The sequence below is a fragment of the Sinohyriopsis cumingii genome, chromosome 3 (genome assembly GCF_028554795.1).
Source record: "Sinohyriopsis cumingii isolate HCF-2022 chromosome 3, ASM2855479v2, whole genome shotgun sequence".
In the NCBI taxonomy this organism is placed as follows: Eukaryota; Metazoa; Mollusca; class Bivalvia; order Unionida; family Unionidae; genus Sinohyriopsis; species Sinohyriopsis cumingii.
In genome coordinates this window covers 150775167-150916894 of record NC_142963.1, presented here as the reverse complement: position 1 = coordinate 150916894, position 141728 = coordinate 150775167, and the positions used below count along the sequence as shown (strand labels likewise).

Genomic DNA, 141728 nt, shown 5'->3' with positions numbered 1-141728 from the left:
CCCTGACTGTCCTGGTCTGTCAACGTCGATATTCTGTAACCGCGTATCAGCTGGTCTATAACACAATGGCACTGGCAGTGTTGGAAATTTTTTCTTGTGTAATTGAAATAACTGCCGTTGAAGTGCGTCTCTATCTTTCTACTTGCCACTATCAAACCGTTTGGTCTCCACGTTTTCCAAAAGTCGTTCAAGGAAGTTTCTGAAATTATTTCACGCATAATTTCACACTGAATTTTATTCGGTTGCAGTCTGATTAATTTCTTAAATTCCTTTAATTCTGCATCGAGAGATCTGTGATCATCAGTCACTACTTCGTAATAATCAACAAAATTCTTCAACCAATCGTGTGGAGATGGTCCAACAAACGGAGGTGGCTGACCGTGATCGCCGCACATAACCACAGTTGTATTTTTTGTTAATAACCAATCAAGAAATGTTTTTAATGTTTCTAACGGCACTGTGCACGCTTCATCCCAGATAATAACCTTTGGAATATATTTCTCCCCCATTCGATCTGGAGTCCACACACCACCGCTATATTTGAAAAAACTGTGATAAGTACTAGAATTGACTCCTCGTTGTTTCATCTCCCTGGCAAGTCTGTGTGTAGGTGTTAGCACAATCATATCCGATTTTCCACGAAATAATTCGATTACTCGAGTTGTCTTACCAGATTCTCCCGCCCCGTTCAAATAAACAGTCTTGTGTCTGGATACTGGATCACACACAGATGGTGCACTCGACATTTCTGATAATTCTGATTTACAATAACTATCTTTAACCGCAATATCAGCGGATTCACAATAGCAATGTAACATTTCCTTTTTTATTCTCTACGAACTCCATGTTTCATCACTGCTTGTGAAACGAGCCAGTAATTCTGAATATTTTTTATCGATATAAAATGAATCCGTAGCAACTCTAACTGCAGTGTCAGGAAATCTATTTATCATCGATAGTAAATTTATAGAAACATAAGCGAGCATCGAAGATCTTAAATGGGTGTACTGAGGCGATTCTCCTTTGATGTAACTAACAATTGTGCCCAACTTTGTTCCGTCAGACAAGTAAGCATCTTCCCGATTACAAAATATATCTCTCGCAGTGGCAGCATTAATTATAAAATCTAATTCAGCATCATCCATAATCAATCGTGAGTGATGTCGTTTATGATCATATGCACCACCTTGAGTAAATTTACCGATTATTCTTCTACCGAGATCTTTTGCTGTTTTTTCACTGTTGCTGAGTTTAATCTTAAGAATATTAACAATGACATCCGCGGGTAGATCTGGATATTCCTGTTTGCATTCTTCGAGACTGATACACTCGGGTGTTGGTAACCAAACGGAAGTCTGTTTTCGGTACGATAAAATTGCTTTACTGACAACCAACGATATCAATATTTTACTGTCAAGCATATATCGTAATAGCACTATTGGCGCCCAACGTTTTTCCGAGAAGTGTCTGCCAAATCAAACATAACAAATCGGATGAAGATTCACGGTGAATTCAAACGACGTTACACGAGCAAATCCTGTCAGATCAAAATCGGGTAATGGACCATTAATTGATACTCTTACCATCTCATGACAAGGATGACCAAACCTCGCAAAATATCCGGCGCACTTGCCCATCCCAAGAAAACTTCCAGGAAACACGCGGTCATGTCTACGGAAATCATCTCACTGATATTATACTTGGTGTTCCACAAACCGCCGTGTCCGTATTCGATACAACTATCCTGGACATCTTCAAGGAACTCAGCGTGTGTTGGTCTCGATGAATTTTTCTCTCTCGCGGCATGGGCAGCAATTGACGGGACTGTAAAACAATTACTTAATAACTGCTCAGTATTTTCTGAATATTTCTGAGTTTTCTCATTTCTTCGTGGAGAGATTCTTTACGATATAATTCACCGTTAGGTCTTACAAATTGATCATATTCGCCTTCTTCGGAACTTTTAAACAACCATACTGACACAGGGTCGTTTTTGCTTATTCGGCTGATAGCATCAAATATTCCACCCTCGGAAAATTCCGAGGACGAGTAATATCTCATAACACGATTTCGTGGAAATATTGTGACTGCATTGGTCCAAGCATGAGTGTTGTGATCAATGATATTTATTGGAGCTCCGTTCCGATTATATTTTGATTTGTATAATACTTCCCCTGTTATCGTTGCTACGGTTATTGGGAATCTTAATGCTTTTTCTAACTCGGCAATATCGTTTATTGACGCTCCTGTATCCTTAACCGATTCGGCCCATTTGTTTATTTTTTCACGTCGCGGATCAGTTAAACCGTTTCCACGCTTCGCATTTTTAAAATATTCCATTACTCGCTCGGCTACACAATTCAGCTTTGAAATTTTCATCGGAGCAAGATTATTAATATTGGTTTTTTTATCGGATAAATTCCATAAATGACCACTGTTACAGGATACGCTCGAGCGTAATATGGTTTGTCAATCCCAGTCAGCATTCCTGGTTTGGAATCTTAGTAGTTAAGGAGGATACATTACGTACAATGGAAATTAGCATTACAGACCCCCCTGGGTCAGATTACGTACAATGGAAATTTAACATGGCGAAAAATCGTGGGTCAGATTACGTACAATGGGAATTAACATGGCGATAAATCGTGGGTCACTTTACGTACAAGGGGAATTTAACATGGGAATAAATCGTGGGTCACTTTACGTACAAGGGGAATTTAACATGGGGAATAGAGTTTGGGCTTGTTTAGGGACATGGGGATTTTTTTTTTTTTTTAAATTGTTTTTTTAAAAAAAAGGGGTAGGCAATTGAAAGGCTATCTCTTTTCGAGAAATATGGGTGGCCCTGAAAAGGGCCTTTGGGTTTTATGTTAATGTTTCCATTAACATAAAAGGCACCACATTGGTCTTCTTTTTGTCCTTAGGCTGCGTTTCACTGTTGGCCGTAAATCAGCACTCTTTTGAGGCATCCTTGTCTTTCTACGTACATCCTACGTATCCACAGACTGGTGTTTGTCCTGTGGACAACAGTCCACTTGGATCGGACATACATGAGCATGTCCGTCCTGAACATCATGGAAGACACAAGCGTAGAAGATTGCACATCGGTCCACATCTTGATGAGACGAGAACAGGTGAATCAATGCACTGAACTGCGCTTATTTATAGGTAGAGGTAGGATTGAAACGGATTGAGTTCATTCACCAATCCGAACACGCGTTACAAAATTCAGTCAGCCCGCATCCAATCCGAAGAGAGCAGTCTGTGACGTCACGTAGTCTATATAGATTCGCTAGCGCTTGTGTGCAGTCAATCTATGCGACAGTGATTCAACATGACGGAAACTCAGAAAACGATCCATTGGGGTGCACCAACAGGGGAGACTGCCCAAGGGAACCCGGACTTACTTTCAGAAGAGGTGAATTGGGATTTTGTGGATTTTCTCTCCTCGCAAGAATTTGTTCCGGAACCTTCGTTACCTTCTTCATTACCGCAAGTGGAGAATTTTAGACAGAGACAGAAAGAAGAATTGGAGAAATTTATACAACGACAAAAGGAAGCGGAACAAGCTTTTCTCCTACAGCAACAGCAGCAAGAAGAAGAGGTAAGAAAAAAAACAACAGCAACAACAGCAAGAAGAAGTAGCAGCAAAGAAACAAGAGGGTGAAAATCAAACGGTCACGGTACTGTTGGACATTTTAGCGGAGTTAAGAAGTCTGAAACAAATGTATCAGACTTCTTTATTACGACCGAAGAGAATACGACCTTCCCGAGCTAAACACGTCAACCCTGTGACTAAGCCTACCGTACCACCCTTAGTGATTTCAACCCAATCATCATCATCAACATTACGCAGTCCAGAAGTAGGCCTTGGCCGTGGCAAAGGCTTAAGGCAGTTAAAGTTGATTGCTTAAACTCACCCCTACACCAAAATAAAAAGGCCCTTTTCAGGGCCACCCACATTTCTCGAAAAGAAATACAATTTCAATTTGCCAATAACTCAAAAAAAAAAACCCACCCATTTTACCCTTATAGTACGTGTCTGTGTATGAGTGCGTGAGTGTAGCTTCTTATTTTAAAATCACAACTCAAAGACACTTACCTTGTATCATTCATTTATTCTTTTCTCCATTTTTTACAATCCAATTCACAATTCACAACATAACACTTTAATTAAAAGTTCATTGACTTCTTCTGTCTCCTTGTTTAGTCTCTCTGTTTTTTGAATTTTTTCACCGTCACACTCTTTTCCTCTTCTTCTTCCTCCTCGCTTTCTTCCCTTCTTCTTTTCTTCTCCTGTTTCTTTTTCTTCACTTGTCTTCTTTCTTCCTCAGAAGAACCCCTCTCTTCCTCTGAAGAATCCCTCTCTTCCTCTGAAGAATCTCTCTCTTCTTCTGAAGAATTCCTCTTTTCTTCTGATTCCTCTTGTTTCTTTTTTTGGGCAATCTGGAGACCAATGTCCCTTTTCTTTACAATAATAACAGGTATCTTTACTTTTGTCTTTTTTAGTCCCTGTTTTTTTTTTTTTTTTTTTTTGACGGTCTGGACACTCTGAAGACCAATGCCCTTTCTTCTGACAGATATAGCAAGTATCTTGACTTTTATCTCGAAAGGAAGGAGAGTAGTCCGTCGGCTGGTCTGAAGAGAATTTTCTAATGACCCCTCGCAAAGCTCTGACGAAACGTTCGATTTGGTTAGTCTCTTCCATCGTTGTGCTCGGCTTGAGAGTGAAATGAATAGTGAAAAGGACAAGACACACACCCTTTTATATACGCTGGTCTGTCATGACTATAAATTAGTCTATGGTGTTTAAACTTGAGTCATTTGACGTTTTGCACTCAAGATGAAACGATCCTATTCATTCGAGAAGAAAGAAGAAGAAAGTAAGAGGCAGAAACGTGATCTATCGCCTCGTACCAGGGCTGAAATCTTGGCACAAATTCATGCCAGTGATTTTGAAGAGGACATGAGTGAACCAGAATTTGAAACCTCTAAACCAAGTTCGCCACCCTTAGTCAACCCTGAAAAATACTATTCCATTCGAGAGACGGAAAAGCGCTCCTCTAGAAAATTTAGAACCACGGCTTACAAATACACGGTGAAGTTTAAAGATTTCAAGGCTGAAGTGCCGTTAGAGAAAGCAGAAGTGTTCATCACGGGGGTGTGGGATTCTTTGCTCACCGCACTCAAGCGACAATGTCAACCCAAAGAAGACGATCGCTTGAGACTTTCCATACAACACGACGGTTTGAAATCCCCTGTTTGGATCGAGTTTAGCACCCCTGCAGAATTGACTGCTTCCAAAGTCATGGACAAGATTCAGCACGTACAACAATCTAATGATCAGTTTGACATCACCGATGGTAAAGCCACACTGGACATGACCCACGTCTCTCCTCCTCAAGGGACTGGACGCAAAAAGATGTTATTGGTGGACAACCTTCGCAACACCAAAAAGAGTCTCGTCCGAATTAACAACACTCATGACCAGATGTGTTTAGCACGTGCCGTCGTGGTGGGACGAACCTATGCCAACAAGAGCGACACGGTAGAATGGAAAAGAACCTAGAACACTATTCAACGTTCCGATCGAGCCAAACAACGAAACGAAGCAGAACTCCTGTTGCAACAATCTGGACTGTCCAAAGACACACCCTGTGGCATTCCTGAGATGCAAAAATTGCAAGATGTCCTAGCTCCACGATACACCTTGAAAGTGCACCCTCAAGAAATGCGCGGACCTCTGTTGTTTAGAGGCCAAGACTTTAAGGACGGAAAATACATTCATGTTTATTATCACGATGACCATTTCGATACCATTACTACCATCACCGGATTCCTGGGATACGGTTATTATTGTGAGAAATGTGATTATGGTTACAACAATCGAGAGCAACACAAGCAATGTGGATGGAAATGTTCAGGATGTTTGGCCTCTCCACCCTGTCTGAGCGAAGAACCAGTGCCTTGTTCAACTTGTCTGCGCACGTTTGTCAGCCCTACCTGTTACCAACAACATTTGAAGACGCAAGGTTCACAGAAGAAATGTGCTTGTCAACTGCTGAGAATGTGGCCTACCTGTGGACAAGGCCTACGTACCAATAATGCCAAGGTACACGTATGTCAAGGAAAGAAAAAATGTCACATTTGTCACCACATCGTGGACTTGGAACACCAATGCTACGTGCAAAAATACCAATCCCCACCAGAGAAAGAGGACGGTCACAAGAAGAAAGGCAATTTCATCTTTTTCGATTTCGAATGCATGCAAGAGACCGGCATTCACATTCCTAATTTCTGCGTGGCTCATCGAGCGTGCGAGAAGTGCATTCAAGAACCTATCTTCAGTCATTGCCCTCACTGCAGCAAGATTCCTGGAGGGCGTGAAAAAATCTTTCGGGGACCGAACACGCTAGCCGATTTTGCCCAATGGGTTTTAGACCCCGTCGACAAGACGTGGAGCCAAGAGGACATCGAACGTTACGGAGATTGTCATCGTCATGCCACGGTGATGGCTCACAATTTTTCCGGATACGATGGACAGTTTCTTCTCAGATACTATACGGAACAAGGCACCGAGCGTCGTAAAGTGACTTTGAACGGAGCCAAAATCATTTTCATGCAAGTAGGACAAGTACAGTTTAAAGATTCGATGAGTTACTTGGCCATGCCTTTGAGTCGAATGCCTAAAACGTTTGGAATGACAGAAATGGCTAAAGGTTATTTTCCTCACTTTTTCAATACGGAAGCCAATCAACATGCCGTTCTACCCCATTTGCCTGAGGCTCACTATTACGACCCCGACAACATGCGTACCGAACAACGAGAAGCTTTCTACGCTTGGTACCAGGCTCACGCCTCGGACCCTTTCGACTTTCAGGAAGAAATGTTAAAGTATTGTCGTTCCGACGTGGACATTTTACGGCGTTGCTGTGGAAAATTTTGAGAACTGTTCATGGAACACGGAGGGGTCGATCCTTTGAAAGAAGCTTGCACCATTGCCAAAGCGTGTTCCTTAGTGTATCGACAACGATTCATGCCTGAAAACACCGTGGCTGTCATCAGCCCTCAAACGACCCACTATGTCAAACGTCAATACTCGGTGAAAGCCCTACGCTGGTTACATTACTTGTGCGACAAGGAAGACAAGTGGATTCATCATGCCCGCAACGGAGGGGGTGAAAAGACCATCGGAACGTATTCGGTCGATGGCTGGGACTTAGAAAACCCCAAGATCGTGTACGAGTTTAACGGTTGCTTATTTCACGGATGTCCCGTCTGTTACCCTGACCGTGACACTAAAAATCAGTTTTTACAACGGACCATGGAAGACTTGTACCAGGACACTTGTCAGCGACGCCTAAAGTTAGATCAGCAAGGATACTAAGTGGTGGAAATATGGCAACACGAATACGATCACCGTATGAAAACCGATCCCGAGTTTAAACGCCTCGTGGAAAGTTACCAGTTCATGGACCCGCTGAACCCGAGGGATAGTTTGTACGGAGGAAGGACCAATGCCACCTGTTTGCTGTACCAAGCCGACGAAGAGAAAGGAGAAGAAATCAAATACTTGGACGTGTGTTCGCTGTATCCCTACGTGTGCAAATATTGTCGCTTTCCTGTAGGGCACCCGCAATTGTTAACGGAACACATCGACCTGAAAAACATTCGACAATACGAAGGCTTGATCAAGTGTAAAGTTTTGCCTCCCACGAACCTATACCATCCCGTCTTACCTCACCATTGTCAAGGCAAACTGATGTTTCCCTTGTGCCGTACTTGTGCCGAAACGTGCAACCAAGACCAACATTGTCAGCACAGCCAGGAAGAACGTGCCTTGACGGAAACCTGGGTCAGCGTAGAATTGTTCAAAGCTCTGGACATGGGATACGAACTGTTAGAAGTGTACGAAATTTGCCACTTTCCCAAGACACAACAATACCACAAGGGTGATCCCAGTCAGAAAGGCATTTTCGCCGACTACGTGGATGCCTTTTTGAAACTGAAACAAGAAGCCAGCGGCTATCCTTGCTGGTGTCACACTCCCGAAGACCAAATACAATTCAAAGAGAAATACTACGAACAAGAAGGCATCTCTTTAGACCACATCAAGAAAAACGAAGGCAGGCGATCGTTTGCCAAAGTGATGTTAAATTGCTTGTGGGGAAAAATGGCACAACGACCGTGTTTACCCAAGACGGAATATTTGACAGAACCTTCCCGCTACTTCCAGATGATTCACGACAAAACCAAATACATGAAACACGTGGACGTCGTTCGAGAGAATTTGATCTTGGTCAATTACGAAGAAGATTTGGACTTTGTACAAGACGACCCTTTTGGAAATGTCATCATTGCGGCTTACGTGACAGCTCATACTCGCTTAAAATTGTACGAAGCTTTAGAACTGTTAGGGGAACGCGTCCTGTACTTTGACACGGACAGTTGCATTTACATCCATCACCCGAGTCAACAGCACCCTGATATCGAAGGAGACCGTTTAGGAGCCTGGACAGACGAGCATCCCGACGACAAGATTCTAAGTTTCGTCAGTGGCGGTCCCAAAAATTACGGCTACGAATACCGTGACAAACAAGGAGAAGTGCACACGACGTGCAAAGTGAAAGGACTGACTCTGAATCATCGTACCAGTCGTGTGGTCAACTTTGGGGTATTGAAAGAAGCCTTGCAATCGGGAGAGGATGGAAACTTTAAAGTGACCACTTACCAGCCGAACAAGATTGTACGTTTACCCACTCACCACATCGTCAGTCGGCCCTTGGAAAAAGTCTATCAAATCGTGTACCAGAAGCGAGTTCGACTTCCCAATCATTTCACCTTACCGTATGGACACGTTGGTATAAAACATTGGTTGTAAGAGGATAGTTACCCCACCAGAAAGATGACTTCGCCACAGCAAGAATCGAGTGAGAAACCCGATGAGAACTCCAAGTTCAAACCCTACCATTTTCCAGTCTTCTTACCTGACTATTGTGATTGTGCCCGTCGATTGGACACGTTTCAGAAATGGCCTACGGATAGGGAAGGATTACCTTCTTCGCATGTTTTAGCTAGAACAGGATTTGTCTACTTGGGACCTGAGTCAGGATTGGGATACGAGGTACAGTGTTTCGCTTGCGGACTGAAGTTACGAATGGATCTATGTATCTATAAAGATTCAGCTATTCTGGAACATGCTCGATGGTCTCCGCACTGCCCTTACCTTTCTATGGCCTTTCCACCCATCACACTACGGTACAATGTTGACGGTACCTTAGAGACGGTACCTTCCAGAACAGGACATAAAAAACGTAAAAAAGGAAAGATGTACAAGCTGGAGACTGCATTGCGACTAGTATAAAAAGGGGGCTATGGTCAAGATCGATAGTTCATTGGGACTACCAAGACCGAGCGAACAAGATGAATACTTTCAGAGAAACACAGAACAAGTTGTTTAGAAAGGCACAATTCAAGTGTGAGGCTTCGGAAGTGGAATGCGATTGTGAGCCTTGCGATGGGTACGATGCTGTACGTTGTGACCTGAGCGATGCCGTAAAGCATCATGGGAACTTTAGTGTCCCTACCCCTATCATGGAAAGGGATGCTGTGCGTGTCAAACCTGTGGGATGCGAAAGTGATGCCGCTCGTCCTCTTGGACATTTTACTGAGTTTCGTTTTAAAGGGGAATGTTCACCTTCACGTCTACCCCCCTACGGATGTCATCCAGCCTTGAGCAAACTCCTGCCCATGTCACTCAACCCTCATCGAAACAAACCTATGAAAGACGAATATTCGTTCCCTGTGCGTTTGTCGGAATACTGCGACTTTGAAAATCGTCTTCAATCGTTCAAAGGAAAATGGCCTAAGTATCTGGGAGGACCGACCCCCGGAGAATTAGCCAGAGCCGGATTTTTCTACTTGGGCGAAGGAGATATAGTCAAGTGCTTCAGTTGCGGTGTGTCACTTCACCAATGGGAACCGCAAGATTCGGCCTACGTAGAACATGCTCGATGGTCACCGAATTGTCATTACTTACCCTTAGTGGGACCGAGACATTGAAGTAACTTCTTACCATAATCTGTTCATGGATACTTTACAAGAGAACATTCGTGCTTTGCCTGTGGAGTTGAGAGAACGCATTTACCGAGAGCTGGTCAAAATACAAGTGAAACGTAAAGAACAATTGCATCCGTTACGTCACCGGTGTTTGAACCACTGGTACCTGAAGGCTATACAAGGATTGATTCAATTGAAAGTGTTCCATCGGACAGACATTGATGAACGATCCTCTAGTTTTAAAAAAGATTGGTTTGTTATGGACGATTCTACCTACATCATTGTAAACTTACTGCATCGAATTCCAGAGGAAGAGTTAACGAATTACCAACATCTTGAACACAATGTCAACTTAGTGAAAGAGGAAACTTCTGAACGAATTGTAATGTGCAAATTAGTGACTAAACGATTTAAATTCGACACTGAAGTAAAACCATGTTTGTGCAAAGAGTACATTTCTTGTGTCAGACCAAAGAGGATTTAGTATGACCTATTCATGGATACTTTGCTAGAGAACATTCGTGCTTTGCCTGTGGAGTTGAGAGAACGCATTTACCGAGAACTGATCAAAATACAAGTGAAACGCAAACTCAAAGTGATTCGTCCGTTTTTAAATTATGCTCTGTTCCAAAGTACAAGAAGACTGATTATGAGTGGATATTACATTAGGCACAAAGTTAAACGAGGCTATTGGCCACCACCCAACGATTCCAAAAACAGTGTATATACTTATGGATACTTTACAAGAGAACATTTTGGGCTTGCCTGAGGAGTTGAGAGAAAGGGTCTACCGAGAGCTGGTAAAAATACAAGTGAAACGTAAAGAACAATTGCATCCGTTACGTCACCAGATCTTTAACCACTGGTACCTGAATGGTATAAGAGGACTGATTCGTCAGAAATTTTTTCAGTGGTCAGACCTTGTTGAACACTTTCAGTTTGTGAATGATAATGATGGACTAGACGTTCGTAATTTTGGTTACTTCGAGATTCACTTACTGCAACGTATTGAGGAAGACGAGTTAAAGGATTACCAACATTTGTTACATGGAATCTGCTTAGATAAAGACGAAACATCTAGACAAACTCTGACGTTTCAGTTACAGTATGTAACATTTAAATTCCCTACTGGAGAACGAACATGTTTGGTTAGAAATTACCTTTATTGCTTCCGAAACAAAGACACTATAAAATCAAGTTGCCATGCCACGGATTATGTCACATATCATTGAACAGATTCCCTGGAAGGTACTCAATGACCATATTCAAACCGTGGATCATTACCATCGATTATTACAAGAACTGTATCCATTCAATTTGGGACGACAAGTGGCGTGTGTCTTAGTGACTTGTTTTCTGGGATTTCGTTTACCAGCCGATTCTTTGTGGACTCTTTACGATCAGTACTTACCACCTCAATGGCCTTAAATGGTCACGAAAAACTCCTTTTGCTCAAAGCCTTGCGGTTTCATCTGGATACTTCTCGACCTCAACAGGAAAAAAAGATTCGTCAACTTTTAGCTACCCAAGACGTGTATGACGATGTGTGTGTAGCTTGTGACTTACATCCCCATTGGACAGATGTCCGTGCCTGGAAAGAATGGGGTTTTGAGGCTTGGACCCAAGAAGTGGCCCAGTATGCACGAGAGTTGTTCAAGGAAAAAAGTTACTTTTCAACCTGTGTTAGTGACGGTGCCAGAAGAACCCGTCACCCAGGACAGGACTGTCGTGGACAGGCCTGAAAGACCCTTTCGGGAGGACACTTGTGTGACCTTACCCCCTACTATAGAACTGGTTAGAACATTACCCAAAACATGTTGTTGTTGTACAGACACTTGTTTTTATTCCACGTTAATGGTTATCATGTGCCTTTTATTCTTGTACTTAAGCCTTTGGCTTTTATGTATTTTTGTCTTTCGTATTCATGTTTGAAAAAAAAACATTCAATAAACGTGTTCTGAAAAAAGTATATAAACTCTTGTCTTGTTTGTTTTTCGTGTCACAAGTGACATTTCTCACACAATGGCTACCTCTGCTGTCTCTGCTCCCTCTTCCTCTACTGTCAAAGTCATCGACGAACACTTAGATCGTGCCAGTTGGGAGGCTTTGTATCTTCGCCATCCCTTTAACATGCTCATTGCTGGACCTAGCGGTTCAGGCAAAACCGAATTCGTCAAACGTTTGATCGAACATAAACATCATTTGATCGATCGGCCACCTCAACGGATCATGTGGTGTTACAAAGAGTGGCAATCGGCATACAACCTCTTGCGAGAAAGTCAAGGCGATTCCATCGTGTTTGTGGAAGGCATTCCTAAAGAAGACGACGGCATCGTCTCTGACTCCCGTCAAACCCATTTGGTCATTTTCGACGACATGTTAGGAGAAGACGAAGAAGAAATTAAATTGTGGTTCACGAGCAAAGGGCATCACCGTAATGCCAGTGTTGTTTACATCACCCAAAATTTGTTTCAACAAAGTAAAGCCCATCGCACCATCAGTCTCAATGCGCATTACGTGGTTTTGTTTAAAAGCCCTCGAGATAAATTGCAAGTGCAAGTCTTAGCCAAACAGTTAGGAACGCCTTGGCTGACTCAGGCGTACGACGATGCCACTCAAACGCCACACGCCTATTTACTCGTCGATTTGAAACCTACGACCCCCGAGGATTTGCGATTTCGTACCCACTTGTTTCACCACTTGTGCCAAGACGGAGGGCCTGTCCTGTACACGTCTCCGTCCTCGACTTCATTTCACTCCCCATAAAAATCTATAAAAACCTCAGACCTTTTTTCGTCTGTCTCACACAGTGTGAACATGACGTCCCTTCAGTCGCATCTTCCCGTCAAATTGATTCGTGCCTTGTTTGGCATCAGTCGAGAATAAAATCCACAAACACGAGCTCGTGTCTTAGAAGCTAGTCTCAAAGAAGTCTTACGATGGTTCACGGTGACGGCACGTCAAATACTCCAAGGAATCATTCAGATTCCTCATCAAACCAAACGCTTTTTTGATCGAAACAAAGTCGCTTTGGTCCAACTGGCCGATCCCCGCATCGACACACAAACCAAAAAACAAATCATTTTGAAACCTGGAGGGAGCGGTACTCTAGGAGGGGTCATCATTCGCTCACTCTTAAGATGGGATTCTAATGCCCCCAAAGTTATACCCAAGAAAAAAGTCAAACGAATCCCCAAGAAGAAGAAAAAGACCAGGTCCCCAAGGAGAACTTCTCCAGTGGCGGGACCCTCCTCTTACCAGACACCACCCCGGAAAAAGAAAAGAAGCCCCCAGAAAAAAGAAACAGAAAAAAGTCCCCAGAAAAAGAAAAGTCCACAGAAGAAAACTAGTCGCAAGAGAGGCACTTCGGCCAGGACGCAACCTTACACTCGCAAACCACGACCTGCCACGGCGGTGTCTGCGTCTCCGGCAGCCTCACGTTTATCCACTTCTCCGTTAATGACACCCAGAACTGAAGAGGACTTGGAGACGTTGATCACACCAAGAACTTCTCCGTTGATGATCCCAAAAAGAACTTCCCCAGTGGCAGGACCCTCCAATTTAGTGGCAGTGGCTGCTGCTCACAAAGTACCTTCTCCCAAAATCAAAGTCCAAGAAAGATCGGGCATATTACAAAGTTTACTGGATTTTTCCAAGCAAGAACTGGCTCGATTTAGTCCGTTACGTAACGCTGCACTACGTGTCATGCCTGTCCTCAAACTGATACGACGTAAAGACAATCAGTGGCGACGCGTTCCAGTATAAAAAAGGCCTGTGACCAAGTAGGGTATCAGTGTTTTTTGGTGCTCCTGAAGACTCAATGATGTCACCCTCCAGAAAACCCCAAGGAAAGTAAAGGAAAGGACTGCCACCACGTTTAGCCAAACATGGGGACATGTTATCTGTCCTGTCCAAAGCTTCTCCACCCCTACGAAAAAAACTCATTCAAACGGCCTCCAAAGAGGTCATCGATACCGTGTGCGAATGTTGTTTGAACGTTTTGAAAGGCACGATCCCTTTGTCCAAACACCAGAAACAATGCTTAGGCAAACATCGTCACGTTCTTTGCCAAATGGTTCAAAAGAAAATTCCCATTCGTCAAAAAAAGAAGATGTTGGTCCAACGTGGAGGCATTTTGCCTCTCTTGTTAGGCCCCATACTGGAAGGAGTCTTGGGAACCATGTTGGGAGGACTGGTGGGAGCAAGATAAAAAGACCCTCGGAAGTCCCAAGATCTCAGAACCCCATGGAAGGACGAAAACTAGCTTTAGTGCCTTACAAACGATGGATGGAATACCATCGGTGGCAAGAACAACGCACCCCGCATTTACCTCCCAATCCCATTTTGAGCGAGATGTCCCAGTTACAACACGAATTGCAGTCCTTGATGGATCGCCAAGATTTGTCCGAAACAAAAAAATCGCAAAAGTACGGTCAACTTTTGCAACGACTGCAACTCTTTCACCAGAAAGCCTTAGACGAAACAGCTCTACCCACCCTGAAAGATTTTAAGACCTTGATGAAAAGTCCAGCAGCATCACCAGTACCAGTACCAGTACCAGTGACCAAGACAGAAAAAGGAAAAGAAGAAGAAGAAGAAGAAGAAGGGTTTCAAACTCCACCAGAAAAAGTACGCAAGTTAACAACACCACCTACCTCCAGAATTGGATGGATTAAAAAGATGATGGCCACCCCTTCTTCATCACAAGAGAAAAAGAAAGTGAAGACAGAAGTGAAGACAGAAGTGAAACAAGAACCGATATCCCCCGCTCAGACATCCTCCTCTTCAACACCTATTGCCGGTCGCACACGCAAAGCATTGCAATCCAAGAAAGTACCCCAAGAGAAAAAGAGTAGCATCCTCCAAGAGTGGGTGTCTTATTAACACACAAACACAAAAAAATGGAAAAAGTCTTAGCCAGCATTTACTACGATCCCTCGCATCCTGCAGGTTACGCAGGAGATCAAAAATTGTATCGTGCTGCCAAAACGCGACTGAAAAGTCTCCGTTTACCTCAAGTGCAACGATGGTTACAAGAACAAGCTACCTACACTTTACACAAACCCATTCGACGCAAATTTGCCAGAAGTCGCACCCGAGTGGAAGGCATCGATCATCAATGGCAAGCCGATTTAGCCGATGTCTCTCATTTGGCCAGCTACAATCGTGGCTACAAATATTTGTTTTGTGTCATCGACGTCTTTTCGAAATTTGCCTGGGTCGTGCCCTTGACTTCCAAATCGAGCAGCGAGTTATTGCGAGCCCTGCAACGGGTGTTGAAACAAAGCGGTCGTCACCCTCTTCGATGGCAAACGGACAAAGGCACCGAATTTCTGAACCAAGCTTTCCAAAAAGAATTAAAGAAACGTGACATTCATTTTTTTACCACCGAGAATCCAGAAACCAAAGCCAGCATCGTGGAACGTTTTCAACGCACTTTGAAAGAACGCATGTGGAAATATTTTACGCATCACCACACTCTGAAGTACATCGACATCTTACCGCACCTGGTGCAAGCGTACAACCAATCTTACCATCGAAGCATCGGACGTGCCCCGCAAGACGTGACTCCCGAGAACGAAGTGCTGGTGTTCGAGCGTCTGTTTGGTACGTCCCCGACGAGGGCTGTCCCCAGGAAAAGTGGAGAGTTGGCCGTAGGAGATTGGGTGCGCATTGGCAAAACCAAACGCACTTTCGACAAAGGTTACTTACCTAACTGGACGACCGAATTGTTTCGCGTCACTGGACGAGTGCATGGCCGTCATCCTGCCGTCTATAAATTGGAAGACATGAACGGAGAAGTACTCAAAGGAACGTTTTATTTGCCCGAGTTACAACGTGTCACCAAAAAAGAAGACGACGTGTACGACATCGAAAGCATTCTCGAACGCAGAACCCGTAAAGTGGGCAAACGACGTGTCAAAGAAGTCAAAGTACGTTGGAAAGGATATCCACCCAGTTTTGATTCTTGGATCGACGCTTCGCAAGTCATCGACTATAAAAAGAAGTGACCATCATGCCCTTTCACACAGCAGACGCAGCTACGTCGACCACTCCTTCTTCACCTAGTTCTTCTGTGCAAGATTTACAGAAACAACCCTTGTGGGTGTGGTGTGGAGAACGTGTGCCTAAAACGCAAATCGTCTTTTTCTGCCAAATCTTCGTGGTGTATTGTGTCGTCGGGGCAGCCATCGCCAATTTGAGTTTGCAACAGGGAAACAAACAATTGTGGACCATTTTATTGAGCAGTTGCATCGGTTACCTGCGTCCCAATCCCTCCCTGAAATTCTCCTCGAACGGAAACCTTGTGTCCAGTGTCAGTGTCAGTCACCACTCCAACCACAATCAGAACCCTATTTTAGACGGAGACACGCCTCTGACGTCCAGTAACCCCTCGGAGAGCCACAGAACTCTGGAATTATGAGTCACGAAAAACAATTTTACTTAACCTTACCCAGTGACAGTTCCATGGAGGTGTTTCCCAACAACACGTTGTGCTGTTACACGGCCAAATTACCTCAAGCCATCCCCTTAGATCACAAAGCCCATTGGGAAGTGGCTTTAGTAGAAATGATTCACCCGACCCAAGTCCTCAATGTCCTTCCCAATCAAAATAAATTTGATGTGGAAGTTCATGACGAGCAATTGCAACAGTGGATGGATACCCATAGCAAATATGAAAAGAAAACCCCTAGCACAAAAAATCAAAGGTACACCATCTATCACTTGTTCATTCCCCCAGGCTATTATTTTAGTGGCCAACATTTGGTCAGCACCATAGCCACCAGGTTTAATGGCGTGTTTCTGAAAGCTTTGGAAAATCTCAATAGAGGTATCGTCACCCTGAAGTACCACAAAACAGCTCGTCGCTTCCTGATAAAATTTCCTGAGGGGCGTAAAATGATGACTTTCTTATTTTGTCCTGAATTGTTTGACATGTTGTGCGGAGACATGGAGCCGAGGAAGAAAGTAGAACTAAAAGGACAACCCGAATTACCAGTCATTTACGACAACGATTCTTTTGCCAAGTATTTTCGTACCCCGGTAGAACTGAACCAAGGACTGAATTTGATGTTTGTGTATTCCGATGTGGTGGAGTACAACGTGGTGGGACACACCTCCGTGCCGTTACTGCGTGTCATTCCTTTCAAAGTGGATTCTGCCGCAAACGCTGACGAGGAAGGTGGAAACACTTACCACGTCCACCGCGAATTTGTCCATCCTCACTATTTGCCGGTCAGCAAGTCGTATTTGGACACGGTCAACATTACTATAAAAGGACATTTGGGACAAAATATTCCATTCACCAAAGGAAAAGTCACGGTGAAACTCCATTTTCGAAAACGGTTCTCTCACGACTCGTAAGTAAGTCATGTATCCAGTGTACCGAGCGGTTGCTCGACAGCGAGGACACGGTTTAGGAGATATGTTAAAATCAGCCTTTCGTTCGGTGGCCCCGGTGTTGAAACCGATGGTGACACGCGGATTGCACGCCTCAAAGTTCAAGATAAGAGTGGAGATGCTATAGACACTGAGCCAGTAGCTCCCATCAACAATTTCATGCATTCCTTGTTCAGTGGAGTGGACTTGTACTTGAACAACAAACTGGTCAGCAGCAGCATGGATACTTACCCTTATCGAGCGTACCTGGAAAATCTCTTGACGTACGGAATAGATGCCAAGAACACTCATCTCAATGCCTGTGTGCTATGGGAAGCTGACGAAGCAGGCCAGTTTGAAACATTCGAAACTGATGGAACCAAAACACCAAGCAATGATGGATTTGTAGAACGAAGAAACAGAATCATGGGACCCAACAAAAGTTTAGAACTGATGGATCGTTTGCATTTGGACATGTGGTTGCAAGAGAAATATTTACTAAACGGGGTGAATGTCCGCCTGAGACTGAATCGGAGCAGTACCGCTTTCCATTTATTGGCTGGTACTGACGATAATTACAAAACCAAAATCGAGGAAGCCAGACTCTACGTACGCCGCGTGGAAGTGTTACCTAAAGTGGGTAACGACATCAGTCAAACATTGAGCAGAACGACCGCCAAGTATCCCATACGACGCGTGGAAGCGAAAACCTTCACCATTCCCAAGGGACAGCGATCCATGATCGAAGATCATCTGTTCCAAGGACAGCTACCCAAACGTTTGATCGTTGGTATCGTCGAAAATGAAGCCTTCAACGGAGCTATCGCTAAAAATCCTTTCTACTTTCAACACTTTGGCGTGTCCAAGATCGAAGTCAGTCGCGATGGCAAGACCTTGTGTACCCGACCTTTCGAACCTGACTTTGAGAAGAAGAATTACTTGAGGTCGTACTTGTCCCTGTACGAAGCCACCGGTCAGTTAGGAACCAATACAAGTCACGGCATTACGTACGAAGATTACGCAGGAGGCTACGCTTTGTGGGCTTTCGATTTCACTCCAGACCAAGGCAGCGACGAGGGACATTTCCACCCTATAAAATCCGGCCAAATTCGTGTGGAAATTCAGTTTGCAAACCGAGACCCTGATGTAACGGTGAACGTCATCCTGTATGCAGAATTCGATAATACGATAGAAATCAACAGTTTGAGAGAAGTCATCCTAGATTACTAGAAGCCATGGAAGACTGTTATCCCTCTTTACCTAGTGAAGAAACTTTGGAGATGAAATGTGAGGAGACCGTGGAAAAAGAAGAAGTGATCATGATGAAGTCTAGATGGCCAGAACAAGAAGGCCATTTAGTCTCCTGTTTTGCCAAACACTTGGTGGAAAAAATGACGGAATTGATCAAGAAAAATTGTTATGGATGTCAAAACGATCATCCCAGTCAAATTCAACACGATAAATGCCTAATGTTAAGTCAAGAAGAAAAATTAGACGAGTATCTGGACGAAGCTTGGAGTCTCATCTCGAACAAAGACGTGTTGCATCAGTGGTATAAAGACTTGCGTGAACATTCTTGTCCACCATTAACCACTCAAGAGATCCATCGTATCGAAGCTCTCCTGAATCAGAGTGAGGAAACAGAACGAATAACCGTTTATTCGTCAGACATTTTCAAGCAAAAAGTCAGGATCGAATTGACAACTTATTATTACCTGTGAAGAAGAAGAAAAAAACACACGAAACATGGATACCTGGGAACTTTATTACCTTTTGAACCACAGTTCGTATACGGCTTCTTGGAATCCTGTCGTCTGTGCTAAAGATGAACTCCCTCATCGCAAACCTAAAGACCATCAAGCTTACGTGATCAACACGGACGACAGTCATCTCCCAGGAACCCACTGGGTAGCCGTCTACTTTCCTCAAGAAGGATGTGTGGAATATTTCGATTCGTACGGATTGCCCCCTTTGGAAGACGATATCATTGACTTTATGAGAAGAAATGCTCAGACTACCCGATTCAATAACGTGAAATTACAAGGCACAGATTCCTTGGTGTGTGGACAGTACTGTGTGTATTTTCTGCATCATCGCAGCCTGGGCTATTCCTTAGAACATTTAGTGACTCATTTTGATCCTCGTTCTTCTACTAGAAACGATGTGAAAGTAGATCGATGGTTTTGTGACCATTATGCTTATCTTTTGTCTCAAGCTAGGAAACGTAGTGTCCATCAATGGCCTAATGATTTGCAACAGTGGAAATCACAATTTCATTCACAACGTTGTCAGCCCTGTTTAAAGTAGATTGTCAATTGAGAAAAAAATGTTTGTGATTTGAAAAAATTGTTTGATGTTATATTGTTGGATTATTGTTAAAAATGTTAGAGTTGTTGTTTAGTGTTAAGTGATTTTTGAATAAAAAATGTTGTGTTTTGAAAAAATGCCTTTGTCTTTTGTTTAGCCATAAGAATGTTGGATTTATGCTCTTTCATTTCTTACTATCCCTCTCATGACACTCACTGAACGTTGCGGCTCGAAAACCGTGTGGGGGATGTTTTCCTTCACGTCCGCGCTTTGACTTTAAGAACCGGGGGTTGTTTCCAGTCTAACCATCCATTGTCGACTCATCCTCCTAAGAAGATATGCTCCAAACTAGCTAAGCTCAACGAAGCCTACGTGAATTTGCATAGGGTCAGACACAGTCTGATACCGAAGCCAGAAGAAATAGAGAATGTGAGAATGTTAAAAATCACTGAAGACCTGATAGAAGAGTTCTTCAGAGAAGAAATGAACAGGGAAAAGGAAGAATGGACAGAGAAGTACAGACTTCAGAGACAGCAGCAACAGCAGCAACAACAGCAGCAGCAGCAGCAGCAGCAACCTGAACCTGACAAAGGCTTTGTCGATTGTCGTATCGACACCAAAGAGTTCTTCTTCTCTTTCCGAAGAAGCAGACCTATCGCCAGAAAGTCTATCCTCAGAGGACATCGCATTCTTAGAAACTAAAAAAAGATTGCCATAGCAAACAAAAAAACCCAGCTCTTTTCAGGGCTACCCCAATACTCTAGAAAAGAAATAACCATCCATTTGCCAATGTGTGTAGGTAGAGTAGTGTGAATATAAACACTAACTCTTTATTGATAGTGAGAGTGTATGTGTTTGTGTGTTTGTGTTTGTACAGTTCACGTAAGTTTGTGTGAATAGTAGATTAAAATAATGTCTTTTTTGGTGTTTGAGGTGTATATTTGGGGTTAGATTGGATTGCTTTGCGTATGTAAATAGTCTATTGAAGTGATTTATAAAAAATTTTAAAATAGTGATGGGTAGCATAAAAAAGTGAGTGAGTGTTTCTTTTAGGTCCGTGCGTTGTTTCTTTGGTCATGATCTAGGTAAGATCAATTTTATGTTTTTAGGGGGATGTTTTCCATCACGTCCGCGCTTTCAGTATAAATTGAAACTCGCTCGGCAGTCTAGCTACCTTGTTGATTGATCAACACCACCAGAAGAATGAACACCAGAATTGTGAAACTGTTAGAACTCCAGATGCACCTGGAATATGCCAGGCGCATACTAAATGAACTGGCCGCGGAGGTCATTGTCGAAGAAGCAAGAATGAAAGAGGAGGAGGAGGAAAGAAGAAAAGAAGAGTAGAGAAGAAACAAAGAAGAGGAGGAGGAAAAGGAGAGAAGAAGAAATTTCAGAATCCCAGAAACCGAAAATTGGGATTCTGAAGCCACATATCCTGCCTCTGCACTCCCAAGAAGAAAGGTGAAAGAAGACTGGGGAAGAAGATGCGTGTGTGGCGCCAGGCCAGGAAGGTGCAACCATTAGATAGGTGCATCTGGAGTTTAAAAAAAAACCAACAGCCCTTTTCAGGGCTACCCAATACTCTAGAAAAGAAATAACTATTAATTTGCCAATGTGTGTAGGTAGAGTAGTGTGAATATAAACACTAACTCTTTTTCATAGTGCGAGTGTTTGTGTTTGTGTTTGTAACTGCTCAAGTAAAGTTAGTGTGAATAGTAGTTTCTTTATTGTTTCTTAGCGTATGGGGAGAGTATAGTTAGGGTTTTATTATATGAAATGAGAAAAGTGGGGTTGTTTTCCTTCACGTCCGCGCGTTGTTTGGTCATGATCTAGGTAAGATCAATTTTATGTTTCAGGGGAATGTTTTCCTTCACGTACGCGCTTTAAGTATAAGAACCCACAAAGTTTGATGGTGGAACCATTCTAAGGAATAACTGAGACAAAATGACTCAAGTATCAGTTCTATTTAATCTATTGAGAGACATCTATTTCTGGATAATGGATGTGGAATGTTTTAGGAAGAATAGAAGAGGAATGGAGGCATGGAGATATGAAAGACTTTGTAACGAGTCAAGTTCAAGGCCTAAAGACAGCAAGAGATATCATAGCAGGGATGATTGAAGAAGAAGTCAGTAAGTCAAGAGGCTTCATTAACCCACCTTACTTCAGAGCGGGAAGTTTGAACGAAGTACTGGATAATGTCATCAACGTCCGGTGCTTCCTAGAAAAAATATTGTACTGGACAGAGTGGAGAAATGTAAAATGGGGATTGGAAAAGGTGAAGAAAGGGGAAGATCTGATGAGAAAAGTAATGGAGGAAGAAGTAGAGAAGATTAAAGAGAAATGGAGGGAAGAAAGAAAAGATGTGGAAAACAAAAAGAAACAGGCAGAGTTTGAGAGGTTGAATCAGAATTGGATAAAAGTTCAGGAAAAGTTTAGAGCTCTAGGTCATCATGACTGGATGCCAGAAAAGGAGAAAAAGAAGACAGGAATAGTGACAAAAGTGAGAAGATGGTTGAAGAAGTGGAAGTGTTAGAAGAAACCCAAAGGCCCTTTTCAGGGCCACCCATATTTCTCGAAAAGAGATAGCCTTTCAATTGCCTACCCCTTTTTTTAAAAAAAACAATTTAAAAAAAAAAATCCCCATGTCCCTAAACAAGCCCAAACTCTATTCCCCATGTTAAATTCCCCTTGTACGTAAAGTGACCCACGATTTATTCCCATGTTAAATTCCCCTTGTACGTAAAGTGACCCACGATTTATCGCCATGTTAATTCCCATTGTACGTAATCTGACCCACGATTTTTCGCCATGTTAAATTTCCATTGTACGTAATCTGACCCAGGGGGGTCTGTAATGCTAATTTCCATTGTACGTAATGTATCCCCCTTAACTACTAATCTTTACTTAACAGAGCGGTTTTTCCACCAGCCAGGACAGGGTCACGTTTGTCACGAATAATCCAAGTATCATCATCAGAGCGCACAATAAACTTTACTCTGAAAAAATATTTCTGATTGAGGTAATCGATAATTGTTTTCGCTCGTGTATCGTTCATTGTAGCATCCTTGACATCATCGTCGTGTATAATTTTAAATGTGGACCACACATGAGATGCCCCATCATTACGAAATTTGTCTTTGGCATCTCTGATAATATCAAACAGATCAGTCAAGGCTCGACTTCGCGAATCAAGGGTTAGTCTGTCAAGATCAAATCTAGAAGCTTTCCGGGGTTTGATTGCAGATAATCTCTCAAACTCCTCCATATTATGTTTAAGGCAAACATTTAAATAAGAAATATATATATATATATATATATATATATATATATATATATATATATATATATATATATATATATATATATATATATATATATATATATATATATATATATATATATAATGAATCAATGCAAGTAACTCAAGGTAGGATCTGTAACTGTTTGTAATAAATCCTGCAGAAAGGAATTCTGCGGGGAACATTCCCAAAGCATCCGAAGGGGGTTCAGGACCAATACCGTGTCTGCAATGTGGTATTGGGGTTAGGGGTAAAACACAAATGTTCGCGGGTTGCGGGGATAAGCGATATCGCGAGCTTAAGCGATATTATAACCAAAAAAAAAATGAATCGTTGAAATGTGAGCGCGATTATATAACTAAGTTCTCAGACAAATATAAATTAGACAAAAGACATTGTTATACAAAATGAATTTGTCCGACACCATATCATCAAGAATTACGAAGCGAATCGTACTGGTGAAATTAGAAATTGCAGGTTGAAAAAAACAGTTGGTTCTGTTACTAATGCTGGATATCTTAGATTTACCGCTGGGAAGAAAGGATATCTCTGTCATAGTTTTGTATTTGAGGTTTATCACGGAATGATCGAAGATGGTCTTGTGATCGATCATATAGATAATAATAAATTTAACAATAATTTATCTAACCTACAAGCCATCTCACAGACGGAAAATTCTGCACGAGAAGCTGCTGGTAAATTTAAGAGTGTTACAAGGAAAGTTGTTAGTTCTCTCAACATAAGCACCGGTGAGAAAAAATATTTCATTCAATGTATGCAGCTAGCAAGTATTTCGGTATTCAGTCGTATTCGGTCCAATTTGTTGCAAAAAATAGAATCAAATCAACGTTTTCATACAAATTTAATAGCTGGATTTTATTTCGTTATGTAGATACAGATAACGGAGATAACTATGTAGCGGTTGTGTAAAAGTCAATGATGCAGTTATCCCCTTGACGAGTCAAGGTCATTACCTGTAAATCCAGCGAGCAGAACTGTATACAGTTTTTCACAGCCAAATGTATTCATACTAGCAGTAGTCTATTTTCACCTTGCGTTTGATTGTCAGTCCAGGTAAATGTTTCAGGTGATTGCACAACACACATATTATTACCTGTAAAGGTGCATAATCCAGCGGCGGGCAGAACTGTATACAGTTTTTCACAGCCAATTGTATACACACTAGCAGCAGTCTATTTTCACCCCCGTTTGATAAAATCAACAATTGTCAGTACAGGCAAATGTTATTTTCACAAAATCTAATTCAGAACTTAAAATCTAGTTCAGAACAGAATTCAGCTGCCAAGCTCTGTCAATAGTTACCTATATGATGTTTTTTAAATCTTATATTCTCAGATGCGACCGTGGCGTAGTGGTTAGCTCAGCCGACTTTCGTCCCTCACTTATCGCTGCCATCAGATCGAATCTCGCAACGGACATATGTCGACGGTGCCGATAAATATGGCTTTTATAAGTGGGGGGGGGGGCCAGAAAAGGCCCTTCATGTAAATATCCTCCTCCACGTTAAATCGTGGGGGTGACGTTTTATCACCCCTGGGATTTAATCGGGGGGGGGGGGTAATGTACATGAAAAATGCACAGACTGCCTTCTGAATATTCTAACATTTCGCCTCGCTTTCGCTTCGAGAATTCGCTGAAGATATGTTTGTGAATACGCCCTCCCAAAAATAAACAGTTGCCTTGGATGCAGAAAGCTCTACGTCACATGGGTCCCATTCAGAAAGAATGCGACCACGATCACGAAGGATGCCGAGAATCGACAAGAAACGATCTGTAAGACAAAAATCTCCGAGATAAAATCTTGAGACAAAAGTCTGAAAGGACCTTCGTGGAGACACACAGGCCAGTGCAAGACCCATGATTGATAACCGCTCATCAAGGCTGCTGTTTATTTTTTTCTTTTAAATATATAATTATATAAATATGAATTACGAAAATATCAATGAAGTAATTGTTGCTATTAAAAAATTAGAAGAAAACAAAATTAATATATGTGATGAATTAAATCCTGAAAAAAAATCATGTCTGATTTTGAAGCACTAAATGAGGCTAAATTGGAAGGTCGGTATATTTTGCCTGCTCAGTATAAATTTACAAAGAGAATGCAGGCAGGGCTGTATAAATCACTGGCTACAATACGAAGCCAGGAAGGTAATTAATACGCGTGCAAGACAGCTGAGAAAAATTATATCAGATCGTGAGTTAGATCCCCTGATTACTGGGAAATGAAGTCAGGTACGTGGAAATGAAATCAAAAGTAGAAGTCTGGTACTGACAGAAAAAAAAATTTTTTTACCCACATTTTTTTATACCCATATCAATCTGACCTACATCAATCTGATAAGTTATTTTCACTTGTATCATCTGCATCTTCATCTGGATCTGCAGGGTTAAATAATATTTTCTTAAGCTGACTAAATGTAATGCAGGAGTGCGCGTAATTTAAAATCTGATCTCTGTCACATGTGATCACGCAAATACGTTTTAGCCGCAGTTCATCTAACTGTTCCTGCGTTAATCTTCATTACCGAATATATCAATAACCAAATCAACTGTGCTGACCGGGGATTGCATAAACACCTCCTTGATGTATTTTTCAAGTGTTTGCTTGTCGTGTATAAAAACTTTCACGTGCTGGTACATATATGATACTCGTTTGATTAATTAGGAATCAGGGTCTGTCAGGAATAAAATTCTTCACAGGTATATTTTTTTTACTGAATTTGTGCACAATTAGCAAATTGGACGATTTTCATGATTTTGACAGGCATATTACCCTGCGGAATTAGCAAATTGGTCGATTTTCATGATTCTGTCAGGCATATTACCCTGCGAAATTAACAAATCGGACGATTTTTATGATTCTGACAGGCATATTACCCTGCGGAATTAACAAATCGTCCGATTTTTCAGTAAAAAAATCCCTGTTAGCGTCAACATCATCAAAGTTTTTTTTTATTATAAGAAATTTTATTCTTCATGGAAAATACTGATTTTTCATGTCTCTCACAGGGTAATTACCCTGCGGAATTAGCAAATCGGTCGATTTTCATGATTCTGTCAGGCATATTACCCTTCCGCGTAGCAAAATCGGACGATTTTCATGATTTTGACAGGCATATTACCCTTCCGAATTGAGAAATTTGACAGTTTTTCAGTAAAAAATAAATTTCTTATAATTCTGAGCGACAGTAAAAACAAACATCCACCCTGACTGTCAGGAGAATTTTTTTTGAAGATTGAAAATCTTAAGACAAAATCTCTAGGATTTCACAAGCAGATTAATATGTAGTGTTTCATTTCTTAAATCCAGAAGGTGGTTAGATTGGTCTGTTAGTTTGAAATTTATTCTTGATAACAGTGGATTATAACACTGCAGATAAACCTGATTGATCGGCTCTTGCACAATCAGATATCCAGGTGGGTCTTTCGGGGTGAACGAATAAAGAACAAATCCTTGCTGGGCTTGATTTGATACTGTTGTGTCTGTGCTGTAGCTGCCATCGATGACATCACACACAAGATTGACCGCGACCACAGGGGTTATATTTACGATGCCCGGAGATACATGCCGGCCTATCCCTTCGGGGTCATTGTTGTGCCGGAGAATAGTTGCCGGTGGTAGTGTTTTTCTCCATGCAGCAAGTATGTCGGGAAAATATTCATCAATTACATCACTGACCGATTTTTTTTGTTCGTCTGCGTTATACCCGGGAAATTTAAAATTCGGCAGATCTGCTTCTGTTGTTCCATATATAGTTAAAAATTGTCGTTTGGAATAATTTTTATCGCTGTCAACATGATCGATTATCGCCTGAATTAATCGCTGGTTAAAATATTCCACATCGAATATAATCTGATTTAATATCTCAATTTGTTTAATGATTTCGCTGCGTAAACTTGTTATATCGAAAAGATACTCCTGAAAACTTTTTCGTAGTCGCCGCCGTTGTGTTTGATGATCCTGATCAGCAACCATAAAGTATCGATCGATCACATTCAGGTTAATATTGGTATATTGTTTTTTTTTTCCTGTCGATCGTATCCATAAGTAAAAAAACCCATTGGAAATCAGAACCGCGAAGTTCAAATATACTACCTAACGTTCCCAGTTGTAAATCATATAACAAAAACCCTCGTATAATGGTTGAAATCCGTGGTATGACTTATTGTCCGTGACATAATCAGACTTTATCGGTTCTGGTGGTATTGGTGGTGCTTCAGGTGGAATTTCAGGCCATCCTATCACTGTTCTGATCGAACTCTGATACATATCCACAGCGTAGTCTGGAGTGCTTATTTCGATGGCAGAAGACAGCGTTGGTTCATGAACAGTTATTTTAATTTTGGATCCTTTTCCTGTGATATTTTTTATTCGACGTTGTAATTCCTCATTGATTTCTTCGATTTGATAAGACCCCGTTGGTATCCCAATGACGTTCCAGTCGGGTGTACCATCGGGTTGGCTTTTATGTGCAAACACAAACGAATTATTCGCTGGTAATCCACCAAACGATTTTGATCTGATATTGGGCCAACTGTGATATACTCGTAATTGTGCTAGTGCGATTTCTTTCACAGGAATTGCAGTTGGAAAATTAATACTAAATTCAGGGTTAGTCGAACTTACCGTTATCATCGAAATTCTCTTGGGATTTGTATTTTCGACTATCTGCTGAAGTAATTCTGTCATTATTTATCTTTGTTGTTTTTAAATGGCGGGTGCAGTCTTCGTATATCTTAACCACTAACGCGAATTCGGAATCTGATATTGTTGTATCATCGATGCTTGATGATATCAACGACGATAATTTTGAGTATGCGGACGTGGCTGTGTTTAGTTGCATGATATAATCGTGCAATTTTGTGCTCGTACACGAGGATATTTTTTTTTTTTGCGATTATATTAAAAACCCCTGCGATGGCAGTTGATGAAGAGACGCATATTGTTACTGCGATTGTTACTGGCGTTAACGCTGATAATACTACTCCGGTGGATGCAACTAACGCGGATACTGAGTATATGAACGTATCCAGGATGACTGCTCGTCGTTTATATTTTTTTACCTTTAGGTTGTATTTGTCGATCAGGGTTTTTAACTCTGATTGCCATTCGCGTACTTGATCGTGTCTATATTGTTGCGCATCCAATGTTGTCGTTGATGCTGTTAAGGATGTCATTTATTATCTTACGCAGTAAACAATTGAGGTGTTTCAGCTACGAATTCCAAACACCACCAGTAAGATGTTGCGTTTAATGTCTTATCGTCTGCTTCCAGCATAAATTCTTCTCCGGTTCCCTTATTTAATATTACAGTCACAACCCCGGAAAACTTATCGGTGGAATGCCTCCAACGATATTTTGTTGTGAAAATCTCAAATTTTGCAGCACTGAACACAGAAAACCTATACACGCCAGTGACTGTTGCGGTGTATTTGATAGTATTATTTTGTTTAGACCATGTTGCAAAATCAGATGATACCGTGTATACTATATTTTTAAAATGCCCGGGAGTAACTTCAGGTGGGATTTTAATCAAACTGGTTTTGTTAATGATATCAGGAATCCCACTTACGATATCTTGCTGTGTTTGTTTGATCGTGTCAATGTCGGTTTTGATATCAGAAAGATTTATGTCAACGGTGTGCGGAGTGCCGAAGAATCCTTCTGTGGTTTCATTAACTTTTTGAAAGTTTCTACGAAGTCTTGAAAACGCGTTTACGTGAACGTCATACTCGGCCCGCAGCGTGGATAATTTATCATCAACGGTGCCATAGTTAACGTCAACATATTTTTTCGTTGCAGCATCTTCGTCGGATGTTGGATCTCTTAAAACAACTATTTTGTTCCCATTCATGCTGAGTTCACCTGTCATTGTGTCACCGGTATTTTTTAAGCGATTTGATACAACTTTTTTCATCTCGTCTCTGATGGTTGTAAACGATACACTTGAATCCCTGATTTTTCCGCTGTCAGTAAACACAGGGATGTTATCCGGGGTAGCTCCAAGAACCCTGCGAACTATGTCATTCCATTTGATATTACTGGTCTTTAGTTTTCCGTATCGGTCCTGAAAAATAACAACCTCATCTGGGTCTATCCCGCTTAACGTTAAAAGATTGTCGGTTTCACCTTTGGTCGCATATTTTGATAAATCTACCTCACCGCGTTTTTTTTGTTTGCTTCGATGAGAGATCTTCCGTAAATATCTACCATTATTCTCTTAAGGATTGTTTAAATCGACCCGCGGTATACTCGTGCACGACCTTGTGAGGTGGTTTGGTTGATTTTGAAATCGCGGTGAGAACATTTAATACTTCACGACCACATATTGGTGGATCGGTTAGTGTTTGTGTTGGTAGCGTTGAATACCAGACTGGAACTGGAACACTTTGCACATATTTGAGGAATTCGACTGGCGGTGCCAACCCATACGAATCGAAATAGATAATTCCACGTGGACCCAGTGAGTTCCTGGACCATCACTGTTATCGAGATTAATAATTCCGGTTTCTGGATTATTCGGTTGTTGCGGTAATTGATCTCGCATAAAAAACACCTTTGACATTTTTTATATTTAATTGTTTAGCAGCATCGAGCAAATCAAAATTTGACAACGGTAGAAAACCAGCGGTTTTTAAAACCGTTTTGGGTACCATGAAGGCGGAGTTCCTGGAAGTCTTAGACCCCGTCCTTTTTTGTATCCTTTTCCAGTTGCTTTCTTTAAAGCCATCCCAGCAGCTGTCCCAACAGCTCCTAACGCGGATGCTTTTGCGACTGCGTGGGCAGCAGCAGCTATCAGCGCTGGCATTGCTGCGAGAAGTGGAAATATACCACCGGTTTTAACCATATCCTTGACAGCTTTTCGAGCGAAATCAAGTTGAACTCCAGTTTTTGCCTGTTTTGCTTTATTGAAATGTTTTAGTTGGGTTTTAGTCAGCGATAACTTGTTTGGACCACCATTAACAATTTGATCGTTTTTTAGTGTTATCGTTGCCCCACATACTTTTGTGTTTTTCGATTGTAATTTTTTTATCTGATCAGAAGTCAAAGTGACATTAACGTGACTATATGACATTTTATAATAAACGCGATTGATCTAATTGTCTACACATTGCTTTTAGCAATGCTACATGTTTTCCACTGGTGCATCCACGAGTCTCATACCTTCAAGTAGCATTGCCTTGTTACTGAGTATGACCGCGATTGCTTTGCAGCGATCATAAACAACTGATAAATAAATGACCATCCGCGATTGTTGGTAGGGCGCCGATATGAGCTCGAAAGTATATATCGACGACAGACTGCTTGGATAAATCGAGATGCTCCAACGGGAAGAATAAATCGGATAAGATTTGTAAAATCAAACAGTGATATTTGCGTCCCAGTATCTATATTTGCATTACGCGCCAAGAATGTCAGCCAACGATGATACACACGCGCTACATGATTTTGTGTATAATTTTGTGATATATCCTCAGATGGTTCTTGTTGCCCATTTATTCTCAACGAGACATCGGTAACATCAAGTTTGTCAAATATCATGTGAGATCGTTTTTGGTTATTTTCCCGACTTTTACCTTGCAGCGCAATAAAAATATGTCGTGGCGCAGAAATACCTTGTTGCGATCCTATATGCCAAGTAAACAAACCTGCGGAAGAAATTTGAGAGGAATATGTGGTCACTCTTAACCACGACTACAATGATTTACCACCCTGATTCATAAAAGAAAGTAATTGGGGTTCTTCCGTGATCGATGGAGTTAATACCGCCATCCACAGTGAAAGTTTTGTTATCTCTACTTTGCCAGCAAGAACAGCATCAGTATCAGCATCATCATCAACAACACCAGCTCCTCACCAGATCGCATCATTATCACTTTCTTTTCTGTAAAGCACAACTGTGTGTTTAACTCCAAAGATAACCCTTCTAATATTCCTGCAAAATCCAAAGATATGAGTTAATGGAATCGTACACGAAAAATTCCTGCTGAGTCCTGACAACATTGCTCGGCGTGTTAAAAATCCCGAGTTGTAAGTCCCGGAAACGCTTTTTATAATATCAAATGCAGTACCTGGTCTAGTTTCATATTCAGGATTATTAGCTGGTTGTGGGTCAGATGCAGTACCTTGTGGTGTTCGCAACTTTATATATTGAATATGGTCAGCGTTGTCGGTGATATCTTTAGTAAACATCATCGATGGGCCAGCCGATCTTATAAAATCGTCAGAGTATCTTGCTAGACCAATTATTGTTGTAGCAATATCAACATCACTTTGAATCGATTCGATATTTTTGTCCATCAATCATGTAAGTGGCGCTACTAAACAGTACCATAATTCCATTATTGACAAAACCAACTCGGTCACTGGCACCGTAGTTAACAAGACTTACTATTGTAAGTTTACCTTCTACTTCAGTAAAAGCCTCAAAAGGCAGAAAATATCTACTTGTATCATGAACTTGAAGTTCGATACGCCCTCGTTGATCTGGAGTTTTTGCATCATAGGAATAAAATTGATAATCACGCACTGAGTAATCTCGCTCGACCGGCTCATCTATGTTAAATGCTGGGTCGGATATGCGTTTGAACATTTTATACTATTGCGTGTATTTCCAAATGGTGATTATCTTCGTCGAACACGAAGTCCACTTCCTGCTATCAAATTCGCTGTTATATTTTTTTTTGTGCGTCAGATTCTAACGCTGCTAGTCTCTGATTTGCAGCTTGATTTATCACATTACTGACATCCGCGGGCATAATTTCGGTACTCGGTAATTTCACCGGTGCTGATTTTCGTCTTATTAACCGTGCTAGGCTTTCTTTGATTGCCGAGGGCGCCTTACCAGCAGCGCTAACAATTGTACCAGGAGCTTTTTCACTAACAACATTAATGGCTTTCATCGATAATTGTTTTGCAAGAGGACCCAATTTTGGTGCTAACCCTGCAAATAATCGTTGAGTTACATCACCAAGTCCGTCTCCGTAAGCTGCTTTATAGATTGGTAATCGTGAGTTTACTGCTCTGATCTGCACAGGTGTATGTCTGTTATATATAACCATTATGCTATTTACTATTGTTTAATCGCTGTAATCATCAGCGAGTTCGTCAACGAGTTCTCCGTAAATACCAGCATCCATGACACCACCTTGAAACAATCGCCGACAAATATCAGCTGCTTCATTAATTATTTCTGGCGAGTTGTTTCCAGCTCGTTTTCCTCCTATGAGAACTCCTAACCGAGAAACGTCTTTGAAAATACTATCAGGGCAGGGAATACTTCCCAAACCACTGCCAGTAGTGCGTGTTTGGTTTTTTTTTTTTTTTTTTTGGTCGTTCTGGAATACTTCCCAAACCACTGCCAGTAGTGGATTTTTTTTTTTTTTTTTTTTTGTCGTTCTTCTTCGACACTTTGCATAAATTTCAAGTAATTGGGATCATCTGGGTCAATAGGTAAGTTTTTAGCGGTTTCACAGCAACATCGGCTAAAAAACTTATTGGATTATTATCATCTTGAAGAATTTTTATGAAATTTTTGATAAACATCTCTGCAGGATTCGATGGTAATTCGGACCAGAATTGTTGTTGTTCTGTTTGCTGCTGAGACGAAGGAAGATATAAAGGAGAGTCATCTTCTTCTTCAGGTGTGGGAGAAATCTCGGTGTGCGGAACAGTAATATAAGACTTTTTTTCTCTCTTCCTTTTTTTCTCTTTTGTTCTCGTATTTCTTGTTGCCGTTCCTTCTTTTCTGCCAGTGATATTCGTCGATGTTCTCGTTTCTTTTCTACTTCTTTTAGCCTTTGTTCACTTTCTTCTTGTCGTTCTTTTTGATTCCTATTATAATCCGTTATCCCCTGCAAATACATTTTATAATCAGTACTTTCACTGTCTATTTGATCATCACCTCGATTTATTTTATACAACCAATCAGTCCACGTTTTTTTACCTACTTTAATATGTTCGGGTTTTAAAATATCACCTCTGGAATTAAATCTTTCGACAACAGACTCGCTAAATTTGGCTATATCCTGGCGGGTTCTTGTCTTATAAGTTTGAATTTCTTTTAGACCCGCTTCAGTAAATTTCTCTCTAAAATCAATCCCCTTTTCCCTTTTTTGGGGGGTTCTCCAACAGTACCTTCAGGTTGAGGCTGAACCGCAGCCATTTTTTCAGCAGTTTCTTTTAATACCTGAATAAGACTTTCTTGTTTCTCACCTGGTTCCTTTTTAGGTCCCCGAATAGCAGTTAAAACATCTCCAGTAACCGCGGTAATAGGTTTAAACAACTGTTCCGTTTCCGCTGCGTACTCAACTTGTGCTTCCTGTCGCGATTGCACATTTTTGTTTTAAATCCTCTTTTACAGGGATATATTTTTAAGTGCTTCTTCTCGCTCTCTAGCTAGTAGTATGGTGGGACGGTCTAGGGACTAGGGGAGTTCCATGTTAAAAAGGTAATATCCACTCTGGGGACTACGTAAATTTAACATGGGAAGTAATATCCATTCTGGGGACTATATAAATTTAACATGGGAAAAAAAGGTATCTACTCTGGGGACAAGGGAATTTAACATGGGAGAAAGGAAATATCCATTCTAAGGACAAAGGCAATTGAACAATGGGAGAAAAAATATCCATTCTAGGGACAAAGGCAATTGAACAATGGGAGAAAAAAAATTCCATTCTAGGGACAAAGGCAATTGAACATGGGATTTTTTAATTTTTTTTAAAAATTAAAAAAAAAATGGGGTAGGCAATGGAAAGTCAATCTCTTTTCGAGAAATGTGGGTGGCCCTGAAAAGGGCCTTTGGATTTATGTTAATATGCCCTTAACATAAAGGGCATCTGCGGCATCTTCTTGTCCTCAAGCTGCGTCTTAGTGTAGGGCCATAAATCAGAGTCCTCTTGAGGAAACCTTGTCTTTCCACATAGACTCTTCGTATCCACAGACTGGTGTCTGACTTGTGGACAACTGTCCACTTGGATCGGACATACATGAGCATGTCCGTCCTAAACATCATTGAAGACACAAGGGTGGATGATTCGACTGTGGTCCACATCTTGAGGCGACGAGAACAGGTGAATCAATGTAGTGAACTGCGCTTATTTATAGGTAGAGGAAGGATTGAAACGGATTGAGTTCATTGACCAATCCAAACACGCGTTACAAAATTCAGTCAGTCCGCATCCAATCCGAAGAGAGCAGTCTGTGACATCACGTGGTCTATATAGATTCGCTAGCGCCTGTGTGCAGTCAAAATATGCGACAGTGATTCAACATGACGTAAACTCAGAAAACGATTCATTCCGGTGCACCAGCAGTGGAGACCGCCCAAGGGAACCCGGACTTACTTTCAGAAGAGGTAAATTGGGATTTTGTGGATTTTCTTACCTCGCAAGAATTTGTTCCGGAACCTTCGTCACCTTCATTACCGCAATTGGAGAATTTTAGACAGAGACAGAAAGAAGAATTGGAGAAATTTATACAACGACAAAAGGAAGCGGAACAAGCTTTTCTCCTACAGCAATAGCAGCAAGAAGAAGAGGTAAGAAAAAAACAACAACAAGAAGAAGTAGCAGCAAAGAAACAAGAGGGTGAAAATCAAACGGTCACGGTCCTGTTGGACATTTTAGCGGAGTTAAGAAGTCTGAAACAAATGTATCAGACTTCTTTATTACGACCGAAGAGAATACGACCTTCCCGAGCTAAACACGTCAACCCTGTGACTAAGCCTACCGTACCATCCTTAGTGATTTCAACCCAATCATCATCAACAGTACGCAGTCCAGAAGTAGGCCTTGGCCGTGGCAAAGGCTTAAGGCAGTTAAAGTTGATTGCTTAAACTCACCCCTACACCAAAAACCAAAGGCCCTTTTTAGGGCCACCCACGTCTCTCGAAAAAAGACAGCCTTTCAATTGCCAATAACTCAAAAATCAACAAAAAACCCCATTTTACCCCTATAGTACGTGTATATGAGTACGTGAGTGTAGCTTCTTATTTAAAATCCAAACTCAAAGACACTTACCTTATATAATTAATGTATTCTTTTATCAATAGTTACAATCCAATTCACAATTCATAGCACTTTATAAAGTTCATAGACTTCTTCTGTCTCTCTTTAGTCTCTCTGTTTTTTCAATTTCTTCACCGTCACAATCTTTTCCTCCTCTTCCTCCTCACTTTCTTCCCTTCTTCTTTTCTTCTCCTGTTTCTTTTTCTTCACCTGTCTGCTTTCTTCCTCTGAAGAATCCCTCTCTTCCTCTGAAGAATCCCTCTCTTCTTCTGAAGAATCCCTCTTTTCTTCTGACTCCTCTTGTTTCTTTTTTGGGCAATCTGGAGACCAATGTCCTTTTTCTTTACAATAATAACAGGTATCTTGACTTTTGTCTTTTGTACCCCTTTTTTTTATTTTGACGGTCTGGACACTCTAAAGACCAATGCCCTTTCTTCTGACAGATATAGCAAGTATCTTCACTTTCATCTCGAAAGGAAGGAGAGTAGTCCGTTGGCTGCTCTGAAGAGAATTTTCTAATGATCCCTCGCACAGCTCTGATGAAACGCTCGATTTGGCTAGTCTCTTCCATCGTTGTGCTCGGTTTGAGAGTGAAATGAATAGTGAAAGGACAAAGACACACACCCTTTTATATACGCTGGTCTGCCATGAATATAAATTAGTCTATGGTGTTTAAACTTAAGTCATTTGACGTTTTTTCACTCAAGATGAAACGATCCTTTTCATTCGAGAAGAAAGAAGAAGAAAGTAAGAGGCAGAAACGTGATCTATCGCCTCGTACCAGGGCTGAAGTCTTGGCACAAATTCATGCCAGTGATTTTGAAGAGGACATGAGTGAACCAGAATCCGAACCCTCTGAACAAAGTTCACCACCCTTAGTCAACCCTGAAAAGTACTATTCCATTCGAGAGACGGAAAAGCGCTCGTCTAGAAAATTTAGAACTACGGCTTACAAATACACGGTGAAGTTTAAAGATTTCAAGGCTGAAATACCGTTAGAGAAAGCAGAAGGGTTTATTACTGGGTTGTGGGATTCTTTGCTCACTGCACTCAATCGACAATGTCAACCCAAAGAAGACGATCGCTTGAGACTTTCCATACAACACGACGGTTTGAAATCCGCTGTTTGGATCGAGTTTAGCAGACCCGCAGAATTGACTGCTTCCAAAGTCATGGACAAGATTCAACACGTGCAACAATCTAATGACCAGTTTGACATCACCGATGGAAATGCCACACTGGACATGACCCACGTCTCTCCTCCTCAAGGGACCGGACAACACAATAAGGTGTTATTGGTGAACGACCTTCGCATCACCAAAAACGAGCCTCGTCCGAATTCACAACCCTCAAGATCAGATGTGTTTAGCCAGGGCTATCGTAGTGGAACGAACCTATGCCGACAAGAACGACACGACAGAATGGAAAAGAGCCTGGGAGAACATTCGAAAATCGAACGGAGCCAAACAGCGAAGTGAAGCAGAACTCCTGTTACGACAAGCTGGCCTGTCCAAAGACACACCCTGCGGTATTCCTGAAATGCAAACATTGCAAGATGTCCTAGCTCCATTCTACACCTTGAAAGTGCACCCTCAAGAAGTGCGCGGGCCTCTGTTGTTTCGAGGCCAAGACTTTAAGGATGGAAAATACATTCACCTTTATCATCACGATGACCATTTCGATATCATTGCCACTATCACTGGATTCCTGGGATACAAATATTACTGTGAGAAATGTGACTATGGCTATAATCATCGAGAGCAACACAAACATTGCGGATTGAAATGCTCAGGATGTTTGGCCTCTCCACCCTGTCTGAGCGAAGGACAAGAAAGAGTACATTGTCCTGCTTGTCTACGCACGTTTGTCAGCCCTGCCTGTTACCAACAACATCTGAAGACGCAAGGTTCACAGCAGAAATGTGCTTGTCAACTCCTGAGATTGTGCCCTACGCGTGGACACGGCCTACGTAAAAATAATGCCAAGACACACGTATGTTCAGGAAAGAAAATATGTCACATTTGTCACCACATCGTGGACTTGGAACACCAATGCTACGTGCAAAAATACCAATCCCCACCAGAGAAAGAGGACGGTCACAAGAAGAAAGGCAATTTCATCTTTTTTGATTTCGAATGCATGCAAGAGACCGGCATTCACATTCCTAATTTGTGCGTGGCTTATCGAGCGTGCGAGAAGTGCATTCAAGAACCTATCTTCAGCCATTGCCCTCACTGCAGCAAGATTCCCGGAGGGCGTGAAAAAATCTTTCGAGGACCGAACACGTTAGCCGATTTTGCCAAATGGGTCTTAGACCCCATCGACAAGACGTGGAGCCAAGAGGACATCGAACGTTACGGAGATTGTCATCGTCATGCCACGGTGATGGCTCACAATTTCTCCGGATACGATGGACAGTTTCTTTTGAGGTACTATACGGAACATGGCACCGAACGTCCTAAAGTCACTTTGAACGGAGCCAAAATCATTTTCATGCAAGTGGGACAAGTGCAGTTTAAAGATTCGATGAGTTACTTGGCCATGCCTTTGAGTCGAATGCCTAAAACGTTTGGAATGACAGAAATGGCTAAAGGTTATTTTCCACACTTTTTCAATACGGAAGCCAATCAACACGCCGTTCTACCCCATTTCCCTGAGGCTCACTATTACGACCCCGACAACATGCGTACCGAACAACGAGAAGCTTTCTGCGCTTGGTACCAGGCTCATGCCTCCGACCCCTTCGACTTTCAGGACGAAATGTTAAAGTATTGTCGTTCCGACGTGGACATTTTACGGCGTTGCTGTGGAAAATTTCGAGAACTGTTCATGGAACACGGAGGGGTCGATCCTTTGAAAGAAGCTTGCACCATTGCCAAAGCGTGTTCCTTAGTGTATCGACAACGATTCACGCCTGAAAACACCGTGGCTGTCATCAGTCCTCAAACGACCCACTATGTCAAACGTCAATACTCGGTCAAAGCCCTACGCTGGTTACATTACTTGTGCGATAAGGAAGGCAAATGGATTCAGCATGCTCGCAACGGAGGAGGCGAAAAGACCATCGGAACGCATTCGGTCGATGGCTGGGACTTAGAAAACCCCAAGATCGTGTACGAGTTTAACGGTTGCTTATTTCACGGATGTCCCGTCTGTTACCCTGACCGTGGCACTAAAAATAAGTTTTTACAACGAACCATGGAAGACTTGTACCAGGACACTTGTCAGCGACGCCTAAAGTTAGAACAGGAAGGATGCCAAGTGGTGGAAATGTGGGAACACGAGTACGATCACCGTTTGAAAACCGATCCCGAATTTAAACGCCTCGTAGAAAGTTACTAGTGGGTGGACCCGCTCAACCCGAGGGATAGTTTGTACGGAGGAAGGACCAATGCCATCTGTTTGCTGTACCAAGCCGACGAAGAGAAAGGAGAAGAAATGAAATAGTTGGATGAGTGTTCGCTGTATCCCTACGTGTGCAAATATTGTCGCTTTCCTGTAGGGCACCCACAATTGTTGACGGAACACATCGACCTGAAAAACATTCGACAATACGAAGGTCTGATCAAGTGCAAAGTTTTGCCTCCCACGGACTTGTACCATCCCGTCTTACCTCACCATTGCCAAGGCAAACTGATGTTTCCTTTGTGCCGTACTTGTGCCGAAACGTGCATCCAAGACCAACCTTGTCAGCACACCCAGGAAGAACGGGCTTTGACGGGAATCTGGGTCAGCGTAGAATTGTTCAAAGCTCTGGACATGGGATACGAACTGTTAGAAGTGTACGAAATTTATCACTTTCCCAAGACACAACAATACCACAAGGGTGACCCCTGTCAGAAAGGCATTTTCGCCGACTACGTGGATGCCTTTTTGAAACTGAAGCAAGAAGCCAGTGGCTATCCTTCCTGGTGTCACACTCCCGAAGACCAAATACAATTCAAAGAGAAATACTATGAACAAGAAGATATCTCTTTAGACCACATCGAGAAAAACGAAGGCAGGCGATCGTTTGCCAAAGTGATGTTAAATTGCTTGTGGGGTAAAATGGCACAACGACCGTGTTTACCCAAGACGGAGTATTTGACAGAACCTTCCCGCTACTTCCAGATGATTCACGACAAAACCAAATACATGAAACACGTGGACATCGTTCATGAGGATTTGATCTTGGTCAATTACGAAGAAGATCTGGACTTTGTACAAGACGACCCTTTTGGAAATGTTATCATTGCGGCTTACGTGACAGCTCATGCTCGCTTAAAATTGTACGAAGCTTTAGAACTGTTAGGGGAACGCGTCCTGTACTTTGACACGGACAGTTGCATTTACATCCATCACCCGAGTCAACAGCACCCTGACATCGAAGGAGACCGTTTAGGAGCCTGGACAGACGAGTATCCCGACGACAAGATTCTAAGTTTCGCCAGTGGTGGTCCTAAAAATTACGGTTACGAATACCGGGACAAACAAGGAGAAGTGCACACGTAGTGCAAATTGAAAGGATTGACTCTGAATTATCGTACCAGTCGAGTGGTCAACTTTGGCGTATTGAAAGAAGCCTTGCAGTCTGGAAAAGATGAACACTTTAAAGTGACCACCTATCAACCGAACAAGATTGTACGTTTACCCACTCACCACATCGTCAGTCGACCCTTGGAAAAAGTCTATCAAATCGTGTACCAGAAGCGAGTGCGACTTCCCAATCATTTCACCTTGCCGTATGGACACGTCGGTATTGGTCTGTATATAAAAAGGAACCCTAGGCAAGATCGATAGTTCATTGTGACTACCAAGACCAAGGGAACAAGATGAATACTTTCAGAGAAACAGAGAACAAGTTCAGACAGGTACACTTCAAGTGTGGGACTTCTGAAGTGGAATGCGATTGTGAGCCTTTCGATTGGTACGATGCTGTACGTTGTGACCTTAGCGATGCCGTAAAGCATTGTGGGAACTTTGTTCTCACTACCCCTATCATGGAAAGGGATAATGTGCGTGTCAAACCTGAGGGATGCGAAAGCGATGCCGCTCGTCCTCTTGGACATTTTACTGGGTTTCGTTTTAAAGGTGGATGTTCACCTTCACGTCTACCCCCCTACGGATGTCATCCAGCTCTGAGCAAACTCCTGTCCATGTCACCCAACCCTCATAGAAACGAACCTGTGAAAGACGAATATTCGTTCCCTGTGCGTTTGTCGGAATACTGCGACTTTGAAAATCGTCTTCAATCGTTCAAAGGAAAATGGCCTAAGTATCTGGGAGGACCGACCTCCGAAGAATTAGCCAGAGCCGGATTTTTCTACTTGGGCGAAGGAGATAAAGTCAAGTGCTTCAGTTGCGGTGTGTCACTTCACCGCTGGGAACCGCAAGATTCGGCCTACGTAGATCATGCTCGATGTTCACCGAATTGTCATTACTTACCCTTAGTGGGACCGAGACATTAAAGTAACTTACCATGTCAGTGACGAAGAAGAAACCAGTTTGGCTAGGAGTTAAATGTTGGACATCAACGAGACCAGTATTTAAACTTCATTTCAAAAACGATATTGAATCATTACCTAAAGAACTGCAAGAGAAGACTTACAAGGAAGTTTGGCAGGGACTTGCCAGAGTGAAATCTCAATGGGTGACTGTAGACCTTTTGTGCCGAGAAATTCACAAGAGGAAAGTGAAAAAAGTCAACCAGTGTGTTAGATTTCTTTGGGTCAAGTGTGCATTCGTCTTATTGTATTACGCTAGACCGTTTACATCAAAAGAGTTCAGTGACATTCTTGGACGTTACCCTGAATGGCAGTGGTCAGAAATTACTCACTATGTGGATTACTTTTGCTCTAGGAGAGGATTGTGAATTGTACGGACTGACCTATTCATGGATACTTTACAAGAGAACATTGGTGCCTTGCCTGTGGAGTTGAGAGAACGCATTTACCGAGACCTGATCAAAATACAAGTGAAACGCAAACGCCATGTTATTCATCCGTTTTTAAATTATGCTCTGTTCCAAAGTATAAGAAGACTGATTATGAGTGGATATTACATCAGTCACATAGGTAAACGAGGCTATTGGCCACCACCCAGTGATTCCAAAAACAGCGTATATACTTATGGATACTTTACAAGAGAACATTTTGGGCTTCCCTGAGGAGTTCAGAGAACGCATTTACCGAGAGCTGGTCAAAATACAAGTCAAACGTAAAGAACAGTTGCATCCGTTACGTCACCAGATCTTTAACCACTGGTACCTGAGTGGTATAAGAGGACTGATTCGTCAGAAATTGTTTCAGTGGTCAGACCTTGTTGAACACTTTCAGTTAGTGAATGAACTAAACGTTCGTAATTTTGGTTACTTCGAGATTCACCTACTGCAACGTATTGAGGAAGACGAGTTAAAGGATTACCAACATATTTTACGTGGAATCTGCTTAACGGATGACGAAACATCTAGACAAACTCTGACGTTTCGGTTACAGTATGCAAGATTTAGATTCCCTACTGGAGAACGAAGATCTCTAGTTAGAAATTACCTTTATTGCTTCCGAAACAAAGAGACTATAAGATCAGGCTGCCATGCCACGGATTATGTCACATGTTATTGAACAGATTCCGTGGAAGGAACTCAATGACCATATTCAAACCGTGGATCATTACCATCGATTATTACAAGAGCTGTATCCATTCAATTTGGGTCGACAAGTGGTGTGTGTCTTAGTGACTTGTTTTCTGGGATTTCGTTTACCAGCCGATTCTTTGTGGACTCTTTACGAACAGTACTTACTACACCCCCATGGCCTTAAATGGTCACGAAAAACTCCTTTTGCTCAAAGCCTTGCGTTTTCATCTGGATACTTCTCGACCTCTACGGGAAAAAAGGATTCGTCAACTTTTAGCTACCCAAGACGTGTATGACGATGTGTGTGTAGCTTGTGACTTACACCCCCATTGGACAGATGTCCGTGCCTGGAAAGAATGGGGTTTTGAGGCTTGGACCCAAGAAGTGGCCCAGTATGCACGAGAGTTGTTCAAGGAAAAAAGTTACTTTTCAACCCGTGTTAGTGACGGTGCCAGAAGAACCCGTCACCCAGGACAGGACTGTCGTGGACAGGCCTGAAAGACCCTTTCGGGAGGACACTTGTGTGACCCTACCCCCTATAGAACTGGTCAGAACTTTACCCAAAACATGTTGTACAGACACTTGTGTTTATTCCACGTTAATGGTTATCATGTGCCTTTTATCCTTGTACTTAAGCCTTTGGCTTTTATGTATTTTTGTCTTTCGTATTCATGTTTAAAACATTCAATAAACGTGTCCTGAAAAAAAGTATATAAACTCTCGTCTTGTTTGTTTTCGTGTCACAAGTGACATTCCTAACACTGTGGCTACCTCTGCTGTCTCTGCTCCCTATTCCTCTACTGTCAAAGTCATCGACGAACACTTAGATCGTGCCAGTTGGGAGGCTTTGTATCTTCGCCATCCCTTTAACATGCTCAGTGCTGGACCTAGCGGCTCAGGCAAAACCGAATTCGTCAAACGTTTGATCGAACATAAACATCATTTGATCGATCGACCACCTCAGCGGATCGTGTGGTGTTACAAAGAGTGGCAATCGGTGTACAGCCTCTAGCGAGAAAGTCAAGGCGATTCCATCGTGTTTGTGGAAGGCATTCCTAAAGAAGACGACGGCATCGTCTCTGACTCCCGTCAAACCCATTTGGTCATTTTTGACGACATGTTAGGAGAAGACGAAGAAGAAATTAAACTGTGGTTCACGCGCAAAGGGCATCACCGTAATGCCAGTGTCGTTTACATCACCCAAAATTTGTTTCAACAAAGTAAAGCCCATCGCACCATCAGCCTCAATGCACATTACGTGGTCTTGTTTAAAAGCCCTCAGATAAATCGCAAGTGCAAGTCTTAGCCAAACAGTTAGGAACGCCTTGGCTGACTCAGGCGTATGACGATGCCACTCAAACTCTACACGCCTATTTACTCGTCGATTTGAAACCTACGACCCCCGAGGATTTGCGATTTCGTACTCACTTGTTTCACCACTGGTGCCAAGACGGAGGGCCTGTCCTGTACACGTCTCCGTCCTCGACTTAACTTCACTCCACAAAAAAAATCTATAAAAACCTCAGACCCTTTTCGTCTCTCTCACACACATTTTGAATATGACGTTCCTTCAGTCGCATCTTCCCGTCAAATTGATTCGTGCCTTGTATGGCATCAGTCGAGAAAAAAATCCACAAATACGAGCTCGTGTCTTAGAAGCTAGTCTCAAAGAAGTCTTACGATGGTTCACGGTGACGGCACGTCAATTACTCCAAGGAATCATTCAGATTCCTCATCAAACCAAACGCTTTTTTGATCGAAACAAAGTCGCTTTGACCCAACTGGCCGATCCCCGCATCGACACTCAAACCAAAAAACAAATCATTTTGAAACCTGGAGGGAGCGGGGGTATCAGTGTTTTGGTGCTCCTGAAGATGTCACCCTCCAGAAAACATCCCTCTTCCAAACAACCCCAAGGAAAGAAAAGGAAGGGACTCCCTCCAAGTTTAGTCAAACATGGGGACATGTTATCTTCCTGTCTAAAGCTTCTCCACCCCTACGAAAAAAACTCATTCAATCGGCCTCCATAGAGGTCATCGATACCGTGTGCGAATGTTGTTTGAACGTCTTGAAAGGCACGATCCCTTTGTCCAAACACCAGAAACAATGCTTAGGCAAACACCGTCACGTTCTTCGCCAAATGGTTCAAAAGAAAATTCCCATTCGTCAAAAGAAGAAGATGTTGGTCCAACATGTTGGCATTTTACCCCTCTTGTTAGGTCCCTTACTGAAAGGAGTCTTGGGAACCATGCTGGGAGGACTGGTGGGAGCAAGATAAAAAGGCCCTCGGAAGTCCCAAGATCTCAGAATCGACCCCTGACAACCCCATGGAAGGACGAAAACTGGCTTTAGTGCCTTACAAATGATGGATGGAATATCATCGTTGGCAAGAACAACGCACCCCGCATTTACCTCCCAATCCCCATTTGAGCGAGATGTCCCAGTTACAACACGAACTGCAGTCCTTGATGGATCGCCAAGATTTGTCCGAAACAGAAAAATCGCAAAAGTACGGTCAACTCTTGCAACGACTGCAACTCTTTCACCAGAAAGCTTTAGACGAAACAGCTCTACCCACTCTGAAAGATTTTAAGACCTTGATGAAAAGTCCAGCACCATCACCGGTACCAGTACCACCACTACCAGTGACAAAGACAGAAAAAGAAGAAGAAGAAGAAGGGTTGCAAACTCCACCAGAAAAAGTACGCAAGTTAACAACACCACCTACCTCCAGAATTGGATGGATTAAAAAGAAAAAAGATGATGGCCACCCCTTCTTCATCACAAGAGAAAAGAAAGTGAAGACAGAAGTGAAGACAGAAGTGAAACAAGAACCGATATCCCCCGCTCAGACATCCTCCTCTTCAACACCTATTGCCGGTCGCACACGCAAAGCATTGCAATCCAAGAAAGAGAAAAAGAGTAGCATCCTCCAAGAGTGGGTGTCTTATTAACACACAAACACAAAAAATGGAAAAAGTCTTAGCCAGCATTTACTACGATCCCTCCCATCCTGCAGGTTACGCAGGAGTTCAAAAATTGTATCGTGCTGCCAAAACTCGACTGAAAAGTCTCCGTTCACCTCAAGTGCAACGATGGTTACAAGAACAAGCTACCTACACTTTACACAAACCCATTCGACGCAAGTTTTCCAGAAGTCGCACCAAAGTGGAAGGCATCGAACATCAATGGCAAGCCGATTTAGCAGATGTCTAGTCGTACCAAAGCGGAAGGCATCGAACATCAATGGCAAGCCGATTTAGCAGATGTCTCTCATTTGGCCAGCTACAATCGTGGCTACAAATATTTGTTTTGTGTCATCGACGTCTTTTCGAAATTTGCCTGGGTCGTGCCCTTGACTTCCAAATCGAGCAGCGAGTTAGTGCGAGCCCTGCAACGGGTGTTGAAACAAAGTGGTCGTCACCCTCTTCGATGGCAAACGGACAAAGGCACCGAATTTCTGAACCAAGCTTTCCAAAAAGAATTAAAGAAACGTGACATTCATTTTTTTACCACCGAGAATCCCGAAACCAAAGCCAGCATCGTGGAACGTTTTCAACGCACTTTGAAAGAACGCATGTGGAAATATTTTACGCATCACCACACTCTGACATCGACATCTGACCGCACCTGGTGCAAGCGTACAACCAATCTTACCATCGAAGCATCGAACGTGCCCCGCAAGAAGTGACTCCCGACAACGAAGTGCTGGTGTTTGAGCGTTTGAGCGCCTGTTTGGTACGTCCCCGACGAGGGCTGTCCCCAGGAAAAGTTTAGAGTTGGCCGTAGGAGATTGGGTGCGCATTGGCAAAACCAAACGCACTTTCGACAAAGGTTACTTACCTAACTGGACGACCGAATTGTTTCGTGTCACTGGTCGAGTGCATGGCCGTCATTCTGCCGTCTATAAATTGGAAGACATGAACGGAGAAGTGCTCAAAGGAACGTTTTATTTGCCCGAGTTACAACGTGTCACCAAAAAAGAAGACGACGTGTACGATATCGAAAGCATTCTCGAACGCAGAACCCGTAAAGTAGGCAAACGACGTGTCAAAGAAGTCAAAGTACGCTGGAAAGGATATCCACCCAGTTTTGATTCTTGGATCGACGCTTCGCAAGTCATCGACTATAAAAAGAAGTGACCATCATGCCCTTTCACACAGACGCAGCTACGTCGACCACTCCTTCACCTAGTTCTTCTGTGCAAGATTTACAAAAACAACCCTTGTGGGTGTGGTGTGAAGAACGTGTGCCTAAAACGCAAATCGTCTTTTTCTGCCAAATCTTCGTGGTGTATTGTGTCATCGGGGCAGCCATTGCCAATTTGAGTTTGCAACAAGGAGACAAACAATTGTGGACCATTTTATTGAGCAGTTGCATCGGTTACCTGCTTCCCAATCCCTCCCTGAAATTCACTTCGAAAGGGAACCACGGAAACCTTGTGTCCAGTGCCAGTGCCAGTCACCACTCCAACCACAATAACAACCCAATTTTGAGCGGAGACACGCCTCTGACGTCCAGTAACCCCTCGGACAGCCACAGAACTCTGGAATTATGAGTCACCAAAACCAATTTTACTTAACCTTACCCAGTGACAGTTCCATGGAGGTGTTTCCCCACAACACGTTGTGTTGTTACACGGCAAAATTGCCTCAGGCCATCCCATTAGATCACGAACCCCATTGGGAAGTGGCTTTGGTAGAAATGATTCACCCAACAGAAATCAAAAACATCACTGAAACTCAAAACACTTTTGACGTCGAAATTCTGGACGCAACAGTGCAGCAAACCATGACGAACACTAATCAACATAGATCATTTCTTGCGAAGGACCCATTACCCCGCAGCAGCAGTGACACTTCTCCTCCTTTTTACGTTTATCACTTTAAAATTAACTCAGGCCATTATTTTAGTGGTCAACATCTGGTGGAGGCCATCGCTGACAAATTCTATGCAACATTTGACAAAGTTCTGACCGGACTAAGAAAACGTGTCACCATTGAGTACCACAAACTGTCTCATCGTCTACTCATTAAATTTGAAAGTGAGGAAAAAGTATATGTATTAAATTTTGCCCTAAATTGTATGACATTTTGGGTGGAGACCTCAATATGGTCACGGATAAGCAGACCAAAAAAATTCACATGGCGGACATTGACAACAACGGGCATTTTGCAAGGTACTTTCGTTTCCCGGTAGAACTGAACCAAGGACTGAATTTGATGTTTGTGTACTCCGATGTGGTGGAGTACAACGTGGTGGGACACACCTCTGTGCCGTTACTACGTGTCATTCCTTTCAAAGTAAATTCTGCCACGGCCAATGACGAGGAAGGTGGAAACACTTATCACGTTCACCGCGAATTTGTACATCCTCACTATTTGCCTGTCAGCAAGTCGTATTTGGACACGGTCAACATTGCTATAAAAGGAGATCTGGAACAAAATATTCCATTCACCAAATGAAAAGTCACGGTGAAACTCCATTTCCGAAAACAGTTCTCTCACGATTCGTAAGTCATGTATCCAGTGTACCGAGGGGTTGCTCGACAGCGAGGACACGGTTTAGGAGATATGTTGAAATCGGCCTTTCGTTCGGTGGCTCCGGTGTTGAAACCTATGGTGACACGCGGATTGCACGCCTTGAAAGATGCGGCACTGACGCAAGGTAATGAATTTCTCCAAAATGTCATCATCGACAAACAAAACCTTAAAGAAGCCTTCATGAGGGCAGGCAAAAATGTCTTGCTACAAACGGGCAAAGACCTTTTGGGCCGACGAGACACACCTATAAATGCCCTGCACGCTACCGAGTCAGGCATTCAGCAAGGACAAGGCAGAAAGAGACGACGAAGAAAACATCCTTTCACCAGACTTCACACGTCTAAAGCTAGAAAGGCAAAGAAAAGAAGAACCGTTCGAGACTTAGACGTTTTCGATTATTGAGACAAAGCATCAAAAAGAAATGATGCACCGAGAGTCTTGCGCCTGTTCCAAGTCGGAACTGGATCTGTTTGCCATGCCCCCCACCATGTTGACCATGCAAGAATCCCAATGGGTGGAATTTCACCCCGTCTCCTCTTTGACAGATTCCGCTCCCATCGAGTTTGAAATCAAGGGACAGCCCGAAGATTACATCGATTTGAATAGCAGTTACTGGTACCTGAAAGTCAAAGTTCTAGATAAGGATGATAGTGGAGTAGAAGACACTGAGAATATAGCTCCCGTCAACAATTTCATGCATTCCTTGTTCAGCTCAGTGGACTTGTACTTGAATAACAAACTGGTCAGTAGCAGCATGGATACTTACCCTTATCGTGCCTACCTGGAAAATCTCTTGACGTACGGAATAGATGCCAAGAATACTCATCTCAATGCCTGTGTGCTATGGGAACCTGACGATGCGACCAAATTTGACGTAATAAATAAAGACAATGACGGCTTTGAGGAAAGACGAAAGAAAATCTTAAATAAGAACTGTTTACAACTAATGGATCGTTTGTATTTGGACATGTGGTTGCAAGAGAAATATTTGCTGAACGGGGTAAATGTTCGCTTGAGACTGAATCGCAACAGTGCCGCTTTCCATTTGTTGGCTGATACTGCTGCTGGCAATCCTAAAAGCAAAATCGAGGAGGTCAAACTCTACGTACGACGCGTGGAAGTGTTACCCAAAGTGGGAAACGACATTAGTCAGACATTGAGCAGAACGACGCCAAATATCCCATACGACGCGTGGAAGTGAAAACCTTCACCATTCCCACTGGACATCATTCCATGATCGAAGATCTTCTGTTTCAAGGACAGTTACCCAAACGTTTAATCCTTGGTATGGTCAAGAATTCAGCCTTCAACGGAGACTTCACTAAAAATCCTTTTAAGTTTAAACACTTTAAGGTGAAGAAAATCGAAGTCAGTCGCGATGGCAAGACCTTGTGTACCAGACCTTTCGAACCTGACTTTAGTGACACGAAGATTAATTACTTGAGATCGTACTTGTCCCTGTACCAAGCCACCAGCCAGTTAGGGACCAACACCAGTCACGGCATTACGTACGAAGATTACGCAGGAGGCTATGCTTTGTGGGCTTTTGATTTCACTCCAGACCAAGGCAGTGACGAGGGACATTTTCACCCTATAAAATCCGGCCAGATTCGTGTGGAAATTCAGTTTGCAGACCCAGCCCCTGATGTAACGGTGTACGTCATCCTGTATGCAGAATTCGATAATACCATAGAAATCAACAGTTTGAGAGAAGTCATTTTAGACTATTAGAAGCCATGGAAGACTGTTATCCCTCTTTACCTAGTGGAGAAACTTTGGAGATGGAATGTGAGGAGACCGTGGAAAAAGAAGAAGTTATCATGATGAAGTCTAGATGGCCAGAACAAGAAGCCCATTTAGTCTCCTGTTTTGCCAAACACTTGGTCAACAAAATGACGGAATTGATCAAGAAAGATTGCTATGGATGTCAAAACGATCATCCCAGTCAAATTCAACACGACAAATGCCTGATGCTGAGTCAAGAAGAAAAATTGGACGAGTATCTGGACGAAGCTTGGAGTCTCATCTCGGACGAAGTCGTGTTGCATCAGTGGTATAAAGACTTGCGTGAACATTCTTGTCCACCATTAACCACTCAAGAGATCCATCGTATCGAAGCTCTCCTGAATCAGAGTGAGAAGACGAAACGAAGAAACGGTTATTTGTCAGACATTTTCAAGCAAAAAGTCAGGATCGAATTGATGACATATTATTACCTGTGAAGAAGAAAACACACAAATCAATGGATACCTGGGAACTTTATTACCTTTTGAACCACAGTTCTTATACGGCTTCTTGGAATCCTGTCGTCTGTGCTAAAGATGAACTCCCTCATCGCAAACCTCAAGACCATCTAGCTTATGTGATCAACACGGACGACAGTCATCTCCCAGGAACCCACTGGGTAGCCGTTTACTTTCCTCAAGAAGGATGTGTGGAATATTTCGATTCGTACGGATTGCCCCCTTTGGAAGACGATATCATCGACTTTATGAGAAGAAATGCTCAGACTACCCGATTCAATAATGTGAAATTACAAGGCACAGATTCCTTGGTGTGCGGACAATATTGTGTGTATTTTCTGCATCATCGCAGCCTGGGCTATTCCTTAGAACATTTAGTGACTCATTTTGATCCTCGTTCTTCTTCAAGAAACGATGTGAAAGTAGATCGATGGTTTTGTGACCATTATGCTTATCTTTTGTCTCTAGTTAGGAAACGTAGTGTCCATCAATGGTCTAATGACTTCCAACAATGGAAATCACAATTTCATTCACAACGTTGTCAGCCCTGTTTAAAGTAGAGTTTGAATTGAAAAAAATGTTTGAGATTCGAAAAAAATGTTTGATGTCATATGGTTGGATTATTGTTAAAAATGTTAGAGTTGTTTGTTAGTGTTAAGTAATTTGGAATAAAAAAATGTTGTGTTTTGAAGAAAAAATGCCTTTGTTGTTTGTTTAACTATAGGTATCTTGATTCATGCTCTTTGACTTCTCTGTATCCCTCCCATAACACTATTTGAACGGTTCGACTCGAAAACCGTGGAGGGATGTTTTCCTTCACGTCCGCGCTTTGACTTTAAGAACCGGGGTAGTTTCCAGTCTAACTATCCATTGTCGACTCATCCTCCTACGAAGATGTGCTCCAAACTAGCTAAGTTAAACGAAGCCTACGTGAATTTGCATAGGGTCAGACACAGTCTGATACCGAAGCCAGAAGAGATAGAGAATGTGAGAATGTTAAAGTCACTGAAGACCTGATAGAAGAGCTCTTCAGAGAAGAAGTGAACAGGGAGAAAGAAGAATGGACAGAGAAGTACAGACTTCAGAGACAGCAGCAACAGCAAGAACAACAGCAGCAACAGCAGCAGCAGGAACCTGAACCTGACAGAGGCTTTGTAGCTTGCCGTATCGACACCAAAGAGTTCTTCCTCTCTTTCCGAAGAAGCAGACCTATCGTCAGAAAGTCTATCCTGAAAGGACGTCGCATTCTTTGAAACTAAAAGATTGCCATAGCAAACAAAAAACCAGCCCTTTTCAGGGCTACCCCAAACTCTAGAAAAGAAATAACAATCGATTTGCCAATGTGTGTGGGTAGAGTAGTGTGAAGGATTGTGTGTTTTTGTAAGTGCTCACGTACGTTGGTGTGGATAGGAGATTAAGATCATGTTTTTTTGTTTTTTTTTTTTGCTGTTTGACGTGTGGGGAGAGTAGATTTGGGGGTTTGATTGGATTGCTTTGCGTATGTGAATAGTATATTGAAGTGATTAATGAAAATTTTTTAGAATAGTAATGTGTAGTATAAAAAAGTGAGTGAGTGTTTCTTTTAGGTCCGCGCGTTGTTTGGTCATGATCTAGGTAAGATCAATTTTGTTTTTAAGGGGATGTTTTCCATCACAACCGCGCTTTTACTATAAATTGAAACTCGCTGGGCAGTCTAGCTACCCTTGTTGATTGATCAAGAGAATGAACACCAGAATTGTGAAACTGCTAGAACTCCAGATGCACCTGGAATATGCCAGGCGCCTGTTAAATGAACTGTCCGCGGAGGCCATTGTCGAGGAGGGAAGGATGAGAGAGGAGGAGGAAAGAAGAAAAAAAAGAAGAGGAGGAAAAGAAGAGAAGAAATTTCAGAATCCCAGAGACAGAAAATTGGGATTCTGAAGCCACTTATCCCGCCTCTGCACTCCCAAGAAAAAATGTAAAAGGAGACTGGGGAAGAAGATGTGTGTGTGGCGCCAGGCCTGGAAGGTGCCATCATTAACCAGGTGTCACTGGAGTTCAAAAACAAACAGCCCTTTTCAGGCCTACCCAATACTCTAGAAAAGAAGTAACAATCGATTTGCCAATGTGTGTATGTAGAGTAGTGTGAATATAAACACTGACTCTTTTTTATAGTGTGAGTGTATGTGTTTGTGTGTTTGTGTTTGTGAGCGCTCACGTACGTTTGTGTGAATAGTAGATTATGGGTTTGTTTATTGTTTCTTAGCGTATGTGGAGAGTATAGTTTGGGTTTTGTAACGGATCACGTACGATTGTGTGGATAGTAGATTATGGATTTCGTTTTAATGATTTGCGTGTGTAAATAGTAGATTTGGGGTTTGTTTATTGCTGGTTTAGGTATGTGGATAGTAGATCATATGAAATGAGAAAAGTAGGGGATGTTTTCCTTCACGTCCGCGCGTTGTTTGGTCATGATCTAGGTAAGATCAATTTTGTTTTAGGGGATGTTTTCCATCACGTCCGCGCTTTAACTATATAAACTAACAGTGTTTGCCATTGGAGCCCATTCCACGGAATAAGCAAACAAGAAGATGCCAGCAGCTTCAGCTTTGTATAACAACCTTATGGGAAGTTGGTATTGGATGGTGGATGGATTGAATGTAGCAGAAAGGCTTGAACAGGAATGGAGGCATGCAGTGACAAAAGACTTCGTCTCAAGACAAGTAACCAGCCTCCACTTAGCAATCGATATTGTGAAAGAAATGATAGAGGATGAGGAGAAGAGAATCAGAGGTTTAATTAACCCACCGTATGTGAAAGTGGGCAAGTTGAAAGAAGCCATAGTTTATGTGACGAGTGTAAGGTGTTTTTTAGAAGACATTGTAGAATGGACAGATTGGTCTTTTGTGAAGTGGGGCTTAGACAAGCTTAAGAAAGCGGAAGAAGTAATGAGGAATGTGCTGACCGAAGAGGTCAAGAAAATCAAAGAAAAGTGGTCAAAGGAAAGAAAAGAAGAAGAAAATAGAAAGAAAAAGGAAGAACTAGAGAAACTAAATGCTAACTGGATGAAAATCCAACAGAAGTTCCGAGCCATGGGTCACCCGGACTGGATACCGGAAACAGAAAAGAAGAAGAAAGGAATGATGGAAAAAATAAGAGGATGCATAAGTAAGTCAAGGAGTTAGAAGAAGAAGAAGAAGAAGAAGAAGAAGAAAGCCAAAGACCCTTTTCAGGGCCACCCACATTTCTCGAAAAGAGATTGACTTTCCAATGCCTACCCCATTTTTTTTTTAAAAAACAAAAAAAAAATCCCATGTTCAATTGCCTTTGTCCCTAGAATGTATATTTTTTTCTCCCATTGTTCAATTGCCTTTGTCCCTAGAATGGATATTTTTTTCTCCCATTGTTCAATTGCCTTTGTCCCTAGAATGGATATTTTTTCTCCCATGTTAAATTCTCTTGTCCCCAGAGTGGATACCTTTTTTTTCCCATTTTAAATTTATATAGTCCCCAGAATGGATATTGCTTCCCATGTTAAATTTACGTAGTCCCCAGAGTGGATATTACCTTTTTAACATGGAACTCCCCTAGTCCCTAGACCGTCCCACCATACTACTCTAGCTAGTCTAGCTGTGTAGGATTCCGAGTGTACCATTATTTGGTATAACAATTTTTTAATTCATAGCAGCAGGGAGGGCGACGACAACAAATTGGTTCATTTTTTTTAATCGAAACGCCATTAATAGGTTTTTCAACCAGAAACCTTATTTAGACTAACTCGGGAGGACCCCCTGGGAGGTTTCTCCCTCCAAAGGTTCGTGGTTATTTCGGGTTGAAAACCCTTTTTTTTGGAGGGTTTATTTCAACATTTGGAACCTTATAAATTTTGTAGGATTCGCCCCCCCCCCCCCGTTGCTATGTAGCTATTTTCGATGAACATATCATTAAAATAAAAGATATCTTTATTTAGAAAAGGATAATTGTATTCAAAAGAGATATCTAAATTTAACACTGAAACGACATATCTCTAATTGAAATGTTTCTGTTAATTAAGTTGACAATATTAAAACAAAATCTCCATATCTGCATGTACATAGAGATTAGAGATGAGAACCAAAAAAAGAATATACCCCGGTATACCGTGTTATTTCTGAACATACAGCGATACCTACCCTGGTACAGAGTGTCATTTCTGAACATACCGCGATACCTACCCTGGTATATCGCAATTATATTAAGGACCAACAATATAACGTACTGCGGCAGAGACCTGACGCTTAATTTTGAAACATTTCCATCTGTGGGAATATCTTGTTCTGATTTATAGTAAAACAACCCCATATTATATCCAGTATATTATTCTTTAATTAATTATCTCGAGATAACAGTAAATAAAATATCTCAGATCTTTTACGAAAAAAATAGTTCCACCAACTTTTATGAAAAAGATTGTTGTTCATTGGAAAGAGAATTTGTCCGTAGAAGGAAATGAGATTTATCCGTAGACTTTTATGAGATGGATTCTTTTCGTAAACTCTGAGTCAAGCTGTTCCATGATATTCGTCAACCTCTTGTTATGAATAATGATGATTATTTAAGACATGTCTTTGCCCATGGCGAGAGAGAAAAGAAAGGAAGTTCAATCCTCTTGAAAGAGGTGTCACTTGATGATGTTGTAAATATAGCTACATGTTGGGGAATCTTGGCATGCGAGAGTACTCGGGATTGAGCTGTAAAGAGAAAAGTCTGTTTGAGCTTCTGGCCGGCAAAACTTTATTGAAATACTCAACATATAAAATTACATTCCAATATCAATCTGCATAAGCTTAAATTGCAGATATAAGAAATACATATAAAACTACGATCTTCTTTCACTTACCAACATCATACTTGTATAATATCTGTCGTTTAGAATGTCATACAGATAATTAAATGTCGAATAAATTCACGATAGCAAAAGAATCTAAAATTCAATATTTCAGACTAATACCGTAATTGAAATATATTTTACTGAATTTATTCTAAAATGTCAACATATTAAACTCTAAAGAGTATTTTTGTTCTAAATTAACTATTACTGAGTATGAAGTTGGTAGCGAACATTGCTTTTACTATAATCAATAATATAATTATAAGTAAATATAAGTTCTTCAAACAATTAAACTTTCCGATACGTTATATTAAAGAATAGCAAAGGAATATTAAAATGATCTAATGTTTAAACATACTGATGTTAGGTTAACATCTTAACGCTAAAAATTCTTATAACACTAAAAAGTCTTATACTATGAAAAATTGTACATAGATCATAATCTTACCTGTAAAGACAAAGTCTGTTTGAGCTTCTGGCCAGCAAAACTGGTGTCAGCCCGTGGCTGGGGCATTTTATATCAGTTTCTTAAGACAACGCCAAATATGGCGCGCGCCTAGCTCTTTGCGATGGCCAGAATCTCAAAGTGAGGCTTCGTAGTCTCTTACAGATTATTGTCTAGGTCTATGTACATTATTACGTAGGTACTTCTGCAAGATAAGCACATTTGCCCTCTATAGGAATCATTGGAATCTGTCTAGTTCATCTATTTACGTATCCTAATGAATGTACTTTTTCTCTGACTTGAGATACAGGGCAATGTATGTATAAGACGGTTCGTACTTGATCATAATAGCGTAATCATTGTTGAATAGTAGTATATAATTGTAACAAGGAATAAATGGATTCAAACTCAATATATTTTAATAGAAATTTACTTTCAATATAATTATCAACTTAACGTTTAATACAATTTAGAGAAAATTTCAATCCTGTTAATTGTACTAAAAAAATTCTGTCCTAATAGTCCTAATAGATCAAAGAAAACCGTCGCTTCTCCTCCCTCTGGGGTGGGTGGGTTAGGTTTTATAATGGCTGTAGATTAATTTGCTATGTGTGTTAAAATTTGTAGACGTATAATTTAAGCACTGTAACTAAAGGGCGACGAGGTATGCTTACTCTACAGCTGAGACCATGTGAAAGACATTGTGTTGACAATGAAGCCTACACTTCACTAGCAACGCTGTTGTGATAATCGAACCTGAGCGGGATACCAACACCTGGGAAAGATATTTATTAGAGAGGGTCAGCAAAAATAATGCACTCTTACGGAACAAACGAGGAAATATTTACTAGAAATTACTTAAAACTTCAACAGAAAACAACAACTATCATGAAAATCTTGGGACGATTTGCAGCCTTTCAAAGAAATATAGATAATTAATACATTAGCATACGCTAATAAATAATTAACAGATTTACATTTCTTTTCTTTTTAATCTGTGTTACGTGTCAAACATTTTATTCAAGTATCATAAATATAACTATATCTGTAACATTCAAAGTTAATCAGTGACAAATACAACTGTTTTTAAAAAATAATATTTTTGTAATAAAAAAAAACAAAAAAAAAACAAACAAGCTGTTAATATCATTAAATCTGTGACAAGATTACTCAGGAATTTCCCTTCATGCTGATGGAAACTAACTAAGTACCGGTACAGCGAAAAATTACCGGTACAGCGAAAAAAGTACCATGATACGCACTACCAGAAATATATAACCGCATACCTTTCATAGAGATATCTGATTTTTTTTGTTGTTAAATGTCTTTAATAGAGATATCTTTATCGTTAAAAAGGAGGTTGCTCAATTCCAATGCAAATATCTTTCATTTGTAAAAAGACATTGTTTTATGACAGCGGAGATACTTGCGTTTTTACATTCCATACCCATCCCCTCACTGAATGTATTTATGTTCTATTGCAGTGTCTTATATGGCATGGAAGGTAATTAGAGTTATTATTACTAAAGTGTGATTGGGGAGGAGAAACAAACAAACAAACAAAACCCCAACAACAACATAAGAAAACAAAACAAATAACAAAAAAAACCTCCCAGACTGACGATCATGCTACCAATAAAAAATAATATTTACCACCATCATCACCTGTTGTGGTAATAGTAGTAGCAGTACTTATTACTATAACACCAAAGCACTGCTAGAACACATCGTATTGTACAAACTTCGTAGTCGTATGCGCAAAGAAACTACCGTAAGTATATGAAACTACATTTAAGAAAATATGTCTTGACTTTATTTAAAAATTCGACAGGATATCAGTAAAGGATAAACAGCCGATATCCCCCTGTTCTTTCTATCTGTACTAGAAACAGTATATGGACATACCACTTTTTCGCATATATATATATATATATATATATATATATATATATATATATATATATATATATATATATATAATCCTCCTTCACTGAGAGGAAGTGTTTTTCTTTGTTGTTGATATTTTTAATGTCAAATTCAAATTTGAGGGGGTGGCTGGAAATAAGCATATTTTAACACCCTTGAGTTACACAACAACACATTAAACATAAAAAGAAAAATTAATTTTGTACAACTTGCGTAAGATGCATGGCTTGTTTTTTTCTTCTTTCTCTCTTACATTAGACTAGTAGAACAGGAAGATGACCAATGAATTTTCGCAAAAGTCGGATTTTCTTATACATTAATAAGTGTCCGCTTTCTATTTTGCTCAGTAAAATCTGAGGCGCTGACAATAGTGGATCACTAGGTCAGTACAATATAATACAGTTTCTGACTATTTTGAAATATTTATAAAATAAATGCAGACAATATTGGAATTTTTACCTAGCTACGGTCAATGTCCCTCCACACTCCTCTGGTTAGAAATTTTGCCATAGCTAAAAGTAAGTCATACATGATGTAGGCGTTCAGAACCGACTTTTTCAGTAATGGATTTCATTTGATATAATTTGATTTCACAAACCTTTAAAATGAAATGGCAATTCCACAATCCTTTGGAAGGTCATTATTTACATGCCCAAGAATCAGGGTTAACATATGTCGACACTTTTGGACGAGGTCAACCTAAAAGCGTTTTCCAGGACGAACATAATTGAATGTCACGCGCTTCGACGTCACAAAGAAAGCAGGGCGCATTGTGCTACCGTGTTATTTGTTATTATTAAATATCTGATGTTCTCTTTCTTTGACCAAGTTTAGTACTTGCCTACTATTCCATAGCGATCAACAGTTTCCATCTGCACGTTATTTGATGATTTTTGAAGTGCAGATCATTCAACATTCATGATTGAATAGGTTTTGGTTAAACTATTTTAGTATTAAAGTTTAGAACAACAATTACAAAATAATGTAATTTGAGTTAATGCTTTTACGTATCCTGTATGACAGCAAACGTGAACCCGAGAACTTTGATATGTTTATTGCCTGTAACACATACACACTTTTTGTACACTTTGCATGCGATGGAACTTAATATCTCATTATATACTCGTTAAATCAGGCACTGTAAAATGGTTTTATTTCTAACAAAATATTTTGCAAAATAATACTAATACTAATAATCATAATTAAAGTCAGACAATTTTTTACGCAAAGACCTATACAAATTTAAAATCTTTGAAAACAATGCCCCTGGCACGTGCTTTTCTGAGGTCATAATTAAATGCATATAGTACCCGTATAGTATGCTTTTGGCGCGTAACAGAAATTGGTAAACACAACAACGGAGGTGTGTGCCTGTATGGACGATATGATTGGTCAATGCAGCACATTCTTTATTTCGGTTAGCTTATGTGTAGCCATTTGTACAAACCTCCAGACATACCCACGAGAACAGAGGGCGAGCGTAAAATTACGGTAAAAAAAAATCGACGTAACCAGAGGTATATATAGATTGTTTAAATAAGTTTGTACAAATTTTTTTACATTTATGTTTTGCATGTGACATTTACCGAGCTGTGCATAAACATTGTCTGAAGTGAATTGTTTACTTCCCGTTCTTAGTCTTACCTTGAACAGACAGAAGGTCATACTCGAAATGTTTGAAGTAAACTCGAATGCTTTCATGCGTTATTTTATAAATATATATATATATGTAAAAAGAAATCAGTCTAGATAGATGTCCCCAGCTAGATATTTACACGATATTATTTGTACGTTTGCAAATCTACATCAAACCATAATGCGAACTCATTCTTGTTTCAACGTCGTTAAATTTACGAGCCCATAGTATAAACAGTCGGACTGGTTCTGTTTATAAAGATTGCAGTGAACGTGCATACTCTTTGGTATCGTCCCGCAAACAAAATTTGCACTGTAAATTCATCATTGCAGTTAGAGAGACAATAATTAGGGTTTGTATTTTAGTGTAAAATGATATAAACGTGAAGCACATAAGTTTAACCACCCATGCAGAACGTTTGGGTGAAATATTTCACAGGTCATTTGATTGCATCATCCCGTTTGGTTGAACAAAGAAAAGCCTTTTGTACAATAATGTTAAGCTATTTGGTTTCTGCGAAAGTTACACTGAAAGCAAACACGCACAACAGTTGGTGATTTTTTAAACCATTTTTTTATCAAAGTGAATCACAGAAATCAAATTTAATGAATGAATAATGGACTACAAGCACAGAACATTGGTGTTTCATCACCAAAAACCACCACCACCAACAACATCAGGGTAAATAAAATAGATCAGAAGCAGAGGACATTGGCATGTCATCACCCAAAATATATACTAGGATAACAAACCTTCAGCAATGTCTGAGTGAATAATAGGCTACAAGAACAGGGCATTGACGCTTCATCACCAAAAAGATATACGATAAAAATCTATCACAACATCTTTCCCCATAGGACATTGTCATTTCATCACCAAAAAGATGTACGATAAAAATCTACCACAACATCTTTCCCCATAGGACATTGGCATTTCATCACCAAAGGTACATTAGGATACAAAAAAAACCTACAACATCTGAATGAATAATAGGACACAAGAACAGACTGGTGTTTGCACACTAAAAATACACACTAGCATAAATAAACCCTGCAACAGTATCTGTACAAAATCAATTATCACACATAAGGCCAGCAAGCATCAGATGTACCCAATTGAAGTGTGCCACTAATTGGGTCCATTTTATAAATTGATGATTACAGAGGCAGTCATGAAATAATCTTGAATCAGTCATACATGATACTTGATTGCAGACACCAATTTTTGTCTTGGGGGATTGTTTTTTCCAGGCATAATTTTGTGCATCATTTACAAACATCGATGTCCTGACACTAGTGTGGACAAGAAGGATGATAGGTGTGTGTCCTGCAGATTTTGATTGCTTCACTTTGTCAAAATTATTCATCTGAAAAGACCACTCTCACGCTCTCAGTGGTAGAAGGATAGGACATACAAAATTAAACAGAACCATTTGTATTGTTGTGTTCAGTATTTGATTTGGGGTCAATTATTTATTCAAATTATTATTCACTGGTAATACAAATTAGAACTTTATTCTTTATTTTTGTAAGATTCTGGGTTAAATATTAGGATCATTATTAATAGAAGTAAGCATATTTATTAGAGTCTGGGTAATGGTTATTGGAATTTACCTTAAAATTAGCTAGCCTGCCTGAAGTTTACCACATTCTATATTATAATTTTAGTAACAGATTTTGTCTTGTAAACAACTGGAGTGTTCTAGAATGGATAATGTCATTATGTTGTATTATTTCCAGAAAATGCTAATTGTGATATAGGTAAGGAAGAGCATTTTATGACCTTGTTTATCGTCAAATTTTTCATTTTGCTGTAAGATCTTGAGCAGAATAATTTGTATTGTTGTGTTCAGTATTTGATTTGGGTTAAATTATTTATTCAAATTATTATTCATTGGAAATACAAATTAGAACTTTATTCTTTAGAACTGATGATAAAACATAATGTGCCAGTGGATCTGGGTCTAAGCAGTTCAGAATAATCAATAGAACAAACAACATAGACTCTGAACTGCTGGCACATTATGCAATGCCATATTATGGTCTATGTTTGAAGTGAGTTTATACCAGGGGTCTCAAACACTCGGCCTGTGGGCCACATGCGGCCTGCCAAGCCATATCCTATGGCCCGCAAAATGATTGGTGTCACAAGGTGCCATGAGAGATAACAATGGTGGAGCAGCCCTTGGGCCATTGAAAATGCCACCATGTGGCCCTCAGGGTGCTTTGAGTTTGAGACCACTGGTTTATACTGAATAAAATTCACCTTGGCTAGGGACCGCTGCGGTGGCCTAGTGGTTTAAGCATCTGTCTCAGATGCGGGAGGTCGTGGGTTTGATCCCCAGCCTAGACATACCTAAGACTTACAAAAATGATACTAATAGCTGCCTCCCATGGCGCTCAGCATTAGGAGGTTAGTTTTTGGACTGGTCGGCCTGGTGTCAGGATAATGTGACTGGGTGGGACATCATGCTACATGTCTGCGGCAGAAAACTTTTAAGCAAATTGTGCTTAGTAATCTGCTCAGCAGAGTTGGACCAGATTTTACAGAAAGCATCATAGAATTTTCAGATCTGTAAAAATCCTGATCTTCCATTAGATACTGTTGCCCTTATAAAAAAGAAAGCATTTCATCTCTCAAATCTGCTAAACAGAATTTCACCCATTTACATAAAGCATCCTGGAGTATTTGAACAAAATCAAAATCGCAGTTGGAAACATATAATGTTCTTACGATGATGTCTTGAATTTTTGGCACTGTACTTTGTGTTAGTTTATCTCAGTGGATAGAGTCAACTGAGATCATATCAGTTTATCTCACTTCTCCAGACTGCTGACCATAATTAACCAAATTTGACTGAACACATCCTTGTATGAAGTGCTTTCAAGTTTGTATGAATGATGCTGATCTAGTATTAATAAGAAAACATCCTTGTATGAAGTGCTTTCAAGTTTGTATGAATGATGCTGAATGAACATTAGAAATGGCTATCATTGCTAAAGAAGAATAACAATTACAAGATAACTAAAAAAATATCCATCAGAATATGACCAGATGTAACAGAAAACTTCATGGCTTGAATAAAATTCAGATTGACGAAAATAATGTGCATCTGCCATCAAATGTGGCCATAGTTAATAAAATTCATTATTAAACATATTTTGGTTAATTTACATGTTCTTACATTGGGATGGGCACATGCTTAGTGTTACATTCACAGCAGTGTGTGTATAAGGTCATATCCTTATTTTGACATAAAATCTGAAAGAAAAGCAATACAGTTAAACTATCTTGAGAGACCACTGCTATGAGAGACCACCTATTTTGAGAAACTGGGTTCTCTATGCACATATATTTTGACTATACAGTGTTATGACCTGTCATGACAGACCACATTGTTGAGAGACCATTGTTTTGGCAGAAAGGGTAGTCTTTCAAGACAGGTTCTTTGGTATAATTTTTGTATAATTTGTAAATATTCTTTTGGTTCAAAAGGAATACACCAATACCAATACTCAACATTGTGGTATTTTCAAAAGTCAGGGAAACTGGGTGCATTTACTGTACTTGATGACCTTGCATGAATGTGACCATAATTTTAATTAATCAGTTCGGAATTGTATCTATCCAGATTCTGAAAACAATAAATCACTCTATTTAAGCATCATTAAATTTCAGTAGTTCTTAGATTTCAGCATGCTATTGAAATACAATTTAGCAAATCACCTATTGGCAATATTAAAATCTTTTGGCATCCGCATTTTGTAGTATCGAAAGAAAGCAGAATGTGCTGCCTAATAGAGCATCAGTTGAAATGATGTTTTCTTTCTCCTTTAAATATGTTACTCAATCATAACACCTTAGGAGTACTACCACTACCTTGCAGATCCAGCCCGCCCAGATACTACTTTTAGCTATTAGAGGATTTTTACATGCAATATTCAGACTGCTCTGGTTTGCTAGTGGTTAGAACTTCCGTCTCTGATGTGGGAGGTCGTGGGTTCGAACTACGGCCGAGTCATACCAAAGACTTACAAATATGGTGCACTAATTGCTGCCTCGCTTGGCGCTCAGCATTAAGAAGTTAGTGTTAGGACTGGTTGGCCTGGTGTCAGGATAATGTGACTGGGTGGGACATCATGCTACTTGTCTGCGGCATGATGCCCCAGTACTAGACATCACTATAAACCATCACACTGCAGACATCGTAGTGATATGACTGAAAAATTGTTAAAGCTATGTTAAAAAACTAAATCACACACACACACACACACACACACACACTATTCAAAAGTCTTTGCTTCATCATTGGTATTTTATTGCTAGTATAACAAGACACTTATAAATATGTTACTATAGTTACATGAAACTTTCAACTGTCTGTCTGTCTGTGTAAACTTTATAGTTGCTGTCAGATATTTTCATCAAAAACTATTAGCAAAAATAAAAGTTTGCAAAACGTGATTTTCCAAGTTTGCTAATAGGTTATGACAGCTAAATTTGGTGTTTTTTAGTATTATGAAAACAATATTTTTATATGCACCTTATTTTATCCATTAGTTCATTGATGTCAGAACTGTTCGGTATGTCTTCTTTGTGTCATATTGCACAAGATGCTGTCGAGCAAAGTTTACTAATCTTTCATGAAAATACTTGCTTCTACATGTATTATTTTGATGTGTATTCATCCAGATATAACATAATTTATTTTTGCTTTGAGTTGTTTTCTTGTCATAATTTAACGAATTCTGGTTTTAAATGGAAAAATAGAAACATGGTTTTTTATTATCAGTACTGCAAACTTCCCACTCTGTACTGGCCATTAAATAACATGTTCATATTTTTACATACATGTGTTTTGCTCTATAAGTATAGTTGTTCTGTACTGTATTTGCATGAAGCAAATACTGCTGATAACACTGTACATTTGTCAGTAGAGGTTGCCATAAATGGTCCATTATTTTTCATAGTGTTAAGACAGTGTCATAAATTGTGTAATTTTTAAAAATATCTTTTGTTTCAGATAGGGGTACAGAATGTTAAGGCGACAATCTCACGAACTGTGGCGACACCTGCGGGAGAGTCAGATAAAGGTTGGCAAAAGATGGACATCTAACCAGCCACCAACGATGGCCATCCGCCGAGAGACAATCAATGTATGGGAAAGGAGAGCTCCTTTGGCCCCATCTCATGTGGGAAAACTAGTCCGTAATGGTGTCAGAGTCCTTGTACAGCCATCAAATAGAAGGGCCTACAATATGCAGGTAGGATTAATGGGAACCAAAATAATAGCAGACAGACTAAAGAATATGGCACTTTGATAACTCCTTGATGATATGCACATCTAGCTCCTCTTCATTCTCTGGCCCACTTTCGTGTACAATATTAGAATCATAATGATTTTATATCTTTTATCTCTTATTGCTACTTGCTGACAGGTGTGTTAAGATTCAGTTTGTAAGATGCATCTTTGTTGAATATATCAGGCAATTTAGGTCAAGCATGTATTGATCAGCATGGCATTATTTCGTACAGCTACATATAGGTGCATGTTAAAAATTAGTTATCGATAATGCGACTGGAATATTGCATAAATAGGCAAATTGGATGCTCTACAATGAATGAAAAATTGTGCAGTCGATTGCAAATGTTTTGAAATTGTTTCTTTAAAATAAAATGCTGCTTATTGAAGGTTCTGTTAACAATCATTTTCTTTGAAGGTAAATAATGTAGTTTTTAAAGAACATTTTATTGGCAATACTAGTCAACCATCTCATGTTTAATGTTGGATAATGCGTGGTATAACAAACTGTCATCAACTTCTGCTTTTCCCAAGCAATGCTACATCTGAGGTGAAAATCAGCTTTTCCCTAGCAATGCTGTTTTTTCCCCGTATTTTGGCAAATATGTGTTAAGTCAGAAAACAGCTTATACCTTAAAGTTCCTCTTGAAAATTCCACAGCATAGCATTGTCTCATCATTTCTGACCTACATAATTTGCATTTTAAAGTAAAATCTTTAATAAAATAATACCTAGGCTTTGCTTTTAATGATTTGTATATTTTTCTGAATATATTTGCCTGATGATTTACGAAAACAGACAATCTAATAAACTGGTACATCCTAGACTTAGCAAAATCTGCCATTATTTCCCATTAGGCCTACTGGTTCACTTACAGTTTCAAACTAATTTTATGATGAAATAGTGTACAAGAGGTAGTAAATATATATCTAGATCACCGATTCTGATCTTAAAACACATGTTTGTATATTTTATCATCAAAGTATATCATGCAGGAAATTGATAGTTGCTACCTTACTCGGAAAAGGATTAATGGTCAATCAGCTATCAAATCATTGAATGGGCAAGAGTTTGTTTGTCAGCGTAATTGATATCAAAACTAGGCCTAGCTACTGATGTCTTTGTGAATACATTTCGCTACAGCACTTGAACTAACCAGGCTAAGGTGAGGGGCATTTAAATAAAAGTATGGTCAGTCAATGTATCTCTTAAATAGCTCTTGTTCGTCCATCAGGGACTGAATTTTGTCAATCCAAGTAAGGACTTGTTCCAAACACTAAGCTAGGCATCACACACTTTCTTACACTTAGCTACTGTCCCATCTGAACCACAGGGACTCGTATCGTTGCTTAAAATTGACTTGCCATTCATGTACCCTGTGATCTGAACTATCAATTCTAGCAGCTTTAGCACTCTTCTGAATCTCGTTACGATCTTCGTAAGTTTGCCGTTTAACCCCAAAATACTTATCTAAATTTACGAATGACATTTTGTCTAAGTCTCAACATGTCTTCATTCTGAGGTCACATGCACTACTTATTCCGATACATTCGGAAATGAACACAATAACATAAGCTAAAGTTGTATATTTGATGTACTTTTATAAATGACCACATGTACATTTCTGGATCTTTCTGCCTCTGTATTCAATCACTGTAAATATAAGTACATTTTCCCATCCGGCCACCACTCAAAGCCTTTGAACTTGCCACCCAGCTATTGCCACATGTTCTTTTTGATGTACTCTTATAATGGCAACATGTATGTACATCAAGGGGTCTTTCAGTCACTGAATTCTGTCATTGTAAATATCAGCACAGCTAAATGATAAACACATTTTCCCACAAAGCTGGTGGCTGAAGCAGGACTGGCAAGTCTTTGAATTTTGCCACACACTTATTACATGTGTACGGAGGACTCCCACCTCAGTGATTTTCTGCATCCCAGGTAAAAAATTGGCATCCAAATACGCATAATTAAGCGTTTCCGAGACCTCTGTTTGAGATCTGATTTTGATCAGACTTGAAATAATTGCACATATCACCAAGCTCCTGGACAGTTTCAGTAATGAGCGAGATCCATATACATTTATGAGATGTTCTAGCATGTGATTGGCCAGGCTTATTATCACTTTGGAAACCAAATTTCAGAATAAGTTTTTATTTAAATTGGAATTTGGGCTAATATCATCAAGATCTTGGCCAGTTTCTGAAGTAAGCATGATCGACACATATTAATGGGGTGATCTGATTGGTTGATCTTCTTACCACTTTTCAAGATTATGATTCAGTTTAGTTATGAACTTATAACTCTGCATATAAGTGATAGCAGGCTGACATGGGGCTCTTGTTTTTAGAGATGTTAACTCCATAGATTTTTTTAGTCATCATAGCTCAAAGCATGTATTTAGCTTTTTTTTGTTTTTGTTTTAGAAATCTTAGAGTAGTTTTTGCAGTTGATTCCATTGATTAAAATTAGTTTATGTGGTGGATGCTCTTTTATTCATGGCGTCCCTTTTTCATGCTTAAGATTATGAAGATTTGAGGAATAAAAAAAGTATCAGTACATGATGACAATAACGTGATTTCTACCTTTTCAAAAAGTTGTGTAATTTTCTGCCCCGCCCCCCACCGCCAACATATACGAGTTCACAATATATATATAGAAAATTTAATTTAAAATTTGATTTTGTTTCCAAACTTTTCTGAGTAATGGTTTGATAACTTTTTTATCCTAATATTAGAGATATAATATAATACCATATATACTTGGCAAAGTCCAGCTGCTAAATAACAGACCAAGATCTGCTGTTGCATAATGCACAAGCATATCAGGGTTTATGCGGGTTGTTGGGAGTACTCAGTAAAACAAACCTAGATCCCAATCTGCTTGCACATATTTGATGGCAGATGATGGTTTGTATTGTTTGCAGTTGGGCTTATAAGTGAGCATATACAATATTTTGAAGTGTTGAGTGTGTGTGTCTGTGTGTGTATGTTTATATGACTTGGATTTTTAATGTAGGTTTAACAATTTTCCAATCATATCACTAGATATCTGCAATGTGGCAGTTTATAGTATGTCTAGCACTGGGGCATCATGCTGCAGACATGTAGCATCATGTACCACCCAGTCACATTATCCTGACACCAGGCCGCCCAGTCCGATCATTACCTCTTAATGCTGAGCACCAAGTGAGGCAGCTAATTGTATAATTTTTTTTAGCCTTTGGTATGACTTGGCCGAGCCTTGAAACCATGACCTCCCACATCTGAGGAAGCTGAAGTGTTGAGAAAGAATAGTTAAATTTTAATACCTTTAAAAAGTTATTTTGATTTTATAATGTCATATTAAGGCAATATTTTGGTAAAGTATAAACATTAAGTTTAAATACTGTGATTTCTTTGAAGAAGAGAAGGCCTTGAAAGCCAGTTTCTTTGCAATTTTCAGGAGTATGCAGAGAAAGGGGCCATAATCCAGGAGGATATTAGTGAGGCATCTCTAGTGATTGGAGTGAAGGCTGTCCCTATAGACCTTTTGATGCCAGACAAAACGTATGCCTTCTTCTCTCACACAATCAAGGCTCAGGTAGCAAACATGCCTCTGCTGGATGCCATTTTGGAAAAGGTAAGCGGATGTGCTTCTTCCCTCTCTTGGAATGTTCATAAAGAAATTTAAGAACCGAATTGCTAGACACGGCAGAAAGAAAAACTGTTAAAGCTGGGTCAGGGGCTAAAAATGGGCAATCTTGGAGAAAGTCACTCTCACTTTTGAGAGCTCTTTACCTGCATTATATAGTACACACATGATAGATTTCTGAAAATTGATGTGCTGTGGTTGATATTACATCCATCCATGTGGTGTCCATCATACCCCTAGCATCCTGGTCATTTTGGCTGTCCACATCATGGTTAATAGTGGACAGGTACAATTTTATTACCCTCCTTTGGCAAGGCACAACAATGTAATTATGTGATATTGGTTATCCATTACATTGTGTGGAACTAACTTGTTGGTTGAGTTATTGTAAACCAGGCAAAATGTTTGCTTTAAGCTGTATTGTATGCTTTTGAAGATTAAACATTCTTAAGCAAAGAATCTTGTGAAAAAATTTAGTTGCTTCCAAAATATATCAATTAAGCAAGTAACAATTTTACTTTACATGGCTATCTGGAAATCTGAGTGATATTTTTTTTTGGTTGAAGAAAAGAAAGCTTGTAAGTACAAGTATAGAAGAAAGATCATGACACAGTCTGCAATATGAATGCATGGAATGTTTATTTAAGGCCAGAACAACATATATGTGTGTTCCCTATTGTACAGATTTTAACATAGTGTAGGCATGTCATTTATTTGTTTTAATCATTATATATATCTAATGTGATATATATTTAATGATAGCTTTTGTCATTTCAATTTTTTTTATTATCATGGGGTTTAAAAGTGCTAGAGTCAGCAGTGAGAAACAAGGATGATCAGCCAACTGGAAACATATTTTTGAAATGGGGAGCTTGATAATTTGAGTGTATGAGAAAAACGCTGACCTCTATTTAGTTTGCCATCAACTTTACAATTATTTCTTTAAAATGTTCCAATATATATCAATATCCTTTTGTCCGGCGTAGCTATTCAGCACCAAATATACATGTATACAACAAATTTTCCCAAGAATGGAAGAGTCCAAGTACACGACACATGTGGAAGAGTCCAAGTACACGACACATGGCCTACTACTGATAAAAACATTTATGAAGTACACAGTTCCATATTCTTGTGTTAATGGCTCAAACATATAACTGCTGTCTGCTGTTTTGGGCATGTAACAAGTTTAACATTGCGGGGTTTTAAAGAAAGGTAAGAGTTTATTTTAACCTGGTGCAGATGTGATTTTGTTTGGTGTGTTCTTCCAGTTTATATAACACATCACAAACCTGAATTTCAGACTCAGGCAAATAGTGCTTTATTGTCAGTCAAGTTGCTATATGTAGTGTTCCACTAAGTTATTACATGGTAACCCAATTGACCTTTTTACAAAAATTGTGATTTGGTTTGGTTTGTTTGGTTTGACACCATTTTTCAGCACAAGATAGGCTATACATGGTGGCCATTCAATTTGGTGGAAGAAAAACGGGGGAAAAACCTGGGAAGAAACACTGACCAAAGAGAAGCTACTAGCAAGATTTCTTATATATCCACTTTGGCTGAGCCAAGACTTGAACACCAGGTGGATGGAGGTGAGATGTCAGTGATCTGTAAAGGTGAGCGCCTTAGAACACTCTGCCACCCTGGGCCCCACTGAAGTTTTGTCCAATTAAACCTGTACAAAGGAGTAGATATACAGGTTTTAGTAAGTAAACCAAGACAATGAAATGACTGAAATGGAAACAATTATCACCAAAATGGATTTTAATATTAGAAGAATGAAACCAAGCTTAAAGCAACTGAAACAGACCTAGAACTTCAAAGTTAATACAAAGCAATTAATAATATGAAGTGCCTAATGGTTTTGCATACCTGTACACGTTACAGAAGTAAATCGGGTAGGGCCAGGTAGTCAGTAATGGACAATATTTACAAGATTTTCTTGAAGTTAATAATATATTAAATTTCAAACAACAGTCTAATCAACATACATGTACTTATTAGATTGAGCTCCAAGCTAAAATGTTATATGCTGTTGGCAGAAAAACAGATTTCTTGGATGGGTTTGTGGATAAACATAGTCCAGACTAATGAGGTTCTTCAGTATTTAGTCTCATTTATGATTTTAGAGAGAAGAGAGTGTTGTTAGATACTTTTGGCTCTTCTGGTTATAGGTCAAAAGATATTACGAAATGGCCTATTTTCCATCATATGATGTATGTCTGTCCATCAGCATAAGTTTGCTAATCTTCAAGGACTGCCATGAAACTTTACCTACATGTTGGCATTTCTGACATCCATTGTTACTGTCATGGCAGTGACCTTGAAAGTCTTGATATGGCTAACTCTCCTGAATGAAAGTAGTTGTCAGCAGAAGTGGAGTCTAGTTGGTATTAAATAAAAGTAACTATCAGCAGAAGACTTCTTATGGAGTCTAGTTTGTATTAAATAAAAGTAGCTATCAGCAGAAGTGGTGTCTAGTTGGTATTAAATAAAAGTAACTATCAGCAGAAGTGGAGTCTAGTTGGTATTAAATAAAAGTAACTATCAGCAGAAGTGGAGTCTAGTTGGTATTAAATAAAAGTAACTATCAGCAGAAGTGGAGTCTTGTTGGTATTAAATAAAAGTAACTATCAGCAGAAGTGGTGTCTAGTTGGTATTAAATAAAAGTAACTATCAGCAGAAGACTTCTTATGGTGTCTAGTTGGTATTAAATAAAAGTAACTGCAGAAGTGGAGTCTAGTTGGTATTAAATAAAAGTAACTATCAGCAGAAGTGGAGTCTAGTTGGTATTAAATAAAAGTAACTATCAGCAGAAGTGGTGTCTAGTTGGTATTAAATAAAAGTAACTATCAGCAGAAGTGGTGTCTAGTTGGTATTAAATAAAAGTAACTATCAGCAGAAGTGGTGTCTAGTTGGTATTAAATAAAAGTAACTATCAGCAGAAGTGGAGTCTAGTTGGTATTAAATAAAAGTAGTTATCAGCAGAAGTGGTGTCTAGTTGGTATTAAATAAAAGTAACTATCAGCAGAAGTGGTGTCTAGTTGGTATTAAATAAAAGTAACTATCAGCAGAAGTGGTGTCTAGTTGGTATTAAATAAAAGTAACTATCAGCAGAAGACTTCTTATGGTGTCTAGTTGGTATTAAATAAAAATGGTGCAGCTGGTACATTCAATATGACCGCTATCTTGAAAGTATCCAATGGAAACTCAACATTGGTTTTTCAAAAAAAAAACTCCTTATGTCTAGTTCGAACTAAATGAAAAACTAATCTGGCAATCAGAGTGGCCACCTGCCATCTTAAAAATTTTTTTGTCGTGCAAGCAGCTTAATTTGGCAGAAGATAATTATGTCACCTGTCTGACTTGTATTTGGTGCAGTTCAAGCGATGCAAAGACCTGCCAACCCCTCCAAGGCAGTGGGGTAACATGGTGCATGATCCCAAAAATGTGGCATTGTGCAATTGAAATATAAGCCCTTAGAAAATGCCTGGAAATTCAGATTTAAAAAATAGTTGGTGGACTTGGCATTGTCAAATACCATCAATGCACACACCCTACCCCCCACCCCCACTCAGTAAGAAATACACCAAGATTCTGTCTTTAGCATCCATTGGACAGTGGAATGCAGATGCAGTATTTGCTGCTGTCACTTGTTTGGCAGGGTGGTGGGGTTGAAAGTCATGCAAGTGTCATTAGAGTTCATCTTTGCTGCCATCAGAGACTGAATGGTACTGTTATTCAAATTTTCCAGATCTTGCTAAATATTTCTGAACATACATTGGCATTTCTCCATCTGCATTGCTACAAAGGAGTGTCACACATGCCATGGCCACACTAGGTAGAATGTTTAAAAATGTCACTTTGGGATTGATCCCTACATTTTTGCATTGTCCCATTGCTGGGACCAGAGTGGTGTTACTGTGCCGATAGATGTTGTTTACTTCAGTTTAACAAAAGACAGACGATTTAATTTTTGGGTGTTTGTGATGGTGGTGGTGGATCAGGAATCGTCCTCCAAACCAGAATATTTCTTTAATCACAAGATATAATTAGTTGTTTCCTCAGATCAAAGCAAAATTATTTTTTTCAAGTCATTTTGTGGCCAGAGTTTTTCCCCCAGATTAAATGATCTTTGTCTAATGTTGATATAGTGCATACAGTATGTGCAACAAAAAAGAAATGCTCCTCTTGCTGCCAGTGGATCAAAAAGAAAGGTGTAACAGCTTTTAAACCTAAGCTGTAATATGTACCATGAAAGTCATTTTTCCATGTTTGCTAACTTTCATTGACAATTGAAATGATATTGCATGCAAGGTGTATTTATGGTACTTCTCTTTTCCACAGCACATCCGCCTGATAGATTATGAGAGGATATTGGACAATAGTGGGCAGCGGATGGTGGCCTTTGGGAAATATGCAGGTGTTTCTGGCATGATAAATATCCTCAATGGTCTCGGACTGAGACTGTTGGCATTGGGACATCACACGCCATTTATGGTAAAATCTTAATATGATTTGTCAGTTACTTTGATACCATCAACATTAAAATTCAGTCAGTTTAAATAGTTTCCTTTTCAATTTGCAACTTGTACCATTAATATAAATGTATAATTATGTAAAATCTTTTATTGTCCTATAACCTTATATTTACTGTATGGAAGACTGTTATGTTTTTTGTTTACTTTAGACTTTGCATTTATATTAATATAGGGACAAATTTTATACAATAATTATTTGACTTATAGGTCCAGTATGACACAGTAATTATTTGAAATATAGGTCCAGTATGACACAGTAATTATTTGACTTAAAAGTCCAGTATGACACAGTAATTATTTGACTTAAAGGTCCAGTATGACACAGTAATTATTTGACTTAAAGGTCCAGTCTGACATAGTAATTATTTGACTTAAAGATCCAGTATGACACAGTAATTATTTGACTTAAAGGTCCAGTATGACACAGCAACTATTTGACTTAAAGGTCCAGTATGACAGAGTAATTATTTGATTTAAAGGTCCATTATGACATAGTAATTATTTGACTTTAACGACAAATATACAGTAATTATTTGACTTAAAGGTCCATTTTGTTGTGCCAGTTGGCTTCTTTCAGCAAAATATAATGTAATTTTCAGCACATTGGTCCCAGTCACAATTATCGTAGCACTGAGATGGCTCGGCAGGCAATCAGGGATGCTGGGTACGAGATAGCTCTTGGCAGGATGCCAAAGTCAATTGGACCATTGACATTTGTCTTCACTGGATCAGGCAATGTATCACAGGTATTAATAGGAAATTGTTTACATTTTTTATCAAACCCTGGCAAAGTTTGCACATCAGTATATAGAATGGTTGAAATGTGTACAGTGAAACCTGCCCATTAAGGACACTCTGAAGACCAAAATTCATCCTGGACAAGTTTCCTTTATATACAGGTACATTTGTAAGATAAGATTACAAAAAAGGTTCATAAAATTGTGTTTTTTATGGACAGGTTTCCTGTAAATGGAGGTGTCATATAAGAAAGGTTTCATTGTATGTGAAGATAGACTACATAATTCTGTATAGCAAATCACTTCTTGTTTGTATGAAATTAGAGCTCTGTATCGAGAGATGTGGAAGGTTAATAATAATTACCTTGCTGTATGTATCTCTGTATAAAGTAAAGCTTTTGTACTGCACATTCTTTAACCAGTATAGCATGGTAACCATTTTTGTTTTATTTTAAAGTCTTCAGTGTGTAAATTGCCATTCACATGAAGTTTGAGGGCTTATTTAGTGTTCCTCCATTTCTCTCTTATATACATTGCCCATCACCATAATGTCAGGAAAAATCTCCAATACCTCCAGAATCCAACTCTCCCCAAAAGACCCCCCTCCCAATCATCTTTCTGTCTAAATGTAATTTAGATCAGGGGTTGCAAACTCAAACCACCCTGAGGGCTGCATGAGAGCATTTACGATGGCTCAAGGGCCACGCCACCTTTCATATCATGGCACCTTGTGATGCCAATCATTTGCATGGCACAGGAAATGGCTTGGCTGGCTGCATATCTGAGACTACTGATTTAAATAAAGGGAGGAAAACTATTATAAAGGGAAAAACTCTTGCGTAGTACCTCCTTTTTTCATCTATATACCAGATCTTCACCAGTTTAAGCTCTCACTCGGACACCAACTGCAGTTCAGAGTATCTCCTGAATCCATAGTTATTTTTTTTCTCAAGAAATGCATCTACAAATTTGGGTTGTCTAGTCAGTATTAAGATTTTTATTCAGTGTGTATACATCATTTATGCAGGTTTGTGTGAATTCATACATATTTTTAATTTTTTCTCTTTCTTTTGGATTTGGTTGGTTGGTTGGTGGTTGTAGGGTTTAATACCATTTTTCAGCACACGATAAGTTTTACATGGTGGCCAGTATTAATGGTGGAGGAAGAACCAGAGAATACCCCCGGAAAGAACCACCGACCCACAAGAAACTACTGGCAGGCTTTCTCACATACCCACATTTGCTGAATCTGAGACTCGAACCCACGCAGACAGAGGTAGTATGGCAGTGATCCATAACGGAGAGCGCTTTAGACCACTCGGCCACACGGGGCCCCCTTTCTTTTGGACTTGTGTATTAACTAGTGGGTCATGCATGTCAGCTAAATTCACCAATGTATTTAGTGAATTGCACAGTAGACACTGCAGTTCGTGATTCATTCGGTTTTGTTTTAATTATGAGTTTTACCTAATTTGTGTATATTTATTGAACTTTGGTCTCTATCATTCTTTTTGAGGAATTATCTTCAGAATGCAAGATGTGCAAGCATTTTAGAATTGTTGAAAACAGCCATGAGATATACCTGTTGTGTACAGAGTCTTCTTTCTCTAATCCCTGCATTGTCTTGAGCATGTGGGATGAGGGTGTGTTGTCTGATGTCGCCAATATGAGCAGTAAGCACCTTTGCAAATGCAGGGCCTGATTTGAAAACAAACTTTTAAACAAGTTTTATATGATACTGAACTTAACATTTTCTTCCATCACTTTAAAATTACTTTCTCTCTATAGATATAGTTTTAAAAAATTACTAACACATGCGGCCCCTGTGAGTGCAGGGCCAGATTAGGCCAAATCAGTCCAATCCTATTAAGGCCGGCTCTGGTATATGGGATAAGCGAGTGTTGTCTAATGCTATTTTTAAACAAATCTAGGGCCATGAGAAGAGGTCACAGTGTAAATCATTTGACCTGGAACTTAAAGCCTTAAGATGTTATATATATCTTAATGACAGATCAATTATTTCGGACTGCTCAACATCATTGCAGTCACAGATACCTGCCAGATGAGCAGTAATTGTTTGGCTGTTCATCCTGGCATGACATGGCTTGCAAACCTTATGTACTGTACCACCCTCACATACTTTGCCAGCCATCTATCATGTACAGCCACCTCATTACAACACTTACACTCCATGTCAGATATAGTGGTGCCAGTTTTGCAGGTTCGAAAGCACGGTGAGTATGCGGCATTGTTGCTGCCTTCTGTCATAATAATAATAATAGTAATAATAATGATAATAATAGTAATGATAATAATAATGACATTGATGACTATTTGAAGAGGGTAACATAGTTAACTGAAAAATCTAATCTACCATGTACAAATTAACGTGTGTGTGAGTGTGAGAGAAAGAGAGAGAGAACTCAGTCACTCATTCATGCATATGAAGCCACGTAGTACATTTACATGTAATATGGAGTTAGTGTCAAATAGGTTGTTTATTTTTTGATGCCTGGAAGCATTCATGTTTTTATTCTCATTATACTACATCTATGAAGCCACTGTGTTTGGAAGAAGGAAATGTAGTGGACATTTCTAATCTCTGCTAGAATACCATTTGAACGATTCCTTATTTGGCTTGGGAATTTATACAGTTTGGTTGACATTAATCTCAGGTCGGGAGTGTTACCAGGTTACCTATTTTGGAATGGTGACTGTTCTTGGATATCCTGTTTAACTTAGCTTTTGTCTTTGGAATCACGGACCTTCAGAAATTTCTTCACTGTGAAAAAAAATTGTTTTCGGTGCCACCGAAAATGGTAAGTTTGAATATGACTGAGTGTAAAATGGAAACAAATAGTACAGCAACAAGTTTAAATAGTACAGCAATAAGTTTAAATAGTACAGCAACAAGTTTAATTGATTTACTCTGTGTACCTTTAACCCCATCCATTCCACAAGCCAGCCTTTGTACCTCTTGCAGCAGCATACAAGATGTTGCTGGCTTTTGTTAAAAAGAATGATTTCCTTAAAGCTGAAATTGTGTGGACAATACAAACAAATATGATCCATAACTCTTTTAGATCCAATAAAATAAAACGAAGCTTTTCAAGCTTATGTTTCCAGATAGCGACATTGATAACCTATTTTCACAGGGAAAGAGGAAGACTTCTTATTTATGTATTTTGCAGTGTCATACACATACAGAAAAACGTTGGTAAAAGATGTGAATAATTGGTTGTATGGGGCCTTAATGTGGGTGTTATGGCCCCAAAAGGCCTTAAATTTCAGCTTGAAACTGCTATATGAACTGTGAAGGAGTTACCAATTAAAAAAACATTGGTTTAAGATACTATTAATTGGTTTAATGGGGCCTAAAAAAATGGGTGATAAGGCCCTAAAACATTGGTATACGGTAAGATTAAATGGTTTAATGGGGCCTTAAAAATGGGTGATAAGGCACTAAAAGCCTTAAATTGTCTTTAAACTTCAGTGAGAACCATACTTTCACATAAACCTTGTTTGACTTCAACCAAAGGACCACTCCGGTGGCTTAAGTGCTTAAGTGGTTGGAGCATCTGCCTTGGATGTGAGATGTCGTGAATTTGAACCCCGGACAAGTCATATTAAGGACTTGTAAAAATGGTGCTAGAAGCTGCTCACTTGACACTCAGCGGTTAGTGTTAGAACTGGTTGGCCTGGGATCAGGATAATGTGACTGGGTTGGACATGATACTCTAAGTCCGTGGCATGATTCCCCAGTGCTAGACATCGCTATAAGCTGCCATACTGCAGACAAAGTAGCAATATGACTGGAATTATTACAGCTACATTAAAAGTCCGGTACACCACACACACACAAACATACACACATGCATTGATTATATTCCGCCAAGATTTCTATTTCAGTGAGGGAGTTCCTTCAACACCTCAACTTTCTCAATGCAGCAGCAGACTGAATGTGTCTCAGCTTTCCATTCAGTTGCATCTTCTTTGCAGGGGCATATTTTTTGTTTGGACACAATAATATTTTGGGATTTTTTCTGGTTGAAAATAGAGCAACACAAGCAGGGAGATTCTTATTGAATGTATTTCCCCTATTTTGTAGGGAGCACAAGAAGTGTTTCAGGAGCTGCCACATGAATACATTGAACCAGACCATCTCCCAAAAATTGTCCGTAAAGGATGTAAGTACAGTCACAGTTGCTGACTCCATCATGCAGTACTGAAGAAAAAAATACTGTATTATGGCTTAATTAAGTTGAGGGGAAATTTCACATATCTCATCTAATGTTTTTGTTGTGTAGTAATTTTGTCCAGGTGTGCACAGGAATTAAATTAATTTCTTGCATTTAATTTTTTTTTTCACAGAAGATCAAATGATTGCAGATATAGTGAAAATAAAATTACATTGTAAAAATTTGCTGAAACTGATTTCAATGACTATTAGTGTTTGAATGAAAAATCACTGTGTTATGTTGACCTGTTGTATGTTCTCCGTACAGACACAATAATTTTGTAACTCAAAGATTGAACTGTATACTGATGTTTAAGGTCCCTTGACTCAAAGAAATCAACCCATTCTAATTGCAAAAATTAAGCAGTTTTACAGTTATTTTTAAAGCTTTTGAAATTTTTTAAATTAGAATTAGTTCAGATTTTGTACTCAAGCCCATTTAAGACCATTGGACTAGATTTAATATCTCACATAGAAACTATATACCTAAATTGACAACATTTAATTGGGGAGATGTGATCCAACACTGCCCTGATTAATTATCCACTCGGGAAATCTGATCAGTATTCCTTCACTTTATTGTTTTTGTAGCCACTAGGAAGATTCTTACCATTTGTCTTCTCTTTGTAGCCACTCATAAATGCTGGTCAATATACTTTGTTAGTGCTAGAAAAATTATGATCAATATGCCTTTTGTTGGTAGCCATTTGGTAAACCCTGATCAGTATATATTCTCTTTGTAGCCATTAAGAAAATCCTGATTAGTATTACATGTCTTTCTTGTTACTAGGCAAATCCTGATCAGTATTCATTGTCTTAATAACCACTAGGGAAGTGCTGATTGTATGCCTTGTCTTTATAGCCACAAGGGAAATCCTGATCACTTAGCCACTGGGAATATCCTCATTGATTGTTGCTTGATATGTATATCTTTGTTGTTTTTTAACTTTTGTCCATGATTGTAGATTGTAAGTATTACATAGCTAACTTTTGTCCATGATTGTAGATTATACTTTAAAATAATGATCATTTGAAAACATGTTTACTGAGATTTGAGTTCAGACCATTAGAAAAACCATTGTCTCTGTGATTTTGTTGTCAGGTTGTCCCGAAAAATGAACTATACCTACATTACCTTTTTTAAAAATTGTTGGAAATTTCCATTGGAAATGACCCAAGTCCAGGGCATTTTTTTGTGTGATAAGTCAGGTGACAGTCTATAAGGAAAAACCTAGTAAACAATGATTAATTCCTATCTTCATATCAGTCTTTTGGGAATCTGTGATCAGGGATTTTAGTTGTGTTTAATTATAATTTGTGAGGAATTATTTAAATATCGTATTTATTCATTGGGATTTCAAAATGCTCATTAACTATTGTACTATAAAGCTATTTTGGAATTATTGAGGACTTACTCAAAGACATTCTAAATTATACGAGTGTGATATATCAAAACTATTGGCACACCAACACATTCAAGACTATTGTAACATCGATTAATTCAAAATAGGAATTAATTTGGAATAGCAAAGGACTTAGGATAGAACTTTTAGGATTATTTTGGATTTAATTCATGATAATGTAAATTCCTTTTAAATTTTCACTTTGTATTCTATGGAAATTAGTTGTTGAATTATATTAAAATTATTGGTTTTTCTTTTTCTGTTTCTTTGTTTAAGACCACAAAGTCATTACAAGCCACTAGGAAAATCCTGATCAATTGGCCACTCAGAAAATCCTGACCAATATGCCTTTGTAACCACTAAGGAAATCCAGATCTAATAGCCACGAGGAATATACTGATCAATTGGCCACTCAGGAAATCCTGACCAATATGCCTTTGTAACCACTAAGGAAATCCAGATCTATTAGCCACAAGGAATATACTGATCAATTGGCCTTGTATTTGTAACCATGAGGAAAGCCCTAATCAATTTAGCCAGTAGGAAAACCATAATCAGTATATCTTGCCTTTGTAGCCACTAGAGAAATCCTGTTCAGTATATCTTGTGTTGGTAGCCAGTAGGAAAATTCTGATCAGTAAATCTTACTTTAGTTGCCACTAGGAAAATCTTGTTCATCATGCCTTCTCTTCGTAACTTTGAGGAAAATTCTGATCAGTATATCTTGTCTTTGTAGCCACTAGTGAAATCCTGATCAGTATATTGTGTGTTGGTAGCCAGTAGGAAAATATTGATAAGTAAATCTTACCTTAGTAGCCACTAGGAATATCTTGTTCATTATGCCTTCTCTTTGTAACTTCGAGGAAAATTCTGATCAGTATGTCTTGTTTTTGTAGCCACCAGAAAACTCTATGCATGTGTTGCAAGTAGAGAAGACCACTATGTAAGGAAGGAAGGAGGGAATTTCAATGCTGAGGAGTTTGAACAACATCCAGATAGATATGTTTCTGTATTCAGCCACAAGGTAATGTTAAGTTTGATTGACTCAGTCAGTCAGTGGTTTGTTGTCAGTATAAGATAAACTGAAAGCAATTAGTAATGTACAAGAAAAAAGATTTGTTTTATTTCAATATATATATATATATATATATATATATATATATATATATATATATATATATATATATATATATATGTATATAGACATTGTGACCCTGCTATAGTACCCTCTATTATAGCATGAATTTGGATATAACATGATCATGCTCCCAAAAGTTCACATGTATTTTTCTTGTACTCAAATTTTGTTTGTTTCTTTAAAGTACAAAAATAACATGTAAAGAGCGTATTATCATTTTGGGGAAGAGATCGTGTATGAATTCAAGTATAAGATGATCTTGGTGTGGCTCCTGAAATCTCATTTATATTTCTCTTACTCGAAAGAATATTTTTTTCTTAAAAGTACAAAAAATAACAAAAACGTTTATTTAGGGATTGCACAGAGTTTGGCCAATGTCACAAATTGTAAAGTTTTTCCCCTTATTGGTGATTTTATTTGTCACAGCACTGTTGGCTGTTTAATCTTGTATATACAATCTTGGGTTTGGAGTGGAGAAATTCAAAGGCACCATGAAAGAAAGTGGTGTACTTGCATATAAAATGTACTAAAAAAATCTGACATTTGTTGCATAAACAAATCCTTTATTCATATTGACAAAACCATCTTAACAGTACATTGTTATGTCATCATCTATTTATGCTGACATCTGGCCTGAGTACTGTATGCTGTGCTGCACTCAAATAGTCATGACACCAGATTATTTACAATCGACCAAACTCTGAAGGCAGGAACATAAATTACAACAATCATCCAAACGATGATTCATTATTTTTTAAAAATATACCCAGAAAAATACTTTTGCTAACATTTTGTTAAAATTTCAAAGAAAACTGATTACCTTTGAAGCATCATTTGTTCTGTATAAATACCAGCAAATGAAGAAATTTCAGCCCAGTATTCTACAGTTATTTGATGTTGCAATTGCAATAAAAAATAACAAATGGGCATTCCTTTGATCATCCAGAGTAGTTATTCAGCAGTGACTTTCAGTTACACATGCATCCTTCATCAAAGCAAGCTGACTATAATCTTAAAACAAAGCACCTTTCATCATAGAAAGTCAGTACCAAACTTAAATAAAAGCAAAGGAATCTAATGCATTGTTGTATATTCCAATGTGACTGGAATATGTTTATTGTGCTGTGACAGTTTCCTTTTTGCAAAGATAAATATTTATTATTTATGACCACTACCAACAGTGGCATAAAACGCAAGCTAAATTTCCAATTTTTTGAAACCATAGATAACTGGCCATCATGTTAATTGAAGGTGGGACATCTCACAATAATGTTTGATAAACTTTTGAATTTTTTCATGTTTTTATTTCCCTATGGATAGCATCATCCACTGGGTAGCCTCGGCAAGATTATGGCTCCAGCTGACCCAGCTCTAAGCCAATTTAAGTACATGTACATGTAGCAAGTACTGGCAACAGTAAATATCTAATGAATTGTTTTTAGTGACACATGTTTGTTGAATGAGATAAAATGACTACAATTTTTTATGTACATGTTGTTTGTGTTTTGTAACGGGATGTGACTGATACATGAATTTTTGAACAGATGATCTGTACTCAAATTCATGGTTTTTTCATATACATGTATAATATCTAATGTTTAATGGATTGTACTACACAAATGTATTTTGTCAATATACAAGTGTATTTCGACTAGTTTTGTCTTCATTTATCAAATGCACATTTTTTGTCTGCTTTTTTAGCCCCCCTCCCTTTTTTTATTGGTACATGCATCAATTTCTTCAGTTAACTGACTTGGTTATAACATGGTTCAGTACATAACATGGTCAGGTTCTGTGGACCCCAACCATTATGGCATAGCAGGACCTCAGATTACTTTGATGACCATTTTGGCATGATCCAATGCTGTACATGTAACTTTAATTCAAAGTTAGATTTTTTATTAGTTCATCAAAGAACATGAATATACTGAAGTCAGACATTGATTCCTCTCTTCAGATAGCACCTTATGCTTCCTGTATCATCAATGGAATCTACTGGGCTCCATTAGCTCCACGCCTGATCACAATCCCTGATGCAAAGACTTTGTTGAAGGCCCAGGAGTTCCCCTGGATCCCCTCCAGTATGGGTTGTCCCAACCTGCCCCATCGCCTTCTGGCCCTCTGTGACATCTCAGCTGACCCAGGAGGTTCCATAGAATTCATGAAGGCATGTACCACAATTGACAAGCCATTCTGTCTGTATGATGCTGAGCAGAACATGAACACAGAAAGGTAATTAAAGAGAGCATATATTTTCCCTGAGTTATATAAGTCTGAGAAAGTTGGAGAAAGAACATGATGATCATTAAAAATTATGCCATGGTGAAAAAAACTTGCAACAGAAATCAAAAACTAAATGTGCAGGGCATCAACACCAAATGAACAATATTTGTAGTCCTTCTGGATTGCTTTCAGCTTGGAACATGGTGGAAAAAAAGTGTTATGTATATTTAATTTGTATTATTTGTTGACTTTTCTTAATGATGTATGTTAATGTATATCTATATTTTGTACTTGACCTTGTCCAAAGTCAAGTTCATGGTGTTCCTAAACGGGGATATTTTATTTTGTAAACAACAAAATAAAGAGCTAGATATTTCTTTGTGATTGTGGATTAAATATTCAGATCATTGTTAATGGTAAACATGTTTATAGTCTTGATTCTGACCATAGAAACTAGAATGGACATTTCCATTAAGTGACAGTATTTTCAGAAAATGGTAATTGCGACCTAGGTCCAGTAGAGGGGTATATAATCTTGTTTACCTAAAATTTACTCATTCTTGCCTTAACATCTTGAAGCAGAATCATTCTTATTGTTCAGATTTTTCATTTGGGTGGATTTATTTATTCAAATTATTATTTACTAGAATTATAAAGTTCTCAATAATATTTATGGACTGCAACATTAATTTTGGAATTATAGTGAATTCAAGCAAGTACATCTTTGGATTATATTATTGTGTTACATCAAAATATGTAGCACATCATAACACTCCAAGCCATTGGCTACAGGCCACATCAACACATTCAACATCAGAATTTATTTGGTATACCACTAGAATTCAATTGGAACTTCTTATATTTGGACTTGTGATAGAACTTTTAGGATTTATTGGAATTTAAGTCAAAATACTTAAGTTATTTTTAGATGTTCACTTTTGTATTCGAGGGAAATAATTTTTTTGTTGAATTGTACAATATTTGTTGGCTTTTGCTCTTTTTTGTTACTTAGTTTAAAACCATAGAATCTTAACAGAAGACAACCATGTTTCAACTAAAAATCACTACAATCATTTAGTTTAAATGTTTAAAATAACTTGCTTGAAATAAAATGTAAATTTTTTCTACTTTTATTATCAGAATGTCGATATCTTATACAAACATGTTACCTGATGATAATATAAAGGACATGTGATCCTCAGTGCTTACTTCAACTTGGTGGAGTCTATAATAGCAGTACACCAGGTCCCTTGGCAGCTTTATAATAATGTGGATCACTTTATGAGAGCAAAATTTGTTGGGTTTCTTTCTGTCACATGACTTTTGTTGCTCTGTGCCTGGTGCTAACACTAGCCTGTATTTTCTTCACATTAAAGGTGCTTTATGTACATTTTTGGAGATGAGTCTGGGCTGTATGATTCTTGAGTAGTCTTTGTTCCACTTGGTGGAAAAATTCATTTGTGACCATGCATGGGATTTGTCATGCAAGATAGAAAATGAAAACAGTATACCATATGATGGCCAACACTATAAGGGTTTCTTCCAATTTGGATGTAGACAATTTAAAGAAGTGAGACACTTACAGAAAGAAGTGTTGTACAGAAAGAGATCAGGCTACTGCTGTCCAGGTGGGATGTGGAGATGGTTTGCAAGGCTCTTCTGACCAGTCAATGACCACATCTGGCTTAAATCAATTCATTGCCTCAGAGGTTCAAGATGGAGACAGCACAATTAGTTTGACTTTCGTTGAAACGGGATGAATGCATGACAAGCATCATTGACAGATTTATACTTTCACAGCTTCATATACCTTACATTTCACAAGTAGTTTTGCTTTGGTTTCTGTGAGATGGTCTATCAGTGTTGTGCTTTTCCTTTTGGTGTTAACCCTTGGGCCATCACCAGAATCTTAGACTGCATCATTATCTTTTTTGCTGCAGCATGATATGCTGATGGTGGCATACCTGGATGATGTGGTACAAAAACATATCTAAGTTAGGTTTTAGTTTAGGACATGAACTCCCTTTTCACTGTCTTGTAACTTCTTGGGTTTCCTGTGTACTGCTCCTCCCCCCCCCCCCCCCCCATGGCCAGTGTATTGCTTGGATTGTCAAACTTTCAGAGAGTTGATATCTGTCAGATCATTTCTCATGAAGAGTGTTGCCTTAACTCCTCAGCCTTTTCAATGTGGCCAGTGGCTGGACAGGGATTGATTAGTGGTGGAAATCCCTTCCCAAGGAGGGTGTATGATCTGCACAGATGCAAGTTCATAAGGCAGAGTGGGGTGGGTGCACTTACTACCCTAGTTCATGAAAATCAGCAGCAAATTGACATTAGAAGGAGATGGTCCTTTATAATAACCTTTTGGAGATGAAGGCCATTTTCATTGCCTCCCTTGGATAGACCAGCACTTTGGAAAGTTTGATCTTGGTAACGTTTGATGTCACTGTGGTGGTGAATTATATAATTGGGCAAGTTAGGGTTTTTTGGATATATGATCCAAAAAAAGGACACATTAATTTGCAGCCAGTATGCATTTTCCTTTATGTTATTGGCTTTTTTTTTTCCAGCTTTGCTGGAAGTGGTGTCCTGATCTGCTCCATTGACAACATGCCAGCCCAGATACCTCGAGAGGCCACCGACTTCTTTGGCGGTCTACTTCTGCCTCATATCCAAGACATGGTAGGTATTCATGTATACTGCATTATCTGTGATTCAACAAACCATCTAATTTTTTATGCACTAACAATTCATAAGAAGTATATTGATTTTTGTGGTGTAAGTTTAGTGCAGACAACCTTTTTCAACTATTAAAAATTTTCATGCTTAAAATTTAATTTTTTTTATAATTAATGTTTTAAATTTTAATGATTTGTAGATATAAAACAATTCTTAATGAAAAGTAAACCAAAATATATAAATAGTACGGAACACAAGCTATATACATTCGTGTTCTTATTTACCATCCACAAAGGAACATAATTTAAAATTCAGTTTAAAATTCAATTCAAAATTTGTACAGTTCTTAAAACACAGTTCCTTTTTATAACCTGGTCAGTTTCTTAAACCCAATTAACCCCACAGAGTCCTGTTACTTGCTGGGTGGATGCATCTTGATGAGTCCAGCACCAATTTGTCATAAGTTTCAGGGCTGGTTGTATTGAAGAAAAACCTTTACACCGAAGAGTCTTTTAGAATTATGCCAAGTTTATATTTACCGGTATATATAATAATAATACAAAGCTAGGCAGTTCTGTCATAACAAGTTATGAAAGTAGCTTCTATTTAAATGAAGAAAGCAGCTTGTATACATCTTTGCTAATGACATTGTGATTATGTGATTACATTGAATCTCGTTTAGAGACAAAAATATAAAGAACTTTTTTCATTGTAGTTGAAATCTGATGCAAAGTCACCCTTTAGCGAGTATCAAGCAACGCCATTTGTGAAAAATGTGAGTATTTTTAGCACATTTTGAGTACTTTTTGTAGATATATTTTAAATTGTCTTTTATTCATGCCATAATCAGCTGTAAATACATTTCCTTTTAGCTTGAATGCCATCTGCTTTGCATTGCAACAGACAATGCCTTTTGTATATATTCATTTTTGGGCATGTTACTGTACTATCTTGAATGCCATTTGCTGTGCAACCAAGGGAGCATCAATGATTTTTGTTTATGTTTATTTTTGGACATGTTACTATATTGCTGGCTATTCTTTGTCGTGACTGGATATAACATATTTAAAAATTCCATTTGATTCAATGTGATTTGTTTTAGTTATTTAATTCACGCCGTTAATAGAATAATGCTTTTCCCTGAAATTAAAGTTTGCAGATTTTATCATAAATCTATTATGGACAACGAGTCTCCACATTGTAAACCTGTACCATTGTAACAAAATAACTGGGTTGGATTTTGGATTTACAACAGAACACTTTTGATGGTGATATAAATACAATGTTTAATGCTGAATGACTTGAATGGGAAAAGAATTATGATTAATACGTGCTTGTGTAAGATCCAAATATTGGACAAACTAACGTAATCTGCATGAACCTAATAATGCAACAAATGAAAATATAAATAAATGACCTTTCACAGTGCAAGGACAAAGGTGAATGATCCACAGTAATTTTACATGACAAAAAGAATGACGTGTTATACTCAAATAGTAAAAATGAGTTCACTTGAATAGTGACAAATTAAGTATTTTACTCAAATAGTGAAATGATGAAAACAAAGGGACAGATATCATACCAAATATCTTTACAACCCCAAAACATTGATTACTGATTGGTATTATATACTTTAATGATGCTAAGTACATAAAAATGTGAAACTATTTTCGATTGGTCAAATAAAATGAATTTTGATAACGGTAGTGACCAGAAGAACTTATGCTCTGATTTGCATGCCTTTGAATTTTTTTCTTTGTACCTCCCTTGCTTGATTTGATACAAAAGACATATTTAAAGTGATAAAACAACACAGGTCTCTTTTAATTGAATTTTAAATGCAACAAACACTTCCCCAAGTTGTTGATCAAAACAAAGCCGGCATGTAATTAGGTTCTCACAGAAGTACTCATGGGTTTCGATGTGACGGTCGATTGACTCTTTTCATGTTTTCATACAATAGATTATAATGTTTACTGAAACAGAATTAAAGGATTAGAATGGGACATTCACATAGCAAGACATTTAATTGGTGTTTGTTTCATTCTCTGTTGCCACTTGTTATCATTTACCAGAAGTTTTCATTGATCAGTATTTCACCAGACTATTTATTTACAGCGTATTGACAACTATTTATCATAAAAACCTTACATAATATATGATATCTTATTTAGAACTTGCAGATTTCACAATATGGATTCTATCTTTACGGGCATTAATCACCATTTTCGATGATAAAATGAGTGATATATCAAGGTTTTATTTACCAGTTCTTGGAATTTTTTCACGTTCAGCATATCCAGACACCGCATTATAAGTGGGATCGCGAGTTATCGAGGGAGTGGTGTAGTTATAACGTATACACAAGAAATGAATAAATAACTCACATACCTCTATGGCTGAATATGTGCAAGTCCTAAAAGTAGACAGCTCGCTGACAAGACGTTCCATAATGTGATGATTTAGACTTACAGTGAGGCATTTATACACAGAGGATGTTGCCATACATCATCTATGTGCTGGAAGTATTCTGTGTTTCCCATCGAAAGAACTTCGCACATGTGGCACAGGACGAACTGAACTCACTGTTTTGAAATGTTGTACAGTATACATAAATCACCCTCGGGTATCCTTGTACACAAAAAAATGAAACCCAAGTACATGTATTTCATAAATAAAAGGATTTAAACAATTCCGTGACAACCATATTTCTTCTTCATATACAATACCCAATCACAATATATTTGGAGGACATTCATTGCTGTGCAGATCCAGTCCTCTCCAACTGAAACAAATGTTAATCTTGTCTTTGGCAGGGTTGAACAGTTGTTTTCTTGTAAAGATGGAAGTCAGACAAAGGTGATATTCCCTCCAGTAGAAGGATTAACACCAAATTCTTTGTCATCAGTTACTACTCCACTTGTGTGTGATCAGCATGTGGTCACTTTTTCTCAAAACTTGTGTGTGGTCAGCATGCTGTCACAAGAGGCATCATGTTTTGTATGTTTTCATCAGTTTCAGTCATCCTTCAGAGTTTTCTCATATGGATGGATACTTTCTGTTGCTCATGTTCCTATGTCTTCATTGCACATTAATTGTCTGCGTTGTTGTACAATAATCAATTGGTGCCATCTTGACTGCCTGTCATGATGGTAAGTAGCATTTAAATTCATTTATCTCAGTGCTTGACCTTGTTTTTTTAAATGCATTGAAGCAACAACATAGACAGGTGAAATCAGCCAAGCATAGCTCTTATCTTACAGTGAATACTACACTATGTTCACCATAAACTTAAAGCCATGCTTAACTGATTTCACTTGTTTAGGTAACAGTGGGCAGCGCAATTGTGGAGTCTGTATGGAGTATTAATTGGACCATACCTGTTTTAGCTGTATGGAGTGTCAGTTGGACCATACCTATTTTAACTGTATGGAGTGTCAATTGGACCATACCTATTTTAGCTGTATGGAGTGTCAATTGGACGATACCTGTTTTAGCTGTCTGGAGTATCAATTGGACCATACCTGTTTTAACTGTATGTCGTGTCAATTGGACCATACCTGTTTTAGCTGTATGGAGTGTCAATTGGACTATACCTGTTTTAGCTGTATGGAGTGTCAGTTGGACCATACATGTGATATCTATACTCAGTGGTAGAAAGAGACATATATACATTTTCAACCAAACTGTTAATCTGGACTAGCAAGGAATCCAAGAAACATGCCCATAAGAATACAAACACAATCAGTATTGCCACTGGCAATGCCTCAGTTGCCAACTTTCAAGTCCCTCTTATTTGAAACAGAAACTTTTCCAATTCCTTACAGGGTTTTGCAATCTTTGTGGTCCCAGACCTCCCCCATAGTCTTAGCTGCTGTCTTCCACAGTGCAACAGATCACACTATCATTGAGCAGACTACTGTGCCAGTACTGAGAGTGTGGCAGCCTGCATGGACCAATCTTGGACAGTCCATCACCACATTTAGACCGCAGTACTGGCCATGGTGACTGATTCCTCAGTAGCCAGCCAAAGATCTTGTCCACTCCAGTTCCAGTTCACAGACTGGCTTTGTAGATGCCCATCACAAGACCTGGCTTCATTGTGAGCCGCTAATAGCTATGGCAGTTTCCCATTCCTGGACACCCAGTTCCTGGTGCAACTTGACTAGACTTAAAATGAATGTTTGGAGATCATGGATGGACTTGTTCATCAACCCCCAACTACCTGCTTCACCAGCATGGTCATCACTGTAATCACAGGAAACTTTTTCTGTTACCTCAAACCTCTATTTTTCAAGATGCATGCTTCCCAACCCCCTCAGCTTGACTTGCTCTGATTATAAGCAGGGAAGTCTCATGAATCCATTGATAAGTTCTCCTGGTTTTTGCCTCTTCCCTAAGGAATGCAAGACTGAGAGTAAAAAATCCCATTGGTGTCAGAAGTGGGAGACAGATTGAGTTAAAATAACAAAACAAACCTTGGTGTCAAAACGTGGGGGGGACGACAGATTAAATGTTTGGTTGTCTGTGATGATAAAATGAGGGTAAAGGGAAATACTAGATCTCGGTCAGCTTCATGAATGATCTCTTACATAATTCCTGCATCCATTGCCACTTCAACCAAAATGACGAACCTTCTTTCAAACAGTTACCACAGTCTGGTTGAGTAGCTGAAACGTCATTCTCCTTCAAAAGTAAATTCCATGACCCAAGTATCAATAGGCTTTCTTTTGCTTTCACAACTCCTAACTTCCATCTAGTCTATTGTAAAACACACAAACCACTATTTTAAAAGTCCCAGAAATTGTGCAGACCTGGTAATATTGAAACCTTCATCTGGATGCATGGATCAGAAATCTTTCTTTGACATGCAACAACTGGTTCACAACTTAGTTCATGGATGCTCAGCCAGTTCTTGGTGGCTTTATTTCAGCAAGCTGGGCATAGCCTAGATTCTTTTGTTGAGACCCCCACTCACAGACATGCCTGGGAATCTATATTGCACAAGCCTCATGTACTCAGCAGGGTCACTCAGAGCTCTTTCTCCCATTTTAAAGCTGCTTCCATCAACGTCCAGATCACAGAGTCAGAGACCATTCCTACTCTAGGGCAAGGAATGGTTTTGGCACAATTCTTGCAGAAAATAATGCCATGCTGATGTTGCTGTTTTCTGACATCTGGTCCAGTAAGACATCAACATTTCATGTGGAATGAGAGAGACTGCCCTGATGACCCATGGGTCTTGCTGAATGACACTGTGAATGTCAGGAGGCCATCAGACTGCTCTCCTTGACCCTCCACAGCTTTCAGTGGTTCCAGAGACCCCATACAAGGCATACATTTGTAGCAGGAAATAAACACTTTATTCTTGAATAGTGCAGTACTAGGATTTTATTTCAAACTTTTCCAAGTTCTCAAAATCAGTGGCAAGCTCCAGCTGGTCATAGATCTAATCTCTCAGCCAACACAGTTGGGAACCCAAATTTAGAATGGAGTGCTTAAGTTTTGCCATCATTGCCATTCAGAAGAGACTTTTACTGTCAGCCTAGCCCTTCAAGATGTGCATCATCATATTCCCAATGATATGTCTTCCCAGAAATTCCAGATGTTTACTTCCAGGAACACCATGTACTAGTTTAAGGCTTTCAGTTTTAGTAAATCTCTGTTCCTGTGCCTTCACTAGAGTCCTGGACAGAGTCGTATCTCACTTTAGGACCATACTGGATCGCTGACATTGAACTACCTGTATGATACAAGGTGAGCAATCCTTTGTAACTTGAAATCTTTCATTACTTTCCGTCACTTCATTCACGTGGACGTGGAGTTCAAAATCTCTTTGTTTCTGGGCTGCTCATTCATGGGACCCCTGCAGATGATCCTTCTTTTCAAGTGTCAGCTAAAACTTTGCCCACTAGACCAAACGATTAAAGTTTCAGATGGCCAGCATCCCACTTCAGGATCATTGTTGACAAATTTACTTTAAAGTTTGCCACAGCTGAGGCAGGCTGAATGTCCTAGCAGTCTTGCTGTCCAGATAGAATCAACAGATTCACACAGTGTGATCCAGTCATTGCACCATCTTAGGCTGAATCTCCAGCTGCTGGAGTCAATCTCATAATGACCTCTTTGTGATGAGGTGGAATGCCAAGCTCCCATATGTGGCCTTTCAAACCCATTTGATTCACAATGTCATTCAGAAAGTGAGGTTTTCACTCCTAACCAAGAAATGCTGACAAGCCCTCAGAAAAGAAAGATATCTGCAAACAAGTACTTGACAAAATTGTTCCAACAAGAAGGCTCACTACTTTGAAAGACTAGGAAATGAAATTGGTGGAAGGTCTTATCTTAGTTGTGTGAGCAGAGAAACATCTCCTTTCAAAGCCATCATATCACAAATATCTGTTTTCCTACAGCTTTTGGAGAAGATATTTATAATCACAGTTATGGGCTACCATTTAAAGTTTTCAGACATTGTTTGCCATAATAAATAGGAGGACATTGGTCAGGACAAAGACCTTAGACCTTCTAGTAAATTTTAATTTGTCTCAACTGAAGTCCTTGGCATTTTGTCCAAAATGGAACTCATTTTTCGTTCTAAGATCAGTGAACAAGGCATCCCTATGAACTGCACTCTAGAGCCTCACTGATTTGCCTTGTGTATAAGACCTGTTTCCTAGTCACTCTTACCTCAGCAGGCCTTGTGTATGTGACCTGTTTCCTCTTCACTCTTGCCTCAAGCAGGCCTTGTGTAGTACAAGACCTGTTTCTAGTCACTCTTGCCTCAGCAGCCCTTGTGCAGTACAAGACATGTTCCTAGTCACTCTTGCCTCAGCAGGCCATTTGCAGTACAATACCTGTTTCCTAGTCACTCTTGTCTCAGCAGGCCTTGTGTATAAGACCTGTTTCCTCTTCACTCTTGCCTCAAGCAGGCCATGTGTAGTACAAGACCTGTTTCTAGTCACTCTTGCCTCAGCAGGCTTTGTGTAGTACAAAACCTATTCCTAGTCACTCTTGCCCCAGCAGGCCTTGTGTAGTACAAGACCTGTTTTCTAATCACTGTTGTTCAGCAGGCAGAGGATGTGTCAGTCATTCCATCTTTGTGAACCTGAACAATCAGCAGTTTTAAAATTTTACGATGATGGTTTGGTTCTGTTATCATGGCCATTGGTTTAATTGCTGAGACCAGGCTCCCTACTTTGGGAAATGAGTCTTTTGTCTTGAGACCACTGTCTTCTTTGGACCCTTCCCACTTCAAGCTCCTGTTATAACATTAATGTTGTACCTGAGGCATTAATGAGCTGATCAGAAGAAGGAAATCATGCTTATTTTTACTGCTCAAAGAAGGATGGGATGATATGTCCTGGAATCATTGGGTTTACTGCTCAAAGAAGAATGGGATGATATGTCCTGGAATCATTGGGTTATCCTTTCAGGCTAATTAACCTGAAACCAGATCAGTTTCCAGCACAGATCAACTCATGAAGTTAGGGCAGATACCACCAGCATACCATTTGAGCAAAACTGATCCCTTACCGACATCATTCAGGCCATGGAATGGAAATCAGAAACAAGCTTCTCAGCTTTTACCTCAGAAACCTTTCATCTCAAAGAACCTGAATTGACCTGATATGATCAATATCAGCAGATCAACAGGCTGCCTTCCAATGTCACGCAGCAGCTTATATTTATATGGACTACTTTGCTTTTCCTGGATTTGTGGAAGAGAAAATGTTTTATCAAAACTCCTTCCATTCATTGACCAATGCTAAGTCTACCCTGTATCTAATGCAAGTCTTTAAACTGCTTCACATACATTAGGAGACGAGCCAGGGCCAAGCTCTGAGGTAAGGGGATGTAACTCCTACCTTTTACTGTTATAATGTATAATGTTGGCATAATGTATTTGACAAGAAACCAATTTTTGTGGGGCAAAATATGTTTGCCCGATAGTAATATGGGTACACCCTCTCAAGCCCCTCACTGCAGTTATATCCTTGGAAGAATATTTACTTCTGCTCTATTAACCGGTGAATTATGGGATTTAGTGCCAGTCCCTCTATCCAAGGAGAGATAACTCTTGTCTGAATCAGATCTCTGGAAGCAGTTGACTTTTTAGCACTTTTATTGCTAAAACTAATGTCTTTTTATCCTGAGAGGGCTGAACTTCTGAGGTAGTGGATATTTCCTAAAATCAGTTAAGTATCAGGAAAGAAATGTACAAAAAAATGGTTTTCCCATTTTAATGGACATGATGGGTAACTTACAAAAAAGCTTTGTGGAGTCTTTTCATTTGTGATTTCTAGATATTTGCAGTAATGTTGAAAAGATATTCAATTTTTAATGCAGGCTGACTTTGATGTTATAAAAGTTTTATTTGTGAATCGGCTTGGAAATAAGACAGGAAATTTAGACTGCTTTTAAATTCATTTTATAGATAAAACATTTTAAAAGTTGAAAACAGCTGTAAGCCAGTATATGTAGATAAAACAGTTTAAAAGTTGAACACAAGTATATTCTTCCACATTTCAGTGGTGATTAAAACTTAAACTTAAGTTACAAACCAAATGTCTCCCTGCAAAGGAAGTTTGATGGGAAAAAAAATACGTAAATATTATACCTGTTTTAATTTCTTATTTTCTTTTTTTGTTCATTATGGGTAATGCTAAAAGATGATGCATGCTTAGCATTACTCCTGTTATGGGTAAAGTGATGTAGCTCAAAGCCCTGTAATTGTCATTATAGACTACTGTCTTTCGTCATTGATAATGTGAACTCAGCTGTGAACTGTCTAGACTGAGATGTCACAGTCTACCCTGAGAGACTAGAGTCTGTGTTTTATTTTACTTATGACTTCAAGATCTTGATATACTTTATGAGACAGTAGTTTCCAGGTTGCATTGTTTGTAACTCTGTACTCATTATCTGTGACTAAATTGGTTAACTGAACGTTAAATGTTCATGTACCAGAAATAGGATATCTGATAATGTATGAGAAGAAAATGGAACTGTATCTTTTAGAATGTCATGTTATATCATACAAACAAATGTCATAACATTTTTATGAACTGTCTCGAGGTCTTTTATTTCAGGCAGTGATAGCTTCAAATGGAAAACTTACACCTAAATTTGAATACATAGCAGAATTGAGAACAAAGTCCAGGTAAGTTTCCAGTGGTCTTAATATTATTTATCTTTAAGATTTTGGCAAATTATGACACAAAATAAGTTATATTGATTGTAGTCAACCTTCATAATATCAGAACAGGTTTAAAATGGCATGGTTGTTACATGATGTCATCTGCATGATGCCACTTTTGACCTTCATGTATCTTAAGGCAATGAACTTTGTGAGGGATGTGGTTGCAATGTCTGTCTATTACTAAACAATGACAAAGAAAAATTCTTATATGATTTTAGTAATTACAACAACAGTCCTGTGAAAGCAAATGATAATGAAAAGTAGTTGAACCCTTTTGAAATCTAAGTTTGTGGAATCATGCTTTTGATTTTGGAAAACTGATGTGATTTCAATAATTGTCTCATAGTAGTAACCATTAAAGTAATTGTCTCATAGTAGTAACCAATAAAGTAATTGTCTCATAGTAGTAACCAATAAAGTAATTGTCCATAGTAGTAACCAATAAAGTAATTATCTCATAGTATTAACCAATAGAGCAAGCTTTATATAATGGCAGATTAAGGTCTATGATTTTTGCTTTTGGACTCATCTTGAGGATATGCATTACCCTTTTTCTGTGTTTGATCTTCAACCTTTGTAAATTTAATATTTTAGCACTCACTGAACTTTTACAGTATGGACAATTAGTGTCAGAGTACGTTATCCTGTTTTTTTCTTTGTAATAGCCATTACTTGTTGATAGAAATTAAAATTAGCATTGAACAGGAAAATGCACACCAACCTTTACATTATTTCAAGGATTTCAGATTGCTTGGGTCTTTAGCTATTTAAAAGTTTTTCAGAAAGTTAAATGCTCCTACATTTAACAAGTGATCATCCTGTAAAATATTTTATGAAGTAAAAAAGGACATTTTTTTTTATAAATTCAGTTTTATTCATGGCATTACAGTGTTCATAGATTTTATGGTTCAAACAAATATATAATTTATAAACCAGTGCTACATAGCTGCCAACCCTCATGATTTTGGCATGAATTTCATGACTTTCTACAGCAATTCACGGATTCATGCCACATGCAAAAAATCACAAATTCCCCAATTCTAAATTATTTTAAAGTTTCGCATTAAGGGCTAGTCACGAATAGGCAGTTGGTACTGCTAGCTGCAGTATTAGTAGAACTATAGCCTAGTGGTACAGTTGGCCCGGTAACAAGCATTTTAGCATTTTTTAATCTATTTTTTATAAGAGTACTTTCAAGAATGCTTTTGAAAGAAACCGGGGCCTAACAGGAATTTTTCTCAGCATATGCACCACCAACACTGATTTGAATTACCATTCGGCATCGCATCTTGAAAACGTCTTCACCACCAAGGAAAAAGAAATGTATTGCATAAAAAGTGATGTTTAGTTTGGAATATGCCAACATTTGCTGTGCATTCAGCCATCAAATACCAATGTACATCCTGCTTTTCACACAGTGTGCCACAAATTTTAGCATTGGGCATGGTGGCAGGGATGATGTGAGGAAGCACATTGGTAGCAAAAAGCACATTGAGGATGGGAAACTACATGAAGACATCTTTTTTGAGTGTTGGAATTTTTTAAATTGAAAGATTAGCATATAGCATATTTGCTGGAGTGCACAGTTTTCTGCACATGTACCAACACCACTAATCATTCACCATTCACCATTTCATCTTCTGGATTAATACCATTTCGTAATTAAGCTTCACTGCAGTTTTCATCTCCAATGAAAATGATTTTGTATTCCACAAAAAGAGAAGTATAGATTGAAGTACATCAAAATTTGGCTTAGCATTCAGCCATCAAACATCGATGTGCATTATGCTTTTTACAGTTTTATAATTGGGAATGTACACAAGGGCTGGTATTATTGCTTACAATTTACCTGTCATACAAGATGTGTAGTAATATTATATTGTACATGTATGACAGATAAATTGTAAGCAATGATACGAGCCCCTGTAGGCATGTGGCAGAACAATTTGAAAAAGTACACTGCTATAGCACCCCAGCGGATATCAGTTTTGGAGTACTTAAGTCTTGCATGATACCAATGCTAATGCATTGTTTGTGAGCTTTCTTGTGAACATGACCTGTCTTTCTCAGTTGGAGATCAGCAACATTGACAGTGAAAGATTTTTTTCTTTTGTGAGGAAAAATAAGACAAACTTTAGTGCCTCGTTAGGTGCTGAAGATTTGCAACAATTTTAGTTACCAAGATTAACCAGGAGGCAAGAAGCCTGAACTGTTTTGAAAACAAATTTACCATGGCCTGATTGAGGAAGTTCAAGACTGCCACAGCATCATATCATGACAAATAGCATGAAGTTTGAGTATATCAGTAAATTTGGCTGCAAATAAAGTAGTACATGTAATCAGTGTAAATAATGTTTTAGGACTATTTTGGGCTTTTTGTGTAATGCAGTACTGACCATTGAAGTGGATGGAGTTAGTGTCATGATATAATTTTTCACTAATTGTTTTAAAAATTCACTAATTTTTATCCCACTTTTCATTTAATTGTGAGTCTGGAGGGATGGCAGCTCTGGTACTAAAACGTATAATTTAAATACTCGAAGTAAAATGTATTAGCCATAATGCACTTATAGTTGGAAACGTTTCCACATTTTATGGTACTTGATATTTTGTAAAACTTGGAAAAATAATTCTTATGAAAAGAAATAAATCCAGAATAATCAGTGTTGTTTTCCAACATCGACAGCTGATGTCAAATCACATTAATCGGACAATAACATTCTATTTTTATTATAACAAATAAAATAGACTGTCAGATAAAGAGTATTTTTTTTTACTGGTCAACTCCACTTCTTTCTTTTCATCACTTCTGGATATATATAAAGGTAAAATACTGAGATTTTGAAGATGCATATTTAATTTGTATTATGTGCTGGCTTTTGTCTATAATTATATGTTATGTGTATTTAATTTTTATTGATTGAGCTTTATCCATAAATGAGGGTTGTAGTTGGGTCTACATGTCTAATATCATGTGGGGTAAACAAATTTACTAAGTTTAAGTTTAGGATGCAGCCTTGATTCTGACCTAGGAAGTTTCCTGAAACAAATTTTATTTGTAGTTTGATATAAAGTTTCATTAGGATGACAGAATATTTTTAGAAAATGGTTATTGTGACTCAGGTCAGATGAAGAGTTATATCATGTTGTTTACTTAAGAATTACTCACTTTTACCGAAGTGGAATCAGTCTTTAGTTTTTTTATATGAGAGGATTTATTTATTTAAATTATTCACTGAGTTACAAAGTACTCAATATTTTCCATATGTCCAGATTTTTTAATTATTAAACAGTGATAGCTGAAAACATCACATAGTAGCCTTAAATTTAGAAGGGGCCAATTTGCAGAAGAGATAGTTTCTGTCAAACATTGTGTGCATAAAACATATTTACAAGTGATGTAGTAAAATGGTATAAAGGAAAATGTATTGCATGAAAATGAATAAAGTCATTAATCTTACAAAAGGTTCTGCTTTCTGTGAAAAGTATTGCAGTGTGCTATGATTGCCTGCATTTGCTCAAAGATATAAAATTTGTGTGCAACATCAGATGGTTTTTGTCTTTCTTTTCATGCTGAATCACTTTTGGAATTATTCTGAATTCATTCAATGACCTTTTGGATTATGGCATTATGATAAATCAAGACTGTTGGCACATTTGCACATTTGAGACTACTGGCACGTCAGCACATTCAATATTGGAATTCATTCAGAATGCCACTTCAATTCATCTGGAACTCCATACTTTTGGACTTGTGATAGAATTTTAGGACTGTTTGGAATTTAATCCATAATACTGTTCTTTTAAATTTTCACTCTGTGTTCTAGGGAAATCATTTATTTGGAAAACTGCCTATGGTAACACATAAAATGTTATTGCCTTTTTAGATCTCTCCTACATAACTAATTATAAACTCCAGAATGCCTGTTTTTCTAAGTCAGCAGTTTGCAGCCCAGATCAGGGTCATGAGTGAATCCTCAGTTTTTCTAAGTCAGCAGTTTGCAGCCCAGATCAGGGTCATAAGTGGATTCTCAGTAGGGTTGTGAAGAGTCATTAAAACAATTTTTTGAGCATTTTTTAATGCTGAAAAGTAGCCTGAAGGTTGGAGGTCAGTTTAGGGTCACAGCAGAATAGGGTGGGAACCACTGCTCTATTTATAGTTGACATTAAATAGTCCAGTCCTTTCATTTTTTCTGTAACAGTAATGTTCATGAGCCAATTATTTTAGTAATAAATATGACATACCTGACCAAAAACAGTTATCAATCTGTTAAAAAAGTAATAAGTTCAACTTAGAAAAACTAGGCTTAATAGGTCTATACCACATTCCAATAGTCACCACAAAACCAATGATGACAAAATGCATCTATGTTGAACAAGTTAATGAGTAAGGGGTGTTTTGTAGCAGTGCACACACTACCATGTGTTCTTGATCTTAGTGTAATCCACCAAGATAAACCTCTGCAACCTGAAGTTACCCATGATATTTGTGCCAAAATCTGTGGAAAGTCTTCACAAACATCAATCATTTCACGCAGAGGAATTATTCTGGTTATGGATATGAACTCTGATGCATTGAAAAATACTAAAATTGAAGATTGTACAATTTATGTTCATATTAGAATTGAAGTTTTTGATTAAAAAAATAGAAGAAAAAAACCCTTAGGGATAAGGTCATCTCGAGTGTACAAAAATCAATGCATACATGTGATACTACCCAAATCATTCGAAAGATTTCCTGATCCAGATGCAAAGGTTTGCCCTAAACTGGACATTTCTATAAAGCTTAGCAAGAATTTTCTATTTCAGACTGTATACAGTGAAATGCCAGAAATGCCACAACTTTTCCCAATATCACAAACATAATTCACCAATTAATCAATAAGAAGGCATGTTTGATGTAGGCAGTTGTCTCCCTGTAATAAGGTCACCCCTCAGGAAGCAAGAAAATGTCTTTATAGGAGGGTTGGCCTTTCTAGTGTGGATCACACAGATGCAAGTAATAACTACATGTGAGGTATCAATGGCATGAATAATTATAATATTTTCATTTAAAAATCACAGGAATATTATCAGGTTATGGACTTAATATGTGATAAAGCTAATTGTTATATTTTAGAAAATTAGGAATCATCAGTCATTGTCCAAAACCACATTGTCAGTAAAAAATCTGGGTACAAACATCTGGCTGTCAATATCCTTCTACATCTGGCAATTATATTTTCCCATTTGAACTCAATGTAGTTGTATCTTTGAATTTGAAATGGGACTCATTGTAGTTGCATCTTTGAATTTGATACTGGACTCATTTAGTCATACATATCTTTGAATTTGATGCTGGACTCATTGTAGTCATATCTCTGAATTTGACATGGGACTCATTATAGCTGTATCTTTGAATTTGACACGGGACTTATTGTAGTCATATCTTTGAATTTGACACTGGACTCATTATAGTTGTATCTTTAAATTTGACACTGGCCTCATTATAGCTGTATCTTTGAATTTGATGCTGGACTAATTGTAGTTGCATCTTTAAATTTGACACTAGACTCATGATAGTCATATTTTTTAATTTGACACTGGACCACTGGACTCATTGTAGTTGTCTCTTTGAGTTGATACAGGACTCATTATAGTCATATCTCTGAATTTGACATGGGACACATTATAGTTGTATCTTTGAATTTGACACTGGACTCATTATAGTTGCATCTTTGAATTTTACACTGCACTTATTATAGTTGTATCTTTGAATTTGACATGGGACTCATTGTAGTCATATCTTTGAATTTGACACTGCACTCATTATAGTTGTATATTTGAATTTGACACTGGACTCATTATAGTCATCTCTTTGAATTTGACACTGGACTCATTGTAGTTGTATCTTTGAATTTGACATGGGACTCATTATAATCATATCTTTGAATTTGACACTGGACTCATAGTTGTATTTTTGAATTTGACATGAGACTCTTTGTAATCATATCTTTGAATTTGACACTAGACTCATTATAGTTGTATCTTTGAATTTGACATGGACTCATTGTAGTCATATCTTTGAATTTGACACTGGACTCATTGTAATCATATCTTTGAATTTGACACTGGACTCATTGTAGCTCTTTTATAGCTCTACTGGTCATAGATCAGAGAGCTTATTGGATGGATTTTATTTGCCTATTAGCACAGGTTTGTTATTGCTATTCTTTGTAAACTACTTGGAGGATTGCCATGAAATTTGGCACACACACACATCCATCCTGTGGTCTGGTTGGTCCTGATTAAGAATGGTGCTGCTTTGACATGCAATATGGCTACCACACTGGTCATCTTGAAAATTTGCTACCTCTCCTGATTGGGTGGTCTTATTAACATTGGGGTTTCCACTAAAAGACTTCTTAAGATGTCTAGTTGGCCCCAGATAAAAAATGATGTCAAATATCACTGTTCTACCTGAATGGATGGTCACATCAACATGGGTTTTTTCATTGTAGGTCTTTTGATAATGTATAGTTGGTTCTTAATGAAAATGGTGCTGATCTGACATCCAGTATGGCTGCCAGAGTGGCAGTCTTGAAAATTTTGTTATTGTGACTCCTGAATGGATGGTCATATGAACATGGGGCTTTAACTAAAACACTTCTTATGATGTTTTCACTAAAAAAAACTTCTTACAATATCTAGTTGGTCTTAAATGAAAATGGTGCTGATCTGACATCCAATATGACAACCACAGGAGCCATCTTCAAAATTTCGAAGACTTTTTCTGATGTCTACGTAGTTGTAAATGAAAATGGTGCTGATGTGAAGTTTAATATGGCTGCCACAGTAGCCATCTTAAAAACCTTGCCACTACTCCTCCTCAATGAAAAGCCATATCGACATGGGTGTTGTTACCAGAAGACTTTTTATGATCTCCAGTTAGTCCTAAATGAAAATGGTGCCAATCTGATGTCTAATATAGCTGATTCAGTGGCCAGCTTGAATACGCTCTTATCACAACTTTTCCTGAATGAATGCTCCTATCACCATGTGGTTTTTACTAAGACTTATTTTAATGTTTTGTTAACCTTCAGTTATAAGGGAAGAAATGGCCTTATCTTTAATTCCTGGAAATTCTTTTTTTCTAGTTGAGCATAAGTCCCTTAACAGGACTCTTGTTATCAGGTTGTTATCTCTACTTTGATATAATAGAAAAGAATCTTCTATGTCTCTTATGCCTTGTTTCAGTAGGTAGATGGGTAGGTAGGTGGGTTGGTGGATAGGTAGGTTGTTTGGTTGATGGGTAGGTAGGTAAGTAGGTATTTTCAGAATATGTCTGTACATTAGTGGCTATATAGTGCCATTTAAAGTTTAAATTTTTAATTTTAAAATGAGTAAACATTCAAATATAAAGAGAACAGATTTTATACATCCTTAGTTAGAAGGGACAATGATCAATTTAGTCTAAATTTGTTTTCTTAATGTTCGTGTTTACAGTGGCTACAGGAGACTAGTGAAAGTAGAGGTTGGGTATGTCTTCATTGATTAAATTCTGGATACCTCTGTGTAAAAGACACCTGTCCATGAAAGACAGATCTTTTTGAATCTCTTTGATGTCCTTTATAAACAGGTTTCTTAGTTCTGAAAATCAGACCATTTCATTGTCTCTTCTACCTGTAGATCAAGCAAGAAGAGTCCCGTGGTACCTGGTCAGAAGAAGGTGCTGATACTGGGAGCAGGCTACGTATCACGTCCCGCCATAGAGTATCTCTGCCGAGACAAGAATGTGAAGGTTACTGTGGGTGAGTACTTCCTTTTTATTGCCTACTGCAGTTAAACCTGCTGTAACAACACTTCCATATAAAGGAGATTCTGAAATGTCACATTAATGAAGTACTGTCAGATAGTCAACTTGTAGTAAAGTATATTGTTTTATGAGGGGTTTTAATTGGTCCTGTCTTATTTCTTATCTTTTTAATGATCTGCCTCCTTGTTATGTGGACTGAGTTTGTAACGACAGATCTATCTGATGATGATGCCACCCCTTCCATAGTACAATTCTCACTAATTATACAGAACAGTTTGCAGTGTGCCATCATTGTTTTGGTGCAGTCAGTAGGGAAAATTATAAATATATTAAGGACTAAATTTATTCCAATAACAACAGCCCAGAAAAGATTTAAACTGCCTGAACCAACACAGGATCTCCTTTACAAAAACTACACTGCTGCACATTGTCAGATATGACAAGATTCTTGATGTGCAAGCTGACAACATGGAATAAGCATACATAGTAAGACATCCTCAACACTCTTGTTCCTATCCAAGATAAAATGCTTTCACCCAGTTTTCCATAGGCAGTGTGCTAGTTCCAGAAAAGCTATGTTCAGACTACTTTTATTACTCCAACATTGGATGAGAAAAATGCTGCCAAATCTCTCCTGACTTTAGAATCAGGCATTTAGGATTCTTCTCGGTTAAGGAAAGGACATTTTATAAAAGACCTAAACTTGTGTACAAGATTTCAGATCAAGAAAGTCCTCTGTATTGTACAAGATGTCAAACTGAAAAATTCCTCTTTGTCTGAACTTGTGTATAAGTTTTCAAACTGAGAATGTCATTTGTGTCTAAAATTGTATACAAGATATCATTTTGAGAAAGTCCTCTTTCTAAACTTATGTACAAGATTTCAAATCGAGGTCCTGTGTCAAAATTTGTGTACATGGTTCAAATTAAGAAAGTCATCTGTTTCTAAACTTGTGTGCAAGATTTTAAATTGTCAAAGTCCTCCGTGTCTAAACTTGTGTACAATATTTCAAATTGAGAAGGTTCTCTGTGTCTAACCATGTGTACAAGATTTCAAATCAAGAATGTCCTCTGTTTCTAAGCTTGTTTATAGGATTTCAGATCACGAAGGTCCACTGTGTCTAAATTTGTGTACAAGATTAAAATCAAGAAGTTCCTCTGTGTCTAAACTTGTGTACAAGATTTCAAATTGAGAAAGTCCTTTGTGTCTAAACTTGTGTACAAGATTTCAAATTGAGAAAGTCCTTTGTGTCTAAACTTGTGTACAAGATTTCAAATTGAGAAAGTCCTTTGTGTCTAAACTTCTGTACAAGACTTCAGATTGAGAAAGTCCTCTGTGTCTAAACTTTTGTACAGTATTTCCAAAGGAAAAGGTTATTGGTGTATAAACTTGTGTACAATATCTCAAATCAAGAAGATCATCTGTGTCTAAACTTGTTTACAATATCAAATCAAGAAGATCATCTGTGTCTAAACTTGTGTACAAGATCTCAAATCAAGATCATCTGTCTAACCTTGTGTACACTATTTCAAATCAAGATCATCTGTGTCTAACCTTGTGTACACTATTTCAAATCAAGAAGATCATCTGTCTAAACTTATGTACACTATTTCAAATCAAGAAGATCATCTGTGTCTAAACTTGTGTACACTATTTCAAATCAAGAAGATCATCTGTCTAAACTTGTACACTATTTCAAATCAAGAAGATTATCTGTGTCTAAACTTGTGTACACTACTTCAAATCAAGAAGATCATCTGTGTCTAAACTTGTGTACAAGATCTCAAATCAAGAAGGTCCATAATATCTCCAAAATATTTTCAGTTCATAGCTAGCAAATCCAAACTCAAGCTAACTATGATCAGTTTCAGTAAAAAATTTGTAAATTACCAAAATCAGTGAAAGAAGTCACATTGTTGAAAATCTTTTATCCAGAACGATATTATCTTATTCTTCTATATTTGTATTTTCCTTCCATTTTATGAAGATTGTGTATGTATATATATATATATATATATATATATATATATATATATATATATATATATATATATATATATATATATATATAGTATCATTTGTGAATACTTGTTAATGTTCTTTTCTCTTTCAAATGTATATACTTACTGTATACATAATAAAGGGGACCAAGAAAGATTAGATTGAATAAACTAACTTGCCTACATCTGAATACGCAAACTTTATTATTATTATTATTATTATTATTATTATTATTATTATTATTAATGTATTTATTTATTAGTAGTATTATTTTTTTTAATTATTATTATTATTATTATTACTTCTACCTTCCTTTGTAAGAATAGTGTTTAGTAATTTTTAATATGGTTATAAAAAAATGAATTTCACATGTGAGTTTAGCAGAAAGCAAGGCAAATCTGTTATTTTCTTGGTGGCTGGAGTAGTGTCAGCATTCAGATTTTGTGGTCAAGTTGATGTTGAAAGTTTTGGCAAATGATGTACACTTGAGTTACATCATTGTTTTTGCAAATGATGTACACTTGAGTTACATCATTGTTTTTGCAAATGATGTACACTTGAGTTACATCATTGTTTTTGCAAATGATGTACACTTGAGTTACGTCATTGCATAACATAGTTTTAGGTCAGAAACCAGGCTAATCTAATAATGTGCTATCAGATCAGGTCTATATTAATTTTATAAGGTTACATTAGCTCAGGTCTAAGCTAATCTTATGAGGTGCCACCAGATCAGGTCTAAGCTAATCTTATAAGGTGACACCTGACCAGGTCAAAGCTAATTTCATAACATGCCAGCAGGACATGATTTTGGCATTGTTACACCTTGAGTGTGGAATCATGGGCTTTCCATAAATTTGTGTCCCCTTCTCAGCATCTCCTGGACAAAAATATTTCAGGGGAAAAAACCCTGCCTTCTGTATTTCATAATTGCATATGTGTCCAATTCTGTTTGCTTTAGCAGCAACCAAAAGTTGCTTAAGATGATTAAACTTAAAATGGCAGTTGATTTCTATTTTAAACTAAGTTTGTGGTAGTCTTCTGAGTTGCAGATTAAACTGATGAATCCTAGTGTAAAATATTATCAGGGTTGAATAAATGACAAACAGGAACACAATTTTTGAATGTGGAAAACTTGCAGAAATACACATTTTGTCATTTAATCAATGAATTTTTTGTCTGGGAAGAAAAATATTTTATAAAACATGGGAGTTATTATAATACAAAATTATTTGGTATGTAGGGGGTGAACACAGAAAAAGATAAAGCAAGATCCAGAATGGAAATTTAATATTACAGCTCTTTTCAGGTGAACCAGATATTGAGACATGTTAATGTTTTTACGGGCTAACCAAGTACTTCATAAAATGTTTATAACATTAATGTAAGTGTCAAAAGATGTATGTGCAGTGGAGATGACGAAGTTATGGTGGCATAACTGTCCAAGCAAATAAGATTGATTATTTTATCTTTTTTACCCCTACTGAGAACATTATGTACTTTATACTACGTTTTTTTGTCCCCAGATTTGAAGGACAGTGTTGCCTGGCCTCAAATTTCTAGGTGCAATGTTATCTAACCTTTTAATGTTCTTACAGATCAGGGTCTTAGCTGATTGTATAATGTTCTGACAGGTCGGGGTCTTTGCTGATGTTACATTGTGCAGACAGATCAGGGTCTGGGCTGACATAAAAATGTGCTGACAGATCTGCATCTTGGCTGATCTTATCATGTTCTGACAGATCAGGGCCATGGATGATCTTACAATGTGCAGGCAGATCAGGGTCAGGTCTGATCTTTTAGTGTTCTAACAGATCAGGGTCTTGGCTGTCTTACAATGTTCTAACAGATCAGGGTTTGTGCTGTCTTACAATGTTCTAACAGATCATGGTCTTGGCTATCTTACAGTGTTCTAACAGATCATGGTCTTGGCTATCTTACAATGTTCTAATAGATCTTTGTCTTGGCTGTCTTACAGTGTTCTAACAGATCAGGGTCTGGGCTATCTTACAGTGTTCTAACAGATCATGGTCTTGGCTATCTTACAATGTTCTAATAGATCTTTGTCTTGGCTGTCTTACAGTGTTCTAACAGATCAGGGTCTGGGTTATCTTACAATGTTCTAACAGATTATGGTCTTGGCTATCTTACAATGTTCTAATAGATCAGGGTCTTGGCTATCTTACAGTGTTCTAACAGATCAGGGTCTGGGCTGATGTTACAATGTTCTAATAGATCACGGTCTTGGCTATCTTACAATGTTCTAACAGATCAGGGTCTCGGCTGATCTTATGATGTTTTAACAGATCATGGTTAGGGCTGATCGTATAATGTTCTGACAGATTAGGTCTGTGCTTGTCTGATATGCCAACAGATCATTTTATAATGTGCCAACAGATCAAGGTCAAGTCTCACATAATGTGCTGACAGACTGGGTTGAGGCTAATTTTCCTTTTTAGCAAACATTATACATGTAGACCCCGATCTGCTGGCTTATTATGCAATGACAGATCCACAGTTTGCAATGACAGTTTGCAATGACAGATCCACAGTTTGCATTGTGCAGGTGTACTAATATGTAAATAAATATGGTACTGTTGAACAAAAAAAATATTCTTAAACATATAATTTGCATTGATGCACAAATAATGATGTGTATGTCATTTATTTCAGCATCACAGTATAAGGAGGAACTTGAGAAAACAGAGGAACAATTTGCAAATGCAGAACATGTCTTACTTGACATAAATCGAAACAGAGAAGACCTTGAAAAGATACTAGCTGATTCAGACATTGTTGTCAGGTATGTTTTGACATCATCCATAACCACATTCATCCTTTATGGATCATATGTGAGCATATGCATTTTCATAATACAGACTTTTGGGGATTAGTTTATTTATATCATGCCTTCCATTATAAAGGAGATACAAATTTTCAAACAGCTGCACATAGCTCCAGTTTGTTCACTCATTCCTAAACCATACATCACCATCTCGTCTTGATATTTTAGTCTCCGGATGGACATGTGGTCTAAGGTTCTTGCCTCAACATCTATAAAAATCTTACCTGTGTAAATGTGAGTTCAAGTCTTGGCTTGACAATGTGACTCTGTGAGAAAGCTTACCAGTGGCTTATCATGGATACTGTCTGCCATGTACAGCCCATCATGTGCTGAAAAATGACATAAAATCTCACAAATACAAATTGATTTTTGACTACTCCATGTCCAAGTTAGTTTGTAGTTAGAGTTGAAATTTATATGGGCAGAAAAGTGGAGAAAAGGGCAAAGAGAGCTGAAATTGATGTGGGCAGAAAAGTGGAGAAAAGGGCAAATAGAGCTGAAATTGATGTGGGCAGAAAAGTGGAGAAAAGGGCAAATAGAGCTGAAATTAATGTGGGCAGAAAAGTGGAGAAAAGGGCAAATAGAGCTGAAATTGATGTGGGTAGAAAAGTGGAGAAAAGGGCAGATAGAGCTGAAATTGATGGGGGCAGAAAAATAGAGAAAAGGGCATATAGAACTGAAATTGATGTGGGCAGAAAAGTAGAGAAAAGGGCATATAGAGCTGAAATTGATGGGGGCAGAAAAGTGGAGAAAAGGGCAAGGAGAGCTGAAAAGGCAGGTCTTGTGTGCTGCCTTCTTCTACACACATCCTCTACAACATTATCAATTATCAGCCATTAAAAGTGGTCTTTTAACAATTGCATAAGATCAAAGTGCAGTAATTGACCATTGAGTCAATTTGAAATGAATATTTACAAGTAGAAGCTTTTAAAATCCTTATTCATGCAAAGATTAAAAATCATTGGTATGACATTTTCTACTTCAAGATTACAGCACATCATGATAAAATATTATATCAAACTCTGGTTTATTGTGGCTCTAAAACTTCTTATACTTAAGAAAATTTGTGAAATAATTATAAAAATTTTGGGAGCTGTACCATGATAGTGTTATATTGGAATTCTTGCTATAACAGTGCCTGTTGAATGTTTTTCCAAGAATATTTACTTGATCACATTACTGTGAAGCCTTCCCATGCCTCCCTGCAAAAGCTGTCATCCTCATTCGTGTTTCACTATAGATTAATAATAATAATAATAATGAGGACTTTGTATAGCGCCTAATCTTTAGAAGCTCTAAGCACTTTACAACATTAGACAACACCTATAACATAAAAAACATATGTAATGATATGATTACAAAAACAAACACAATAAAATTAGAAAACATAAAAAACATGCTGAAAATATTTAAGGTAGGAAACATTAAACCAAATAATATCCTGTTTATGAGTGACCACCTAGCAGTGGCAAGTGGGGATAATTATGATGGTATCTGCAAGAGTTTCTTCCCATAGACGCGCTTTTTGTTGTCTATATATACAGGAATGTCAATGTGATCAGGTAGGTGTTCTTCAGGATATATAATTAACTTCAAAATCTCTTTTCTTCTCTGTTTGAGCTTATGATGTCCAATGAAGACCCATCCTTTCATGCATCCATTGAGGTTGTCTGCCTGCCACTTCTCTAATTTCTGTCCTCCTGCTCCAGCATTGGTTAGCACTGTCTGGTCAAGTCATGGACATCTTGCATTGTTTCAGAAGACAACTTTCAAGATCACAGTGTCACAAAAATTTTCTTGGCTCCTGTCTAATTTAATCCAACCTTGTGTAAAACATGCATGGTTGTTTTCCATATCAAAGACCCAGTCCTCAACACAAACATTGCAGATATCTGGAAATGTTGAGGCCATCTTCTGTTCAGTTGGACTGGAAACCTTTCCAACACATGTAAAATCTGTTTCACATAATCATGGCTATTGGTTCTATGCTCATATTGGTGTCCATGGCTCTTTTTCAGCAAACTGAGCTGTCATTGATACCTCCACTGACAGACACTCATGGAAGTCACTGAGCCTCTCTTAGATATCTCAAATGCTACCTCCACTGACAGACACTCATGAAGTCACTGAGCCTCTCTTAGATATCTCAGATGCTACCTCCACTGATAGACACTCATGGAAGTCACTGAGCCTCTCTTAGATATCTCAAATGCTACCTCCACTGACAGACACTCATGAAGTCACTGAGCCTCTCTTAGATATCTCAGATGCTACCTCCACTGATAGACACTCATGGAAGTCACTGAGCCTCTCTTAGATATCTCAAATGCTACCTCCACTGACAGACACTCATGAAGTCACTGAGCCTCTCTTAGATATCTCAGATGCTACCTCCACTGATAGACACTCATGGAAGTCACTGAGCCTCTCTTAGATATCTCAAATGCTACCTCCACTGATAGACACTCATGAAGTCACTGAGCCTCTCTTAGATATCTCAAATGCTACCTCCACTGACAGACACTCATGAAGTCACTGAGCCTCTCTTAGATATCTCAAATGCTACCTCCACTGATAGACACTCATGGAAGTCACTGAGCCTCTCTTAGATATCTCAAATGCTACCTCCACTGACAGACACTCATGAAGTCACTGAGCCTCTCTTAGATATCTCAAATGCTACCTCCACTGATAGACACTCATGGAAGTCACAGAGCCTCTCTTAGATATCTCAAATGCTACCTCCACTGACAGACACTCATGGAAGTCACTGAGCCTCTCTTAGATATCTCAAATGCTACCTCCACTGACAGACACTCATGAAGTCACTGAGCCTCTCTAAGATATCTCAGATGCTACCTCCACTGATAGACACTCATGGAAGTCACTGAGCCTCTCTTAGATATCTCAAATGCTACCTCCACTGACAGACACTCATAAAGTCACTGAGCCTCTCTTAGATATCTCAGATGCTACCTCCACTGATAGACACTCATGGAAGTCACTGAGCCTCTCTTAGATATCTCAAATGCTACCTCCACTGACAGACACTCATGAAGTCACTGAGCCTCTCTTAGATATCTCAAATGCTACCTCCACTGATAGACACTCATGGAAGTCACTGAGCCTCTCTTAGATATCTCAGATGCTACCTCCACTGACAGACACTCATGAAGTCACTGAGCCTCTCTTAGATATCTCAGATGCTACCTCCACTGATAGACACTCATGGAAGTCACAGAGCCTCTCTTAGATATCACAAATGCTACCTCCCCTGATAGACACTCATGGAAGTCACTGAGCCTCTCTTAGATATCTCAAATGTTACCTCCACTGATAGACACTCATGGAAGTCACAGAGCCTCTCTTAGATATCTCAAATGCTACCTCCCCTGATAGACACTCATGGAAGTCACTGAGCCTCTCTTAGATATCTCAAATGCTACCTCCACTGACAGACACTCATGAAGTCACTGAGCCTCTCTTAGATATCTCAAATGCTACCTCCACTGATAGACACTCATGGAAGTCACAGAGCCTCTCTTAGATATCTCAAATGCTACCTCCACTGACAGACACTCATGGAAGTCACTGAGCCTCTCTTAGATATCTCAAATGCTACCTCCACTGACAGACACTCATGAAGTCACTGAGCCTCTCTAAGATATCTCAGATGCTACCTCCACTGACAGACACTCATGGAAGTCACTGAGCCTCTCTTAGATATCTCAAATGCTACCTCCACTGACAGACACTCATGGAAGTCACTGAGCCTCTCTTAGATATCTCAGATGCTACCTCCACTGATAGACACTCATGGAAGTCACTGAGCCTCTCTTAGATATCTCAAATGCTACCTCCACTGATAGACACTCATGGAAGTCACTGAGCCTCTCTAAGATATCTCAAATGCTACCTCCACTGACAGACACTCATGGAAGTCACTGAGCCTCTCTTAGATATCTCAAATGCTACCTCCACTGACAGACACTCATGAAGTCACTGAGCCTCTCTTAGATATCTCAAATGCTACCTCCACTGACAGACACTCATGGAAGTCACTGAGCCTCTCTTAGATATCTCAAATGCTACCTCCACTGACAGACACTCATGGAAGTCACTGAGCCTCTCTTAGATATCTCAAATGCTACCTCCACTGACAGACACTCATGGAAGTCACTGAGCCTCTCTTAGATATCTCAAATGCTACCTCCACTGATAGACACTCATGAAGTCACTGAGCCTCTCTAAGATATCTCAAATGCTACATCCCCTGATAGACACTCATGGAAGTCACTGAGCCTCTCTTAGATATCTCAGATACTACCTCCACTGATAGACACTCATGGAAGTCTGTCTAGAGAATAACTTGTATTGTACAGGCAGCTCAGCATTGTTGCTTCTGTTAACTTCCAGCTTGTATACAGAATCCCACTTATATCCACATTTGCATTGCTCATAAATCACCATAAGGCAACCCTCAGAGCTCAAATGAAGCCAACATCCAGCTAAATGGATGCAATTCCTTTCACTTCTTACCCACTCACCCTATGTATTAAAATTGGATAATGCATTATTAAAGAAGAAACCAATTATTTGAAGTGAAATCTATTTCTTAAATAATACTTTCCTGATCATAATATAGGCATACCCAACCAAGCCCCTGATCAGTTACATCCCAGATAAAATGTGTACTTCTGCTTCAGTTGTAACTGCCAGATGATGGGATTGGTGTGAATACCTTTTCTAGGTGAAAACACACTCATTTGACATCTCAGCAAGCGTATGACATGAATAACTTTGTTAGAGCTTGGAAGGACTGAGACCTGAGTAATTTTATGGCTTGGGTGGACTGAGACATGGGTAACTTTTGTGGCTTGGGTGGACTGAGACATGGGTAGCTTTGTTAGGGCTTGGGTGGACTGAGACATGGGTAACTTTTTGGGGCTTGGGTGGACTGAGATCTGAGTAATTTTATGGCTTGGGTGGACTGAGACATGGGTAACTTTTGGGGCATGGGTGGACTGAGACATGGGTAGCTTTGTTAGGGCTTGGGTGGACTGAGACATGGGTAACTTTGTTAGGGCTTGGCTGGACTGAGACATGGGTAACTTTGTTAGGGCTTGAGTGGACTGAGACATAGGTAACTTTGTTGGGTCTTGGAAGCACTAGATTTATAAGGTATTAGAAGGACTCCTAACATACTACAATCGGTTTCACATATATTCTTAGTTCATGTGTGGATAAATCAGTCAAAATGTTTTGTGCAAAGCAAAATAGGAAAATCTGTAAACAGCAAAGTATTATTGAAATACCCATTTAGTTCATAATATCTTAGGTTGACTGCAAATCACATTTGGTTGGTATTGACTGTTGTCTGTATTCATATATTTACTTCATAAGGTAATATAAACATCTGCATGTATTTTACAGTCTGTTGCCATACACCCTTCATCCAGATGTGGCCAAGCTGTGCATCAAACACAAAAGAAACATGGTGACTGCAAGCTATGTTAGTCCAGCCATGCAAGCTCTTGATCAGGCGTAAGTGAACCACACATGTCAATGGATTTGCTGTATTACTGCTTTCTTTCTTATAACAAAACCCTTTAAGAGTGTTGAACCCAACACACCCCAAGTGACTTAATATTTTTTTTTGATTTACCATAGCTGCAATGTATACATATTCATCTACTTATATTCCAGAAATAAAATAACTCATTCTTTGCATCAAGCCATAAACTATCGGTACAAAATTTTTGTTTTGAAAGCATGAATATGAGTATATTTGTTTCTGCATGCATACATTAAATGTGTTTATTATGTGTTTTGTACATGTCACTTTTAAATTGGCTTCTGGGGCCCCGAGTGGCCACGTGTTCTAAAGCGCTTACTGTTAATGAATTATTGCCATCTCGCCTCTGTCTGCATGGATTCGAGTCTTAGGTTCAGCCAGTGTGAGTATGTGAGAAAGCTTGTCAGTTCCTTCTTGTAGGTCAGTGTTTCTTTCCAGGGTTTTCCCGTGCTCTTCCTCGTCCATTTATACTGACCGCCATATATAGCCTATCTTGTGCTGAGGGATGGCGTTAAACCCTACAACAACAACAATTGATATCACTCATACTGTTGGGGCTCATACTCAAGCAATTTACTGAGACAATGAAACTGACTAAAACAAAAAAAAAAGACCTCCCACAAGCCTAGTATCTACCAGAAGCCTATTTTGTCCCGTAAGACTATTGTGTCCTACAAGCCTAGTGTGATCTATTCAGCCTTTACAGGTCTTGGTCTGTCCTTTCTGGTATCATTCATAACAGAGTCAAAAAACATGAAAAGGAACATTTATAAAATTAAACTCTTTTCAAAACTTTATTTAAACATCTTGTATAATTAGCCTGTAATGTTTCAGTGCCAAGGATGCTGGCATCACAGTGATGAATGAAGTGGGAGTTGACCCCGGTATTGATCACATGTTGGCAATGGCTTGCTTTGATGAGGTCAAGCATGCAGGAGGAAGGGTATGTAATATTTCATGCATACACTTTTTGCAGAATCATTTTTCATTAGCCATATCTATCCATCTTTGTGTTCATGGGTGTGGCCATACATCCATTGTTTTTTTTTATTATAGCCTTAATTCCATCTTTGTGTTAATGTGTGCACCCATATGTCATTTGTTTTGTTCTCCTTATAGCCTGAATTTCCATCTTTGTGTTTATGAGTGTTGCCATTCATCCTTCAGTCAATCAGCTTAAAGCCGTAACTCCACCTCAATAAATTGAGTGACAGTGGTCATATTTTTTTTTGAGTAGCACATTCCACAAAGATGAATAGATGTCATTAAAAAATGTTATTCCAGGATACAGCCTTAACCCAACCTCCTGCCACCAAGAGGAGGGGTGAGAGGTAGGGATGAGTGAAGTAATTTGTACTCTTCCTTGTAACCTGAACTCCATCTACTTTGACTAAAGGAGGGTAGTCATATTTCGTATGATGTTTCATGAGGACAAGTATTTGATAATGAAAGTTTCAGAACCTATATACAGCCCTTGGGGGTGATAAATGGGGGTCAAATTTAAAAACAGATAAATGTGGTGGTTTCCATCCATTTCTAGTTGTACAGTATTCATATTATAACCATAATTTCATGGCTTATGAATTGTAAGTCTTATAGTGACATAACATCTGGTAATAATACCACATAGATATCTAGTAAAGCAGTATGATTGTCACATTGTCACATAGCACCTAGAATATTACTGTCACATAGCAATACAATTGTCACATAGCAACTAGTAATATTACTGTCACATAGCAATATGATTGTCACACTGTGACATAGCACTTTGTAATATTACTGTCACATAATTACATATGATTGCTTACTTGCACTATCTTGGCACTTATGTGATGAATTCAATTTCATTATATATACTCACTGAAAACATCCTGTAGCATATAAAAAAGTATTTATTGACATGAAACCACATTTTAATTGTGGATCGCTAAGTTGCCCATTGCTCCATATGTATCATAAGGTGTATGGTGGTATACTGAGACTGAATACTGAGGACCTCTGTACATTATAAGATGGATAGTGGTATTCTGAGACACTGGTTACTGAGGACCTCTGTACATTATAAGATGGATAGTGGTATTCTGAGACACTGGTTACTGAGGGATCTCTGTACATTATAAGATGGGTAGTGGTATGCTGAGACACTGGATACTGAGGGGTCTCTGTACATTATAAGCTGGGTAGTTGTATTCTGAGACACTGGATCCTAAGGGGTCTCTGTACATTAAAAAATGTGTAGTGGTATACTGAGACACTGGATACTGAGGGATCTCTGTACATTATATGATGGGTAGTGGTATGTGCTGAGACACTGAATACTGAGAGATCTTTGTACATTATAAGATGGGTAGGGGTATAATCAGACACTGGATACTGAGAGGTCTCTGTACATTACAAGATGGGCAGTGGTATGCTGAGACAATGGATACTGAGGGATCTCTGTACATTATAAGATAGGTAGTGGTATGCTGGGACACTGGATACTAAGGGATCTCTGTACATTATAAGATGGGGTAGTGGTATACAGAGACACTGGATCCTAAAGGATCTCTATACATTATAAGATATGTAGTGGTTTACTGAGACACTGGATACTGAGGGATCTCTGTACATTATAGGATGAGTAGTGTTATGCACTGAGCCACTGGATACTGAGAGACCTTTGTACATTATGAGATGGGTAGTTATATAGAGACACAGGATACTGAGGGATCTCTGTACATTGTAAGATTGGTAGTGATATACAGAGACAGGATACTGTGGGATCTCTGTACATTATATGATGTGAAGTGGTATACAGAGACACTGGTTACTAAGAGATCTCTGTACATTATAGGATGTGAAGTGGTATACTGAGACACTGGATACTGAGGGATCTCTGTACATTATAAAATAGGTAGTTATATACATAGACTGAGGATACTGAGGGATCTCTGTACATTATAAGATGGAGAAGGTTTATTTTTAATACCAACCTTTCTTTTCATAGATAATTTCATATGAGTCATACTGTGGTGGATTGCCAGCACCAGAAGATTCTAACTCCCCATTGCGTTACAAGTTCAGGTAAGTTACTGAAAAGCATGTATCAAACCCCATTTCCTCATTAATAGCATGCACAACATTAGGAACAGCAGAGACACTTAGCTGCTGTTGTAAAATGTGATTTTAGTTCAGACTGATGGTTCTATGAATGAGTACTCAGTCTAAATACTGAGTTGCCAGTGCATTAAGCATTGGTGAATCAGTCTATGTTATTCAAAATTGGATGGTTGGTATAATTAGGAATATATGGTATCAGTCTGAAAACACAGCATATTTATTTTTGCCATCCTTTTTAAATATTTATGACCCCCCCCAAAAAGAAATAATGGAGTCTTATTTTATTGGACATATAATATGTAACTATGTAAATATGATTTTTTATGACCCCATTATTCATTGGAATGGACATATACTGTTACACAGGTTCTTTAATGCATATATCATGTTCATATCCAGGCATCATGTGTTTTTGCCATTGTTAGCATATAGTTATAATTTACTAACTGAACAACATCCGAGATTTAGATTTCATTATTGCTATAGAGCAGTTCCAGTCAAATATTCTTGGGACCAATGGGATGTCACGGTTAATTCAGAGTAGTCACCCATAGATGCATTTAGAACTTTGCATAATTTTCATATATACTCTTAGGGTAAACAGAGTACCTGGCATATATTTTTTAAACACTGCCTTTCCTCTGTATTGTAGATGTTTAAATCGAAAAGCTCTTAAAGATCAAATGGGGGAAAAATTTTCAGAATGTACCTACTTTTTGTAGAACATTATGTACAGACAAAAATTAAATTTTTCTGGTAAAATTTACTCCAAGCAGTTTCCTGCCATGCACCATTAAAAGTCAGTGGTAATTAATAGATATTTTGTAAGCAGTGCTTTATGGGTTTTGTGGTATGGAAGATTGAAAGATGGGTTTAAACAGAAACCTCCACATTTGACATTTAATCTATATACAATGATCATAAACATGTAACAGAAAAACTCTTTTCCTGTGCATTACATTTATCACTTTTCACAAGTCATGTTATACTGTATATTAAAACATCTGCCAATAAGTTCTTGAAAAACAGATGCAGACAGCGAAAAGATGTGTCATGTATTTTCACACAGTTTTAAACGCACACAGAAAACATTTTTGTTCACTGTTGACAGTCTTTATTATTTTAGATTTTACACAGGTCAGCTGAGGGATGTATGGAAACTTTTGCATGTACTTATCTTTCTGAGTTCCATTCTTTGCTGCACTGTTGGTAGATGAGGGGGCAGCACACTGATGTTTTATATTTGCTGCTAGGTAATATAAAATATGCGAGTCCTCAGAAATACATTAAAAATTATGACAGACAAAAACACATGAATATTCTTCCAGCTCAGCTTTTGAAAGACTTGGAACTGATTTAGATATGAGGCTTAATATCCTAAAAACCTAATGAAGTTTTGTTTTAACTGTTTTACTGACAAAATGAGACTGAGTTTTGGTCCCTACTTGATTGAAACCTTGTCCTTGCATTATAAATTTAGTCTAGAGCAAAATCTTAAGCAAACTTGGTAAAGTTTTTTTTTCATGTTTTTATGGCCCCATTATGAATATTAACATGACAGGTAGCAATCATTAGGTTTCTGTGTCCATCCAGTGAGTATGTAAGTACAACAGTTCTTGAGTGTGCCACCATACCTGAATCATCAGTGGACTGATGAAACTTAGTGGAGATATTTTTGACATCAGGTGTACATGTGCATGAGGTTTTGTTTTTTTACTCTGATGCATTTTAGCAGTTATATACCTTTTTTGGTATTCAGTGTATGTACTATACTTGATAGTTCTTTTGTGAGCAAGTTGTCCCACACCTTTTGAGGCATTTCCCTGAAACTTTGAATATATTATCAATATGAGGTGATGTTGTTCATGTGGTTTTGTTGTCATGCTCCATTGCACTTTGTTTTACAGTTATGTCCCTTTTTCATGTTAGCTATATGTGCAGTTTAAGTTGATTCTTATGTGTGCAACTTGTTCTAAACTTTCAAAGAATTAACCTGAACCTTGGCAACATTAATGACTTACGGTGACTATGTGAATACGCTTTTTATTATAATGCATTTTGTCACAGTTGTGTCCCTTTTTTGGCTTTATTTGTATACTAAAGATGCTAAATCTTGTTTACAGTAATCCCACATCTTTTGATGAATTACCCAGAAACTTGGCATACATTACTGATGTAAACTTGTGCTTATAGTTTGTCAATCACACTTGGATGCATTTTCCTGAGTAATGCTTCTTTTCTGCTGTTCAAAGAAAATCCTGTATATGGTAATTATTATGTGTGGAACTTCCTTTTATAGATTGTCGAGACACTTGGTAGATATTATTGACATGGGGTGAACCTGTACATGTGGTTTTGCTTTTAAGTTCAGATGCAGAGTGATACCTGTTTTGATGTCAAATTTGTGTACAATATTTGATGATTTTTGTGTGCGCATAGTTCCACAGCTTTTGATCAATTGCCCTAAAACTTGCCTGACATTTTGACATAAGTTCAGAAAGAGCATATCATTCTATTGTTATGATTCAATGCTTTTGTTACAGCAGTTATACCCCTTTCTTTTTTATGTCCATTATTATTGTTCTTTTGCTTGTTACTAGCGATATGGCTCTTTCCTACTTCCACTACTCATTCACACAGTGAGGTGGTGAAACATTCTTAATTCCCTCAAAATTTGACTGAGTTAAGGCTCTTGTTTGACTTGGAAAATTGCTGTTGCATGTTGAACTGAGGTTTGTTCGATTGCATAATATTGTTGGGGGTACATTTCTATTACTAATGAATATCATAAATAGTTGTTGTTGTTGTTGTTGTTGTGGGGTTTAACACCATTTTTCAGCACAAGATAGGCTATACATGGCGGCCAGTATAACTGGTGGAGGAAGAACCCTGGAAAACCCAGGGAAGAACCACCAACCCACGAGAAGCTGCTGGCAGGCTTTCCCACATAACCGTGCTAGCCAAGCCTTGTACTCGAACCCATGCAGACAGAGTTCAGATGGCAGTGATCCAGAACCATGAGCGCTTAAGACCACTCAGCCAATCAGGGCCCTCATAAATAGTATTCATCAATGTAAGGCCCTTTTATGCAGAATGTTTGATTACACATACATTTTGGCCAGGATTCACAGTTGTCATGCTTTTCAAATCACTAAGATGCACTTATATATCTATATTTTATTCAAGCTTCTGACTGCAAACAGTGCAGAAGTAGATGAGTCATTATATAATTGTGTGGGTAGATCAAGGTCTACACTGTCATACAATATGCTGGCAGAGAAGAGTTGACATTGTTGCACAGAGTGCTGGTAAATCAGTGTTTACACTGGTACACAGTGTTCTAGCCAGTTGGGTCTACATTGTTAGACAATATTTTTGCATATCATGTTACACACTGCTACACACACACACACTGTACTATCAAATCAGTGTCTACTTTGTTACACATTGTGCTGTAAGATCAGAGTCTACATTATATGTTCCACTTATGTGCTCAATCAGTGTTGACTCTTATCTCCTGGCACATTATGGGATGACAGTTCTAAGTCTACATTGCTAATAATTTGTGTTTATGTTATTGCATCTGTAATTTATGCAACTTTTGTACATGAGTGTCTTATCATCTTTTTTAGCTGGTTCCCTAAAGGAGTCCTTTTGAACTGCTTGAGTGGGGCCAAGTATTTGAAGAATGGAGAGGTAAGGTAGACATGAGTACTCGTGTACAAAATTGATACTATGTGCAAAATTATTACAGATGTACAGAATTGATACTGATGTTGTACAGACTTAATATTGACGTACACAGTTTGATGCTGATATACAAAATTGATCTTGATGTTATATAACATTGGCAACTTAACTTTTAAAGTAGGATTATAATATATGTGAAGGATGAACTCTTATCAATTTCAGTTTCAAATGCTCACATATTAAGGTAACTGACATAAGAAAAATGACTTCCACACAGTCATGTTAACTCACATCATAGACCTTGACCTAAATTTGTGGATTGCTTGCACTTAAAGTATTATAGAATCCTTTTGATTTTGGAATGAATGGTCAAAGGTAAAGGTTACTGGCTGAAAAATAAATAATGGTTTCTATACCACAATTTTAGTTCTTGACCATCTGCCTTCTCCAAAGTGTGGGATGGCTTCCACTTTTGGAAAGAAAGTAGCCTTTTGATTTTGGATCAAATGGTCTAAGGTCAAGGTTACTGATTGAAAGAACAGAAATGGTCTTTTCACAGTAACTTTAGTTCTAGACTATGTACCATGAATAAAATTTATGGAGGGCTTGCACTTAATATATTGTGGTTTGCACAGGTCATGAAAAAGCCTTAAATTTGATGAGTTGAAAAATTCTTGTAAATTAGAAAACAGTGATAAAGCATTTTGAAAGATCTTTAAGTTTGCATTGATAGTCACTTAAAAACGATTGAGTTTCACTCATATTTGGAGTTACTATTGTTAAGTGTTTCATATTTATCTTTTTTATTATTTTAAAGGAAAACAGCATTAATGGGTGTTGTAATCTTTCATTTTACCACACATTATCTGTAATCAGAAACATTTGACATTTTCACTTTTTTTACATCTCTTTTCAAGTTTTGTTCTCTGGTATATATCATAATATCAGTATTTTTCTTTTTTGTTTGCAAGCTTTATTTCTTGTTACATGCAAATTTCTGTGCAATTTAATTTTGCTTTATTTAATGATGTTTTATACCATTACTAAATAGATCCATATAAAAATATTTCAGTTTTTAATAATTCATTGCTTTAAAATATACTACATTTTATTTTTATTTTGATGTATTTATATTTCAGTAAAACAAAGTCCAACATGGATTAAGTGAATTTGTGGTTAGTACAAAGAGAATTTGCATACCCAATAACAACATGATAGATATCAAATAAATTATTGGCACAAAAAGTTGGGAGTTTCAAAAGTAAAAAACAAACAACATATTTATATCTCCTTGCATTTTATTCAAACTAAATTATAGCTTTTATACAACAGTATGATGCCAACTATTTGTAGGTCATTGATATTCCTACGGGTGGCAAGTTACTGGATGCAGTAACAGACCTCAACTTTATGCCAGGATTCAACCTTGAGGGTTTTCCCAACCGAGACTCCATAGCCTATCTAAAGCACTATAACATTGAGACGGCCATGACTTGTCTCAGGGGCACCATCAGATACAAGGTATGGTGCTAATGAGATAAAATTTCAAAGATCTTTGATCCTTAATTTGCTTGCCTAAGTGTTAATTATCCCCATGTGTTAGCATCAAGATTATGGTATCATTTATTACACTTAAGGTATAACCATCTGTTAAATTTTAATTATTATAATTTTTAAATTATACTTTTTTGCCTTCCATCTGATGTTTTTGATAGAGGTTCATGGGTCAAATGTACAAAAACCACAATAGCAGTGACGATTTATTTGCCTAACTATGACATGTCATATAGTGTGAACCTTTACTCTCCGTTTGTTCATCCATCTTCCATGAATACCTTTAATGTTAAATGCTATTTTGTCAGAATTTAACATGTGCAATCAGAGTAGTATCATCCATTATACATGGAATGAATTTTGAGTAAAGACCCTTTTGGGCTCACCCTCTGCTGCGTGAGATTAGCTTGCAATGACAGCATCATATAGCCACAGGTGTGTTCAGTTATAGTAATCAGGAGTGTTCTCACTAGCTAAAGCTTTTAACTGTAATTCTGATAACTAGAATTTACTGTTGAGTCTGATCTGTGAAATACTGAGTGTACAATAAACCATGTAACTTTAAATAAAAATACAATAAACCATGTAGCTTGAAATAAAAATACTGAGTGTACAATAAACTGTGTAACTTTAAAAAAAAATAGAGTGTACAATAAACCATGTAACTTGATTTTTTTAAACAATAAACCATGTAACTTGAAATAAAAATACAGAGTGTACAATAAATGGTGTAACTTTAAATAAAAATACAGGGTGCATAATAAATCAAGTAACTTGAAATAAAAATAGAGTGTACAATAAACTGTGTAACTTAAATAAAAAATACATGTAACATGAAATAAAAATACAGGATGTACAATAAATACTGTAACTTGAAATAAAAATACAGGGTGTACAATAAGCCATGTAACTTGAAATAAAATTACAGGGTGTACAGTAAACTGTAACTTGAAATAAAAATGTAGGGTGGACAATAAACCATGTAATTTGAAATAAAAATACATAGTGTACAATAAAACCTGTAACTTGAAATAAAAAGACAGGCTGTACAGTAAACCATGTAACTTGAGATAAGAATACTGTGTACAATAAATCATGTATGTGAAAATAAAAATACAGGGTGTACAATAAACTGTGTAACTTGAAATAAGAATACTGAGTGTACAATAAACCATGTATCTGAAAATAAAAATACAGGGTGTACAATAAACCATGTAACTTGAAATAAAAGTACAGGGCGTACAATAAACAATGTAACTTTAAATAAAAATACAGGGTGTACAGTAAACCATGTAACTTGAAATAAGAATACTGAGTGTACAATAAACCATGTATCTGAAAATAAAGATACATGGTGTACAATTAACTGTGTAACTTGAAATAAAAATGCAGTATGCACAGTAAACCATGTAACTTGAAATAAAAATACTGAGTGTACAATAAACCATGTATTTGAAAATAAAAATACAGGGTGTACAAAAAACAATGTAACTTTAAATAAAAGTACAGGGTGTACAGTAAACAATGTAACTTGAAATAAAAGTACAGGGTGCACAGTAAACCATGTAGCTTGAAATAATATTGAGTGTACAATAAACCATGTATCTGAAAATATACAGGGTGTACAATTAACTGTGTAACTTGAAATAAAAATACAGGGTGTACAATAAATCATGTAACTTGAAATTTAAATGCAGAATGTACGATAAACCATGTAATTATAATAATACCAAGTGTACAGTAAACCATGTGACTGAAAATAAGATTTGGTCTTTTTTTGGTGACATCTAGAAATTGAGGGAATTATATTTTTTAATAACAGTTTTTAGTTTTTTCTCGGTACAGTACATATATTTCAGAAATGAGGTTTTACATCAGTATTTCAGGTTGTTGCCTTTGATCTTCATGTTTAGGATAAAATTATATGTAAGTTTCATGTAAGATGGATTAAAAATTAATTTTAACCATCAACTTGGTTTTTGTAGGGATTTACTGATGTGGCCAAAGGTTTGATCAAGTTAGGACTCTTTGATTCTCAAGAGGTTGCCAGTCTGCATCCAAAGGGACCTGAGAAAACATGGGTAGCTATGCAGTTTTATGGCTTAAGTTAAAGATATTGCACCTGACAATATATTTAACACTTTTACTTGCAGTATTATGATGTATTACTTTTATTGATTGCTTTAAAAAGTTATCATTTTAAGAAGTACACACTCAGGGTCCATGCTTTATGGCAGTTGAGGGAAGAAAGTTTCCCCATTGCCTTTAATTTCACCCAAATGCAATTTGCTTTGTTATTAATCATTTTTTTTCCTTCTGTTTAGAGAGCAATGTAAATGTTTTCTGATTGGCTTTTGTAGCTTTAATAGTAGTTTTTGCTTACAGTTATGTTTCACTCTTTGATATTCACACTGAATTCACATGCAATGCTTGCAGGTTTAAAATTCCATGCATTTGTGGCCCATTTAAAGGGTCAACAATTTTATTTCATATTTCATCCAGTACAAGTTGGAAGAGGGGGCTTAGACCTCATTGTCCGTTACCTGTGTTAGAAAGTAATCATTTTCAAGCTTATATACTTTCACAAAACAAAATAATGCAATAATTTTTAATGAAACTAAGACAGAATGTTGATAATTTCAAACATTTTAATGAGTATTCAGTTTTCTATTGATTAACTCAATTGCTTAGGAATTTGTTATTCCTGGAAGATAAAAATCATTTTGGTGCAGGAACCCAGAATGTAATGTGCAGCTGACTACTACTAGGAGAGTTTAATCCCTTTTTGGAAGTTCTTCACTTTTGAGGTGTATTCACTCTCTTCAGATATTGTTGTGCTGCGGAATAAAGTACTTGTAAAATTCTGTTTTTTCTATGATGATTAAGAGGTATTTCATGATGTTGCAAAAACAACATGATGTTTGAAGCTGGTAATTATATCTTTCTCTACCATTGAAACAGATGTGCATAGTAACAGATATTGTTATACAAGTTTTTAGCACACTTGTCAAAGCACCAGAGGGTATTAAATCAAATACAGCAATCATGTTGTTCCATCTGATTCAGTATAGCTGATTACATGAAGTGAAATGGGTAATGTTACAAATGAAATGAAATGCTGAATGCTACACGACATAAACTAAGAATGCTAAGTATGTACTAAAGAACAGGGAATGTTTAAACAATATAAAGTAGATAGACTAAAGGCCAGGTGGACTGTGCACTGCTAATTCATTCATGATAGAGCAGCTTATGTTGTGCTTTGAAGATTTTACATCGTTTCATGTTTTTGACCACTATGTTAACAACATTATGATGGTTGAGAAGGTCTGCAGACCTGCTCCACCAAAACTGCCTTTCATGCACTGACTACAGAAAGTCTTCCATTTCTGGTTGCTTGGACCATTAGGTTGCAATCTGGACTGACATACAATTATTCTTGTGTCAGTGGCAGAACAGAGAATGGTTATGTTATGTTATGTTGTGGCAGGGATGCCTCATGAAAAACTGCAAGCATAGATTACTGTTGACATTGACACAAGTTAATGCTGGTGGGATTCCCTCCTGTTAACCCACTTCACCACTGTGGACAAAGTTTGGAGCCAGAGGAGAGTACCTTCACATCAACCATAATCAACACTATTCATGTCTGGAAGAACCATCTTTGTGGTAGAGTCCAGCAACTTGGCAGTGATGTCCTGCCTCCTCGAATGGGAAAGACAAAATTATCCAACCTTTGCATCTTGTTCTGACACTTTCTGCTCTGGTGCCTCCAGCAAATGTTTATGGTCCAGATCAAACACATTCCCAGCAGACTCACTACTCTGACCAACCTATTTTCAGGGAGGAAACAGATTCTTCATACGGAGTGGCCCCATCACTCATAATTCTTTCATTAGATTTGCACACCATGGGGACAACCATCTGTATTTCTTTTTGCAACAAAGAGGAACCACACACTGCCCCACCTGTTTGTCTTGGACCCAGGGGCCGGGGCTGTAGAGATTCTGCCAGCTAATTGGGACATATTTCAGGCCTGGACCTGTCCTGATACTGAGAATAATCTAGAAAATAAGGAATCTGACCTGAAAAGTCATTCTCATTAATGAGACAAATTATGGGGAAGACACCTACTCAGTCTAGTGCTAGAAATCCCTAAGAAAATCGCAGCAACTGCCCAGCCTGCTCAAGCAGCACCAGTTGCAGGTCTTGAATGTCACACTGGCTCTTCCTGCATGCCTGGCTCTTGTCAGGGGATACTTGCACAGAGAGGAGCTGGGCCCTTCAATTGCAGAGATGATTGTACAGGCTAGAAATCCTTTAATTCTTAAGGCATTTGAGGGAACTGTGCATTGTCATGGGTTGGTGTAAGGGGAGCATTGTTCTCTTGCTCAAGTGTAACAGCTCCTTGAATTTTGACGCATTCAGAGATCATGGGGAGAGTATATACAAATCATGACTTGAAGGACTTGCTGGCCAATTTCAACTGGAATCACGCTTCAGTGACTCGCCCAGGCGACTTCCTGATCCCATTAACAACAGCATCCACTTATCATTTGTGTTGGTTTATTGGTTTGCTTAATTTGCCTGGGGGTTTTTTTGCTATGAAAATGCACTCATATAATTTTTTTTAGTAATTAGATAATTTTTGTCTTATGTTTTAATTTTAGAGGGAGTTCATGTGTGAGAAGTTTGGCAGACCCAGTGACACTCTGCTGGACAACTTGAAAATCCTGGTTCTAAAGGAAGTAGGATCAGAGGCCAGACTACATGCCATTGAGGAGTAAGTAACGGTTGTCCTGTGTAATAGGATTTGGTTCCAGACTGCATGCTAATTGAGGAGTAAGTAACAGTTGTCCTGCGTAAAAGGGTTTGGTTCCAGACTGCATGCTAACTGAGGAGTAAGTAACAGTTTTCCTGCAGAAAAGGGTTTGGTTCATGTGCTTTATATTTCTTTGTGTAATCTCATAATGGTTTATTGGTTATAGAAAAGTCCTCCACTAGAATATGAACCTTGAATTATTCTGTAGACTCAAATATGCAAGGACATTGTTTGACACCATATCTGGCTCTTGTCTGTTCACATCTGCACAGGTGAATAATATTTGTTTCATGTTTCACTTTCTTGATAAATTACAGGTTGGGTCTTCTTGATAAATTACAGGTTGGGTCTTCTTGAAGATGAACTGATGGACAAGAGGGGATCCCCAATTGATACCCTCTCCAACTACCTTTCCAAGAGACTGGCTTTTGGTAAGTACAGTTTAACCTACAGTGGTGACCACCAGCTTCTAAGACTCTTTTATAGTTCCCAGGTATGCCAAAATTAATTCATATTTATTTAAAGATCATTGCTTTTTTTAAAACAAGAACATTTTGACCTTATTAAATAGAATAGTGATCATACATGCCATATATACTTGCATATAAGTCAAATCAAGCTGCAAATTGCATAGGCTCAAATTTGAAATCCCATAATGTATCTGGATCGAATCTATTTGTTAGGAATAATGAGCAGAACAATTTATATAGACCCAGATCTGACAGGGCATGATGCAATTGCAGATCAGCATTTGTCTTATTTGCACTTGTATGAAAGTATATTCTATACAGAATCTTGTAAAGAATTGATTGCTTCGATATTTGACAGTCATAAAAATAAAACAATGTCAAAGAGGATTGCTTCGATATTTTACAGTCATAAAAATAAAACAATGTCAAAGAGGATTGCTTTGATATTTGACAGTCATAGAAATAAAACAAAGTCAAAGAGGATTGCTTTGATATTTGACAGTCGTAGAAATAAAACAATGTCATAGAGGATTGCTTCGATATTTGACAGTCATAGAAATAAAACAATGTCAAAGAGGATTGCTTAAATATTTCACAGTTATAAAAATAAATGTCAAAGAGGATTGCTTCGATATTTGACAGTCATAGAAATAAAACAATGTCAAAGAGGATTGCTTCAATATTTGACAGTCATAGAAATAAAACAATGTCAAAGATCATTTGGAAAATGATTTGATGAGAAAAATGGTTGTGTAAATTGTTTTCAAATTGAGCAAAGGTTATATAGATTGTTCTCAATTTGAGCAGTAGTTACACAGATTGTTCTCAGATTGAGGGAAGTACTGTATGTTTTGATCTCATACAGCCCCTGGAGAGAGAGACATGATCCTGATGAGGCATGATATAGGAATCCAGTGGCTTGATGGATCCATGGAGAAGAGATATCTCAGTATGGTGGTTTATGGAGATGAGAACGACAGTGGAAAAGGAGTACCAGTATCTGCTATGGCTAAAACTGTGGGGATTCCAACTGGAATTGCAACAAAGATGGTTCTAGAAGGTAATTTTGCAATGAATAGCAATGGATTTGTCTCCATTACTGGACAATATTCACACACCATGTAAACAAAAAACAGGGGGACTAGAAATGTGAAGCAATTACATTGGCTCCAGTTTGGGATGAAGTCATCAGAGCCCTGTAGTCTTACTGTTTGTCTGTCTGTCAGGGGTCTTTGCAACATAATTATACTGGAAATATTTGGATTTCAGCAAAATTTATTATATTAAACAGACCACAAAGGAGTTCAGTTTTCAGCTTTTCCAGTCTTGACTTGGAGGAGATACTGCCTGTTTTCCTTGCTTCCTGACTAGTTTCTGCAATATAAATTTACCAAGAATTGTTTGATTTCATCCAAATTTGGCATGACTCTTTGTATTGATGAGGCCTTCAACAAGTTTGATTTTGAGCGTTGTGCAACATCATTTTCAGGAGTTACAGCCCCTGATTGTCTATCATACCTTTGCTTTCCATGACATAAATTTACAATTGATTACTGGATTTCTAGAACATTTGGCATGCAGCTTCATACTGAATATACCTTGAGAGTTACTTTTCCATCATTCTACAACCTGAGTTATAGGAGTTATGGGCCTTGATTGTCTGTGCTTTCTGAATGCAGCCTTAGCCGGTATTGTTGGATTTTAACTAGAATTGGTATGCAGCATTGTATTGATGAGGTCTGAAATAAATCAGTTTCCAGCTTTCCACACCATCATGTATAATCATTCAATTTCCAGCCTTCTACACCATCATTTACAAGAATTCAATTTCAGCCTTCCACACCATAATTTGTTCATTTTCCAGCCTTCCGCACCATCATTTACAATAATTGAATGCCACCCTTTCAAACCATCGTTTACAATAATTGCAGCCTTTGAATAATTGTCCTCATAAACACCTTTTTCTGCAGCAAAATATGCCAATAAACCAAACTGGGTGTACAGACTTTTATTGACAGGATCTTTGATGAGTTTATATTTCAGATGTTACTTCCAAAGAGATCAGTTATAAGTTTACGACATCATTAACAAGTGGAGTAATCACACATTTTTCAAACTCTGTTTTTTTTCGCACAAGGTTCATACAGGATTTAATGCAAATTTTATGTGCAGCTTGAGACTTCAAATTGTAGTATTCCTGACAAGTCTGATTGCCAGCATGTCACTTCAACATTTAGTAGAGTTAAAAGTCAATTGTAGTGATTGAGCTCTTTGCAGTGCGCTTGTTGCTAATAGCTCTAGTTAAATATACAAAGACCAGAAGGATTGATGTCAATTTTATCCAATCAAATTTGAGTTTCAACTTTTTACATTAATATATAACAGAGTTATTTCCCATATATATTGGATTTATAGTATTTTGACACTGCTTGGAATTTGTAAAAGACATATGTAGTGTTATTTTAGTAGACTTCAGTTATTAACTTTTGAATTTTCACTTTAGTCTCTGATTTTTGCAGTAGAACCTGTCTTGAAAGGCCACCCTGTATTATAAAGTAGAACCTGTCTTGAAAGACCACTCTCCTGTCATAAAAATTTCTCTCTCAAGACAGGTGGTCTCTGAACAGGTCTTAACACTATAATTAATAAATCTGTGGTTTAAGATCCTAGTTTCAAGACAAGTGGTCTCTCACTGCATGGGTCTCTTAAGCCAGGTTTTACTGTAATAGGGATACAATAAATGTATGCATACAGTGAAGTAATTTTGAGGGTTCTGAGAGTTTCCTTATGATTGAGTTTTTCTTTATACTATAAATGAGTATGGAGGAAAAATGTACTCAGTAAAACCTGTCTTGAAGGACCACTACTGTGAGTGACCACCTGTCTTGAGAGACTAAAGTCTCAATGTACAGATTTATTGATTGAATACAATATCTAGATTTTCTACTTTTTTGAACTATTTTATAATGATTTTCTGGATATTTTCCTAAGGACAAAAGTTTATTTGGTAGACTCTTACTCCACAGCGTCATTGTATTGTTGTAAAGTGTTAAGTTTTTAGGGTGTTTGTGATTCTTTAGATGGTTAACCTGATGTTTTTGTGTTTATTTACCTCAAGAAATTTAAAATCACCAATACAGGATTATTGTATTTAGAAAGTCTATCATCATCATCATTATTGTTTCTTATACAGGTGAAATTCAGAGGAAGGGTATGGTGGTTCCCTTGAGCCATGACATCTACCAGCCAATGCTATCTAGACTGAGACAGGAGGGAATCAAAGCTAAGGAACAGATTGTCAAAGTCTGACACTAGAATATAGATCTTAGACCAATCTATAAAACAAGATAAGAGTTGTCTACTCTTGACCATATTACTATTTACTATATTAAACAGTATTTACCATTTCCAATTGCAACACATCCAAAAACAATAACTTCTCTAGTTTATTGGCTTGTTTTCTCCAAGAGGACCATTTCAAGCTGTTCTTTGTTTGTAACCAGTATTAGATGAATCTAATTTGTACAGTATTATAACTTGCAATACATTCATCTACTCCAGTTTTGTTCTGATTCCATCAAATTTTAAATGCTTACAGCAAGGCTTGAATATATCCTCTTAATTACAAAATCTACAGTTGTAAATCATTAGAAGTTTTTGTATAGAATTAGTAGATAAAATGACAACTAAGGGTGAACAACTCTTAGAACTGTAGTCTCTGTGAAAGAAATGAGCGACCACCCGGTTTTTCTTGTGGTATTGTGATGTCAGGCCTGCCTATAAAAACTGCGAGGTATGTAATGTATTAGATAGTGGCATCGCCTGATATCTTGTAACCTCCATATCTTAGTCAGAGGTCTTGTAACCTCCATAACCAACAAGATGAGGGCAGTTAATCCTTTCTCAAACTTTTCTTTAAATGACAAAAACCATAAGAATATAACATTTCAAACACCATCTTCGTATCTTTTCTATGATTTGTTTGGATTAATATTTATGAATAGTAAACTTGTCAGAATTGTTAAAATGTCCTAAAATTGACTTTAACTGAGATTTAATTGTAGTATTTTGTGCAAAATGTTTTTACTATGATTTAAAGTATCCCAAAAGTTAGAAATATTACATATTACTAGTGTGTAAAAAGAAAAACTAAATTATGATGCATCCGTATATTTGTTCAAATTACAGTGAATTACTATAATATAATATCACAAAGCCAGGGTAGAAATAGAAATGACCTATCTGTGCCTCCTGTTTGATCTTAAGTTTGTGTATTTTTGGGTGGATGGAGGGAGGAGGTGGGTGCCAATTTTAATTTTGAGTAATGTGAAATGATATTTTCTACACTTGATTTGGTAAAATTTCTAAGTCTACTAGTAAATCTATAAGAATATTTTCTGTGGTCCCCATTAGTGTTTGGTAAAATTTCTGGGTACTAATAAATCTATAAGAATATATAACGTGGTCCCCATTAATGTTTCATAAAATTTCTATGTGTACTAATAAATCTATAAGTATATATAACGTGATCCCCATTAGTGTTTGGTAAAATTTCTATATGCACTAATATAATAATATATGCTGTGATCTCCATTAATGGTTTGGTAAAATTCCTATGGGTACAAGTATATCTATATGAATATATACCATGGTCCCCATTAATGTTTGGTAAAATTCCTGTGGGTATTGGGAAATCTAAATGAATATATGCTGTGGTCCCCATTTATGTTTCATTGCCTTAAGTCTAAGTTTTTGGGTAAGGGCAAATATTTGAATGATATTATCAACATCAAAATGTGATATTTGTAGTGCCAAAGAGAAAATATATTGTTTCAGATATTACTTATGTATCAGAGGAATTTTGATGCATGTTTACCCAATTTGTCAAAATTGATTTTATTTTGGATTGATCAAAACTGTGTAGGATCAACAGATTTTAAACATAGCTGTCAACACTTGCAATTGTTGATGCTGTGCAAGTTATACCCAGATCCCATGATATGCATAGGATTCTTTAATGTTACTTATCTGGATGCAATGTTTTTTGCCCTCACCATGGATTGGAAAATGTATCCTAATTACATCATCATTCCACAGACTGCTATCTGCCATTGCTTAAATGTTCCATCAGATCAGAAAATATTTACATATTTTAGGGGTGATAGATAGTTGGTGAAATGTTGGAATATTTAGCTTTTAAAAATGTAAACTTTAATATACTTAAAAGGTCCAAGCAATCCGAAACCATGAACAAGTATATAGGTTGATGATAATTTTCAAGTGCTACATTATGTTAAAACATGTTTCTTTGTAAGGGCCATGACTAAGAAGAGTTTACAAGACAATGCCCTCTCACCAACTTTTCATACAAAATAATTGAGGACATAATAACGTAATGATTGGGTTATTTTGAGCTGTGCAGTCAGTGGACCACCTTGAATCATTAGAAGAGTGTATTTTCATAGACTATGATCTTTAAGACATTAGGTGATGGCAAATCAGTATCTATACCATCTGTAGCTGGATACTCGAGTTAAAACGTGTTGTACCTTTTGGATGTCACTACATCTTACCTTCACTAGGTGGCACCCTGTTTGAAATCGTTAGAAGCTTAATATATATGGATGCATTCAACATTAACATTTAGGGTATAAATTTACCTCCTTAACCTCAATTTTAGCTTTCACTGCAAGTACTTTTTTGAATGAGCTTGTGGAGAGTTCATTAAAATGTTCTCATTTTTAGAGAAGGTGCCAACAAAAGAGACTTTTTAGCCTTTAAAATACTCGGACAACCAACCAGCACCCTATAAGACATGTGGTCTTGGACAACATTGTATGTACCATCTATACTCACTTATAAGATGAGTCCATGTGCAAACAACATAGACTTGATCTGCCATGCATAATGCACCAGTAGATCAGGGTCTGTTTTGTTTGTTCTACTGATTACTTATAATAAACTGCACATACCCAGATATGCTAGTACACTATTTGATAACAGAACTGGGTCTATGCAGTTTTCAGTTGGACTTGACTTATAAAAGAATATGTATGGTAAATGGTATAAAAATATTAATTTCTTTGTTCATGGTCCACTCTCTCACCTGTAAGAAACTCTGTACTGGTCCATCCACACTTCCTTTGTTGACTTTGGCATTAAAATGTTTTGCCTATGGGACTTGTTTGCAGTATTGAAAATTTGTTTATTTGCAAAAAGAAATCTTGCTCAAATTAGGAATCTCTTGTATGATAGAAATATTTTTATATATACATGTATGCAGATCTGTTTTTATTTCAATGTAAGGAGGATGTGGTTCTCAAAAACCTGGGTATTTAGGGTAGTTATTAGAATGATGGGTATTTTTGTACATGTAATAACCTAGGTATTTAGGGTAAATATTAGAATGATGGGTATAACCTTTTTGTACATGTAATAACCTAAGTATTTAGGGTAGTTATTAGAATGATGGGTATAATCTTTTTGTACATGTAATAACCTAGGTATTTAGGGTGGTTATTAGAATGATGGGTATAACCGTTTTGTACATGTAAATATTTGTTGGTTCTTTTGCATTAATTCCTAACAATTTCATCATTCTATATCTGTTAGAAGTAGACTAGTAGGAGTATTGTAATAATGTTATGTATATCTTAGTATAGAATTCTATTAATATTGTTGTATATCTTAGTATAGAATTCTATTAATATTGTTGTATATCTTAGTATAGAATTCTATTAATATTGTTGTATATCTTAGTATAGAATTCTATTAATATTGTTGTGTATTTTTGTATAGAACTCTACTAATATTGTTGTGTATTTCTTAGCATAAAATTCTACTTTTTTGTTCTTCTTTAAAAGGATGTTAAAAATGTAATATTTTTTCTCTGCTGTGATGTTTAACATTATGTGTTAGAATGCTCTAGACACAAGTCAATTAATTAAACAGAAAGGGTATTATTTTTTAATGATCTTATCATTTGAAAAATAACTACAGATAACCTTACTTTGTATTTTTTATAAAATCTCTATAGGTAAATTGAGAATTTAAAAATATCCTATTTAAGAGTGTTTTTTCAAATGCCTACACATCTCTTGTAAATAAATTATGTTTGATGTGATTTTGGCAAGTCTTTAGTTTACAGCTGGATGAAGAAATATGTGTGCTGTTAATTTATTCTACAGTCATCAGTTTTTATTCACTTAAACACTTTTTTTCTCTTTTCAATAATATACTCAGTTGTTAGTGATATAGCTCGTTTCATTTGAAACAGTTACATTAATAAAGCATGCGTATCAAATGTTGATGGTACAGTCCCACACTCTTCTGCTGACAAACAGATGACCTCTTATCACAAAGTTTGTGTGTTATGTCACTTGTTTGTTGTACTTTAAACGAATCTACTTCTGCCGTTTACTCGGTTTTACTCGTGATCAACAACAGAAACATATCTTGGAGCAATATCAATAGGACATATAGAGCGCAAGCTTACAGGATAAATGATATAAAGAAACTTATTTTAGTATTACTAAATCTCGTCTTATTTGTATCATAATTTCGGTTCAAGGAGAGATTTCTTCATAAGAGGTAAAAGAATCAAACTGTTAAAAGTCATGATGGTATCATAAAAATATTGAGCAAAAATATTAGATTTTGTTTATATGTCATTTTTTTAAAAACCTAATTGCCAATATAAGTATGGAGATCCTCTATCTCTTGAATGTACTGTTTTGGAATTTCAAAACTGTCTTGCATTCTTTATAACTCATTTCTTCAGAAGTGAAAATAATCCAGATTTACTTCAAATATTAGTATATTATGTACTCAATTCCAACGGCAACTGCACGGACCAAGATATCCTGGTGCATAATGCACTGGTAGATCTGAGTATCAGTTTGCAAGGAGTAATTGGTAACTGCAACTAGAAGAAAACTGGAATCTTCACAATAACTTTAGTTTTCCACCATTTACAGTTGCCATGCTTTGTGGATAGCTTGCACCCAGGGTGAGAAAGAAGTCAGTTTATTTTAGGGTCAAATTTCACTGTGACTGAAAGAATACAAATGGTTTCTGCACAGTAACATTAATTCCACATCACATACCTAGACCAAACATTCTGGAGGGCTTGCACTTGGGGTAAGGAAGAAGACATTAAATTGTTGGGTCAAAGGTCAAGGGCACTATGACATGGGGAGAAATGGTTTCTGCAAAGATGTTTTTGTTATTGACCTCACTAAATTTTGTTTTTCTGTCCAGCTGGTACAAATTGCTGAGAAAACAGCCTAATAATTTCGGGGTCAAAGATGGAGGTCACCAAGACTGAAGGAAGAATTGTTTTTTGCAGAATAACTTTAGGTCTTGAACAAAATTGTGGAGTGCTTGTGCTTAAGGTATAGAATAGACCTATTGAATTTAGGGTTAAAAGGTCTAAGTCCAAGTTATTGTGGATCAAAGTAAAGTGGTTTTTGCCAAATAAGTTTTGTTCTAAGTAAAATTAAGATAATCTCCAGAGTCAGCCATTCCCCACATAGAGAACTATCAGACATTTAATATGCCATTCAGAATACTGCTGGTCCAATTATTGAAAAACTGGTAGCTTAGCTGGCAAAAATAAATGACAATCCTTATGTATACTCTTTTAAATTTCTTGTGCACGTTCCCCCAGGGGATAATTGCTGCAGGGTCAGGAAAAGGGGCTTCATTACAAGACTGGAGAGAGGGTTCAAAGTAGTGCATGGTTGAGAGTTTTTAAATTCTAAATTTTAAATTAAATTTTAAATTTTATTCTGTACCATTTAGCATTTGATCTTCATTGGATGAGAAGTACCTCAAAATTTTTATTTCTATATTATTTAACAATGTTATAAAGTAATACAAGGAAATTATTAAAATATAATACCAAGGACAAGTTGAATTACCATAAATATTGTTATATGTTTTAAGAGTTTTGTTATAGCTTTTTCTGAATCTTTGATTGAAAATTTGTGAATTTTATCAATGAAAAGTATGCTTTATTATGACTATGTTAAGAGAAATTTTGTACTTTGTTGGATTACTGCATAAAGTTTTGTTCAGTTTCTCAGATTTTCGTGTTAATTAAGGAATTTTGCATTAGTTTTATATTTAATGTCGATATTTATCCTTAACATTCAGCAGTCTTAGATTATTTAATAAGAGGTATACATGTAGTTCTTTAGAATGAATTAAATTGGAAGTATGTTTTATTGCAGTCTCCATGCCTTTTTTCACCTTGAAAATGGCCAAGTTTGTTTTATTGCAGTCTCCATGCCTTTTTTCACCTTGAAAATGGCCAAGTTTGTTTTATTTGCTGTGTTTCATTTATGTTTTATTATTTGGAAGCAGAGGATTTATCATTTCTGAGAGAAACTATTTTTATGCTGTATGAAAATTTTGTGATGATTAAGAGTACATTTTTGTGTCATGTACGGTATTAATACATATTTACGGATTATTTTTTCTTGCCTGTTAAAGTTTATACTCACTTTTGTCTCCAGTCCAAGTGCAAACTGCACAGACACAGATCACATAATGTGCCATCAGGTATGGATCTCTGCAGTTTGTTAATCAGTGGAACAAACAGCTCAGACCCTTATCTCCTGGTGCATTATGCAGTGGTATATCATGGTTCATGCATGTTGCATACTCCTGAATAGATGGTAATATAGCCATTTAAATCTTATATAAACACTGTAATTTGCATGTTATTTTGCTGATTAACATTCAGCAGGGCGACCATCTTGAAATTCATGTCATCCTGACTTCTTTTGATGTGATGGTTATAAGTCTTTTTCTGATTTTTCTTACAACTTTGTGATTGACTTAGAGGGATCCAGCATGGCTGCTGATAGCCAGGGGATTAATTACTTAATTGATTTTATTTTTAATTGGTGACCCACACGGCACTGGAACAAGTATCTGAACTAAGTTTTGTATATGGTTAATTAAGAATACACTGAATAGTTGGTCTTTTGCTTGTGAATTACAGTAGATGTGAACACAGTAATTCAAAAAAATAGTATTAATATTTTTAAACCAAACTTGGGATGTAGGTAAATCCTGATAAGGCAGCGGTTCCCAACCTGTTTTGACTGCGACTCTAAAAATATTTTTCTGAGCCTCATGACCCTATTTTTATGTTGTTTTGCCACCCCAAAAAGAATTCAGGCAACCCTCCAGAACATTGAACCGGCTTTGGATCATAATCTTAGGGTTGGGGACAACTGTGATAATGAGACCAGTTCAGTGATCCGTTATCAGTGACCTCAGTTTGTACAGTACTTCACTTTCACTTATAAACATGTTAAGAGAGAGTAAGGGGCCATCCAGTTAGTATGCACACATGAAGGGGTGGCAACCCAAATGTATACGCTTGCGTATGAGGTGGGGGGCTACTGATAATGTACAAACGCATAGGAAACAGGGGTGGGTGGGGTGAAACCTCGATAATAATTTGTCTACATTGGCCTTCAAATGATTCACAGTTATGCAGCTTATTTCTTTGATGCAGCCAGACATTCAGCATCTGTGGACTATCTGTTTTATAAAACACGTTAATATTATTAATCCTTGATCGTTTCTGCCTTGATTAAATACAGGCTGTTCTATGTAATTTGGGAGGGGGTGCATCAAGCATATGTATGCAGGTATGTGTGTGTAAAAAAGTATGCATGTGTACAGAGAGAGGGGGATGGGTCATGCTTTGTCAGATTTTTGCATATATACTAAATGGATGGCCCCTAATGGATTTGTATCAGTTTTGGAGGTTACCTATGAATAGCTCAGAGCATTTTGATACACAACACTTTGTTGCACAGTTATTGATTTTGAAACCATGCTCTACACTGAGTTCTGTTCTACACCTTTCATAACAAACCCCAATCAAGATACCCAGTATTACCAAAATAAATTTTGTACATTCATAGACATCACTTGTATTGCACACACAATCAATTTTTAATATGAACTAACCCGAGTTTAATCACAAGATTAAAATAACTGTGTACTTCAGTCTACACCCATGTAACAACATGTCAGGCATTTGTCAGTATGTTCTATTAGCTCCCGTTGGCATTTGAAAATTGCATTATTACATTTGAAAATTGCATTATTACATTTGAAAATTGCATTATTACATTTGAAAGATTTATGATTATATTTACGAGAACCTGCTAATTATTGTCTAGGTTTCACAAAAATAGAGACGGAGGCTGCTGTCATGGCAACTGACTGTCATACCTTGCATTCTGAAATAAACCGAACCTAATAGTTCACAACAGATCTCCTACTACAATGACAATTATTGTTGTAGTAGAAGTAAACTTAGAAGGGATGGCAAATTATGGACTTAGTTGTTACAGGTTAAATAACAAATTGAAAAAATACTCATTTTTTATTCCAACAAATATTTATTGTTCATTAGCATGTCAGTTTGACTGTTAAATGATATTATTTAAAATCCACTCATTCTAAGATTTTTTTGAATTCAGAATCTCTACCCATGAATTTATTTAATTGCTTTAATATTTTTAATCATAAGCTATCTTTTTGTGAAAAATAGTTTATGATTGTGATGGTATGTGAAAAAGAGGATCTTGTAATTATAGTGGTGACTTGTAATGTCGATCTTTAATTTGACATTCTTGTATTGAAAACATGAATATATATTGCTGCTATAACTATGTTTCAACACCTTATTCATGTAGATTTTAGTTTGTTATCTCTGGATTAGTAGACAAGACACTTGACTGGTTCCTATCACAGTTATCTGAAATCCTATTGAGATTATGAATAGTGAAATCCTATCAAAAATATGAATTACAGAACCAGGCAAAATATTGTGACATCATTGGTATATTTGATGTTTGCTCACAGGCTACTTTATAATGTCTTTTTCCTTGTTCCATCACTGAAAGTAAAGAATCATGGGAGTTTGTTCTCTGGCATTTTATTAAAAAAAAATCTAAATTCAGTTTCATAAAGTAATCAGAGTATGGTTTTCTCAAAGTGGCAATTTCTTTTTCTCTACAGAAGTAGGTGGAGTTGATTGGTATGATAGTCAAAATTATGGATCTGATATTTGTTACAACTTTTTTGAGGGTAGGGGGTTATTTGGTGTAAAATTCAAAATCTGAAATTACCTTACAGATTTACATTATTTTAGTAATTGCTGAACTAATTGAAAAATTAATATTTAAGTTTTGTTTTTATTATATATTTCATTGATAACTATCTCAAAGTAAAACTAATAAATCCTACAGTCTTCTTAAAGACAAGTGTAGCCATCTATGTTCCAGTAAAAACTTTGTTCTTTAAAGCAACCTTATGATCATCAACCCACCCTACCCACCCTTAATCTTCAAAATTGTTATGATCCTATCTCTTAGGAAGAAATACTATAATCATGATTGGTCTAATCTGACTTACAAAGATGTCAGACTTAAGACCTGCCATTTGTTTTAATAATCGACTCGTTTGTAATATTCAGGAATTTGTCTATATGATTTGGACTGGTTTGTATAGCATCTATCCATCTATTTATTGATATGGTTTGACTGGTTTGTATATTATCTATCCATCAGTTTATCGATATGGTTTTGACTGGTTTGTATAGTATCTATCCATCAGTTTATCGATATGGTTTTGACTGGTTTGTATAGTATCTATCCATCAGTTTATCGATATGGTTTTGACTGGTTTGTATAGTATGTATCCATCAGTTTATTGATATGGTTTTGACTGGTTTGTATAGTATGTATCCATCAGTTTATTGATATGGTTTTGACTGGTTTGTATAGTATGTATCCATCAGTTTATTGATACAGTTTGACTGGTTTGTATAGTATGTATCCATCAGTTTATTGATATGGTTTTGACTGGTTTGTATAGTATGTATCCATCAGTTTATTGATACAGTTTGACTGGTTTGTATAGTATCTATCCATCAGTTTATTGATACGGTTTTGACTGGTTTGTATGCTATCCATCAGATTATCATATCAATATGGTTTTGACTGGCTTGTATAGTACCCATCCATCAGTTTATTGATATGGTTTTGACTGGTTTGTATGCTGTCCGTCAGTTGATTGATATGGTTTTGACTGGTTTTTGTAGTATCTATCAATTTGTGAATATGGTTTTGACTAGTTTGTATGTTATCCATCAGTTTGTCAGTATGGTTTTGACTTGTTAAAGGTACCTATTCAAAACTTGTCATTCTTACAAAGCAGAATTGTTTTTATAAGCAGGAAATTCTTGTTTGTTCCGATTTTTGAAAAAATTCTAATTTTATTGAAATTCAGAATATAATGTGTTCTTTCAATATTAATGGGCCCCTTGAACAAAATATTGAAATTATAATGTACAAGTCAGTGAATTATTACTCAGATATTGATATGTTTGATATTGAGAGGAGAGTATGGTGTCCATATTGATTATTACTTTTTTTGCTGTGTACTGAAGTCACAGGTGTCTTTTGTTCTGATTTATATACCTAATGCACTTTGTACAAGAAATGATTTTTGTTTTATATTGTACACAATAAAATTATGGATACATTATTCTCCTTATTCTTTATTTTTGTCACTGGCATTTCAGCACAGGCAGTATACAAAGGTGTTTTACAAGGTATTGCCTCCACCATGCAAAATAATTTTTTCACACACTATCGTATAAACTTGCCTGCAGGTCAAGTCCAATCGGATCTGCTTTAACATGATGTGCCAGATTTAGATCCACGCAGTTTATTAGGAGTAAAACAAGCATCATACACCCTGATCTGATTGCACATTATGTGATGGCAGATCAGAGTCTTTGATGTTTGCAGTTGGTCTCGCACATTATTTGCTTGCATGGAGTTGATGGTAGAATTGCATCTACAAAAGTAAATCACCCTCAATACATATTTTTAAGAAATTATCACCATCAAAGTCAATTTCATGAAACTAAATTGCCCAAACTTATTTGGGACTGTTAAAACAATGAAATTTAAAAACTGAAAAAGTTGCTGTTCATTATTGCATCTCGGTATGAATGGAACATTCATCCTATATGCCAGCCTAGTCTCATTACTTGGTATGAATGGAACATTCATTCTATATGCCAGCCTAGTCTCATTACTCGTCTAGTCTCATTACTTGGTATGAATGGAACATTCATCCTATATGCCAGTCTAGTCTCATTACATGGTATGAATGGAACATACATCCTATATGCCAGTCTAGTCTCATTACTCGGTATGAATGGAACATACATCCTATATGCCAGTCTAGTCTCATTACTCGGTATGAATGGAACATACATCCTATATGCCAGTCTAGTCTCATTACTCGGTATGAATGGAACATACATCCTATATGCCAGTCTAGTCTCATTACTCAGTATGAATGGAACATTCATCCTATATGCCAGCCTAGTCTCATTACTCGGTATGAATGGAACATACATCCTATATGCCAGTCTAGTCTCATTACTCAGTATGAATGGAACATTCATCCTATATGCCAGCCTAGTCTCATTACTCTGTATGAATGGAACATTCATTCTATATACCAGTCTACTCTCATTACTCGGTATGTCTAGTCTCATTACTTGGTATGAATGGAACATTCATCCTCTATGCTAGTCTAGTCTCATTACTTTGTATGAATGGAACATTCATCCTATATGCCAGTCTAGTCTCATTACTCGGTATGAATGGAACATTCATCCTATATGCCAGTCTAGTCTCATTACTCGGTATGAATGGAACATTCATCCTATATGCCAGTCTAGTCTCATTACTCGGTATGAATGGAACATACATCCTATATGCCAGTCTAGTCTCATTACTCGGTATGAATGGAACATACATCCTATATGCCAGTCTAGTCTCATTACTCGGTATGAATGGAACATTCATCCTATACACTAGCCTAGTCTCATTACTCGGTATGAATGGAACATGCATCCTATACGCCAGTCTAGTCTCATTACTCGGTATGAATGGAACATTCATTCTATATGCCAGCCTAGTCTCATTACTCAGTATGTCTAGTCTCATTACTTTGTATGAATGGAACATTCATCCTATATGACAGTCTAGTCTCATTACTTGGTATGAATGGAACATTCATCCTATATGCCAGTCTAGTCTCATTACTCGGTATGAATGGAACATACATCCTATATGCCAGTCTAGTCTCATTACTCGGTATGAATGGAACATACATCCTATATGCCAGTCTAGTCTCATTACTTGGTATGAATGGAACATTCATCCTATATGCCAGTCTAGTCTCATTACTCGGTATGAATGGAACATACATCCTATATGCCAGTCTAGTCTCATTACTCGGTATGAATGGAACATACATCCTATATGCCAGTCTAGTCTCATTACTCGGTATGAATGGAACATTCATCCTATATGCCAGTCTAGTCTCATTACTCGGTATGAATGGAACATACATCCTATATGCCAGTCTAGTCTCATTACTCGGTATGAATGGAACATACATCCTATATGCCAGCCTAGTCTCATTACTCAGTATGTCTAGTCTCATTACTTAGATTTCTGTTTATTGGACCATTACTTCATTACTACAATACATCCATTTCCATATGACTACATTTAAATTTTGAAAATGTTTTTGTCAGCTCTGACTGTTCCGAATAACTCATTATTGCATACAAGCCCAATACACAGTTTAATTTGACTAGATAAAGGAAGAGTAACTTATCTGGATGATGTATTTAGAGGGGCTTTCAATACCTCAACTAACACCATTAAAAAATTGTATCTCTAAATGTATTATTAACAAAAACATGCACAAATATTTTAACTGGATCATCTAAAATTCAAATTAAAATTTCCTTCATCTGTAAACATTGTTTTAAAGTTTATCATGAACAATAATTAAAATCATCCACAAAACACCAATACTGACACATACATGCACACAACCACTGACATTTCCATGCCAACAACCACTATCAGACACAGCCTGCATGTGACAACAAGTCTTTTAGTTAAAGGGCACAACATTTCATCTGTGAATATGGGATCTGTAAAGAATTATATTTAATAAGATCTATTAAAATTAAATCAATTGATCTGATTGTCAGATGAATTGGAAATACAATGGATGATCAATGATAGAATGGTGGAAATTTAAATATTTGGGGAAAATGTATGCATCTAGAGTGTTTTACTTCATATCTATCCCAAAGAAGCTACTCCATATACAAAAGCATAGCAAAGGTACTCAGTTGAATGGGTATTTAAAATAAATCAAGTTGCACTGGTTACAGAGCAGATTTCTCAACAAATACCCCAAGAAACATTTCTGTCTGTTCTGTCAAAATAATCACATTTTGTGTTTATATGTAGAATCAAATTTGTCTTTGAAATGTTGCTGCTGATCTCA

General features: G+C 37.8%; 1 protein-coding gene across 1 annotated transcript; it reads left to right on the top strand.

Moving 5' to 3' along the window:
• The first annotated feature begins 58117 nt into the window (after positions 1 to 58117).
• On the top strand, positions 58118 to 138881 carry LOC149804149 (alpha-aminoadipic semialdehyde synthase, mitochondrial-like). The gene is made up of 23 exons (XM_089954115.1): positions 58118 to 58223; positions 63366 to 63606; positions 67095 to 67271; positions 71634 to 71786; positions 72427 to 72573; positions 76673 to 76751; positions 79101 to 79228; positions 81300 to 81574; positions 84136 to 84247; positions 84960 to 85019; positions 93334 to 93404; positions 101112 to 101233; positions 105913 to 106042; positions 111518 to 111628; positions 112494 to 112602; positions 114652 to 114728; positions 118397 to 118460; positions 119808 to 119975; positions 121994 to 122089; positions 124679 to 124791; positions 125173 to 125261; positions 126166 to 126360; positions 128494 to 138881. Exons 2-23 carry the CDS (start codon positions 63379 to 63381, stop codon positions 128607 to 128609), a joined length of 2820 nt encoding a protein of 939 aa, XP_089810241.1. The 5' UTR covers positions 58118 to 58223; positions 63366 to 63378; the 3' UTR covers positions 128610 to 138881.
• Positions 138882 to 141728: the final 2847 nt, after the last annotated feature.

Coding starts and splice junctions, on each gene's coding strand:
- LOC149804149 (XM_089954115.1), top strand. CDS start 63,379: ATGTTAAGGCGACAATCTCACGAACTGTGGCGACACCTGCGGGAGAGT. Junction 93,405..101,111: donor GAATTGAGAACAAAGTCCAG/GTAAGTTTCCAG, acceptor TTCTACCTGTAG/ATCAAGCAAGAAGAGTCCCG. Junction 106,043..111,517: donor GATTCAGACATTGTTGTCAG/GTATGTTTTGAC, acceptor TGTATTTTACAG/TCTGTTGCCATACACCCTTC.